The 144,179-nt window shown below is 45.0% G+C and overlaps 3 protein-coding genes across 6 annotated transcripts in view; 2 read left to right on the top strand and 1 right to left on the bottom strand.

The window, feature by feature from the left end:
- LOC130294522 (transcription factor HES-5-like) overlaps nucleotides 1-6,948 on the top strand; it is a 44,831-nt gene extending 37,883 nt beyond the window's left edge. Inside the window, exons 2-3 of the mRNA XM_056544450.1 lie at nucleotides 3,512-3,692; nucleotides 6,329-6,948. Of these exons, the coding sequence (XP_056400425.1) occupies nucleotides 3,536-3,692; nucleotides 6,329-6,549 (378 nt within the window). The 5' untranslated portion in view covers nucleotides 3,512-3,535 and the 3' untranslated portion in view covers nucleotides 6,550-6,948. The remainder of the gene's footprint in view (nucleotides 1-3,511; nucleotides 3,693-6,328) is intronic.
- An 8,064-nt stretch (nucleotides 6,949-15,012) lies between these two features.
- ZBTB48 (zinc finger and BTB domain containing 48) lies at nucleotides 15,013-45,621 on the top strand. 3 transcript variants are annotated; one of them, XM_056544445.1, is made up of 11 exons: nucleotides 15,013-15,253; nucleotides 16,814-17,527; nucleotides 20,573-20,847; nucleotides 21,489-21,600; nucleotides 25,466-25,558; nucleotides 34,434-34,520; nucleotides 35,835-35,989; nucleotides 40,693-40,829; nucleotides 41,951-42,115; nucleotides 43,424-43,512; nucleotides 45,226-45,621. In XM_056544445.1, exons 2-11 carry the CDS (start codon nucleotides 16,817-16,819, stop codon nucleotides 45,517-45,519), a joined length of 2,118 nt encoding a protein of 705 aa, XP_056400420.1. In that variant the 5' UTR covers nucleotides 15,013-15,253; nucleotides 16,814-16,816; the 3' UTR covers nucleotides 45,520-45,621. The 3 variants fall into 3 exon arrangements, with proteins under 3 accessions (XP_056400420.1, XP_056400422.1, XP_056400419.1); XM_056544444.1 differs by lacking the exon at nucleotides 15,013-15,253 and adding an exon at nucleotides 15,629-15,925; XM_056544447.1 differs by lacking the exons at nucleotides 15,013-15,253; nucleotides 43,424-43,512 and adding an exon at nucleotides 15,626-15,925 and having other exon boundaries at nucleotides 45,226-45,549.
- A 4,412-nt stretch (nucleotides 45,622-50,033) lies between these two features.
- KLHL21 (kelch like family member 21) lies at nucleotides 50,034-115,524 on the bottom strand. Of its 2 annotated transcripts, none has more exons than XM_056544443.1 (5): nucleotides 115,421-115,524; nucleotides 71,234-72,295; nucleotides 61,086-61,491; nucleotides 52,640-52,712; nucleotides 50,034-50,997 (listed from the first exon to the last, which is right to left on the bottom strand). In XM_056544443.1, exons 2-5 carry the CDS (start codon nucleotides 72,276-72,278, stop codon nucleotides 50,683-50,685), a joined length of 1,839 nt encoding a protein of 612 aa, XP_056400418.1. In that variant the 5' UTR covers nucleotides 72,279-72,295; nucleotides 115,421-115,524; the 3' UTR covers nucleotides 50,034-50,682. The 2 variants fall into 2 exon arrangements, with proteins under 2 accessions (XP_056400418.1, XP_056400417.1); XM_056544442.1 differs by lacking the exon at nucleotides 115,421-115,524 and adding an exon at nucleotides 78,526-78,682.
- Between the last annotated feature and the right edge of the window lie 28,655 nt (nucleotides 115,525-144,179).

Below are 144,179 nucleotides of genomic sequence, written 5' to 3'. Positions count from 1 at the left end.
CATCAGAGACTACAAATCTTTATCTCATATGGATATAATCCTCATGGTGATCTCCACATTATGGGGGACTTTATCATTGTCTGTGTAAGGGGACATACACACCACCATTTGTGCTCATTTACCCACCGTAGCTGCCGGTTGAACCAGACTGAAAACCGCAGCAGACAACGATAATCAGTCCAAAAATAGATACCGTCAGCTCATTTAAATAATTGGGGTTCCCCCACCTGTTGTGAATGCACCCTGAATAGATAATTTTTTACCCCCATTTCTGGGTGTACGTTGTGTTTACTCCCCACACAATTATCAAAAAGGTGCACGGTCTTCAGAAATCGCTAAATGATGTAGATCTAAGCTTCAAAGTATGGTCCGGGTTGGCGTGAGACTGCACAAAAAATTTTGGGGAAATTTTAGGAAGTTGCAGCGACCACATTACGTGCTGATTACGTTTTCATGAAAGGGTCTAACCACACGGCAGAATTTACGATGCGGAATTCCATCTCAAATTAAAGCCCATAGACTTCTATGTGACCCCGCACTCCCATTCACACTTCTGAATTTCCGCTTACGGAATTCTGTCTCAAATTAAAGCCCATAGACTTCTATGGGACTCCGCACTCCCGTTCAAACTTCTGAATTTCCGCTTGCGGAATTCCGCCACGAATAAAAGCCCATAGACTTCTATGGGATTCCGCACTCCCGTTCAAACTTCTGAATTTCCGCTTACGGAATTCTGTCTCAAATTAAAGCCCATAGACTTCTATGGGACTCCGCACCCCATTCACACTTCTGAATTTCTGCCTGCGGAATTCTTTAATTTGAGGCGGAATTACGCAAGCGGAAATTCAGAAGTGTGAATGGGAGTGCGGAATCCCATAGAAGTCTAAGGCTAGGTTCACACTACGGAATCTCCGGCCAGAAAATTTCCGCCCGGAGATTAAGAGTGCAGCAAGTGCCAACTGATTGAGTCGTGCGGACACTGCAATCTCCAATAGACTGCAATGAGTTCCGCGAGTATTTCCGCCTGAAGAATGAGCAACACCATTCTTCAGGTCAGAAATTTTCAAGCGGATTTTCCGCTCCCAAATTCCGCTTTGCATATTCCGAAGTGTGAATTTGTGAACGTAAACCCATTCGCTATACAATACATTTTAGTAAGCGGAATTTCTGCCTGTAATTTTAAAGCGGAAGGCTAGGTTCACACTACGGAATTTCCACCTGCAATTCCGCTTTGAAATTGCAGGCCGAAATTCCGCTTACTAAAATCTATAGTATAGTGAATGAAAATTTCCGCCTGAAATCTATTGGAGACTGTAGTGTCCGCGCGGTCCTAGTGCCGACTGATTGATTCAGTAGGCACTGGGCGCACTCGGAATCTCCGGGTAGAAATTTTCTGACTGGAGATTCCGTAGCGTGAACCTAGGTTCAGACTACGGAATTTCTGACAGAAATTCAGTCGTAAAATTTCCGTCAGAAATTCCGCTTGCTAAAATGTCTAGTGTAGTGAATGGGTTTCCGTTCACAAATTCACACTTCGGAATTTTTGAAGCGGAAAACCCGCTTTGAAAATCCGCTTAGAAATTTCCGCCTGAAGAAAGGCGGTGCTCTTTCTTCAGGCGGAAATCGTCACGGAACACATTGCAGTCTATTGGAGACTGCAGTGTCCGTGCGGTCCTAGCGCCGACTAATTCAGCCGCACTCGGAATCTCCAGGCGGAAATTTTCTGCCTGGAGATTCCGTAGTCTGAACCTGGCCTAAGGGCTTTAATTTGAGGCGGAATTCCGCCAGCGGAAATTCTGCTATGTGAATAAACCCAAAGAGTAGAAATGAAAAAGCCGCAACATTTTGGTGCAAATCACCTATTGTGCATAAGTTTGGGACTTTTCCTGTTTAGCCCAATAATGGCGAGCGTTGTGCCGTATATTGTTTGTTGTGTGTATACAGTCAGCGCAGAGAACAGGTGCCGCAGGAATGTAATCTGCAGGATCAGGAGATGTGGTGGTTTCTCTCAGATTGAAGCTTTCCCACGGTGAGATCTCATTTGAGTCATGATAGAATTGAACTACGCCCCGTCCACCTGTTCATCTGCAGAGGAGGGGACATGTTCTGCCCCCGGGGCCACGGCTGGACCTCTCAGGCACACTTCTATTATCTGCATTGTTCTCTTCATTGGTTTACACACGTGGGAAACTGCACCATGCAAAACAACTTGTCTGACAGCATGGGCCAGAGTATAAAAACCGTGCGGGGCCCCCACTGGCCGCCACACCAGGATCACTACATCGCACATCATCATGGCTCCCAGCTGCAACGTCCTGCAGGAACCCAAAAGGGTGAAGATGGGTGGGCTCAAAAAAAATAAGGTACAACGCCGCACTACACTTTCTTATATCACAATTATTAGGTTACGTGATATCACTTTTTATTGTGAGATATTTTTTATGATATTCTGATATATATTTAGATTTTCTTCTATTTTATGATATTCTAATATATCATATTCTATTCTGATATTTTACTTTCTATCCTGTTATATTTTATTATATTCCAATATATTATTATTATTCTGATATATTTTACACTCTATTCTGTTGTTTTATTATATTCCAATATATTATTATAATTCTGATATATTTTACACTCTATTCTGTTATGTTTTATTATATTCCAATATATTATTATAATTCTGATATATTTCATTATATCCTATATTTCATATATTGTTAAAGTTTATTCTATTATGTTATAGTTTATTATATCCTGAAATACTGTTAGATTTTATTCTATTCTGTTATATTTTATTATATTCTAATATATTATTATTCTGATATATTTTACACTCTATTCTGTTATATTTTATTATACCCTAATATATTATTATTATGATATATTTTACACTCTATTCTGTTATAATTTTATTATATCCTAATATATTGTTAAAGTTTATTCTATTACCGTATGTTATATTTATTATATCCTGAAACATTGTTAGATTTTATTCTACTATTATTCTCCAATATATATTACATTCTAGTCTGTTATATTTTATTCTATCCTGATATACTGTTAAATTCTATCCTGCTATATTTCATTATTTCATAATATTCCGATATATGACATAATTTTTTCTATTTGATTATACTGTTCTACATTTTATTATTTTCTAATATATATATGGTGCCATATTATATTCAGATAAATTGCGTTGTTTTATAAAATGTATATTTATATATATATATATATATATATATATATATATATATATATGTTCTAGTTGCCGCTGAAGCATAACTAGGATTAAAAGAAAACATTTTACAATACAGTTGCTCCCCAACCTACAGCTCTCCAGTGGTTGCAAGACTATGACTCCCACTCTTTGGCTGACCGGACATACTGGGAGTTGCAATTTTGCAACTGGTAGAGAGTTGCATGTTTGAGAATTTAGCTGTAAAGTCTAAAAAAAAAGTAATTTTTTTTTACATTTAAAAAAAATTATAATTTTTTTCTTTAGATAAGGAAGCCTGTGATAGAGAAGATGAGGCGAGATCGTATAAACCACAGCATCGAGCAGCTCAGAATTTTACTAGAGAAAGAAGTCCAGATCCATCACCAACACTCCAAACTGGAGAAGGCCGACATTTTGGAAATGGCGGTAAAATATCTCCAGCGGCAGAGGCAGCACTGCACCAATGGTAAGTCGGTTTGCTCAGTGCTCTCAGCACTTCTCGGTACTGATTGCTGCTAGGGGTTAGGATTAGGATAAGGGTTAGAGGTTAGGGTTTATGATTAGGGGTTAGGGTTAAGGGTTAGCGTTGGAAATGGTTGTAAGAGTTAGGATTGGGGTTAGGATTAGGGGTAAAGGTTAGGATTAGGATTGGTTGTAAGGGTTAGGATTAGGGGTAAGGGTTAGGATAAGGGTTAGAGGTTAGGATTAGGGGTAAGGATTAGGATTGGTTGTAAAGGTTAGGGTTAGGATTAGAGGTAAGGGTTAGGATTAGGGATGGGTTTAGGATTAGAGGTTAGGGTTTAGGATTAGGGTTATGATTAGGGGTTAGGGTTATGATTAGGAATAGGCATAAGGGTTAGGATAAGGATAAGGGTTAGAGGTTAGGATTAGGAGTTAGGGTTAGGATTGGTTGTAAAGGTTATGATTAGGGGTTAGGATTGGTTGTAAAGGTTATGATTAGGGGTTAGGGTTAGGATTGGTTATAAAGGTTAAGGTTAGGATTAGGGGTAAGTAGGATTAAGGGTTAGGATTAGAGGTTAGGGTTAGGATTGGTAAGTGTTAGGATTAGGGGTAAGTATTAGGATTAGGGAGCCGGCTGTAAAGCAGAAAAGTGTGTCCTTGTGCCGAGGGTCACATTCCTCTACAGGGACACAGTTTTATTCATTACACCAATAAATTGCCATATCAGGGACGTCAGATTTTGCATTTTGGCTTTATAGGTGCAGTTCACACACGGCAGATTTGTTGCAGGATTTATTGCAGATTCTAACCCATTGACTTCAATAGGTAATTCACAAATTCTGCTATTTTTTTTTTTTTTGCACTAGTGCGTTCCAACCAGTGTGCCTCCAGCTGTTGCAAAACTACAACTCCCAGGGAGTTGTAGTTTTGCAACAGCTGGAGGCACGCTGGTTGGGAAACACTGGTCTGCACAATTTATGTAGAGATGATACAGAAATTCTTGCAGATTTTGGCATGGAAATGCTGGGAATTTCCTCAGCATTTCTGCTAAATGTGATCATACATTGTGTGTGCCCATACAGGTATGAGCCCCATACTATAGGTATGCGCCAACTATTCCCCGACAGATGATGTGGAGAGAATGAGCAGAATCGAGTTTAGGTGTCTGGCAGCAGCTTACTCCCTTCTCTCCATTGAGAACATATGCGTGCTCAGCTGAACAGAGCGTGCATATGTGAGTGGGGACAATGCCGTCTGGACATGCACTTTGCTGCTTTCATTCAGTCCCATGCCGGCCTCTTTAATACATTACTAGACATTGTAGACACTTTGTGGATAAAGTACACTTTACAAAAATGTATATAAAACATTTGATTTATTTAGCAAAACATTCATATTTTAAGACTATAGGGCAGTGAAGGAAGAATCATTTTTATTTATTAAAAAGTAAATTTTGAACCGGAAATTGTGTGAAAATATTATAAAACAGAATACAATGGAATATTCTAGAATATAACAAAATATAACAAAAACATTTCCTTAAATCAGTGTAAATATTATTTTAAATTAAAAATATTAAGGGGTACTCCGGTGGAAAACTTTTTTTTTTTAAATGAACTGGTGCCAGAAAGTTAAACAGATTTGTAAATTACTTCCATAAAAAAAATCTTTACCCTTCCAGTACTTTTCAGCAGCTGTATGCTACAGAGGAAATTATTTTCTTTTTGAATTTCTTTTTTTTGTCTTGTCCACAGTGCTCTCTACTGACACCTCTGTCCGTGTCAGGAACTGTCCAGTGCAGCATAGGTTTCCTATGGGGATTTTCTCCTGATCTGAACAGTTCCTGACAGGGGCATCAGGTGTCAGCAAAGAGCACTGTGGACAACACAAAAAAGAAATTTAAAAATAAAGAATTTCCTCTGTAGCATACAGCAGCTAAAAAGTACTGGAAGGATTAAGATTTTTTTAATAGAAGTAATTTACAAATCTGTTTAACTTTCTGGCACCCATTCATTAAAAAAAAAAAAAAAAAAAAAGTTTTCCACCGGAGTACTTCTTTAATCTTGTTATTATTAGTATTATTGTTGTTATTACTATAATTATTATTTTTATTCCTGTTGTTGTGATTATTAGTATTATTATTACTGTTGTTATTAGTAGTATTATTAGTTATTATAGTTATTCCTGTTGTTATTATTAGTATTATTATTTCCATAGTTATTAGTAGTAATAGTAGTTATACTTACTATTCCTGTTATTCTTAGTATTAATTTTTGTTGTAGTTATAATTATTAGTTGTAGTTTTATTGTTGTTATTAGCATTTGTTATTATTATTAATAATAATTTCTGTTATTATTTTTAGTATTATTATTTATATTATTATTATTATTGTTGTTGTTATTATTGTTGTTATAATTAGTATTATTATTATTATTTATATTATTATTATTATTATTGTTGTTATAATTAGTATTATGTTATGGATTGAAATAAGCTTTTAAAAAATTATTTTAGTATTATTTTATTTTACTATTATTATTTACTATTATTTATTTTACATTTATTAAAAATGCTTATATTACAAAAATGTCATTTATATGGGAAATTTCTAAGACTTCTTTCATTATTGTTTATTTCAGATTCTCAGAACGCTCAGGACTTATATTACCAAGGATACTACATGTGCCTTAAAGAGACCGTAGGATTTCTGCACAACCAGGAGACGGCACAGGGCAAAATCTTAAGACACCTCTGTCTGCAACAAAGTGAAGCGATGGCAGAACAGTATCCGGCCGCCCCATTACAGAGATTGCCCTATAACCCTTCGGAGGGTAATGGACAGATATGGAGACCTTGGTAGGGACAATATTATAAGACGGACAATACCTGTAATAGCACTGTAAGAATCTTCAGATTGTAATTGTATAATAGATGGATAAGAGTCCTAGCACTTCATGTAATTCTCAGGCCATCAGTCCCACAATCTCCAATTATTAGGCACTTACTGGTTTTGAGATCTCAGTGGTGCCCCTGTTGGGTGTGAGGTGTAACTACATCTCTGTGGTCATCAGTTTTATTGTTTTTTTCTCATGTATTCAGGTTATGGGTTCATACTGTACTCCCTGTGCTTCCGATTTGACACTGAATTCCCCATTATGGAGTGGGGGAAGGGAGCGCTTCATACGCCAGCAAAGAGTGCCAATCTATGGGTGCACATGGCCATATTACAGCTCCATTTTGTATCATCCCAGGTGGCCGTATATACAGTTCTCCCCTAGAAGTACAGCTGATATATATATAGGAAAAACTGTCTCCAACCAATGGCACCCGCAACATCTAGGCTCATGGGGTCTATATGGGTTATATTAGGGCTCAACAAACCCCAGACACCAGGTCGCCGTGGCTATTGAAAATAATGTGGTGACGCCTAGGTTTTTTGTCAGCCCTTTCCAATATGGGTTGTCCATCTTTAAAAAAAAAAAAAACTGCTTTACTTACCTTGGCCTCTGTTTCCGCACTGATCTACCTGTTGAATCTGCGATCGGTGCTCCGGTGTTACATGAGCAGCGGACTCAGGAGTATGGAGAGTGACCTCCAAAGCCTGCAGCGGTCATGTGACAACCGTTGCCAATGACTGTGACACAGGGAGAGATGAGGGGACACTAATGACTGTGACACAGGGAGAGATGAGGGGACACTAATGACTGTGACACAGGGAGAGATGAGGGGACACTAATGACTGTGACACAGGGAGAGATGAGGGGACACTAATGACTGTGACACAAGGAGAGATGAGGGGACACTAATGACTGTGACACAGGGAGAGATGAGGGGACACTAATGACTGTGACACAGGGAGAGATGAGGGGACACTAATGACTGTGACACAGGGGGAGATAAGAGGACACTAATGACTGTGACACAGGGGGAGATAAGAGGACACTAATGACTGACACACAGAGAGATGAGGGGACACTAATGACTGTGACACAGGGAGTGATGAGGGGACACTAATGACTGTGACACAGAGAGAGATGAGGGGACACTAATGACTGTGACACAGGGAGAGATGAGGGGACACTAATGACTGTGACACAGGGAGAGATGAGGGGACACTAATGACTGTGACACAAGGAGAGATGAGGGGACACTAATGACTGTGACACAGGGAGAGATGAGGGGACAGTAATGACTGTGACACAAGGAGAGATGAGGGGACACTAATGACTGTGACACAGGGAGAGATGAGGGGACACTAATGACTGTGACACAGGGAGAGATGAGGGGACACTAATGACTGTGACACAGGGGGAGATAAGAGGACACTAATGACTGTGACACAGGGGGAGATAAGAGGACACTAATGACTGACACACAGAGAGATGAGGGGACACTAATGACTGTGACACAGGGAGAGATGAGGGGACACTAATGACTGTGACACAGAGAGAGATGAGGGGACACTAATGACTGTGACACAGGGAGAGATGAGGGGACACTAATGACTGTGACACAGGGAGAGATGAGGGGACACTAATGACTGTGACACAGGGAGAGATGAGGGGACACTAATGACTGTGACACAGGGAGAGATGAGGGGACACTAATGACTGTGACATAGGGGGAGATAAGAGGACACTAATGACTGACACACAGAGAGATGAGGGGACACTAATGACTGTGACACAGGGAGAGATGAGGGGACACTAATGACTGTGACACAGAGAGAGATGAGGGGACACTAATGACTGTGACACAGGGAGAGATGAGGGGACACTAATGACTGTGACACAGAGAAAGATGAGGGGACACTAATGACTGTGACACAGGGAGAGATGAGGGGACACTAATGACTGTGACACAGGGAGAGATGAGGGGACACTAATCACTGTGACACAGGGAGAGATGAGGGGACACTAATGACTGTGACACAGGGAGAGATGAGGGGACACTAATGACTGTGACACAGGGAGAGATGAGGGGACACTAATGACTGTGACACAGAGAGAGATGAGGGGACACTAATGACTGTGACACAGGGAGGGATGAGGGGACACTAATGACTGTGACACAGGGAGAGATGAGGGGACACTAATGACTGTGACACAGGGAGAGATGAGGGGACACTAATGACTGTGACACAGGGGGAGATAAGAGGACACTAATGACTGTGACACAGGGAGAGATGAGGGGACACTAATGACTGTGACACAGGGAGAGATGAGGGGACACTAATGACTGTGACACAGGGAGAGATGAGGGGACACTAATGACTGTGACTCAGGAAGAGATGAGGGGACACTAATGACTGTGACATAGGGAGAGATGAGGGGACACTAATGACTGTGATACAGGGAGAGATGAGGGGACACTAATGACTGTGACACAGAGAGAGATGAGGGGACACTAATGACTGTGACACAGGGAAAGATGAGGGGACACTAAAGACTGTGACATAGGGAGAGATGAGGGGACACTAATGACAGTGACACAGGGAGAGATGACCGGACACTAATGACAGTGACACAGGGAGAGATGAGGGGACACTAATGACAGTGACACCAAGGAGAGAGAGGACAGTAATGGCTGTGACATCAAAGAGTTGAGAGGACACTAGTGAATGTGACACAGGGGTGTTAAGAGGACACTAATGACTGTGACTCAGGAAGAGATGAGGGGACAGTAATGACTGTGACACAAGGAGAGATGAGGGGACACTAATGACTGTGACATAGGGAGAGATGAGGGGACACTAATGACTGTGACAGAGAGATGAGGGGACACTAATGACTGTGACACAGGGAGAGATCTGGGGACACTAATGACTGTGACACAGAGAGAGATGAGGGGACACTAATGACTGTGACAACGGGAGAGATGAGGGGACACTAATGACTGTGACACAGAGAGAGATGAGGGGACACTAATGACTGTGACACGGGAAGAGATGAGGGGACACTAATGACCGTGGCACAGGGAGAAATGAGGGGACAGTAATTACTGTGACACCAGGGAGATGAGGGGACACTAATGATTGATCATATGACGTGCGGCATCCTGGCTCCTAAATCTGTTGGGCCCTGTGTTATATAGAAGTTATTTGTCTTTTATAAAGACGTTACACAACGTCCTCTATCTCTCGCAGGACAATATTTGTTCTGGAAAGATTTTTAAGGGTCCAGTTCAGGGCAACCCAGTGGGATTGATGGGACCCCCAGTCCACAGATTGCGGATACTAGTATATGGAAAACCACAAACCACAAACTGGAGCTGTTGCCCATAGCAACCAATCAGGTTTCAGTTTCAATTTTTCCACAGCAGAACTGAAAATGAAAGCGGTGGTGTGATTGGTTGCTATCGGCAACAGCTCCAGTCCTTTGACTGCACCAGATTTAATACATGGTGGCCCTTTACGAGCCACTTGTGGGACTAAATTGTTTACGAATTCTTTTGTTCCCTGATATTTCTATTGTTATGATGCACAATTAATATAAGATTATAAATAATGAATAAATAAAACTTATTTTCACAAGGACGCTTTTGTGTCTCATTGCCGCGCGCTTTCCAAAATTTTAAATCAAAGAGTGCACCGAAATAAATAAAATAAATTCTGGAAAGAAACTGAAAAGTCAGGGTGTGCTTGGCCAAAAAACAAAAATGACTATTTCCCACATTTGTATTTGTATAATTGTATTTTATTAGACATTTTAAGGATCAGTAAAACAATAAAGTGTATGTACTGAAATAGAGCACTGATCTATCGCCTGGGGCGCCGTAGTGTGTGCAGAACTACAACTCCCAGCATCGCCTGTGGTGCCGTAGTGTGTGCAGAACTACAACTCCCAGCATCGCCTGTGGCTCCAGCGGTGGGACCCCCGCGATCAGACATCTTTTCCCCTATCCTTTGGATAGGGGATAAGATATCTAGTTATGGAGTACTCCTTTAAGCATACTGGGGGAGATTTATCAAAACCTGTGCAGAGGAAGAGTGGTGCAGTTGCCCATAGCAACCAATCAGATTGCTTCTTTCATTTTCCACAGGCCTCTAAAGAGGCCTGTGGAAAATGAAAGAAGCAATCTGATTGGTTGCTATGGGCAACTGCACCACTCTTCCTCTGCACAGGTTTTGATAAATCTCCCCCATTATGTTTAGCAGTAACATAACAAAACAAAAAAACAAGTTGGGTATTACTATAATCATATTGACCCGTAGAATAAAGATTACTTTATTTATTTTTTTTTACCAGAAAGTCCCCAAAAAAGGGCAAAATTGTGTGTGTGTGGTTTGTCTTCCAATTTTGCCCCACAATTAATTTTCACAGGCTTTGCCATAGATTTTGTGGTAATATGAGTGATGACCGTACAATTGGTCCCGCATAAAACAAGCCCTCCTATTGGTCTGTAGGTGGAAACCTGAAAAAGTTATGGCTCCTAGGCTATGTTCACACAGTAGAATTTACGATTTTCTGCTCACATTTCACTCAGAAAAGCTGACTGCGTATTTTTCACTGTTTTGCAGAATTTTTTGCAGAATTACAGCGGAATCCGAGCGAAATTTCTGTGCTTTCAAAACACAGATTCTGCTTAAATTAAAAAACTTATATATATATATATATAAATATATTAACTGGCTCCAGATAGTTAAACAGATTTGTAAATGACTTCTATTAAAAAATCTTAATCCTTTCAGTACTTATGAGCTGCTGAAGTTGAGTTGTTCTTTTCTGTCTAAGTGCTCTCTGATGACACCTGTCTCAGGAACTGTCCAGAGTAGAAGCAAATCCCCATAGCAAACCTCTTCTACTCTGTGCAGTTCCCGAGAAAAGACAAAGGTGTCAGCAGAGAGCACTGTTATCAGACAGAAAAAACCAACTCAACTTCAGCAGCTGATAATTATTGGAAGGATTAAGATTTTTTCATAGAAGTAATTTACAAATCTGTTTAACTTTCTGGAGCCAGTTGATATAGAAAAAAAAAATATTCTGCTGGAATACCCCTTTAACTTCAATAGGGCTCTGAACTGATTCCACGTGATTTATAATTTTGAGTAATCCAGAATGCGGTAATTCCGCTATGTGAATGGGACTGTGGAATCCCCATTGAAAATAATGGCCCTGATTTACTATTTTAAACCCGACATGTTTTGTCAGGTTGTGCACCACAAATTCTGTTTGCACCAGAATTTGCCCAAACAGAATTTAAACAATAATAAAACTACAAGGCTGAGCCCCATGATCGGTGCCCGATAAAGACAAATACTAATTAAAAAAAGAAGACGAAAGAAGATTTATCACATGACACCATTGACCTACAGAAACTCTTGTTAGGAAATTCTGACTTATTTGTGGAATGAAATTAATTCTGGAGCCCTTAAAGGGGTTCTTCACTGGAAAACTTTTTTTTTAAATCAACTGGTGCCAGAAAGTTATACAGATTTGTAAATTACTTCTATTAAAAAATCTTAACCCTTCCAGTACTTATCAGCTGCTGTATGTTCCAGAGGAAGTTCTTTTCTTTTAAAAATTATTTTCTGTGTGACCACAGTGCTCTCTGCTGCCACCTCTGTCTATGTCAGGAACTGTCCAGAGTAGGAGAGGTTTGCTACTAGATTTGCTCCTACTCTGGAAAGTTCCTAAAATGGACAGAGGTGTCAGCAGAGAGCCCTGTGGTCACACAGAAAATAATTTTTAAAAGAAAAGAACTTCCTCTGGAACATACAGCAGCTGATAAGTACTGGAAGGATTAATATTTTTTAATAGAAGTCATTTAAAAATCTGTTTAACTTTCTGGCACCAGTTGATTTAAAAAAAAATGTTTTCCAGCGGAGTACCCCTTTAAGATCTACTCACCTGGAAATCCATATAGCTGGTGACCTGGTGAATGGTCAGGATGGAGGATCCGGTATATACTCAACCACCAGGATGGAGATATAAGAGATCTGAAAAAGACAAAGGGACAGAGGAGATCAGTCCCCGGGGATCAATAATACAGATGGCTGGATAATGACATCACAAATCACCGTAATAAGGACAATAATAATAAGGGACCCCGGGAGGACTCCTGCAGGCGCTGATAACAGATCAGGACACACAGACGCTTCTCAATGAATAGAAATGGCTAGATGGGAATTGTATTTGTATTTACAAAGATTTATTCTTTTATTATAAATAATAATAATAAAAAATAATAATAATAATTCTTTAGTTATATATAGCGCTGTGCACTCAAATTGGTACAAACCAACAGAACACCTACTAAACGTGGGAAATTAAAAAGTGGTATTTATAATGCACCAATACAAATGTGCTCGAGCATTGTCACCAATAACATAAAATTAGCGCCACAAACTGATATTTGCCATTAACTCTTTAGTAGCTATCATTAAAACTGATTACAGCATCGAAAGCAGTTGCTTAGATACACTCATCAGACCACCCCCAGCACAATTGCGGGGGTCCAATGAGTGAAGATGGCGGCCAGCAGAGATACAAAACCAGATCACACACCAGAATAAATACAAACCCCAGACCACACCCCTAAAGAACAATGACCCCCTAAACTAATGCAGTACCCCTAAAAAACACTGGCCCCTAAACAAATACAAAACCAGATAAAACACCAGAATAAATACAGACCCCAGACCACACCCCTAAAGAACAATGACCCTAGACCAGACCCCCTAAACTAATACAGACCCCCCTATAAATACAGACCCCTAAACACATACACAAATAAAATTAGTTACCTGAAATTTAGCATAATTTGCTGCCTTCTTCCCTATGACCCCCGACCAGACCCCCTAAACTAATACAGATCCCAGACCAGACCCCCTAAACTAATACAAACCCCAGACCAGACTCCTAAACTAATACAAACCCCAGACCAGACCCCTAAACCAATACAGATCCCAGACCAGACCCCATAAACTAATACAGATCCCAGACCAGACCCCATAAACTAATACAAACCCCAGACCAGACCCCTAAACCAATACAGATCCCAGACCAGACCCCATAAACTAATACAAACCCCAGACCAGACCCCTAAACTAATACAAACCCCAGACCCCTAAACTAATACAGATTCCAGACCAGACCCCCTAAACTAATACAAACCCCAGACCAGACCCCCTAAACTAATAAAAACCCCAGACCCCTAAACTAATACAGATTCCAGACCAGACCTCCTAAACTAATACAGACCCCAGACCAGACCTCCTAAACTAATATAAACCCCAGACCAGACCCCCTAAACTAATATAATCCCCAGACTAGACCCCCTAAACTAATACAGACCCCAGACCAGACCTCCTAAACTAATACAAACCCCCAGACCAGACCCCCTAAACTAATATAAACCCCAGACCAGACCCCCTAAACTAATACAAACCCCAGACCAGATCCCCTAAACTAATACAGATCCCAGACCAGACCCCATAAACTAATATAAACCCCAGACCAGACCCCCTAAACTAATATAAACCCCAGACCAGACCCCCTAAACTAATATAAACCCCAGACCAGACGACCCCCTAAACTAATACAGACCCCAGACCAGACCTCCTAAACTAATACAAACCCCCAGACCCCCTAAACTAATATAAACCCCAGACCAGACCCCCTAAACTAATACAAACCCCAGACCTGACCCCTAAACTAATACAAACCCCAGACCAGACCCCCTAAACCAATACAGACCCCAGACCAGACCCCTAAACTAATACAAACCCCAGACCAGACCCCCTAAACTAATATAAACCAAACCACAGATCCCCTAAACTAATACAGACCCCAGACCCCCTAAACTAATACAGACCCCAGACCAGACCCCCTAAACTAATACAAACCCCAGACCAGACCCCTAAACCAATACAGACCCCAGACCAGACCCCCTAAACTAATATAAACCAAACCACAGATCCCCTTAACTAATACAGACCCCAGACCCCCTAAACTAATACAGACCCCAGATCAGACCCCTTAAATAAACATACATATATAAAAGCGGTTGCTTTCAATCATTTTGCGTGATTCGCCGTCCCCTTCCTTATGACCATGGACTGCGCGTTACATTCATAATATCTCTTTTGTTTTTGGGGTACAGTTCACACTTTATTTAGTTATGAATTTACCGCTGGTAAATCAATGATAAAAAATCCGCAGCCAAATACACAAGTGTGAACAGTACCAACCCGCACAGAACTCCGTAGCACCTGCGGCACCTGATCCCGCCTCTAGATGGCGCTGCGGCACGAGATGCGGCCACCAGGTGGCGCTGCTGTTCTCGGAGATATCACAGTCCGTTATGTGCGATTTTCGTGCGATTTTCTATAGTGTGCATTGTCACCTACGTGATATTCTGTTTTCTATTCTACAGATACCATCAGTGTTTTGCTTCCCGGTGCTCTCCCAGTTACTTTCCGCCTCCAACATGGCGCCCGCCGTTTCTACACAGTGCCTCAGCAAAGATGGCGCCTCCGGCGGGATGTCCCCCGGATCTCGCGATAGTTGCGCGCCGGAAGCAGCTGAGGAGCTGGATGGGGAAAAGCGGGGACCTGAGGACAGGTGAGGGGATCCCTGGTGGGAACTACAAGTCCCAGCACAGCCTGGAGCACACATACTGGATACAGGACACGTGCATGTACATTACCTGGCATCTGTTTTGGCCCTGTTCACACACACATACAGTATTCACTACATATTGGGGGAAATTCATCAATACCCGTCCAGAGGAAAAGTTGTTGAGTTGCCCATAGCAACCAATCAGATCTCTTCTTTCATTTTCAGAGGCCTTTTCAAAAATGAAAGAAACGATCTGATTGGTTGCTATGGGCAACTCATCAAGCTGTTGCAAAATTACAACTCCCAGCATGCCCGGACAGCCAAAGGCTGTCCGGGCATGCTGGGGGTTGTAATTTTGCAACAGCTGGAGGCACCCTGGTATAATGTCACTTACACTGAGCGCATGCTGGGAGTTGTAGTTTTGCAACAGCTGGAGGCACCCTGGTTTAAGGGTACTCTTCTTCCCGATCGGTGGGGGTCCCAGCACTGAGACCCTGACTGATGAAAACTTTTGACATGTGAAAAGTTCTAATACAGATAATATTTACATATTATAGAACATTCACAGAATATAAAACATCCATCTTATCCGGGTGCAGGAACTGCAATAGGTTTATATATCAGGGCTTCAGCTTTCCGATGTCGGTGACTCCATTTTTAGACGCGCCCAGTTTGGTGAGACGTACCGCCAATCACACGTATGATGTTACACGTCCTACAACGCACAACGCCATAACTGTATCAGCATTAGAAATATGGCCGCTGCTCTTCTGTGCCATCACATCCCCATCCCCCCTCCATCCCCCGCACCCGTGCCATCACATCCCCCCTCCATCCCCTGCACCCGTGCCATCACATCCCCCCTCCATCCCCCCGTGCCATTACATCCCCCCTCCATCCCCCCCGTGCCATCACATCCCCCCCACATCCCCCCTCCATCCCCCCGTGCCATCACAACATCCCCCCTCCATCCCCCCGTGCCATTACATCCCCCCTCCATCCCCCCCGTGCCATCACATCCATCACAACATCCCCCCTCCATCCCCCCGTGCCATCACATCCCCCCGTGCCATCACATCCCCCCTCCATCTGCCCCCCCTGTGCCATCACATCCCCCCCTGTGCCATCACATCCCCCCTCCATCCCCCGTGCCATCACATCCCCCCTCCATGTCATCCCACCCTTGCCATAGCATCCCCCCTCCATCCCCCCGTGCCATCATATCCCCCCTCCATGTCATCCCCCCCGTGCCATCACATCCCCCCCATGTCATCCCCCCCGTGCCATCTCATCCTCCCTCCTTGTCACCCCCCCCCCGTGCCATCACATTCCCCCCGTGCCTCACCCCCCCCCCTCCATGTCATCCCCCCCTGTGCCATAACATCCCCCTCCATCCCCCGTGCCATCACATCCCCTTCCCCATGCCATCACCTCCCCCCACCATGTCATCCCCCCCCACCATGTCATCCCCCCCCCCCGTGCCATCCCCTCCCCCCCCCCCCCCTGTGCCATCTGTGTTGCCGCGGAGACGTCCTTACGGTACATTGTTCTTCCTTCCCGCAGACCATGGACGATGCCTTCATCCAGCACAGCGTTAAAGTCCTCCAGGCTCTCAACAAGCAGAGGGAAGACGGGCGGTACTGTGACGCCACGCTGCTGGTAGGCGGCCTCCAGTTCCGAGCGCACTGGAGCATTCTGGCCTGCAGCAGTCACTTCTTCCAGAGTCTGTACGGAGATGGCGGCTCCCCCAGCATCGTCCTCCATGAGCGCTTCTCCGAGGTCATCGGTGTCCTCCTGGACTTCTTATACACCGGGGAGCTGGTTCTGTCGCAGCACAACGTGGAGAAGGTTCTCCTGGCCTCCAAGGAGCTCTCCATCTTCGAAGCGGTCGAGGTCTGTGAGAGGTTCCAGCCTCCGCTGGATCAAAGCGAAGAATATTTTAGAGGGTCCGGTGCTCTGGAGACTTTAAATGGACACCTGAAGGAGGCCGAGGGGTCTGATGGGGAGGAGGAGGCCTTAAAGGGGATTCCGGAACTCAGCCATGTCCTTGCCGGTTCTGATGTCCCCCCTGAACAAATTAACGGGCAGGACAGTGGCGGCGGCGGTCTATCCCTGCTGCCGGAAACAGAGGAGACCTCACCCCCTTCACCCTTCCAGGAAAATGTGCAAAAAAATCCAGATATCGGCGCGGACGGCACGGAAAGCCGAGAGTTCAAGCGACTAAGAAGAGGACAGAAGAGCGAGCAGTGTGTCGGTGCCGGCGGGGGTTGCATGGAGGTAATGTGGTTCGCCTTCTCCATCCTAAGGATATGTTTACACGGTGGAATGTCCGCACTGAATATTTCCACTGGCAGCGGTGCGCCGGCAGAAATGCGCCGTCCCATAGACAGCAATGCATTTGCCTGCGGACTCCCCAGGAAGAATAGACGTGTCTATTTCTGCGGACGTCGGAATCTGAATTTCCGCACAAGAAACATCTGGTGCAGAAATTCTGCCACGTTAACTGAGCAGCAGAATCCTATTGAAATGAATGGGACATAGCCTAGTGAACATAGCCTAACAGATGAATGCATTGAATGACACTTTTTGTTTTGGATGGGGGTAAGCTGCTGCTATAGTCTTCTGGTGGGGGATTATACACAAGTATTGGGCATGGTGATATCTGCCGGGAGGCCTCCATACACATCACGTGGTTGGCCATGATTGGTTTGGCCGACACATGTCTGGGGGCCCTAGAGAAGTTATCCATACATACATATAAATAACAGCACCACCCTTGTCCTCAGGTCGTGTGTGGTATTGCAGCTCAGTTTGTTTGAAGTGAATGGAGCCGAGTTGTAATACTTCACGTTAGGGATCGACCGATTATCGGTATGGTCGATATTATCGGCCGATAATCACGATTTTGGGCATTATCGGTATCGGCAATTACCTTGCCGATAAGCCAATAATGCCCCGCACCGCGACCGCCTGACCCGCACCGCGACCGCCCCCCGACCCACCGCACCGCGTCGCACCCCCCACCGTAGTGCTGGGCGGTATAACGGTATGAACCAGATGCCGGGTTTTTTTTCTCCCACGGTATGGATTTTTGCCCATACCGCTATACCGGTCGGGCCCCTCCCCCACCCTCCGAGTCAATAAAAAAAAACTAAACTTACCCGTAATGGTGGTGGTCCGGCCCATCCATCCTTCTTGTAGTGTCCGGCGGCATTCCGGGTGGAGGGTGAACCGGTCCGGGCTGTCCTTCTTCTCCGGGGATCCTCTTCTCCACTCCGGGCAGGCTCCGGCCTAGTACACTGCATAGACGCCGTGACGTCAGGTGCGTCGCTGCGCATCGGCGTCTATGCAGCGTTACTAGGCCGGAGCCTGCCCGGAGTGGAGAAGAGGATCCCCGGAGAAGGACAGCCCGGACCGGTTCACCCTCCACCCGGAATGCCGCCGGACACTACAGGAAGGATGGATGGCCCGGAACACCCTCCCCGGACGGTCCCTGCAGCAACTGGGAAGGTGAGTCAGGGGTCTGGGATGGACAGGGGTCTATATAATATACTATACCTACAGTAGGCCCTCCAGCTGTTGCAAAACTACAACTCCCAGCATGCCCGGACAGCCAACGGCTGTCCGGGCATGCTGGGAGTAGTAGTTTTGCAACAGCTGGAGGCACCCCTAGGCGCGGTGGGGGGAGCATTGGTGGTGATAGGTCTCAGGACCCCCCGGACAGTTAGGGGAGAGAAGCGGGTGGCGGCGGCCTATGGCACCGCAAAAGCCACTGCAGTGCATTGATTTAAATCAATGATCTGCAGCGGTGTCGCGGGGGGATAAATAGCCGATAACTTATACCGGAATATCGATCCCTATTTCACGTAACCTGAGGAAAGAGGGTGGCGCTGTTTTGGAAGAATGAAGCAATGTTTATCTATTCTTGGAAAACCCTTTTAACCCTGACAATAATGCAATGTAATACCACGTTTTCTGCCGCATTCTACAGATGATCAAATGATGGCCGCCTGGAGTCCCCCCAATAAAGTCCATATAGGATCCCGCCCGAGAGCGCTCCTCCAGACTTAGTGCGGGTTCACACCACGTTTTTGCAATACAGTTCCCGTATACGTTTTCAATTTGAAAACCGTACGGAACCGTATTGAAAACCGTATGCATTGACTCTCCATTGAAAACCTTATGCCAAAAGATGCATCCGTTTTGCGTCTTGTCCGGTTTTATAGTTTTTTTTTTTCCTGTACCCAAAACCGCAGCCTACCACGGTTTTTGGTCCGGGTGAAAAACTGTATTGAAACCGTATACGTTTTTTTTTTTAACATGGGAGTCATTGGGAACCGCACAGAACCGTATGTACGTTTGGTTCCATCCGGTTTTCACCATACGGTTTTTGACTTTACACAGTTTTTTTTCTTGGAATTTCAATCAAACAAGTGCAACTTTATTCATAAGAGAGTGAAAAGTTAAAAATGTACCGTATTTTTCGCCATATAAGACGCACAGGATGAAAATCTAGAAAAAAAGATTCTGAACCAAATGCAATGTAAAGTATAGGACAGTGGTCTTCAACCTGCGGACCTTCAGATGTTGCAAAACTACAACTCCCAGCATGCCCGGACACCCGTTGGCTGTCCGGGCATGCTGGGAGTTGTAGTTTTGCAACATCTGGAGGTCCGCAGGTTGAAGACCACTGGTATAGGAGGTAATACTCACGTGTCCCCTCCGCTCTGGACCCGTCACCGCTGCCCTGGATGTCACCTTCCATCGCTGTCGCCGCGTCCCCGTCGCTCCGTAACGTCTCTGCTGCCCGGTATCCTCGCTCTCCGTCGCCGCCATCACATCGCTACGCACGCTGCTCCTATCTCCTATTGGATGACGGGACCGCGTGCGCGACGACGTGATGACGACGAAGGAGAATGCCGGCCATGCAGGGGATCCCGGCACGGAGCAGACACCGAGGAGGCAGGTAAGGTCCCTCCCGGTGTCCTGTAAGCTGTTCGGGACGCCATGATTTCACAGGGTTTTAATGTGTATTTGCCGTATAAGATGCACCAACTCCCCCCCCCCCCCCCCAGTTTTGGGGAAGAAAAAGTGCGTCTTATACGGCGGAAAATACGGTATACGTTTTTTTTCCTTAAAAAATGGATGCACCCGAATGTATTTTTCAAACCGTATACGGGTTAAAATTTGTAAACCTGTTTTTGATACAGTTTAGTCCGGTTTTGAGGAATCCGTTTTTTCATCCAAAAACCTGATGCGGGAACCGTATTGTAAAAACGTGGTGTGAACCCGGCCTTACACGCGCTGTCTCTTCTGTTTCAGTGGGATTTGGAGGTGGATCAGATCCATGACGTCATGTCAGAGGAGGCCGACTACATTCAGAACGATCTAGATGAAGACTACGTCCTGGAGAAGACCCCAAACCCCAGGAGGAGGAACTGTGTGTCCAAGAAGATCGCCCCCTTAGAACCGTCTAACAATGACTCCGCCCTAGACGGGGGAGATCTGAAGAGCAAGAAAAACGCCAACGCTCCGGTGGAATGTCCCATATGTCACAAGAAATTCCTCAGCAAATATTATCTGAAAGTCCATAATAGGTAATGGAGAAATATCAGGGTCAGGAGCACCCGGGAGCAGTCGCTGAGCTGCTCGCTGCGCAGTCTGAAGGGACCGACCATCCCAAAAACACAGGACCCGGCTTCTGCCATGTTAGCAGAATAAGTCCACGTTTGGGGAAAGTAGCAAAAAAGTGAGGGGCAAATAGAAGAGAGTAATACGTGGCAGCAGGGTCTGACTACACAGGGTTGGTTTGTAGTCTGTAACCAGAAAAGTTACAGATTTGTCAATTACTTATATTAAAAAAATCTTAATCCTACCAATACTTATCAGCTGTCTGACCACAGTGCTCTCTGCTGACACCTTTGTCTGTCTCAGTAACTGTCCAAAGTAGGAGCAAATCCCCATAGCAAACCTCTCCTGCTCTGGACAGTTCCTGAGACAGACAGAGGTGTCAGCAGAGAGCACTGTGGTCAGACAGAAAATAACTCAACTTCTGCAGCTGATAACTACTGGAAGGATTGCTTTTTTAATAGAAGTAATTTACAAGTCTGTTTAACTTTCTGGAGCCAGTTGATATGAAAAAAATAGTTTTTCTCTGGAATACCCCTTTAAGGCATATAGTGCTGTATCACTTGGTAGATGCATTAATGGGGTCATTAAGTTCTCTCTTTACTTGCAGGAAGCACACGGGAGAGAAGCCGTTCGAATGTCAGAAATGCAGGAAATGTTACTTCAGAAAGGAGAACTTGGTGGAGCACCAGGCCCGCAACTGTATGAGCCGGTCAGAGCAGGTAAATCCGGGGGTCTCCCAATCAGAGCAGGTAAATCCGGGGGTCTCCCAATCAGAGCAGGTAAATCCGGGGGTCTCCCAATCAGAGCAGGTAAATCCGGGGGTCTCCCAATCAGAGCAGGTAAATCCGGGGGTCTCCCAATCAGAACAGGTAAATCCGTGGGTCTCCCAAACAGAGCAGGTAAATCCGGGGGTCTCCCAATCAGAACAGGTAAATCCGTGGGTCTCCCAATCAGAGCAGGTAAATCCGGGGGTCTCCCAATCAGAGCAGGTAAATCCGGGGGTCTCCCAATCAGAGCAGGTAAATCCGGGGGTCTCCCAATCAGAACAGGTAAATCCGTGGGTCTCCCAAACAGAGCAGGTAAATCCGGGGGTCTCCCAATCAGAACAGGTAAATCCGTGGGTCTCCCAATCAGAGCAGGTAAATCCGGGGGTCTCCCAATCAGAGCAGGTAAATCCGGGGGTCTCCCAATCAGAGCAGGTAAATCCGGGGGTCTCCCAATCAGAGCAGGTAAATCCGGGGGTCTCCCAATCAGAGCAGGTAAATCCGGGGGTCTCCCAATCAGAACAGGTAAATCCGTGGGTCTCCCAAACAGAGCAGGTATATCCGGGGGTCTCCCAATCAGAGCAGGTAAATCCGGGGGTCTCCCAATCAGAGCAGGTAAATCCGGGGTCTCCCAATCAGAGCAGGTAAATCCGGGGGTCTCCCAATCAGAGCAGGTAAATCCGGGGGTCTCCCAATCAGAGCAGGTAAATCCGGGGGTCTCCCAATCAGAACAGGTAAATCCGTGGGTCTCCCAAACAGAGCAGGTATATCCGGGGGTCTCCCAATCAGAGCAGGTAAATCCGGGGGTCTCCCAATCAGAGCAGGTAAATCCGGGGTCTCCCAATCAGAGCAGGTAAATCCGGGGGTCTCCCAATCAGAGCAGGTAAATCCGGGGGTCTCCCAATCAGAGCAGGTAAATCCGGGGGTCTCCCAATCAGAACAGGTAAATCCGGGGGTCTCCCAATCAGAACAGGTAAATCCGGGGGTCTCCCAATCAGAGCAGGTAAATCCGGGGGTCTCCCAATCAGAACAGGTAAATCCGTGGGTCTCCCAAACAGAGCAGATAAATCCGGGGGTCTCCCAATCAGAGCAGATAAATCCGGGGGTCTCCCAATCAGAGCAGGTAAATCCGGGGGTCTCCCAATCAGAGCAGGTAAATCCGGGGGTCTCTGTTGCATAACTACCGCTCCTATCTAGGGATGTCCTGATATTGTCCTTTTTTTTTTTTTTAAAGACAGAGTACGAGTACCGATACTTTTTTTTTTTTTTAAAGTACTCACCGATACCAACAGTACTTTTTTCTATGTCATGTGACAGGGTTTTTTTTTTTTTATGGGAAAAAGGGGGGTGTGTTTTATCTTTTTTCCTTTTTTTTTTATTAGAAGGGCTTTTTATATTTAAAAATAAGATTTAATTTTTAGGGGGGGGATTTCAAACTTTTATTAGGGAAGGAGTTAATTGACATTTATTTATTATTAAGATATGCTATAGCATAGCATTGATCAGTGTTATCGGCGCTCCTTTACTACTGCCTGCAGTAAAGGAGCGACGATTGGACGGCACGGTAAGGGATCTTTGGTCGTCCTCACAGCTGGTAGCATCTCTGAGCTAACAGGCAGTTAACTTCAGGACTTTTAGATGCCGTGATTAACTTTGATAGCGGCATCTAAAGGGTTATTGCCAGACATCACCGCGATCGGTGATGTTCGGCATTAGCCACAGGTCCCAGCTATGACGCTCGCTCAGCTGCTGGGGGCGCTGCTTAGTTCGGCACCTCTGTGATACCTGCCCGCTGGGGTCCTGCCGGCAGGTATCGGATTAGGTGTTGGGGACATTGGCTGAGCATGCATGTGCTTTCAATGGGGAGGAAGGGGAAAGCCACCGCCAGACACCCAGAGAACAAAAGGATCGGGCAGTTAAAGGGGTACTCCGGTGGAAAAATATTTATGTTTTATTTAAATCAACTGGTGCCAGAAAGTTAAACAGATTTGTAAATTACTTCTTTTAAAAAAAAAAAAAAATCTTAATCCTTCCAGTACTTAATAGCTGCTGAATACTACAGAGGAAATTATTTTCTTTTTGGAACACAGAGCTCTCTGCTGACATCACGAGCACAGTGCTCTCTGCTGACACCTCTGTCCATTTTAAGAACTGTCCAGAGTAGGAGAAAATCCCCATAGAAAACATATGCTGCTCTGGACAGTTCCTAAAATGGACAGAGATGTCAGCAGAGAGCACTGTGCTCGTGATGTCAGCAGAGAGCACTGTGTTCCAAAAAGAAAAGAATTTCCTCTGTAGTATTCAGCAGCTAATAAGTACTGGAAGGATTAAGATTTTTTAATAGAAGTAATTTACAAATCTGTTTAACTTTCTGGCACCAGTTGATTTAAAAAAAAAAAAAAAAAGTTTTCCACCGGAGTATCCCTTTAAATTCTAACACGTCTGATCTTCACCTGACATCCTCCATATACATTAGATCAGTGTTTCCCAACTAGTGTGCCCCCAGCTGTTGCAAAACTACAACTCTCAGCATGCCTGGACAGCCGTTGGCTGTCCGGGCATGCTGGGAGTTGTAGTTTTGCAACAGTTGGGGGCACACTAGTTGGAAAACACTGTATTAGATGGTCAGTTGTAAATAATCGGGTTCATCTAATATATTGGATGAACATTAAAGGGGTACTCCGGTGGAAAAACTTTTTCTTTCTTTATTATTATTATTTTTTTAATCAGCTGGTGCCATTAAGTTAAACAGATTTGTAAATTACTTCTATTTAAAGAATACCGGTCACCAAACAAAACTTTTAAAACATTGTTCCTTATGTAATTATAAGACACTTTGCTATTTACTTGCTGTTTAAAATTATCAACCTTTATAATGTTTTTAATGTGATTGAAAAAACGGCCACTAGGTGGCTCTGTTCTGTTCCCTGCGCAATGTGAGCAATGGGAAAGGTATGGTACACAGCTTTTTAAAGCTTGGAACATTTTTTTAAGGGCTGGAGGGGTGTTAGAAATAGTTAAATGGGTACTCTGGTGGAAAACCTTTTTATTTTTTTTTAAATCAACTGGCTCCAGAAAGTTAAACAGATTTGTAAATTACTTCTATTAAAAAATGTTAATCCTTCCAGTACTTTTTAGGGGCTGTATACTAAAAAGAAATCCAAAAAAGAAATGCATTTCCTCTGATGTCCTGACCACAGTGCTCTCTGATGACCTCTGCTGTCCATTTTAGGAACTGTCCAGAGCAGCATATGTTTGCTGTGGGGATTTTCTCCTGCTCTGGACAGTTCCTAAAGTGGACAGCAGAGGTCAGCAGAGAGCACTGTGGTCATGACATGACATTTTTTGGCTTTCTCTTTATCATACAGCCCCTAAAAAGCTCTGGAAGGATTAAGATTTTTTTTTATAGAAGTGATTTACAAATCTTTTTAACTTTCTGGCACCAGTTGATTTAAAAAAAAAGTTTTCCATGGGAGTACCCCTTTAAGTCTGGTGTCAGCAGAGAGCACTGTGGTCAGACAGAAAATAAATTCAAAAAGAAAAGAACTTCATGTGGATCATACAGTAGCTGATAAGTACTGGAAGGATTAAGATTTTTTAATAGAAGTAATTTACAAATCTGTTTAACTTTCTGGCACCAGTTGATAAAAAAAAATGTTTTCCACCGGAGTACCCCTTTAAGTCTGCGTTGACACCTCCGGGCGTCTCGTGTTCCCTCCTGTTTTACAGGTTTTAGGTTCTCAGATCATTGTCTGATATCGAGTAGATGGAGAATATTCTGCGGCGGCGGCTCCATAGCTGATGTTTCGTATTTTTGCAGGTTTTCAGTTGTTCTTCTTGCACTGAGGTTTTCAAAAGGAAGATGGAGCTGAGGTTACATGTGGTGTCGCACACGGGCGTCATGCCTTACAAGGTGAGCGGACGCGCCGTATATTCGGCTGTTATATGGATAATGAATAATGAAGCCATAATATAATACAGAACCTTAGACAGGGCCGACTGTAACTGTACAGAACATTACACAGGACCGACTGTAACTGTACAGAACATTACACAGGACCGACTGTAACTGTACAGAACATTACACAGGACCGACTGTAACTGTACAGAACCTTACACAGGGCCGACTGTAACTGCACAGAACATTACACAGGGCCGACTGTAACTGTACAGAACATTACACAGGGCCGACTGTAACTGTACAGAACATTACACAGGGCCGACTGTAACTGTACAGAACATTACACAGGGCCGACTGTAACTGTACAGAACCTTACACAGGGCCGACTGTAACTGCACAGAACATTACACAGGGCCGACTGTAACTGTACAGAACATTACACAGGGCCGACTGTAACTGTACAGAACATTACACAGGGCCGACTGTAACTGTACAGAACATTACACAGGGCCGACTGTAACTGTACAGAACATTACACAGGGCCGACTGTAACTGTACAGAACATTACACAGGGCCGACTGTAACTGTACAGAACATTACACAGGGCCGACTGTAACTGTACAGATCATTACACAGGACCGACTGTAACTGTACAGAACATTACACAGGGCCGACTGTAACTGTACAGAACATTACACAGGGCCGACTAACTGTACAGAACATTACACAGGGCCGACTGTAACTGTACAGAACATTACACAGGGCCGACTGTAACTGTACAGAACATTACACAGGGCCGACTGTAACTGTACAGAACCTTACACAGGGCCGACTGTAACTGCATAGAACATTACACAGGGCCGACTGTAACTGTACAGAACATTACACAGGACCGACTGTAACTGTACAGATCATTACACAGGGCCGACTGTAACTGTACAGAACATTACACAGGGCCGACTGTAACTTTACAGAACATTACACAGGGCCGACTGTAACTGTACAGAACATTACACAGGACCGACTGTAACTGTACAGAACATTACACAGGGCCGACTGTAACTGTACAGATCATTACACAGGACCGACTGTAACTGCACAAAACATTACACAGGGCCGACTGTAACTGTACAGATCATTACACAGGGCCGACTGTAACTGTACAGAACATTACACAGGGCCGACTGTAACTGCACAAAACATTACACAGGGCCGACTGTAACTGTACAGATCATTACACAGGGCCGACTGTAACTGTACAGAACCTTACGCAGGGCCGACTGTAACTGTACAGAACCTTACACAGGGCCGACTGTAACTGCACAGAACCTTACACAGGGCCGACTGTAACTGTACAGAACATTACACAGGGCCGACTGTAACTACAGAACCTTACACAGGGCCGACTGTAACTGCACAGAACATTACACAGGGCCGACTGTAACTGTACAGATCATTACACAGGGCCGACTGTAACTGCACAGAACATTACACAGGGCCGACTGTAACTGTACAGATCATTACACAGGGCCGACTGTAACTGTACAGATCATTACACAGGGCCGACTGTAACTGTACAGAACATTACACAGGGCCGACTGTAACTGTACAGAACATTACACAGGGCCGACTGTAACTGTACAGAACATTACACAGGGCCGACTGTAACTACAGAACCTTACACAGGGCCGACTGTAACTGTACAGAACATTACACAGGGCCGACTGTAACTGTACAGATCATTACACAGGGCCGACTGTAACTGTACAGAACATTACACAGGGCCGACTGTAACTGTACAGAACATTACACAGGGCCGACTGTAACTGTACAGAACATTACACAGGGCCGACTGTAACTACAGAACCTTACACAGGGCCGACTGTAACTGTACAGAACATTACACAGGGCGACTGTAACTGTACAGAACATTACACAGGGCCGACTGTAACTGTACAGAACCTTACACAGGGCCGACTGTAACTGTACAGAACATTACACAGGGCCGACTGTAACTGTACAGAACCTTACACAGGGCCGACTGTAACTGCACAGAACCTTACACAGGGCCGACTGTAACTGCACAGAACATTACACAGGGCCGACTGTAACTGTACAGAACATTACACAGGGCCGACTGTAACTGTACAGAACATTACACAGGGCCGACTGTAACTGTACAGAACCTTACACAGGGCCGACTGTAACTGCACAGAACCTTACACAGGGCCGACTGTAACTGCACAGAACCTTACACAGGGCCGACTGTAACTGCACAGAACATTACACAGGGCCGACTGTAACTGTACAGAACATTACACAGGGCCGACTGTAACTGCACAGAACCTTACACAGGGCCGACTGTAACTGTACAGAACCTTACACAGGGCCGACTGTAACTGTACAGAACATTACACAGGGCCGACTGTAACTGCACAGAACATTACACAGGGCCGACTGTAACTGTACAGAACATTACACAGGGCCGACTGTAACTGCACAGAACCTTACACAGGGCCGACTGTAACTGTACAGAACCTTACACAGGGCCGACTGTAACTGTACAGAACATTACACAGGGCCGACTGTAACTGCACAGAACATTACACAGGGCCGACTGTAACTGCACAGAACATTACACAGGGCCGACTGTAACTGCACAGAACCTTACACAGGGCCGACTGTAACTGTACAGAACCTTACACAGGGCCGACTGTAACTGTACAGAACCTTACACAGGGCCGACTGTAACTGTACAGAACATTACACAGGGCCGACTGTAACTACAGAACATTACACAGGGCCGACTGTAACTGTACAGAACATTACACAGGGCCGACTGTAACTGTACAGAACATTACACAGGGCCGACTGTAACTGTACAGAACCTTACACAGGGCCGACTGTAACTGTACAGAACATTACACAGGGCCGACTGTAACTGTACAGAACATTACACAGGGCCGACTGTAACTGCACAGAACATTACACAGGGCCGACTGTAACTGTACAGAACATTACACAGGGCCGACTGTAACTGTACAGAACATTACACAGGGCCGACTGTAACTGTACAGAACATTACACAGGGCCGACTGTAACTGTACAGAACATTACACAGGGCCGACTGTAACTGTACAGAACATTACACAGGGCCGACTGTAACTGTACAGAACATTACACAGGGCCGACTGTAACTGCACAGAACATTACACAGGGCCGACTGTAACTGCACAGAATCTTACACAGGGCCGACTGTAACTGTACAGAACATTACACAGGGCCGACTGTAACTACAGAACATTACACAGGGCCGACTGTAACTGTACAGAACATTACACAGGGCCGACTGTAACTGTACAGAACATTACACAGGGCCGACTGTAACTGTACAGAACCTTACACAGGGCCGACTGTAACTGTACAGAACCTTACACAGGGCCAACTGTAACTGTACAGAACATTACACAGGGCCGACTGTAACTGTACAGAACATTACACAGGGCCGACTGTAACTGTACAGAACATTACACAGGGCCGACTGTAACTGTACAGAACATTACACAGGGCCGACTGTAACTGTACAGAACCTTACACAGGGCCGACTGTAACTGTACAGAACCTTACACAGGGCCGACTGTAACTGTACAGAACATTACACAGGGCCGACTGTAACTGTACAGAACCTTACACAGGGCCGACTGTAACTGTACAGAACATTACACAGGGCCGACTGTAACTGTACAGAACATTACACAGGGCCGACTGTAACTGTACAGAACCTTACACAGGGCCGACTGTAACTGTACAGAACCTTACACAGGGCCGACTGTAACTGTACAGAACATTACACAGGGCCGACTGTAACTGTACAGAACCTTACACAGGGCCGACTGTAACTGCACAGAACCTTACACAGGGCCGACTGTAACTGCACAGAACATTACACAGGGCCGACTGTAACTGTACAGATCCTTACACAGGGCCGACTGTAACTGTACGGAACATTACACAGGGCCGACTGTAACTGTACGGAACATTACACAGGGCCGACTGTAACTGCACGGAACATTACACAGGGCCGACTGTAACTGTACGGAACATTACACAGGGCCGACTGTAACTGTACGGAACCTTACACAGGGCCGACTGTAACTGTACAGAACATTACACAGGGCCGACTGTAACTACAGAACATTACACAGGGCCGACTGTAACTGTACAGAACATTACACAGGGCCGACTGTAACTGTACAGAACCTTACACAGGGCCGACTGTAACTGTACGGAACATTACACAGGGCCGACTGTAACTACAGAACATTACACAGGGCCGACTGTAACTGCACAGAACATTACACAGGGCCGACTGTAACTGTACAGAACATTACACAGGGCCGACTGTAACTGTACAGAACCTTACACAGGGCCGACTGTAACTGTACAGAACCTTACACAGGGCCGACTGTAACTGTACAGAACCTTACACAGGGCCGACTGTAACTGTACAGAACATTACACAGGGCCGACTGTAACTGTACAGAACATTACACAGGGCCGACTGTAACTGTACAGATCATTACACAGGGCCGACTGTAACTGTACAGATCATTACACAGGGCCGACTGTAACTGTACAGAACATTACACAGGGCCGACTGTAACTGTACGGAACCTTACACAGGGCCGACTGTAACTGTACGGAACCTTACACAGGGCCGACTGTAACTGTACGGAACATTACACAGGGCCGACTGTAACTGTACGGAACATTACACAGGGCCGACTGTAACTGTACGGAACATTACACAGGGCCGACTGTAACTGTACAGAACCTTACACAGGGCCGACTGTAACTGTACAGAACATTACACAGGGCCGACTGTTACTACAGAACATTACACAGGGCCGACTGTAACTGTACAGAACATTACACAGGGCCGACTGTAACTGTACAGAACCTTACACAGGGCCGACTGTAACTGTACGGAACATTACACAGGGCCGACTGTAACTACAGAACATTACACAGGGCCGACTGTAACTGCACAGAACATTACACAGGGCCGACTGTAACTGTACAGAACATTACACAGGGCCGACTGTAACTACAGAACATTACACAGGGCCGACTGTAACTGTACAGAACATTACACAGGGCCGACTGTAACTGTACAGAACCTTACACAGGGCCGACTGTAACTGTACGGAACATTACACAGGGCCGACTGTAACTACAGAACATTACACAGGGCCGACTGTAACTGCACAGAACATTACACAGGGCCGACTGTAACTGTACAGAACATTACACAGGGCCGACTGTAACTGTACAGAACCTTACACAGGGCCGACTGTAACTGTACAGAACCTTACACAGGGCCGACTGTAACTGTACAGAACCTTACACAGGGCCGACTGTAACTGTACAGAACATTACACAGGGCCGACTGTAACTGTACAGAACATTACACAGGGCCGACTGTAACTGTACAGATCATTACACAGGGCCGACTGTAACTGTACAGAACATTACACAGGGCCGACTGTAACTGTACAGAACATTACACAGGGCCGACTGTAACTGTACAGAACCTTACACAGGGCCGACTGTAACTGTACGGAACCTTACACAGGGCCGACTGTAACTGTACGGAACATTACACAGGGCCGACTGTAACTGTACGGAACATTACACAGGGCCGACTGTAACTGTACGGAACATTACACAGGGCCGACTGTAACTGTACAGAACCTTACACAGGGCCGACTGTAACTGTACAGAACATTACACAGGGCCGACTGTTACTACAGAACATTACACAGGGCCGACTGTAACTGTACAGAACATTACACAGGGCCGACTGTAACTGTACAGAACCTTACACAGGGCCGACTGTAACTGTACAGAACATTACACAGGACCGACTGTAACTGTACAGAACCTTACACAGGGCCGACTGTAACTGTACAGAACATTACACAGGGCCGACTGTAACTGTACAGAACATTACACAGGGCCGACTGTAACTGTACAGAACATTACACAGGGCCGACTGTAACTGTACAGATCATTACACAGGGCCGACTGTAACTGTACAGATCATTACACAGGGCCGACTGTAACTGTACGGAACATTACACAGGGCCGACTGTAACTACAGAACATTACACAGGGCCGACTGTAACTGCACAGAACATTACACAGGGCCGACTGTAACTGTACAGAACATTACACAGGGCCGACTGTAACTGTACAGAACCTTACACAGGGCCGACTGTAACTGTACAGATCATTACACAGGGCCGACTGTAACTGTACAGAACATTACACAGGACCGACTGTAACTGTACAGATCATTACACAGGGCCGACTGTAACTGTACAGAACCTTACACAGGGCCGACTGTAACTGTACAGAACATTACACAGGGCCGACTGTAACTGTACAGAACAGGGGGCGGTTGGCAAATTCTCTGATTGTAAATATATTTGGGCTGCAACAATTAATTGATAAAACTCGATAGTGGAAATCATCTTTAGGTCCTGTCCCCTCTCTTCCCCCCCCCCTGTTAACACTTTTGTTACTATCCCGCCGTTAACCATATAGGTGCTGCCCACTCTCTTTTACCCCCTGGTGACCCTTTAGGTACTGTCACCTATTGTTTTGCCGTTAGCCCTTCACAGTCCGGTCCTCACTTCCCTCCCATTATCTCTTTCCTGGTCCCTTCATCCAATTTTTTTGTTTTTTTTCTTTAAATCTGATTAATCGAAGAAATAATTGGTCAACTAACCAAATATCAAAATAATTTAGTTGAAGCCATGATATATATATATATATATATATATATATATATACATACATTCATTCATTCATACATACATACAGACACAGTAACATCTCCCTTAGTGGACACCTCCCAATAGAGGACAGTTTTTAGTTCCCCGGCAGAGTCCCATAAGACTTAAAGTATTACACCCTCCGAATAGGAGACTTTCCCAATAGCTGACGCTGACACACCCAAAAGGGTAGAAAACACTCCCAACCTTGTAAACATGGCCGCCTTCAGGGGATACAGCCAATACCCTAGTAAGGGGCCCCCTCTGCACCCCCCCCCCCTGCAGAAGCCCCAGCACAGAGGCAGAAGACCAATGTTTAAACAGTGATCTCCTGCTTCTGTACGTCCGCCGGCCACATCATTCAGCCCCCTCCTTCCCTGAATTCCCCCCCCGTGCCACTTTATTTCCTTTGTGCCAAAACATCCCCCCCTTATTACCTCCTGTGACATTTAATTTCCCCTTGATCCCCCTGTGCCCGTTATAAAGAGGGGGATGATGAATTTACACAGAGGGTAATAAAGAGGGAATTAAATGGCACAGGGGGATCAAGAGGAAATTATGTGTCACAGGGGTAAGGGGGGGGGGATAAATTGGCACAAGGCACGGGGGAATAAGGTGGCACAGGGTATAAAGGGGGATGACATGATATGGGGGGATAAGGGGAGATTAATCGGCACTGGGAGATTCTACTATAATATCGCTTTTTATTATGTTTTATAGGTAATTACACTCTGGAGTGAGTACAGGACAGGATTCAGTCATTTAGAAAGATTTTTGAGCCTTTTTCCCCAATAGGGGACATCTCTCAATAGTGTCCGCTATTGGGAGATTGTACTGTAATGTTTATTTCTAGGTTTATTACAATGTATGGTAGTACCCATCTACCACCAGCAGATGTCACTGCTTTGCATTTGCAATAAAAGACACAAAAACAACTCCATAAAAAGGTGTTTTATTTAATGTGTTCGGCTGAGTTCACACAACAGATACAGAACCCAATCACATGTATGAAATGTCCATCCACACAGCCGTGTGAATATATCCTTAAAGGCCTATTCCTATGTCACCTTGTTATCTGTATATACGTAGGATCAAGCTGATCTGGCTGCTGGGACCCCTGCATACCTTGGAAAAGGGACATAATTGTCCCTGAATGAACAGAGCGCACACTGCCTGTACAGCCTCCGCTCCGTCCATTTTCTATAGGGCCACGAAATGTTTCTGAACTATGAACTCTGAAATGCTTAGCGGGCCCATAGAAATGGTCGTGCAGGCGCCAGTGCTTTCCGTTCATTCCCTGGACAATTATATACTCGGGATCAGCTTGAGCCCCAGCGGTCAGACCTACAGATAGGGGATAACAAGCTGACATGGGAATATGCCTTTAAAGGGGTCCTCCGGTGGAAAACTTTTTTTTTTTAATGAACTGGTGCCAGAAAGTTAGATTTGTAAATGACTTCTATTTAAAAATCTTAATCCTTCCAGTACTTATTAGCTGCTGTATGCTACAGAGGAAATTATTTTCTTTTTTAATTTCTTTTTTGTCTTGTCCACAGTGCTCTCTGCTGACACCTCTGTCCGTGTCAGGAACTGTCCTGCGCAGCATATGTTTGCTATGGGGATTTTCTCCTGCTCTGGACAGTTCCTAAAATGGACAGCAGAGGTCAGCAGAGAGCACTGTGGTCGTGACAGAAGAGAAATCCAAAAAGAAAAGCATTTCCTCTGTAGTATACAGCCCCTAAAAAGTACTGGAAGGATTAAGATTTTTTAATAGAAGTAATTTACAAATCTGTTTAACTTTCTGGCACCAGTTGATTTAAAAAAAAAAGTTTTCCACCGGAGTACCCCTTTAAGCCCAAAAAAGCTAGACCTGACTGGGTTAAATAATTTATTTTTTTAAGCCTGTGTTACACTTTGTGACCACCAGAGGGCGCGGTTCATACTAATCTCTATTGATGTTTTCCTGCGACACTTTGCACATTCATATATAAATGTATCCTCTCCCATTAACCCTTTGTATTATCCGTTTTATCCCGTTTATTGTCCAGTGCTCTACCTGCCCCCAGCAGTTCATGCAGAAGAAGCATCTCCAAAGCCACATGATCAAAATGCACGGAGAACCCAAACCCCACGCTGTGAGTATCATAATGGTGTAAAAGCTTCTCTATACAACAACTGCGCCGCTGGGTTATGTATCATAGTTTACAGACACTGAACGACCATTTTATTGGATTCCCATTTAGATTACACTAGGAATATCGGCCCATGCGGACGGGGTCACATTATATGGTGGTCCTGCACGTTCTACCTCACCCCAGAGATGTCTATAGCCGCGTTCTCTAACCTGTGGCTCCCCAGCTGCTGAAGTACTACAACTCCCAGCATGCTGCACTTTGGTATTACAGGTCTAATCTCCATGTATATGTACTTACCTGCTCTCTAGTGCCCCCTGCAGATCATATCGGGTCCCTAGCGCCAGTCATGACATAATGTTACACCTCAGGGCCCTGTGTGATTTGATTGATATGTTATTTAGGGTTCCCCCCCCCCATTGACCCAGTACATGATGTTTATAGATGTGCACTATATAATCACAGAATCATGTTCATACGCTTTGTGCTGTGTATTTAATACCGTCTTGTCCCGGTCCTCGGAATGGCGGCCTGCCTCTGCGTGTAGGGGACGGGGACTCGATTACACGGATTATCTTCGCTCCTGATCGTCTCCTTATATGGCAAAGTAAATATAGATTTCCAGGTCTGAGATTTATATGTCATAAACCTGCTGTCCACTGGAGGGCAGCAGCGAGCACCATCCGGAAACCACAACAAAGACGCATGTTGGAGTCAAATTGATTTATGACAGTGTCTTTAACTTTTGCAAAACTACAACTCCCAGCATGCCCGGACAGCCGAAGGCTGTCCGGGCATGCTGGGGGTTGTAGTTTTGCAAAAGCTTGAGGTGCCGTGTTTGGAAAACACTGGCCTTTGACTGTCCGGGCATGCTGGGAGTTGTAGTTTTGCATCAGCTTGAGGCACCCTGGTTGGAAAACACTGGCCTTCGTCTGTCTGGGCATGCTGGGAGTTGTAGTTTGCAACAGTCTGAGGCATACTGGTTGTGAAATAATGACCGTTGGCTGTCCGGGCATGCTGGGAGTTGTAGTTTTGCAACAGCTGGAGGCACACTGGTTGGGAAACAATGACCTTCAACTGTCCGGGCATGCTGGGAGTTGTAGTTTTGCAACAGCTGGAGGCACAATGGTTGGAAAACAATGACCTTTGACTGTCTGGGCATGCTGGGAATTGTAGTTTTGCAACAGCTGGAGGCACACTGGTTGGAAAACAATGATCTTCGGCTGTCCGGGCATGCTGGAAGTTGTAGTTTTGCAATAGCTGGAGGCGCTCTGGTTGGGAAACACTGGTTTATAACAAGAACATTCTGTTCTGCAGTGTCCGACCTGCGGTAAATGCTTCTTCACCCGGACGGAGCTGCGCCTGCACGAAGCCTTCAAGCACCGAGGGGAGAAGCTCTTCGTCTGTGAGGAGTGTGGACATCGCGCCTCCAGCAGGAGCGGATTGCAGATGCACATCAAAGCCAAACACAGGTCAGTGCGTCATGTCCGCCAGGGGGAGGGTTCAACCCCTCGAGGCGTCAATTACGTGTCAAAAAGTTTTTATGGGCCGGAGTGTTCAGACCCCGACCTATGAGGAGAACGAGCGTGGACAAGTGGACAAGACAGCCGCCACGCCCCCTCCCATAGACTTGCATCGTGGCATGACATAATGAGGAGGCGGGGCTATGACATCACGATCTCCCCTGAGCAGCGGAGTACCCCTTTAACACACATGGTTAAAGGGGTACTCCACCCCTAGACATCTTATCCCCTATCCAAAGGATAGGGGATAAGATGTCTGATCGCTGGGGGTCCAGCTGCTGGGGTCCTCTGCGATCTCCGTGCAGCACCCAGCATTTTTTTAGAATGCTGGGTGGGGGCGGCGAGGTCATGACGTGACAGCCACGCCCCTCGTGATGTCATGCCACACCCCTTCCCATAGACTTGCATTGAGGGGGCGTGATATGTCACGAGGGGCGTGGCCATGACGTCACGACCCTGCCGCCTGCTTCAAGCGTGCGGAACATAATGTTCCGAATACTGGAGCAGTGGAGTACCCCTTTATGGGTGTGCACAACACCTGAAATGCGTCACATGACTACCCGTTTCTGGATGTCGGTTTTTATACAATAAAGTTTTAAAATCGCACTTTCTGCGCTGGACATTTCTATCCTTTGTGCGTTTGTTTTAAAAGGACAGGAACCATTAAAAGGTTTTTGCGCATTTTCTTTTTTTTCCTCGTTCGAACAGCCGTAACGTTTTTGTTTTCTGATAATGGAGCTGTATTTTTATTGGTACTTTTTATTTTACCGTATAATTTATTGCAAAACAAAAAAAAAGAGAGAATTGTAATTCTGTCTTTTTGTAGCGGTTTCGATTTTACAGCGTTTGTTCTGCAGTAAAGCCGCCATGTTGTCTTCATTCCGCGTGTCGGCGCAGAGATCACTTTCCATCGCTGGGTTCTGACTCTTATGTTCTTCATCACTTTTTAATCCAAGTATTTGGGAGGCGCGGTCATCGAAAAGCAGCATTTGTGAATTTGCATTTTTCTTATTGTTTTTTTATTATTATTATAATTTTTTACAACATTCACCAAGTGAAATAAATAACATATTTTAATAGTGTTGATATCTTCAGACATAGTAACATAAATTATTTTTATTTTATTATATCTCTTTTTAAATCAGAAAATCTACCGTATTTTTCGCCCTATAGGACGCACCGGCGTATAAGACGCACCCAATTTATAGGCGCAAAATCTAAAAAAATTAAGATTTTGAACCCAATAGTGGTCTTCAACCTGCGGACCTCCAGATGTTGCAAAACTACAACTCCCAGCATGCCCGGACAGCCAACGGCTGTCCGGGCATGCTGGGAGTTGTAGTTTTGCAACATCTGGAGGTCCTCAGATTGAAGACCATTGCATAGGAGGTAATACTCACGTGTCCCCTCCGCTCTGGACCCATCACCGCTGCCCTGGATGTCGCTCCATCGCTGTCGCCGCGTCCCCGTTGCTCCGGAACGTCTCTGCTGCCGGCCGGGTATCCTCGCTCTCCGTGGCCGCCATCACGTCGTTACACACGCCGACGCACGTACGCGACGACGTGATGACGAGGAAGGAGAGCGCCGGCCATACAGGGGATCCCTGAACGGAGAAGACACCGAGGAGGCAGGTAAGGTCCCTCCCAGTGTCCTGTAAGCACTAACCCGGCTATTCAGTCGGGCTGTTCGGGACGCCGCGGTGAAATCGCTGAACAGCCAGGTTAGTGTCACTTTCCCTTCAGACGCGGCGGTCAGCTTTGATCGCCGCGTCTGAAGGGTTAATACAGGGCATCACCGCGATCGGTGATGTCCTGTATTAGCCGCGGGTCCCGGCCGTTGATGGGGGTAAATTCGCCGTATAAGACGCACCGACTTTTTCCCCCCAGTTTTGGGGAAGAAAAAGTGCGTCTTATACGACGAAAAATACGGTATGTTTTTTTTTTTTTTTTTTTGTGATTTTGTTTCTTATATTTTTAAATGCCTTTTTTTTTTTTTAAATCACACAAGTGGTGAAGTGGGACTTAGGCTGCGTTCACACGCCCGTCTAGACCCGTCCCGTTCTTCTCCCGTCAAAAATAAAAACGGACTTTAAAAAAAACGGACAATAACGGATGCAAACGGATGTTATCCGTTTGGATCTGTTATTGTTCAGTTAATAAACCAAAAAAAAAAATGTTTTTTGTTCGGAGCATGCTCAGAAGTAAAAACGGATCAAAAAATAGGATGACATTTAACGGCTCATCCGTTTTCCTATAGACTTCAATGTTAAATTTACTGTATCCGTTTTTTCTTCCATTTTTTTTTGACGGGAGAAAAAATACTGCATGCACCGTCTTTTCTCCCGTAAAAAAAATAAAAATAAAAATACGGAAATGAGCGCAGACGGGTGCAAACGGATGTAAAAGGATTGTAAAAAAAAAAATCCCATTGATTATTTTATAACTGTTTGTAATCCGTTTACAAGCAGCAACAACGGAACCTAAATGGGGGGGAAAAAAATGGGGACAGACGGCCGTGTGAACGCACCCTTAAAGGGGTACTCTGCCCACAGACATCTTATCCCCTGTCCAAAGGATAAGATGTCTGATCGCTGGGGTCCTGTGGTCCATGGGTTTGGCCGGCCGGAGACATGACGTGATGTGACATCACACCATGGCACGCCCCCTCCATTCATGTCTATGGGAGGGGGCGTGACTGTTGTCACGCCCCCTCCCATAGACATGAATGGAGGGGGCGTGCCATGGTGTGATGTCACATCTCTGGCCGGCCAAACCCAGCGTTTTAAATACCATAAACTGTTTAGAACGCCGGGTGCTGCATGCAGATCGCTGCGGTCCCCATCGGTGGGACCCCCGCCATCAGACATCTTATCCCCCTATTATTTGGGTAGAGGATAAGATGTCTGTGTGTGTAGTACCCCGTTAACAATGCGATTGTTATTAGAGGGGTACTCTGATGGAAAACTTTATTTTTTTTTTTTTTTTTAAATCAACTGGTGACAGAAAGTTAAACAGATTTGTAAATTACTTCTATTAAAAAAATCTTAATCCTTCCAGTACTTATTAGGGGCTGTATGCTACAGAGGAAATGCTTTACTTTTTAGATTTCTCTTATGTCACAACCACAGTGATCTCTGCTGACCTCTGCTGTCCATTTTAGGAACTGTCCAGAGCAGAAGAAAATCCCCATAGCAAACATATTCTGCGCAGTACTGTTCCTAAAATGGACAGCAGAGGTCAGCAGAGAGCACTGTGGTCATGACATCTGTCCGTATCAGGAACTGTCCAGAGCAGGAGAAAATCCCCAATAAATTACTTCTATTAAAAAAAATCTTAATCCTTCCAATACTTATTAGCGGCTGTATACTACAGAGGAAATGCTTTTCTTTTTGGATTTCTCTTCTGTCACGAGCACAGTGCTCTCTGCTGACATCTCTGTCCATTTTAGGAACTGACCATAGTAGGAGAAAATCCCCTTAGCAAACATATGCTGCTCTGGACAGTTCCTAAAATGGACAGAGATGTCAGCAGAGAGCTCTGTGTTTCAAATGGAAAAGAATTTCCACTGTAGTATTCAGCAGCTAATAAGTACAGGAAGGATTAAGATTTTTTTAATAGAAGTAATTTACAAATCTGTTTAACTTTCTGGCACCAGTTGATAAAAAAAAATAAAAAAAAAAGTTTTCAATCGGAGGACCCCTTTAACTGTGGCATCTAGGGGGTTAAATTGCTGGTATCGCAGTCGTGCGCGATCTCAGGTACTGACGGGAGGTGTCAGCTGTATATTTCTTGGACGCCGCCGTGATGTTCTAGCACTTGATCGTGTTTTCTCCTATAAGACTGTGTGTGGTGTCTGCAGGATCAATAGTAGAATGTGTATATAGGTGATGGGTGTATTATAAAAAGAAAATACATAAAAAAAAATTATATATATATATGTGATGGGTGTATTATAAAAATAGATAAATAAATAAAAAATTATATATATATGTGATGGGTGTATTATAAAAATAGATAAATAAATAAAAAATTATATATATATGTGATGGGTGTATTATAAAAAGAAAATACATAAAAAAAAATTATATATATATGTGATGGGTATATTATAAAAATAGATAAAAATATATAAATACATTTAAAAAAAATTATATATATATTTTCTTTTTAGAATACACCCATCACATATATATATAACTTTTTATTTATTTATGTATTTTTATAATACACCCATCACATATATATATAATTTTTTATTTATTTATGTATTTTTATAATACACCCATCACATATATATATAATTTTTTATTTATTTATGTATTTTCTTTTTATAATACACCCATCACATATATATATATATATATATATATATATATAATTTTTTATTTATTTATGTATTTTTAGAATACACCCATCACATATATATATAATTTTTTATTTATTTATGTATTTTTATAATACACCCATCACATATATATATAATTTTTTATTTATTTATGTATTTTTATAATACACCCATCACATATATATATATAATTTTTTATTTATTTATGTATTTTTATAATACACCCATCACATATATATATAATTTTTTATTTATTTATGTATTTTTATAATACACCCATCCCCCTTGCCGCTTCTTCTTTCCTATAGAAATGAACGTCCATTTGTTTGTGAATTTTGTCATCACGCCTTCACCCAGAAAACCAACCTTAACATGCACCTGAAGACGCACACGGGGGAGAAGCCGTTCCAGTGTCACCTCTGCGGCAAAACGTTCAGAACACAAGGTGAGGGGGGAGGGGGCGCCCTGCACTACACGTCTGCTTGTGGTGACAACCAACATGGCCGACATCACTGCGTTCACAGACGTTTTAATGGCAGATATTTTGCAGAGTTCTAAGAACAAAGTTAAAAGGGTTAAATGAGATTAGACAAAGTGTCCGCACCGCTCCCAGGTTTTTATCTAAAGAAAATGCTGATACAGTTCAGCATAGAAAATTATTAGAGAATAATGTAGCGGTTCTTGTGTATGTCTTGTGTTTACCTGTTTTGGCTGATGTGGCAGGCATAGGATTTTCAGCCATATTGATTGCAATTCCATCACATAAATGATTTTCTAATGCTGCCTACATTTCTCATGAATCCCCTGGCTTTGCCGAGAGAGGGGGTGGGGGGGGGGGATGGGGGTCTGATCATTTTATTAGGTTGCTGGAGGTGTGAGGAGGAGGAGGAATGAGTTTTTTTTAGAGAAATATTACCTTGAGGAGAAAGTGATTTCACCTATAACAACACCTGAGATGATACAGATAGAGCTGGAGGGGAGGTGTATAACTACTATATATACTGGTCCTATACAGAGAGCAGCAGTATACAGATAGAGCTGGAGGAGAGATGCATAACTACTATATATCCTGATCCTATAGATATAGCAGCAGTATACAGATAGAGCTGGGGGAGGTGTATAACTACTATATATCCTGATCCCATAGAGGTAGCAGCAGTATACAGATAGAGCTGGAGGTGAGGTGTATAACTACTATATATCCTGATCCCATAGAGATAGCAGCAGTATACAGATAGAGCTGGAGGGGAGGTGTATAACTACTATATATCCTGATCCCATAGAGATAGTAGCAGTATACAGATAGAGCTGGAGGGGAGGTGTATAACTACTATATATCCTGATCCTATAGAGAGAGCAGCAGTATACAGATAGAGCTGGAGGGGAGATGTATAACTACTATATATCCTGATACCATAGAGATAGCAGCAGTATACAGATAGAGCTGGAGGGGAGGTGTATAACTACTATATATCCTGATACCATAGAGATAGCAGCAGTATACAGATAGAGCTGGAGGGGAGGTATATATCCTGATCCTCTTATGCATGTGTTCTTCCCCTATAGCCAGTCTACTCAAGCACAACCGGACACACACGGGGGAGCGACCGTTCAGCTGCGAGTTCTGCGAACAACGATTCACAGACAAGACTCCTCTCCTGCGGCACATCGCCAGCCGGCACCAAGAGGGGAGACCGTACTACTGCCAAGTGTGCGGCAAGACGTTCAAAGGTGAGGAGCGGAATACACAGATGGTTTAGTCTGACGTCTGCAGGGCGAAGGAATATTGCTGTATTATTCACTACAGCAGTGTTTCCCGACCAGGGTGCCTCCAGCTGTTGCAAAACTACAACTCCCAGCATGCTCGGACAGCCAAAGGCTGTCCGGGCTTGCTGGGAGTTGTAGTTTTGCAGCAGCTGGAGGCACTCTGGTTGGGAAACACTGCGCTTTCGTAGTGTGAACTGAGCAGCAGAATCCTATTAAGATGAATAGGAATCTGCTGCACGTGTGGACGGGCCCTTAGGCCGCCATAGCAGAGATAGTATTAATGGTTTTACTGTTGTAGACGAGCACATCGATAAAGTGCCCATGAAGAGTTAAAGGCAGCTTGACAGTGAGGTTGTAGCTCCTGCTGTAGTCATTCCCTGTCTGCTCCTCTGCCTGTGGTATTGCTCAGCACAATGCAGCATGCTGTAACCACACCTCATTCTTCCCTAAATGTTCCAATAAATGTATATATGTATATGACTGACGGGGAGATGGTGATGTAGCTGGAGCGAATGGTCAGAAGGAGTGACATCACTCAGTGGGTGGGGCTTAAGTTCAGGGATAAGATCCAGCCACACCTCCTGAGACAGCAGAGGATGATGCGATGTCTCAAGAGGGAGGAGGCAGGGAACTGCTAAGACAACACCACCCTGACAATGGGAGGACTACACAACTTCCTGTCAGGAGAAGGGGAGAAGCCGGGGAACTGCTAAGACAACACCACCCTGACAATGGGAGGACTACACAACTTCCTGTCAGGAGAGAGGAAGGAGATGCGGAGCTGCTGAGACAAAACCACACTGACAATGAGAGGACTACACAACTTCCTGTCAGGAGAGAGGGAGAAGCCGGGGAGCTGTTGAGACAATACCACAATGACAATGGGAGGACTACACAACTTCCTGCCCGAAGAGAGGAAGGAGACGGGGAACTGCTGAGACAACACCACACAGGCAATGAGAGGACTACACAACTTCCTGTAGGGTGAATCATTCAAAAGCATGCTGCTGCCAATACAATTTGTGATAACGCTAGATTAGTAAATTATATATATTGGGGTGATGTTTTTTTTTATGTATACCCCTTTAAGTAGACGATGCGGCGTTATCACGTTCTGTATCTACAGCCACATTGGCAGATTTCACTGGTTGCCACTTGGCATCTATTGCGCTCCATGCGGGGTTATATGTGATGTCATCAGTGACGCGGCGAATACGATTGTAGAGGACGCTCATTTGCTTTTCTCAGTTTCTTTCATTCTCTCCCCTGCAGCGGCCGAGCAGTTGCGCGTTCACGTGGCCAGACATCGCGGGGTGCGCAAGTTTGAGTGCACAGAGTGCGGGTACAAGTTCACCCGGCAGGTGAGGAAACAACCGGCGTCAGTGGTGCAGCCTCAGGCTCGGGGCCTGTAACTGCGGTCGATACTGTTTGTTACCCAACCAGGGTGCCTCCAGCTGTTGCTTCTGACTGTCCGGGGATACTGGGAGTTGTAATTTTCCAACAACTAGAAAGCATCAGGTTTGGGGAACATTGCTTTAGAGCAGTATTTCCCAACCAGTGTGCCTCCAGCTGTTGCAAGACATGCTTGGCATGCTGGGAGTGGCAGTTTTGCAACATCTGGAGGTCTACACTTGAGCCTTGCGCGAAATTGTTTTCAATCCCGCCCACACTGGGGTGCAATTCACTGCACATATCCCCACCTGTATAGGAATGAACACTACTCACTGCATGTGCAGATTGCAGAGCATTGCACCCTAGGGTCTGTAGAAGACATTAGGGTGCAATGCTCTGCAGTCTGCACATACCCCCCATGTGTATAGCAGTGTATTTGCAGTTTCACTAGTGCAGAGTCCTGCTGTACACATGGGGCTATGTGCAGAGCATTGCACCCCAGTGTCTGTAGAAGATACTAGAGTGCAATGCTCTGCAGTGCACTTACCCTGAAGTGAATAGTGCCTGGCTGGGAGGATCACCAACAGATGCAGTCACTTACATACCGGGGCCGCAGCACAGCGCACCATGTGTGTGAGTAACATTGGGGGCAGCGTGTGTGCGTGCGACGAGTCCGGCGGCAGAAGATGGAGCGCGGGATCCACAAAATGGCGGGACGGTGGGTGGAGGAGACAGGACTGGGAGGAGCAGCAGCCCCACCCTAACTGGGAGTCACTGAGTCGGACTTATTATATTGAGGCTTCCGCGGGATTTTCATACCGCCTGCGCCCGCACGTTCTGAGTTGTCCATGATTTATCAATTCCCGGCATGTCTGGACAGCCAACGGCTGTTGCTGGGAGTTGTAGTTTTGTAACATCTGGAGGCACCTTAGTTGGTAAACAGTGGTATAAGCAGCAGAGCCCCATACACACAAATGACGCGCACCTTTGGCTGTCCGGGCATGCTGAAAGTTGTAGTTTTGCAACTACTGAAAAGCCACAGGTTTGGGAAACATTGCTTTAAATCAGTATTTCCCAACCAGGGTGCCTCCAGCTGTTTCAAAACTACAACTCCCAACAGGCCAGGACAGCCTTAGACCAGTGTTTCCCAACCAGGGTGCCTCCAGCTGTTTCAAAACTACAACTCTCAACATGCCAGGGCAGCTTTAGACCAGTGTTTCCCAACCAGGGTGCCTCCAGCTGTTTCAAAACTACAACTCCCAACAGGCCAGGACAGCCTTAGACCAGTGTTTCCCAACCAGGGTGCCTCCAGCTGTTTAAAAACTACAACTCCCAACAGGCCAGGACAGCCTTAGACCAGTGTTTCTAAACCAAGGAGCCTCCAGCTGTTTCAATACTACAATATCCAGAATGCCAGGACAGCTTTAGACCAGTGTTTCCCAACCAGGGTGCCTCCAGCTGTTTCAATACTACAACTCCCAGAATGCCAGGACAGCCTTAGACCAGTGTTTCTAAACCAGGGTGCCTCCAGCTGTTTCAAAACCACACCTCCCAGCATGCCCGGACAGCCTTTGGCTGTCCGGGCATGCTTAGAGGTGTGGTTTTGCAACAGCTGGAGGTGCATTGGTCGGGAAACACCACCCTAGAGCCACAATCATAATATTGTTCATTGTGTTTTTTAGGCTCACCTCCGCCGACACATGGAAATCCACAACCGGATCGAGAACTACAACCCGCGGCAGAGGAAGCTGCGAAATCTGATCATCGAGGAGGAGAAGAGCCTGGTCATCGGGCTGCAGAACCCGCACGAGCTGGACGTGGCCTCCACGGAGATCATAGTGGAGTCCATTACATCCGCCACGTTACCTGAAGAGGTGACGGAACAGAGACTGTGCACGGACGACGCCTTCACAGCCGAAGTGATGGAACAATCCATAATCATCACCGCCACCGCCATAGACGAGTGCGAGACGTGATCACCGCGCCGCCATGTTGTTTATTTTTATTTATTAGGTCGCTGCATTTTATTACTAAATAAATATAATAATGTGATGAGCGGGTACAGAATTGTGCTTACATAGTGCAGCACGTTATTAGAGAGGTTCTTGTGTCTGCCTTGTGCTTACCTTTATTGGCTGATGTGGCAGACACGCCGTTTTCAGCCATACTGATTCTTTGTCAGTCCTCATGCTGCCTACATTTCCCATGAATCCTCTGGCTTTGCAGAGAAAGAGGGGGTGGAGTCTCATCACCGACCTAATCACCTGGTTAGACTCCAGCAAACTGCTGAGACTCGCAAGTGATTTGGGGGTCAGTTCACAGTTTGTGTAGTTTTGATACATTTTCTGCGTTTATTAGAGAAATGTCATGAGGAGAAAGTGATTGGACCTATAATCACAATGAGGGTAGAGGATGAAGATTTGACGTTTTCGGGCTGTGTTCACATGCTGCATTTGTACTGCAGTTTTGACACGTTCTTCTCAGGGTTTTGCGGTCACTGTGACTTTCCAAAGTTGTTGTAAAATTGACACATTTTTACCAGGATTTGCAGTAAATAGAACAATTTTTTTTTTTTTCATTTTGGGAAAATCCTGGCAAAAACAGAAAAAAAAAAGGCAAAATTGCAAAATGTGATACAGCCTCAGGGGAGGTGTATAACTACTATATATCCTGATCCCATAGAGATAGCAGCAGTATACAGATAGAGCTGGAGGGGAGGTGTATAACTACTATATATTCTGATCCCATAGAGATAGCAGCAGTATACAGATAGAGCTGGAGGGGGAGGCGTATAATTATGATATATCCTGATCCCATAGAGAGTGAACAGCAGCAGTATACAGAGAGCTAGAGGGGAGGTGTTTAACTACTATATATCCTGATCCCTTAGAGATAGCAGCAACAGTATACAGATAGAGCTGGAGGGGGAGGTGTTTAACTACTATATATCCTGATCTCATATAGATAGCAGCAGTATACAGAGAGCTGGAGGGGAGGTGTACATCAACTATATATCCTGATCCCATAGAGAGAGAACAGCAGTATACAGATAGAGCTGGAGGGATCTGGGAGCAGGAGGGGTATGATGACATAGTGCAGCTGACCCAGAACTGTCCACTTATATTCTCCGTATATCAGTCTGGTGATCACATGACACATTTACAGTAGTGAAACACATAGATGAAGCTGCGCTGGAATTAAACAAATGGCGCTGTAGGGCTAGCGAGGGTGAGTGTGCTTCTTAATGCCACATGGACTGCTGCTCAGTGGTCAGGGACCAATCACACTGATGGCCTCTACATCTTACATATGAGAGTTTGTTACAATGTATCTTCTGGAATCATTAATCTTACCCTTTAGGCCATTGGTCTTCAACCTGCGGACCTCCAGATGTTGCAAAACTACAACTCCCAGCATGCCCGGACAGCCGTTGGCTGTCCGGGCATGCTGGGAGTTGTAGTTTTCCTACATCTGGAGGTCCGCAGGTTGAAGACCACTGCTTTAGGCTATTGCAGACACCGTGGATTTTCAAACCTACAACTCCCAGCATGCCCGGACCGCCTTCCGCATACTGAGAGTTGTAGTTTTGCAACACTGTTTGGGAAAGGCTAAACTAGATATCTATTAACCCCTGTAATGCACTTATTGTGTATCAAAAGAAAAAAAATCTTTTTTTCTACCCAACTTTATTTAAAATGTCATAAACAAACAATACAATTGTGTAAAACAAAACTAAATTAATGCAAAACATTCTACAAAACAACAAAAAGCAAAAACGCCGAAACAGCACAAATGTCCGCTGCATCGGGGCGGCTAAGGAAGAAAATACTGAGGAAAACACTGAACCAAAGTCTGAGCAACAAATCGGCAAATATTGTGTGAATGATCCGGTCGTCAGCTGACCGCGCGGGAATAACTGGGGCAGCTGTTCTGTGGGACGCAGCCAGGGTCACCAGGGTCAGCGCTACGCTTTTATAAGGAACTTGTCACGATGAGAAGTGAGTCCAAGCTGCAAGCGTCTTGTTATAGAGCAGGAGGGGCTGCGGAGATTGCCCTGGAGTTTTAAACCTCCGGCTACAAGATCAATGTCATGGTAAAGTATGATTTAACTGTTTGGTAGGTGGAGAGAAAAAGTTAGTGCGGGGGATGGGGCGGGCAGAGGAGAGAAGAGTGAGGGTATGGCAGTGCTAGTGCAGGGAGGACAAGCAGCATGTCACTGGGGCTTCAGGAGACTGGGAAAGCTGGGTGGCAGGCAGGCAATGCCAGATACTTAGCCCAGAAGGAGATTTATATAAATCTCGCTACAGCAGTCATGTGGGCAGTCCTACTCAGTGATTGACAGCTATTTCTATATACACAGCTGACAGCCACTGAGTAGGACCACCCACTTGACTCCAGAATGAGCTAAAATGTACATGAAAAAAAACAAAAAAAAGACATTATCCTGGAATTTTTCCCACAAACAAGATGAATCTGCTCCGCTCCCGATCCATAACACTTTATTGTGTCTTTAATGAATGTGACTGGTTCCCCTTAAAGGGGTTATTCTGGAATAATTTCTTCCCCCCCAAAAAAATTTTAAAAAAAAAAACAGCACCACCCCAGTCCACAGGTTGTGTGTGGTACTGAAATTCTGATCCATTCACTTCAATGGAACGGAGTTCCTACACCCCACCAGACCTGAGGACAGGGGTGGCGCTGTGTTTGGAAGAAATCGGCTCTGTTTTCCTAATTCTGTATAATTCCTTTTTTTTTATTTTTTTAAAGAAATTCCAGGTGAACCGAACGGCAGATCATTCGGAGAACAAATTGCTGCCTCCGTTATATATGACGACACTTTATGGAGCCGGACCGCGATACCGGGGTAATATCCGCTAAATACTCGAAAGCTGCAGCTGCCGATCAGTGAGCGCGGTCACTCCGACGGCATTATATACGGGTCGGGCAGTGATAGAAGACGACGGGCCCCTATGTATAAGAAGACACTCTAGTCCAGGTGGCTGCAAACTGAAGACCTCCAGCTGTTGCAAAACTACAACTCCCAGCTTGTCTGGACAGCCAACGACTGTCCAGGCATGCTGGGAGTTGTAGTTTTGCAACAGCTGGAGGTCCACAGTTTGCAGCCAACTGGACTAGTCTGTCTTCCCACAGCACTGTTCTCCAACTTGTGGCTTCCCAGCTACTATTCCCATCATGCACTGAGAACTTAAAGGGGTACTCCAGGGAAGTATATACTACCTGGATAGGTTTCCTGGTAACCATCCCAGCAATCATTACAGCTCTGTTCTGCTAGCCAGCTTAAGCTCTAAGCAGCTGAGAGGGGTTCAGTGTCTGATTGGCTGAGGCTGCACACACCTCCCAGCACTAAAGTAAGCATGTCTTATCAGAGCAGGGGAGAAACAACATGGTCTGTGACTCTCAGGAGGGTGGGAGCTGCTTTCAGTGGATGCTGGAAGTTGTAGTTTTGCAACAGCAGGAGGCACCCCAGTTGGGTGCACCAACCTGCGTTTGCCTAGCTCTTGCCAGACTACAACTCCCAGCATTCCCGCACAGGCCAAGATCTGTCAGGGCATGATGGAAGTTGTAGTTCAACAGCTAAGCAGCCACAAGTTGGGAAAGCCGATGTTGCGTTATGCCAAGTGCAGGGCCTGAGGGTGCAGAGCGTGACACAAGGATTCTGCCGTCATTGTTCTCTAACCCTTTGCCCGGAGAGCCCCTTTAAGCTTAACTATCCTCAGAATACTGAGGTTTGTTTCCAACTTCTCAAATTGAGAGGTACTCCAGGGAACTGAACTTATCAGACACTACAGGATTAGGGGCCCCCCATGATCTCCTGGACGGGGCCCCAGTTACTTACCCATCCTCTGTGCGCACCGGCTCCTACCTACCTGGACAAGAGTAAGTGACGACCCACTCAGCCAATTACTGTCTGCTCTTGTGCAGGAAGGTGGGGGCCGGAGTAGCCAGGGCCCTGTACAGGAGATCATGGGGGTCTGACTGCTAGGATCTCCCACGCTCTCCTGTACAGGGCCCTGGCTACTAACCTTACCTTAAAGGGGTACTCCGGTGGAAAACTTTTTTTTTTTTTTTTTTTTTTTAATCAACTGGTGCCAGAAAGTTAAACAGATTTGTAAATTACTTCTATTAAAAAAATCTTAATCCTTCCAGTACTTATTAGCTGCTGAATACTACAGAGGAAATGCTTTTCTTTTTGGAACACAGTGCTCTCTGCTGACATCATGACCACAGTGCTCTCTGCTGACATCTCTGTCCATTTTAGGAACTGTCCAGAGCAGCATATGTTTGCTATGGGGATTTTCTCCCACTCTGGACAGTTCTTAAAATGGACAGATGTCAGCAGAGAGCACTGTGTTCCAAAAAGAAAAGAATTTCCTCTTTAGTATTCAGCAGCTAATAAGTACTGGAAGGATTAAGATTTTTTAATAGAAGTAATTTACAAATCTGTTTAACTTTTCTGGCACCAGTTGATTTAAAAAAAAAAAAAAAGTTTTCCACTGGAGTACCCCTTTAAGTGTGTTATAAGCTCAGTTCCCTGGAGTACCCCTTTAAAAGAACACTCCAAGTAAAATAAATACCTTTGTGTCACCGCAGCAGCTGCGTGATGTCACGGCTCCAAACCCAGAAGCGCAGAACCAGATACTGAACCAGACAACCCCTTTAAGGCGGCCGACCTTCCATATGTAAATCACATTACCCGATACGTAGAGGAGGAGAGTCTGAGCGCCGCCATGTTCCCCCCGCAGTGACACCTACTGTTTGGATAGGTTAGTAATGACTGGTCCTGTTACCAGAACGGCTGCGCTCTAACAGACACAATGGCCGCGGTCATGAACACGTGACTTTAGTCGCCATCGTTTTACATTTTTTTGTTTCCTAGAAAAAATAAACTTTATCTGAAATGTAAATTTCTCCACTTTAAAAAGGAGGACGAGGCTTCGGAGACCTATTTCTATGTATTTTATGCTCGTGTCGGGGGGATCACGCGTGTAGGGGAAGAAGCCCCCCATAGATTTATAAATATATAATTATTAAAATAAAAACCAATTCATCTATAGTCCTCTTCTGACCCACCATTGGCCCTCTGTCCGTCTGGTCACTTACTGCTCTGCCGTGAGAGTCTATCGCCGGTGCAGTTCGTTCAGGTTGTGGTTGTGCAGGTTCTGTCGCCGTCGGTTCAGGTTGACTGTATTCCTTTCGTGGTTGGCGTTGTCTAACGTGACGCTGTCGTAGCTGTAGCTGTAAGGCATGAACTGTCTAAAGATGCTGACGCTGCCGTGCCAGAACGTTGCTTGGGGAAGATGTCCCATGATGCTCCACTCTTTCGTTCGCGGGTCGTAAGCCTCCACTACATCGGAGAGTTCGAATGTATTGTCGTAACCACCGGATACGTAAAGTTTTCCGTCCATTGCTGCCAGGCTCCCCCCGACGTGTACCTGTAATAAAGACACAATCCCAATATTACGAGGAGGTGATTATACACCAGAGGGGGACAAGGAGCCTATCCCTCCTAACAATATAGGGGGAGGGTGCGGCAGAGTCATCGTCATCACTACTATCATGCACTACTGCTTTTAGAGAGTAGAGATACGCGCTGCGCACTACAAAGACTCCTGCACAACGGCTTCACACTCCAATTGTGGACATCTCGGACGTGGCTGCAGCGACTGCGTGGGGCGCTCACAGGCGACTGCCGGCGGTCTCGCACAACTGCGCTTCTTCCGGCCTCAAGGCCAGAACAGGCGTAATTGCGAGAAACCGCCGGGGGGCGCTCAGAGGTGACTGCCAGCAGTTTCACACAACTGCGCTTCTTCTGGCCTCAAGAAGCACAGTTGCACGAAACCGCCGGGGGGCGCTCAGAGGCAATTTTACGCAACTGCACATCTTCCGGCCCGAGGCCGGAAGGAGCACTGTTGCGCAAAACCAGCGACGGGTGCTCAAAGGCAACTGCCGGCGGTTTCGCATACTGCGCTTCTTCTGGCCCGAGGCCGGAAGGAGCGAAGTTGCGCCAAACCGCCGGGGGCACTCAGAGGCGACTGCCGGCAGTTTCACACAACTGTGCTTCTTCTGACCTCGAAGCCAGGGGGCGCACAGAAGTGATTTCACGTAACTGCGCATCTTCCGGCCTAGGTGCCGGAAGGAGCGCAGTTGCGCAAAACCACCGGCAGGTGCTCAGAGGCAACTGCGCTTCTTCCGGCCTCAAGGCCAGAAGAAGCGCAGTTGCGCAAAACTGCCACAGTCGCCTCTGAGCGCCCCTAGCAGTCGCTGCAGCCGCATCCGAGATGTCCACGATTGGAGCGTGAAGCCGTATTTGGTCTATGTTTCCTCCTAGCACATCTGGACCGCGCCATACACAGACAATACCTCAATACTCTGCTACAGGGACTCTCTATCTTCCTTGTTTCTACTAGTGGTTGTTCTAGCAGTGCCAACCTACCGCTCTACTTCTTTAAGTGTGACCTGCACTCATAGGCACGACAGCAATCAAAGATCTACAAGTTGTTGTCTCATAAAAGACAACCCTGTCCAAACACTTTATTAAAGCGGGAGACCCCCCTCTATGACCCATAACGCTCTCTATGATCAGCTCCCGTCATGATGCCACGACCACGCCCCCTCAATGCAAGTTTATGGGAGGGGGCGTGGCCCTCCAATAACTTGCATTGAGGGGGCATGGTGTGACGTCAGGATCCCTGATGCCGGCACCCAGCGTTCTAAACAAACGCTGGGTGCTGTACAGAGATTGCGGGGGTCCCCAGTGGCGGGACCCCCACAATCAGACGTCTTATCCTTTGGATAGGGGATAAAATGTCTATGGGCGGAGTACTCCTTTAAGCCAGAAAACTTGTAGCTGGCGTTATTTCAAAGTGTGGCGCACTAGGCAGCCGCAAAAGAGGCAGATTGATTGAGTCTGCACAACTGAATACATCTCCAAAATGTTAGGCCCCTCTGTGTACAGCCCAAACCTAAGAGCTTCCTGTTTGGTCAAAAGCTATAACCTTCCCCTATAGAATATATATGTTTAAAGAAAATAAAAATAAGTAAATGCTGTAATTGTAGTGAAGGGTAAATCCTCACCTGCTTCATGGGAGGGATCTTACTCCATTCATTCTCCTGCGGACTGTACACATCCACTTCTGCTGAGTCGTCTCTGCAACAAAGGAAATAAATAGGTCAGAAAACCGATAGAGAGAAGACAACACGAATGATGGCGTCCGGAGCGTCCAGTAACCAAACATCCACACGGTCATTTACAGCTGCCCGAAGGCTCCGGCCACAGACATTCAATGGCTCTGACTCCCCGGGGAGATCTGCTGAACGCACAGTTAGTAAGAATGCAGCTGCCAGACACCACCGATGCCAGTAACCAGAGCAGAGTTGTCCAACCAGGGTGCCTCCAGCTATTGCAAAACTATGACTCCCAGCATGCCCAGACAGCCTTCGGCTGTCTGGGCATGTTGGTAGTTGTAGTTTTGCAACAGCTGGAGGCACTCTGGTTGGGAAACACTGTGTTAGAGGAACAAAGGATCGGAGTCTGCAGAGGAAATTCTCCATAGAAGCTCAATAAGGTCGAGGTTCTGTATCACCTTTACTTCTGAACCACCATGACCCTTCCCATCTCTTTGCCTTTTTTCCCCTTTTATTCCTCCAGCAAGCTCCTAGTCAGTCTGCTTCATCCTCTGGCAGCTGTAAGTATAGCCCACAGTAAGTTCCTCATCAGTCTCCTTCCACCTCTGTAGACCCGTCAATTCCTAGTCAGTCTATGTCCTCCTCTGGCAGCTGTAAACATAGTCCTCAGTAAGTTCCTCATCAGTCTCTTTCCTCCTCTGTAGACCCCAGTCAGTTCCTAGTCAGTCTCCTTCCTCCTCTGTAGACCCGTCAATTCCTAGTCAGTCTATGTCCTCCTCTGGCAGCTGTAAACATAGTCCTCAGTAAGTTCCTCATCAGTCTCCTTACTCCTCTGTAGACCCCAGTCAGTTCCTAGTCAGTCTCCTTCCTCCTCTGTAGACCCCAGTCAGTTCCTAGTCAGTCTCCTTCCTCCTCTGGCAGCTGTGAGTATAAACCCCATTTAGTTCAGAATCAGTCTCCTTTTTCCTCTAGTCCCCAGTCAGTTCCTAGTCAGTCTCCTTCCTCCTCTGGCAGCTGTGAGTATAAACCCCATTTAGTTCAGAATCAGTCTCCTTTTTCCTCTAGTCCCCGGTCATTTTCTAGTCAGTCTCCTTCCTCCTCTGGCAGCTGTGAGTATAAACCCCCATTTAGTTCAGAATCAGTCTCCTTTTTCCTCTAGTCCCCGGTCATTTTCTAGTCAGTCTCCTTCCTCCTCTGGCAGCGCTGAGTATAAACCCCTTTCAGTTCCGAAAGAGTCTCCTTTTTCCTCTAGTCTCCAGTCAGTTCCTATTTAGTCTCCTTCCTCCTCTGGCAGTTGCATGTATAGCCCTCAGTCATTCCCCTTGACCCTCAGTACGTTTTCTTGCAGATAGCTCTAAAATTCTACCATGGAGTCCGTTGCAGTGAAAAAGAAATCGTACGTACTTGTACTCAGACGCAGTCCTCTCGGCTACACTGCAGACAAGTCCCTGACAAGTGAGAAGAAAGTCATTTCTATTGGCCGCAGTGAACAGACGATCACCGGGCTGTGGGAAGAATGACCGAGCGTGTGTGTCCTCCAGCCTCACTTCAGTAGGATGGAGCGCACAATGCCACACATTCTGAACACAAGGTGGCGCCATACCATGTACTTCAATATCTTCTCTAAATCTTTATTTGGACCTCCCAGGTCAAGTTCCTTTTAAAGGGGTACTCCGATGGAAAACAATTTTTTTTTATATGTTATAGATTAATGTATGCAGAATAACTTTCCAATAGCAGGGAGCAGTGCTGAGCTTGTCTGTGTCCTGGCTGCAGTCTGAGATTTAGGACTCCAGCATGAGTCTGAAATCTATAAAAAAAAAAAAAAAAAGACTTGCAGCCAGGACTGGTAGGGAGACCCCTAGTGGTCATTTTTTCAACGTGGAAAATTAAACAAGTTATTGGAAAGTTATTGTGCATACATTAATCTACAATATATCAAACAGATTGACACCTCAAAAAGCGTCGTTACTGATACAAACCCAAACATATCCAGTGAAGATGCGATTTTTAGTATGTAAGATTCTAGTAGTGGCAAAGCTGGTTCTATGCAGATATTGGAAGCAAGCGGAGCTCCCTGAAGTAAATGATAAACACGATACAACATTGCTATAAATTAGAGGAAATCATCAGAGAACACCTTTTTATAAAAAATGGGTATTATGGAGGACATATAGGGGAGAAATAGGAAGTTAAAGGGGTATTCCAGGCAAAACCTTTTTTTTTTTTTATATATCTCAACTGGCTCCGGAAAGTTAAACAGATTTGTAAATTACTTCTATTTAAAAATCTTAATCCTTCCAATAGTTATTAGCTTCTGAACTTTTCTGTCTAACTGCTCAATGATGATGTCACGTCCCGGGACGTGAGTCATCAGAGAGCAGTTTGACAGAAAAAAAACAACTCAACTTCAGAAGCTAATAACTATTGGAAGGATTAAGATTTTTTAATAGAAGTAATTTACAAATCTGTTTAACTTTCCGGAGCCACTTGATATATATATATATATATATAAAAAGTTTTGGCCTGGAATACCCCTTTAATTATAAACAAGAAATATCGAGTAAGCATATTATGAAACACATTAAGGATATAGAAGTAGGGGGCACCACAGAGTGAGAGATAGATAAATGTGCAATAATTGGCAGGTGGAAGGGTATAAATATAAGTGTATGAAAGGATGGGATGATTTAATGTACATGAAATATGTATGGTTAACTGTATACGATGAAAAATATTAATAAAAAGATATATACAAACCAAATAAAATACATATATATTTTTTTTAATGAAAGGTACCCTTTAAAAAATAAAAAATAAATGTTTTCCACCGGAGTACCCCTTGGGGTTATCCAGGAAAAAACTTTTTTTTTATATATATATATATATATATCAATATATCAACTGGCTCCAGAAAGTTAAACAGATTTGTAACTGACTTCTATAAAAAAATCTTAATCCTTTCAGTACTTATGAGCTTCTGAAGTTTAGGTTGTTCTTTTCTGTCTAAATCCTCTCTGATGACACCTGTCTCGGGAACCGCCCAGTTTAGAAGAGGTTTGCTATGGGGATTTGCTTCTAAACTGGGCTGTTCCCGAGACACGTGTCATCAGAGATTACTTAGACAGAAAAGAACAACCTTAACTTCAGAAGCACATAAGTACTGAAAGGATTAAAAAAAAAATTAATAGAAGTAATTTACAAATCTGTTTAACTTTCTGGAACCAGTTGATATATAAAAAAACGTTTTTTTCCTGGATAACCCCTTTAATGCACATGAATGGCAAACACTGTTGGTTATTTTTCCTCGTCTATGAAAATGAATATATACAGCAGGACAACCCCTATTACTAAGGGTTAATAACCCTCAGCGAGAGAACAGGGTAACAATGCGCCGGCACAGTCAAGGAGAAGAATAACGCCACTTTTGGAAGTGATGGCGGCGGACGAGAACAAAACGCATTCGGATGTTATCCAGGAACCTGATCCTGCAGATATTTGCCCCGGTTTTATTCTAGGAGAGCGATGTGTGGCAGGAGCAGGTGAGGAGTATTAGCTGTTACTGGCGGAGGATCAGCAGCTGTCGTCTTAAGAACATTGAAGAATGACATAGGGGGGACAAAAAAAAAAAAAAAAAAAAAACCCGAAACATGTGATTTATTGTTTGGCGCGACGCAGCCCCTCAGAGGACCTCCAGACATTATATTTAGTGGAGCGGTCCTCCTCGGCGGCGGCGGCGGTGTTTATGTTCTGGGTGTTTAAGGGAACGCTATGTTCTTCTGAGGGAGGACATTGTTGCCAAGATGAGGTTTTCGGCTCCTACGGTCGGCTATATTTATACACGTGAAAAACAAGCGAGATCCGTCCTAACAGGAGACGTATACGACATGAATGCAGCGCCGCTGGCATCTAAAAAGTCAGAGAGAACGGAGAGGAGAGATGGTCTGACTGCTACGGCAACAGGCACGGTCCTAGAAAAACATGGGGGAGGGGATCCTTAGGGTGCGTTCACACTACACTATTATCCCCGCGAGACCCGTTCACACTGCGGAATTTCAGCGGCGGACAATTCCGCTGCTGAAATTGTTCCGCACAAAGAAAGAACATGTTCATTCTTTGCGCGGATTCTGCGAGCACTGCAAAGCCGTCAAGTATTTTCGGCGGAGGCCGCCAGACGGAGTCCGCAGTGTGAACGCACCCTTACAGTGTTCTATTAGGCTGTGGTAACATGTCACCTGTAAGATTACATCCAGTGGACCGTATATACCTCCTGGAACAGTGTTTCCCAAGCAGTGTGCCTCCAGCTGTTGCAAAACTACAACTTCCAGCATGCCCGGACAGCCAACGGCTGTCCGGGCATGCTGGGAGTTGTAGCTTTGCAACAGCTGGAGGCACACTGCTTGGGAAGGTACCCGTTCTCCTTGCAGACAACTAGCTGGTGTAGGGAATCTTACATGCAAGGGTTCCTGGGAAAATGTATGCAAATTAGCTCAGAAGGAAAAAAAACAAAAAAAAACAAAAAACACCTGTCTCTCTAGCGCCCACTATAGGTTACTGTCCTGTAAGACAATGTTAGACCCATTATTGTATGTAGTACGACATGTCTAGGGCTCCTCAGATCAGGAATATGTCTGTAGGGTTCTCTGTTCAACTGGTGGCAGAAAGTTAAACAGATTTGTAAATTACTTCTATTAAAAAATATTAATCCTTCCAGTACTTATTAGCTGCTGAATACTACAGAAGAAATTATTTTCTTTTTGAACAAGGGAACACAGAGCTCTCTGCTGAATCATGAGCACAGTGCTCTCTGCTGACATCTCTGTCCATTTTAGGAACTGTCCAGAGCAGGAGAAAATCCCCATAGCAAACATATGCTGCTCTGGACAGTTCCTAAAATGGACAGAGGTGTCAGCAGAGAGCACTGTGTTCCAAAAAGAAAATACATTTTCTCTGTAGAATTTGGCAGCCTATAAGTACTGGAAGGAATAAGATTTTTTAATAGAAGTAATTTACAAATCTGTTTAACTTTCTGGCACCAGTTAATTTAGAATTTATTTTTTCTTTTCCAGTGGAGTACCCCTTTAAGGGCTCGTTCACACGGGCGGATCCAGAGCATATTCAGCGCTGCGGATCCGCCGCCAATGGACCCTACAGTGCTGCCTCCAGATGTGCCTGCTAGAGCGGCCATCCACTGCTGCCATGTGCGAGTCGTCACGCGCACATGCGCAGTATACTCGCGCACATCATGGCCGCTCCCCCTGCTCCCTGAGTTAGGCCGAGAGCAGCCGCGATGTGTGCGAGTATACTGGGCATGTGCACGCCGACTCTTACATCGCAGTGTGTCTGCTCATAGCGGCGGACTGGAGGCACATCTGAGTCACACTGTGGGGGACCATCAGCGGATCCGCGGCATAAAATACGCTGTGGATCCGCCCCTGTGAACGAGCCCTAAAGGGGAATTATAAAGTTGTTGCGGAATTGCTGGAAGTCCCATGTAAGTCTATGTGGCTTCCAGCAATTCCTTAGACCACTTGCTTTAGTTGGGATTTTGTAAGTGTATCCTGCTTCCATACAGACATTATAGTTCGGGTGTATTCACACCTCGATTTGTATATCCAGGAGCCGGAGAATTTCAATACCGCCTCCTGCCGTATCTGCGCCGTATATTATTGATTTCAATGAGCTACCTGGAGCTCATTTTCGGACTGTATCCGTTTTTTTTACCTAGATACGGTCCGAAAACGAGCCAACTAAAGCCACGACCTGACTCCAGGTATCTTGTTAAAATCAATGGGGTACGGCTGGGATCTGGGAGCGATACAGCAGGAGGCAGGTTTGAAATTCTCTCACCGTATACGGCCGTCAGATACACAAATCCGATATGTGAAGGAGATATCCAGTGCTGAAAAACTTATCCCCTATCCTAAGGAGGGGGGGGGGTCCGACCGCTAGAGCCCCCCACGATCTCCTGTACAGGGCCCCAGCAGCCCGCGGGAAGGGGGCGTGTTGACCACCGCACAAAGCGAGCGCTGCCTTCGGCAATCTCCGGCTCTACCATGGAGATGTATTGAGGGGGCGTGTCGGCCGCTGCTTCGTAAGGTGGTCGACACCCGCAATCTGGCCAGCAAGCCTGAGCCCCTTACAGGAGATCGCGGGAAGGCCCCAGCGGTCAGACACCCCCCCCCCCCCCCCCCGTGATCTGAAACTTATCCCTTAGGATAGGATAGGGGGATACGTTTTTCAGCACTGGACTACCCCTTTAAAAAGGATACACCGGGAAAATGAAAACTTATGCCCTATCCACAGGAAAGTGGATCATTTTCTGGGGGTCTGATTGCTGGGGCCCCCTGCAATCTCCGGTATGGGGGTGACTCGCCTGTTCTCGGTGAGCTTTGGCCCCCACCCTTGTGAAAGGCTTTAGTGATGGCCTGCTAAAAAAATCACCGGCTGAGCCGGGGTCACGAGGGTGGGGGTCGGAGCACGCCAAGGACGGGTGAGCAGCCGGCCCCTGATCAAGAGATTGCAGGGAGTCCCAGCGGTCGGAGCCCTTGCAATCAGAAACTTATCCACAGGATAGGAGGATAGGTTTTATTTCCCTGGTGTACCCCTTTAACAGTGGACTCTCTGTATGTCTGCAGATCACTACGTACAGTACAAGTCTAAGCATTTGGTGTCGGAGGGATTGGGACCCGGTGGGATTTCTTACGTAACAAGGAACTCTCAGCCAACTCTATGGTAACTAAAGTAGACGGTCAGGAATAGATTTACGGCTTCTTCCCAAATAGATGACCTGTGACCTCCTGACATCATCCCAGCAAGAATTCCCATGCCAACAATTTACACTGAATCACCCAATACAATGGCGCCAGTCGTCAATTTAGTCATACATTTCCAGGAGGGACAACAGAGGAAAGACATTGCTGAGAAGATATGCTGCGCACCTCAGGAGAGGTAATGATGCCAGATTAAAGGACACATATAAATTTGTATATTTATTGATAACCTCTGGCTGGAGAGGTCAGTAGCCACATAAGGAACTCCGGGGATCAATGTGAATTTCTGGGTACAGGAGATGGGAGCGATCAATGCGACTAATAGATAATGTATAGTGGGGGTTCTCATTGTTCCCAGGATAAAGTGCCCAGTAAGAAAATTGACCAGTGTCTTTGTGTTCTAGTCCTGAGACCGTCTGCAATCGTTATAAGTTATAAGCTGAAGTGTCGCAGCATGCGCTTCATTCCCCAGCTGTCAGTCAAATCCAACTCTGCATTAGTATATGGTGGTGTATCCCAACCAGGATGCCTCCAGCTGTTGCTAAACTACAACTCCCAGCATGCCCGGACAGCCAACGGCTGTCCGGGCATGCTGGGAGTTGTAGTTTAGCAACAGCTGGAGGCACCCTGGTTAAGAAACAGTGGTGTATTACAGGAATGCTCCACTGGAAAAAAAAAATTTAATCAATTGGTGCCAGAAAGTTAAACAGATTTATAAATTACTTCTATTAAAGAAATATTAATCCTTCCAGTACTTAGATGCTGTATGCTCCACAGGATGTTCTTTTCTTTTTGAATTTCCTTTCTGTCTGACCACAGTGCTCTCTGCTGACACCTCTGTCCATGTCAGGCACTATCCAGAGCAGGAGAGGTTTGCTATGAGGATTTGCTTCTGCTCTGGACAGTTCCTGATATGGACAGAGGTGTCAGCAGAGAGCACTGTGGTCAGACTGGAAAGAACTACACAACTTCCTGTGGAGCATACAGCAGCTGATAAGTACTGGAAGGATTAAGATTTTTTAATAGAAGTGATTTACAAATCTGTCAATTTACACCTTTCTGCCACCAGTTGATTTAAAAAAAAAATTTTCAGCGGAGTACCCCTTTAAAGGGGTACTCCGGCGCTCAGACATCTTATCCCCTATCCAAAGGATAGGGGATAAGATGCCTGATCGCGGGCGTCCCGCCGCTGGGGACCCCCGTGATCTTGCACGCCGCACCCTGTTAAAATCAGTCCCCTGAGCGTGCTCGCTCCAGGTCTGATTACTGTTGATCACGGGGCCGATGCAAGCCTATGGGAGGGGCCCTGTGATCGACAGTAATCAGACCTGGAGCGAACACGCTCAGGGGACTGATTTTAACAGGGTGCGGCGTGCAAGATGACGGGGGTCCCCAGCAGCGGGACGCCCACGATCAGGCATCTTATCCCCTATCCTTTGGATAGGGGATAAGATGTCTAAGTGCCGGAGTACCCCTTTAAGACCAGGCCTAGCCACAAAGCATTGTGGTCCTGCAGTATGACGTATAATTCACTGACGATACAGAAAACACTCATGGAAACCCATTCTACACATCCAGAACTGCTAGACTGTGCGACACTGAAGGCTACATCGGTCACTTACCTGACAAAATAGATTAATCCATTTAGTGTGACCGTCTTTGGCGCAAAGGACCAGGGGGGCAAACGTCCGCAGTTCACCATTGACCACAAATCTGTTTCAGGGTCATAGCACTGCATGACCATAGTCTCCTTGCCTTCTAGTGATCCAATAGCATAAAGTCTCCCCCGGCAGGAGGTGGTGGAGCAGTTATCCATGGGGTACAACATCGGCCGCAAGGATTCCCAAGAATCGATGGAGTGGTCATAGCGCTCGGTGCTGTCGGAGGCGATGACATAGAGAAGACCCTTCAGCACCGTAGAGCTGTGGTATTCCCGCGGCTTCAGCATCGGAGACACCTCCGTCCATTCGTTCACACTGGAGTTGTATCTCCAGACACAGTCATAGAGCCGCGAGCCGTCAGAACCTCCTGGAAAAGAGCGAGAAGAACAGAATTATCAGGGGCAGATGGAGCCTCCGATGTTCATGAAGGTCAGGAGCGCGATTATCTACAGAACACCAGCCGGATAAAAAGGGTCATCCACAACTAGAAACAGCGCCACTTATGTCCTTAGTTTGAGTGTGGTATTGCAGTTTAGTTCCATTTAACCCCTTGGAGGCAAAGCCCATTTTGACCTTACGGACAAGGTTAATTTTTAAATTTTTCGTTTTTGCACTTTCATTTTTTCCTCCTCTACTTTGTCTTCTAAAAATCATAACGCTTTGAATCTTGCCCCTACAGACCCACATATGGGCTTGTTTTTTTGCGTCACCAATTGTACTTTGTAATGACATCCCTTATTTTATAACAATCTGCGAAACAAAAAAAAATGCCATTTTGTAAATTTTGGGGGCTTCTGATTCTATGCAGTGCACTTTTCCGTAGAAATGACACCTGATCTTTATTCTGTAGCTCTATACAGTTACAATGAGACCCAATTTATATAGGTTTTATTTTATTTTAAAATAAGGACGTTTAAAATGGTCATTTCTGAAACCTATAACTTTTTTATTTTTCCATATACAGGGATGTATGAGGGCTCATTTTTTGCGCCGTGGTCTGTAATTTTTATTGGTACAATTAGTTTTGATGGGACATTTTGATAGTTTTTTATGACATATGAAGTGACCAAAAATGCACAATTTTAAACTTTGGTATTTTATTTAGTGTACGCCATCGACCGTGCGGTTAAACTACCCTTATATTTTAATAGTTCTGACAATTAGGCACACAGCGGTACCACATATGTTTTTTTTTATTAATATTTTATTTAAAAATGAAAAAAGGCGGGGGGGAGGGGAAGGGGTTCTAACTTATTAGGAAGGGGATAATTCACTTTTATAAAATCTTTGGACTGCATATACTAATCAATGCCATAGCATATCATTGATCAGTGTTATCGGCGCTCTGCTGCTTCAGCCTGCATGGCTAGCTGGGAGCAGCAGATCGCCAATCAGACAGTGAGGAGGCAGGTAAGGACCCTCCCTGATCGGTGATGCCCAGCATTAACCATGGGTGCTGGCTGCTGATAGCAGTCGGGACCCACCAGGTTTCAAGGGTGCTCAGCTCATGAGCGTGCGTCAAACCCTGGGAACGGGACAAGGGCGTATAGGTACGGCCTCCGTCCCAAACAGGTTAAGTGAATGTGGCAAAAATGTAATACTTCACACAACCTGAGGACAGATGTGGTGCTTATTTTAAAAGACATATGTTCTGTTTTTCTATCCAGTAAAAAACAAAAAAGAAAAATAGCCGCTTTTCCCCCAAAAAAAGATCTGCAATACCACACTCAAACGGAGGACATAAGTGGTGCTGTTTATAGAAGAAGCTCCGTTTTTCTAATCCTGGATATCAAACTTAAATGGGTCATCCAGAATAAAATTTAAAAAAAAGCATAACTGCTAATTTTCCAAAACAGCGCCAATCCAGTCCACAGGTTCTTTGAGCTACTGCTTCTGAGCCCCATAAATGTCAACAGAGCTGCAATACCAGACACCGCCCACTGACCAGTGTAGTGCTCTTTGTCAGCCAGGGAGTTTCCCACTGCATTTTTTGGTTAGCAAGTATAAAATGTGGTTCTTATCTGTTCTAGTGTTTCCCAACCAGGGTGCCTCCAGGTGTTGCAAAACTACAACTTCCAGCATGCTGGGAGTTGTAGTTTTGCAACATCTGGAGGTACCCTGGTTGAGAAACACTGATCTATTCATACACAGTCTGCTTACTCACTGTATCATGTAAAAAGTTACACTGTATCTCTTTTTTACCATTTTTCAGTGATTGTTTCCAAGGTTAAAGGGGTACTCCGGTGAAAACCTTTTTTTCTTTTAAATCAACTGGTGCCAGAAAGTTAAACATTTGTAAATTACTTCTATTAAAAAAATATTAATCCTTCCAGTACTTATTAGCTGCTGAATGCTACAGAGGAAATTCCTTTCTTTTTGGAACACTGATGACATCACGAGCACAGTGCTCTCTGCTGACATCTCTGTCCATTTTAGCAACCGTGCATAGCAGATGTATGCTAAGGGCAGCATGGTGGCTCAGTGGTTAGCGCTGCTGCCTTGCAGAGCTGGGGACTTGGGTTCAAATCCCACTAAGGACAACAATAAATAAAGCATTATTATTATTATAATAACATCAGCAGAGAGAACTGTGCTCGTGATGTCATCAGAGAGCATTCCAAAAAGAAAAGAATTTCCTCTGTAGCATTCAGCAGCTAATAAGTACAGGAAGGATTAAGATTTTTTAATAGAAGTCATTTACAAATATGTTTAACTTTCTGCCACCAGTTGATTTAAAAGAAAAAAGGTTTTCACCGGAGTACCCCTTTAAAGGGGTACTCCGGTGGAAACTTTATTTTAATTTTTTTTTTTAAATCAACTGGTGCCAGAAAGTTAAACAGATTTATAAGTTAAATATAAAATATCAGTGCAGCTCACAATTCACCAGCCGAGGTATGGTGACTTTACACCTACACCCGGTGTATACTAAACGTAAAGAAAAGGAAAAAACAGATAGACAAGATGATACATGGTGGACATAAGGTTTTTTTTTGAAAAATACGTGCTTTAATTTTTTGATGAAAAATTATACAAATGTATTAAATAATGTTGACAAATGTCTAAATCAGAAATAAAAGAATAAAATAACTAAATAAAATAATGCATCCACAATTTAAAATACAATACTGTATACATTAATACCACAGGGCCCTTGTGGAATAATATGATGTCATAAACCGGTAAATATATTCTCTATATTTGGACTGGGAAACCCTGTCAATTTCTTTGGAGAATACCCCTCCACTAATCCCACACAGTGGTCCCTCAAGTTACAATATTAATTGGTTCCAGGACAACCATTGTATGTTGAAACCATTGTATGTTGAGACCAGAACTCTATGGAAACCTGGTAATTGGTTCTGAAGCCACAAAATTTCATAAAAAATAGGAAAAAGTGAGGATTAAAGAAAAATAAGTAGATAACTAATACAGATAAAGCAAATCCTTATATATAAAAGTAAGAAAGATCTGCTGGGAGCTGTAAATCACTGTCAGTGTTTCCCAATCAGGGTGCCTCCAGCTGTTGCAAAACTACAACTCCCAGCATGCCCGGACAGCCGTTGGCTGTCCGGGCATGCTAGGAGTTGTAGTTTTGCAACAGCTGGAGGCAACCTGGTTGGGAAACAATGGTTTATGTAGAGGACAGGATCTTCTTCAGGGTCCTATACAGTGCAAACAGTGTCCCAAATGGAGCCGCCCTTACTTGGTGTCCCAAGGAGTAACTAACCCTGGCACAGGTAAGGAGTAGTACAGAACTTGTAGTTCCTCCCTGTACTGTAGGGGGCGCTACCAGACACCAGTCAGTGCATGCACTTCAGTAATACAGGTGATTTACCAGTAAAATGCCCATTCTGATTGGTCAGTTCCTCCAGTTGTGACAGGTATCACAGAGCTGGACTGTCCGTAGCATTGTATGTTGAGTCTGGTTTCAAGTTACAATGGTCCAGAAACAAACATTGTATCTTGAAACTATTGTATGTTGAGGCCATTGTAAGTTGAGGGATCAGTGTACATCGGATGCCGGACTATCAAACTATCTCAGTGCGGGACATCATATTATTCCACAAGGGCCCTGTGGTATTAATGTATACAGTATTGTATTTTAAATTGTGGATACATTATTTTATTTAGTTATTTTATTCTTTTATTTCTGATTTAGACATTTGTCAACATTATTTCATAAATTTGTATAATTTGTCATAAAATAATTGAAGCACGTATTTTTCAAAAAAAAAAAACTTATGTCCACCATGTATCAGCTTGTCTGATACTGACTTTGAGGGGGTGACGATCTGTTTTTTTCCAGATTTGTAAGTTACTTCTATTAAAAAATCTTAACCCTTCCAGTACTTATAAGCGGCTGAATACTACAAAGGAAATTCTTTTATTTTTGGAACACCGAGCTTTCTGCTGACATCACAACCACAGTGCTCTCTGCTGACATCTCTGTCCATTTTAAGAACTGTCCAGAGTGGGAGAAAATCCCCATAGAAAACATATGCTGCTCTGGACAGTTCCTAAAATGGACAGAGATGTCAGCAGAGAGCACTGTGTGCGTGATGTCAGCAGAGAGCTCTGTGTTCCAAAAAGAAAATAATTTCTTCTGTAGTATTCAGCAACTAATAAATGCTGGAAGGATTAAGATTTTTTAATAGAAGTAATTTACAAATCTTTAATTTACAAAACTTTCTGGCACCAGTTGATTTAAAAAAAATAAAAAAAAAGGTTTTCCACCGGAGTACCCCTTTAAACCATCTACACAGTCCCAATCACACAGCTGCAGTGAAAACTGGTCTAAGGGTGCATACACACCATGTTTTTTCAATACAGTTCCCGTATCAGGTTTTTGATGAAAAACTGATTCCTCAAAACCGGACTAAACTGAATCAAAATGTGTGTACCGTATACGGTTTGAAAAATGATGTCTGGTTGCATCCGTTATTTAAGAAAAAAAAAAGTATATGTTTTTAACTTTTCACTCCCTTTTGAATAAAGTTTCACTTGTCTGATTGAAATTCCAAGAAAATTCCAAAAAACTGTGAAAAGTCAAAAGCCGTATGGTACAAACTGGATGGAACTGTACGCACACATACGGTTCTGTACGGTTCCCATTGACTCCCATGTTAAAAAAAAAAAAAAAAAAAAAAAAAACGTATACGGTTTAATACGGTTTTTCACCCGGACCAAAAAATGTGGTAGTCTACGGTTTTGGGTACGGGTAAAAAAAAAAAAAAAATAAATAAATAAAAAATGGACAAAACCGTTTAAGATGCAAAACGGAGTAAACCGGATGATGCGTTTGACATACAGTTTACAATGTTAAGTCAATGCATACGGTTTTCTATACGGTTCTGCGCGGTTTTTAACTTGAAACCGTATACGGGAACTGTATAGCAAAAATGTGGTGTCAACCCTGCCTAACACAAAAAATAAGAAATCAGGGAGACTCTAGTTGCTACGGGCGACTTCAATGCAGAATCACCAAATTATATTGTGAAATTGTAGAATATTTAGGAGAACAATAAATAAGCTTTAACAAAATTGTATAATATATATACGAAATATGAGCTCCGCTCTTCACATCACTGGTCTGGTCCTGAGCAGACTTTTGGAGGACCCTTTGAAGTGAATGGTAAGAACGACATGTCAGAATGTTTTAATGGATTGCGGACTGGGTGTTAAGACCCCAAACAACTTCTAGAACTAGCACGGAAAAGCGCCCGGCTGAGCACTACTTCTCTCCCTGCTCTCAGGACCCAAGACGGTCCCAAAGACTTTCATTACGGGACAGACAGTCTCTTATGTGGCACAGAGAAAATGTTTAGCTCAGACCTCTCTCGGCTCATTCTAGCAATCGGTCTCCAAACTGTTGCCCTTCAGCCATTGCAAAACTACAACTCCCAGCATGCCCGGACAGCCAACGCTGCTCTACGATGTGTTAAAAGTATTTTATATATTAACAGGCAAGTTTTAAGGATTTATTCACACAGGGATGATGTTAACTTCCCTATTGCAGTTAACAGGGAAACTCCACTACAAATCTGCAGATAATCGGCCACGTGTGATCATACATTTGTAGTGGAGTTCTTGCAGATTTTCCCCTTTGTAATGAAAAGGTTAAACATGCAGATTCTGCAGTGAAAAGAATCCACCATTATTATTGGTTATAACAGCCGCTCATTTGTATAAATTTACATAGAAGCTTCATTGCAGGGAGACCAGACCGCCATATCGCCTCCACCCTCGGGGCTTCTACTGTGGTAACTATGTTTATGCACAAGGTCGGTGGAGGGGGTTGTCGCCTTTTCATCTACCGTCCATTCCTAACACAGCGGAGGTTTAGGGGTTTTTCATTTTCAGCAATAATAATACGCACTCACTCTGCACCGTGTGATCATAGCCCTATAATAGTGACCTTTTAATAAATGAAGGACAAGGAACCAGTGGACACAGGTAAGGTCATGAATAAAGCAGAACACACACGAGCGGTCTAGTAAACCGATACATCAGTGGCGTTGGCTCCATGACAGCCCAGAGAGCAGAGCAGCTTTGTTCTGCAGCAGGACGGACATATTGTGACAGTGTGACGGCTGAGACACCCTGCACCTCCATATCTAACTGGTGTTTATGAGAAAACCATATGTACTCCTCCGCGCGCGCCCGCACCTGCCGCTCCCACTCCTCGGGGAGTCATTTTCTACAAGTCACATTGTTATAAATAGACCCTGGTTGGGGGGGAAACAACCACAGCTCACAAGGCAGATCTACCCACAGGGTCGGGCTCTGAACACCACCCGGGGATCCCTAGTCTAACAGTATATTCAATGCAAAGATGGCAGCATGCAATCTCATACCTCCCCCATACAGTCTGCTATCCTAAGTGCCCAGGGACCTTCATGTATTCAGGTGACTATTTTAATAGAGAAAATTTACTTGGATGTTCTGCATAAGCCACCTCACAAGTAGCTGCATTGACACTTTAAAGGGGTACTCCGCTGCTTAGTGTTTGGAACAAACTGTTCTGAACGCTGGAGTCGGCGCCGGCAGCTTGTGATGCCATAGCCCCACCCCTCAATGCAAGTCTATGGGAGGGGGCGTGACAGCCGTCACGCCCCCCTCCCATAGACTTGCATTGAGGGGGTAGGGTGTGACATCATGAGGGGCGGGGCTATTACATTACGAGCTGCCGACTCCAGCGTTCGGAACAGTTTATTCCAAATGCTGAGCAGCGGAGTACCCCTTTAAGACAGTGTTACCCAACTAAGGTGCCTCCAGCTGTTGCACAACTTCAACTTCCAGCATGCCCAGACAGCAGTTGGTGTAGAGAGTCTAACATTCAAGGATCCCTGGGAAAATGTAAGCAAATCGCTCAGAAGGAAAAAAGAAACTCTAGCGCCTGCTATAGGCAACTGCCCAGTAAGACAAAGACAGGACTGGGAAACACAGCTTTTAGGTCATGGTTGGACACATCACAATGATGGTTACTGGCACCTTACATATCATGGCCTATGAAAGTTCTTATTCTCAAGCCCCTCAAAAAGGAGAATTTACTCTGACTGGATCTCTAAATCTTTATATCTATATAGGATTGATCCTTTCCTCAATCAGATGGATTGTTAAATGTACAGGAACATCATGCAAAAGGCTAAAAGGAGTATGAGCCTAGTCTGTGTGTAATTATATATATATATATATATATATATATATATATATATATATACACACACACACACTCACACACACATACATATACACAAGCCTTGTATTATTGTTCTATATGGGGCCTCTAGGAAACACAAACCCAGATAATCTAATTTAAAACAGATCGCAGGTATGAACACAGGGGGCGCTTTTCTGTTAATATTTTCATAGAGCTCTCAACCACTTACATGAAAGCAATAATACACAGTAGCTCCTGTGTACCAAGACATGTGGTGTTCTAGTTCTGGTGGAAAAATGGTGCATGCTGCGTGAACTCGATCCACTATTCTACACCAGCCATAATGTTTCCCCAAATTTAGGTCACGTGGGCATTTGGATAAACGCGTGCGCCATTTCCACTGACTCCAGACTGAACACACATTATACGACACTGGCCCAGATTAATTAATCTGCCTGAAACCCAAAAGGTCTGGTTTTGCCCATTAGATGTGCATCTAATGCCGATACCGGTAATTTAATCTTTTAGATAGTACCATCAATAGTGACTGTGGCATCTAAGAAGGTTAACAGGACTCTGTGACCCCATCAGCCCTTAGAAATGCGACTGCAGGACACTGATGGTTACCATACCAGCTACAGGCCTAACAAAGGTGCGTGACTACAGTTCACCTGAGTTGTATTATGATTCAAGGTCTGAAAATGTTCCTATAGCTGCAGATAAAACAATGGATTTCCATCTGGTTCAGGCTGTTTATTCAACACTTGACTCCTTCTGGGCTATTAATACAGCAGCGCGTGACCAGAGAGCTCCTTGAGGATGTGCATGTGCGCAGAGCATGAACCCGTCTACCCCAATATGGATTTCAGCCAATGCACGGAAGATGCCGGAACTTGTCAGATGATGAGGAGCAGAGAGGAAGGTGTAAAACAGTCGGGAAGAGGATGGATCCATGAGATTGGGAACTTGGCGTCCTTTACTATCTAATCTAAATTGTGGATCAGGTATAATGAGACGCAATTGAAGTTCTGTGCTATTATTATGAGTAAGACCCATGCAAAAAACTCAAGGTCCTCATGGAAAAAAAAATCAGTTTTAGCAGGCTCCTATTGTTTTCAATAGGATTCTACTGCACCATGCACACAGCAGAATTTCCCAGCCAGAAACATCAGGCACAGAAATTCAAATTCCATCAACTGCAGAAATAATTGACATGTCAATGCTTTCTAAGGAATCCGCTCGGAAATGCATTGCCGTCTATAGGCAGGGCATTTTTAAGCATGGAACGACAGGCCATCATTTTTGTGGACGGAAATTCAGCGAAAATTCTGCCGTGTGAATAGAATATTAGGGTGCCGTACAGTTGCCTTTGCAATTATACCACCCAGCAACCAGTTATGTCTCCAAGCACAGATCAGGAGAGTAAAATCTGGTCACATGTTGCGTATACGCTGCAGGAAATCTGCCAGGCAGGCAGTGGGAAATACACAGCATATCTAGCTACATGCAGACACACAGGGCTTCTCCACCGCAGCCCTGTGTGTGCAGTGAGATTTGAAGGCAGGCCCAGTGCGCCGGCGTGATTGCAATGGGCAGGCCCATCTATAAACCGCTGCAGTGGGAAAGCCCTGTGTGTCTGCCTATAGAGAAATACGCTACGTATTTCCCACTGCCCGGTAGATTTCCGTGAATACGCAGCCTATGCTTGATCCTAGATATTAAACAAAACGTGTAGTAGATACAGCACCAAAAAAGCCGGAGACTCAACTCTTGATGGCGAGTGACTTTATTTGCTCCCCAAAGTGCAACGTTTCAGCAACAAACTGCCTTTCTCAAAGGCAGTTTGTTGCCGAAACGTTGCACTTTGGGGAGCGAATAAAGTCACACGCCATCAAGATTTGAGTCTCCGGCTTTTTTGGTGCTGCATCTAATACACATTTTGTACGCATTTCCGGGCTGGCATTCCTGGATGATTACTTGCACAAGCTGTGAAGTCCAGTGCTGTCTCTTCAACACATTTCTCTCTACCCTAAATATTAGGTAGAGTGAATGAGGCCTTATGGTTTAGATCTGTCTTTCCCAAACAGTGTGATCCCAGCTGCTGCCGAACTACAAACCACAGCATGCCCAGACAGCCAACAGCTGGAGTGCTACTGGACCATTGGTCTAAAGTTTAGAATAATGGTCCCCAACCTATGGCTGTCCAGGCATGCTGAGGGATGTAGTTTTTCAACAGGAGACCATAGGTTTAGAGCAGCGTTTTCCAAGCAGTGAGTCTCCAGCTGTTGCAAAACTACAACTCCCAGCATGCCAGGACAGCCAAAGGCTGTCCTGGCATACTGGGAGTTGTAGTTTTGTGATGGCTGGAGACACACTGCTTGGAAAACACTGGTTTAGAGGGTGGAATTTAACTATGGCTGTCAGCTCCACCATAGCAGGGACATCTCACCTGTGACATATATGTCATTGCCCAGCGCGGTGATGCTGTAGCCGCCCCCCAAGTGATCTGGAAACTCCGCCAGGTACCTCCACTGCCCGGTGTGGGGGTTATAACAGTCCACGGTGACCAGCTCATCACAGTCCTGGTCGCAGCCGCCAACGATGACCAATATCTCTGCCAGTCCGGTGGACGGCCGGGGCCTCATCCGCTCACAGGGCAGGTCGTGGCGGTCGTACTCGCTGGACTGGAAGGCCCGGGCTTCCCCGATGAGCCGCAGGCAGGAGGGGCTGTAATAGACCAGGGGGTCGCTCTCTACGTGGGCCAGCAGGTAGAAGCGTCGGATGAAGGGCAGGCGGACGTGCTGGAAGAGCTCGGGCCAGCGGTGCTGTCTGTGGGGCAGGTCGGCGCGGACCCAGCGCAGGATCATCTGGTACGCCGTCTCCTCCTTGTCCACGCACAGACGGTCGTCCATGATGTACTCCAGCATCCGTTGCCACGGTAACCGCTCCAGCTCCCTGGCCTGAGCCAATTGGGCCATGTGGGCCAGGATGAAGCGCTTGGTGCTCTCGGCCAGGCTCCGGCAGGCGTAGGCCTCAGCGAAGTCCTGGATCTCCAGGCAGTTACCTACATCCAGGTTTCTCTCCAGGTAGGCACAGCAGGCATCTTTCACGGATGGGAACTGCAGGAGGTCTGCGGCCTGGAGCAGCGGCTCCACATTCTCCCGGGTCACAGTCACCGTCCCCGTGTAGCAGAAGTCCAGCAGGAGGCCCAGGATCGGCCCGGTGACGTGGTGCAGCTCCACCCGCTCCGCCTGGCTCTCCTTCAGCCTCCCGGCAAACATGGCGCGGAAGTAGGTGCTGGCTGCGGCGAGGACCGTGCGGTGACAGGGGAAGTCGTGGCCGCCGGCGCTCAGGGTCATGTCGAAGAACTTCTGCTCCGTCCGGAGCTCGTTGATGCCGCGGAGAAGGTGCAGGGCGTGAGAAGAGTCGAAGAACGGCAGGGAGGACTCCGGGGAGCCCGGGGGAGAAGAGGAGGAGAGGAGCGACCGGTCCATGGTCAGCGCCGGATCATCTGCGGAGAACGAGAGAGGAGAATGTCAAACGGGGAGCAACTCACACGGGCGCCGCCATCTTTTTCTTGGCGTTACACATGACAACCAATCACAGAGCAGCTTCTTGCCCGTTGCTGAATGAAAGCTGGAACCTCATTGGTTGCCAAAGGCCTTAATGTAACAGTAAAAACTGTCTCGTCCATAGAAACCAATCACAGAGCGGCTTCTTGCCCGTAGCTGAATGAAAGCTGGAATCTGATTGGTTGCCAAGGGCCGTAACATGTTAATAAAAACTGTCTTGTCCATAGCAACCAATCACAGAGCGGCTTCTTGCCCGCAGCTGAATGAAAGCTGAAATCTAATTGGTTGCCAAGGGCCGTAACATATCAATAAAAACTGTCTCGTCCATAGCAACCAATCACAGAGCGGCTTCTTGCCCGTAGCTGAATGAAAGCTGAAATCTGATTGGTTGCTAAGGGCCATAACGTAATAATTAATTAAAACTAAACATGTAACTAATAATTATAACTATAAAAGTTATAATTGGTTGTCATGGCCAACCAGAAGAATTTTCATATTAAGACAGCCGCAATATACCATACCACATGTATATGCTAAAAATCTATATTCAATTTACAAGCTATATCAGTGTATCCCAAGCAGTGTGCCTCCAGCTGTTGCAAAACTACAACCCCCAGCATGCCCGGGCAGCCGCTGGCTGCCCGGGCATGCTGGGAGTTGTAGTTTTGCAATAACTGGACGCACACTGCTTGGGATACACTGAGCTATATAGTATGGCTTCTATAGAAAAACTTGTAGAGGCTCAGGCCATGTTCACACACAATGCGCAAAATGTCTGCCCGGAATTCCTCCAGGCGAATATTCTGCCGCGTAAATGGGTTCTTAGGGCTTTGTTTACACTGAGGAAATTCAGGCGGAATCTGTGAGGAATTTGATGCATATCCCACGTTAAATTCCACACGGCTTCCACCTTGAATCAGACCCCCGGTAATTGGGATTTCTGCGTAAAAATTTCCGACACAAACACGATTTCCACCAAAAGAATGGACATGCCAATTCTTCCGGCGGAATCCATGAGTAATAACCCATAAATCCTATTAATAGGATTTTGTATTTCAACGCTGAATTCCACACCGAATAAGCACCAATTCCGCATCAGTTCTGCTCCATTTGAGAAGAAAGGGGGCTTCTGCACAGACATTTCCTCAGTGTGAACATTCCCACATAAGGGTAAAAATATAGGAAATAAAACGAATACAAATGAATTAGTATGTTTATTTTTGTCTGTTTTGGGGGGGTTTAAAAAATAGTAGGAAAAAAAAAAAAAAGCAGCCGTAAAAACCTTATAGGGATCAATGGGAATTGCGCATACATTATAACGTTAGCAATTTTTTTGTCTGCGTGTATCTAATAATTTGTTCGAATCCTAAATTGCCTGCAACTTAAAGGGGTACTCCGTTGAAAAACTTTATTTATCTTTTAAATCAACTGGTGCCAGAAAGTTAAACAGATTTGTAAATTAATTATGTGTAAATAATCTAAATCCTTCCAGTACTTATTAGCGTCTGTATACTACAGAGGAAATTCTTTTCTTTTTGGATTTCTTTTCTATCACAACCACAGTGCTCTCAGCTGACATCACGACCACAGTGCTCTCTGCTGACACCTCTGTCCATTTTAGGAACTGTCCAGAGCAGGAGAAAATCCCCATAGCAAACATTTGCTGTTCTGGACAGTTCCTAAAATGGACAGAGGTGTGGGGGGTCCGGGACCCTGACCTTTCAGGAAAACTGATGTGCCATGTCATTAGCTGTTGCAAAACTACAACTCTCAGCATGCCCGGACAGCCAACGGCTGTCCAGGCATGCTGGGAGTTGTGGTTTCCCAACAGCAGGAGGTCCACAGTTAAGAGACCACTGTCTTAAAGCACAGTCATTAGATTAAGGGGGTTATCCAGGAACAAAAACACAGAGCTAATTTCTTCCAAAAAACAGCACCACCCCTGTCCTCAGGTTCTGTGTGGTATTACAGATTGGCTCCATTTACCTCATTGTAAAAGGAGCTGCAATACCACACACAACCAGAGGACAGGGGTGGTGCTCTTTTAGAATTATTATTATTTTTTAGCTCTGTGTTTCTTTCCCTGGATAACCTCTTTAAAGTGGGATCAAACCCACCAATTTTGGCAAGAGGAACCGTGCATGTTGGATTTTAATGTGTCAGATCCTTTTGTTCTCAGTGTCTGGCAACAGCTTTCTCCCCTTCCCCCATTCAGAATACATGCACGCTTAGCTGATCTGAGTGTACATGCATATGTTGGGATCAAACAGGGAAACAAGAAGCTTGCTGGGAGAGGTAGTTTTGCAACAGCTGAAGGTCCACAGTATAGTGACCACTGACTTAAAGGGGTACTCCAGTGGAAAACAATTTTATTTTTATTTTTTTAAATCAACTGGTTCCAGAAAGTTAAACAGATTTGTAAATTACTTCTATTAAAAAAATCTTAATCCTTCCAGTACTTATCAGCTGCTGTATGCTCCACAGGAATTGTGTAGTTTTTTTCCAGTCTGTCCACAGTGCTCTCTGCTGACACCTCTGTCCGTGTCACGAACTGTCCAGAGTAGGAGCAAATCCCCATAGAAAACCTCTCCTGCTCTGGACAGTTCCTGACATGGACAGAGGTGGCAGCAGAGAGCACTGTGGTCAGACTGTAAAGAACTGCATACAGCAGCTGATAAGTACTGGAAGGATTAAGATTTTTTTTTTAATAGAAGTATTTACAACTCTCTAAAACCAATTGATTTGAAAAAAATTAAAAAAATTCCACTGGAGTACCCCTTTAAGACCTATTTATACAAAATGACCATTAATTGTCAAAATTATGTTAAGCTCAATTTTTTCATGCACCCTCGGCCGAGTTGAGCGTGCATGCAAATACGAGGAACAAACAGGGAAAATGAGAGAGTCAGAGATGAATGTATACCGCGCTCTCCATGATAAATTATTATGGGGAGTTTCAGTAACAACAGGCGACACAGAACTCCCCATGTATAATCAGACAGTGGCCAAAATTGACAAATGAAGGTCAGGTGACCCCTGTTTTGTGAACAGGTGCAGATTCGAGCAATGTGACCCCTCACCCCCACCTATCAGACAGACTTTTATAGTAAAGGCTTTTTTTTTTTTTCTTTTTTTGGCTTTTGCCCAATTTGAGTTTTTCAGAATTTGTTCTGTGGTGGCCCAGTACGGGAGGTGTTACCCCGTGCTCCTGCTGTCCTGTCAGGCAGCCTCCTTCAGTGTCCCCAAGGCCCGCTCCATTTGTTTCCCCATTGTAAATATGTTTTACCATGTAAAGTGTTATAAACTGTAATGTTGCTTTAAGAGTTATGTCATGTGATATGTCATGTGATTATTACTCAGGAGGTACCAGTGATCAGGTGATCCCAAGAGTGACCTATGGGCTCCCTCTAGTCTCCCTATATAATCCCTGGGTGCAGCTTCTCTCTCTTCTGCTGAGGTCCAGTGCAGTCTTGTCTAGTGTGTGTGTCCAGAGTGTTGGAGACCTCAAAGTCCAGTCCTTCAGCCGCCATCAAGTCAAGTAAGATAAAGTCACAGCTTTATGAGTCAAGTCAGCGTGGTCTGCATTCAATTGTCCAGTCCTACTACAAGTCCCAGCAAGCCCTTAAAGGGGTACTCCACTGGAAAACTTTTTTTTTTTTTTTTTTTTTTATCAATTGGTTCCGGAAAGATAAACAGATTTGTAAATGACTTCTATTAAAAAAAATCTTAATCCTTCCAGTACTTATCAGCTACTGTATACTCCAGAGGAAGCCCTTTTCTTTTAGAATTTCCTTCATGCCTGACCACAGTGCTCTCTGCTGACACCTCTGTCCATTTTAGGAACTGCCCAGAGTAGGAGCAAATCCCCATAGAAAACCTCTCCTGCTCTGGACAGTTCCTAAAATGTACAGAGGTGTCAGCAGAGAGCACTGTGGTCAGACAGAAAAAAAGGAAATTCAAAAAGAATAGAACTTCCTGTGGATCATAACAGCAGCTGATAAGTACTGGAAGGATTAAAATTTTGTTAATAGAAGTCATTTACAAATCTGTTTAACTTTCTGGCACCAGTTGATTTAAAAAGAAAAAAAAAAAATTCCAGTAAAGTTTAAGGTCCCCTTTAAGGTCTCTGCGTCACTGTTCACCTCCTTGGGCCCTGGCTGAACTGTATAGACCAGTGGTCTTCAACCTGCGGACCTCCAGATGTTGCAAAACTACAACTCCCAGCATGCCCGGACAGCCGTTGGCTGTCCGGGCATGCTGGGAGTTGTAGTTTTGCAACATCTGGAGGTCCGCAGGTTGATGACCGCTGGTATAGACTTTACCATCTGTCTACCCTCAGTAAAGCTACCGTTGACCATAACTTGGCGTCGGAGTCATTATTGCCCCCGTGCCTAGCCCGGGATCCAGCGGTATATCTTCGGGTGGTTATAGGGTAAACCTCGCCCTGGCGTCACAAATACAAGGGGATAATGTCATCTGCCTCTAGGGTTACAACATCTGCCCTGCACCTCACACCCCGCCACCACAGCTCCTCTCCAGCCTGCGGGACAAACTGGGAGAATAAATTCGCCCAGTCCGAATTACCGGAGTTTCCGTTCTCCTATTTTAATCCTATAGAATGACGCAACTCGTTTTTTCTCGTCTCTTGTCGCAGTCATAGAAAAAACACAAGCAAATAATTTACTAATTTAGAAATGTAATCAACTCCAGCCCTAAATATAACGAAATACATCCTGTACGTGTGTCATCGGCGCATTAATAGCCCTTATTTATATGGCGCCATCGTATTCTACAGAACTTTACTAATGGAGAAGGCAGCAGGCATGGCATGTGACTGGCGTCTTCCAGCGCAGGTGTGACGCACGATCGCACCATGTCCTCTAGAACTGTCGCGGCATGCTGGGAGTTGTAGTTTCCCAGACATCGTGTGTAACCAGTAGCGATGATAGTGGTAGGTGCGTTGTTGTAAGTGCGGCCTAGGGTCGCCATCTTTCTTGCAAAAAAAATTTAAAATAAAATACCGGCCATGCTAATTTGAATAATTAATTATATATGCGTGACATCACAGGATACACATATGCAGGAGAATTTGGTCCTATTCTGACCCCTATAACTTTTTTATTTCTCCTTATACGGGGCTGTATGAGGGCTCATTGTTTGTGACCCGATCTGTCGTTTTTAACAGGACCATTTTTGTTTTGATGTGACTTTTTGATCGCTTTTTTTAAATTATATTCGGGAGTTTCAGTTAGTTACTAACTACAACTCCCAGCATGCCCTGATACAGCCTGTGGCTCAGTAGCTGCCCTAAATAATATTTTTTTTTAAAACTACAACTCCCAGCATGTTGGACTATATAGTAGTATATAGTATAGGTCAGTGTTTCCCAACCAGAGTGTCTCCAGCTGTTGCAAAACTACAACTCCCAGCATGTTGGACTATATAGTAGTATAAAGTATAGGTCAGTGTTTCACAACCAGAGTGTCTCCAGCTGTTGCAAAACTACAACTCCCAGCATGTCGGACTATATAGTAGTATATAGTATAGGTCAGTGTTTCCCAACCAGGGGTGCCTCCAGCTGTTGCAAAATTACAACTCCCAGCATGTCGGACTATATAGTAGTATATAGTATAGGTCAGTGTTTTCCAACCTGGGGTGTCTCCAGCTGTTGCAAAACTACAACTCCCAGCATGTCGGACTATATAGTAGTATATAGTATAAGTCAGTGTTTTTCAACCAGGGGTGCCTCCAGCTGTTGCAAAACTACAACTCCCAGCATGTCGGACTATATAGTAGTATATAGTATAGGTCAGTGTTTTCCAACCAGGGGTGCCTCCAGCTGTTGCAAAACTACAACTTCCAGCATGCCCGGACAGCCTTTGGCTGTCCGGGCATGCAGGGAGTTGTAGTTTTGAAACAGCTGGAGGTGCTCTGGTTGGGAAACACTGGTATAGTATATGGTGCAACATTCCAGGAGTTGGAGGATTGGTTGGATAAATACCGCCCATTGCATTGCCGGTATTTTTAATATAAAAATACCGGCAGGGTGGCCAAAATACCGGCTGTGCTGGTAAAATACCCGCCAGGTAGAATCCCTAGTGCCGCCACATACCGTTGTGAACCGTTGTGCATGTGATCCCAGAGCAGGCTGTATATCCGTAGTACTGACCTGTGGCTATGGCGATATAGTGAGAGCTCCGCCGCCGATGGCCGTACACGAGAGGAGACGGACAGTTTGGAGTGGCGCTGGTTCCCCTGTACGGAGAGGGCTGTGTGCCGTGCCAACCTCTGCCTGGATACTGAGCACTGAGTGGCTGCCGGCTCTGCTATACAGCCCCACACTGCAGCTGCTCGCATTACATTACAAGGGCGGCTTTGTCACTAAAGCGTCCGCCCAGTGGGCGCAGCCAAGGCACGCGTGTCCCGAGCCGCAGACAGACGCTGACCCCCCCCCCCCCCCCTACCCCAGCACAGCTTGCCAAGGGAGCGTTGGGAACATACCGTTAACCCATTAACATGGCATGGACTCGACGTGCCGTCTAAGGGTGCGTTCACACGTACGCAGATTTGATGCGCAGGATTTTCTGCTGCAGATTTCAATGTAAACTAAATGACTGAGCGCAGCTTCTAATCGGCAGTTACAAATCCTGTACGTGTGAACGTAGCCTAAAGCTGCGCACTCCTGGGAAGGAAAGGGTTAAAAGGACGCACTAACAGGGGGGGGGGGACTCCGCCTCGAATATCTGCTTTCTCAGTCAACGGGGATTAGGCAAAATGTTAACAGCATCGTATCCAGAGCACCAAGCGCCCGAAACCATCTGCTCCTAATAGTCAGCGGCCGGGGCCGGGTTACACATAATCCCCTGCCCGTATGATCGTAACCCTTCCCTGACTGCAGGGGGCAGCATTTTGGCAGAATATATACCGTCCATTCCTGTGTGTCGTCGTTAGATATCTGGAGACGTGACGTTCCATCCAGGGATTTATTCTGATGCCGTATTTGGAGTTTTAGTCCCTTAGTTTGGGGGCAATTGGCATCTGCCTCGTAAGGGTTCGTTCACACTACGGAATCTCCGCCCGGGAAAGATTACGTGGCGGGAGATTCAATCCGTCGGCGATTGGGCCACGCGGACCTGTGCCATCACCACTGAGGGCAATTTTCAGCCGCTGAAATTCCGCAACGTGAAGGGGTCAATGGAGGACCGAGGATCTGTAGTAAGAACATACCCTAAGGCCATGTTCACACGGCGGAATTTCCATGTGGAATTCCGCAGAATTCCACAGATATTTAGTGCCTATTAACTTAAATGGGATTCCGCAGTCCTATGCACAAAAGGGAATTTCCACGGCAAGTTTTCCACATTCCGCAGAAATATAAGACCAGTCTTTTTTTTTTTTTTTTGCGGAATTCCGCGGGGGAATGCCATTAAAGTCAATGGGGCTACGAATTTCAGCGGAATTCTGTGTTCTAAGAATACAGAGATTCCGGAGTAATTCCGCAATTCCATTCAGCAAGCTTTGCTTGGAATTTTGCGGAATTGCGGAAATTCCGCTATGTGAACAAAGCCTAAGGCAGTGGTTCCCAACCGGTGGGCCTCCAGCTGTTGCAAAACTACAACTCCCAGAAGCCTTCTGGGAGTTGTAGTTTTGCAACAGCTGGAGGCTCCGGCCTAAGGCCAGGTTCACACTTTGGAAAATCTGTCCGTATATATTCAGAGTAAATCAGTCGGCGCTAGGACGAGATGGACATTGCCGTCCCGATAGATGGCAATGTCTGCGGCTCCGATTCTGCCAGAACATTGAGCAGGTTCAATGTTCTGGCGGAATTACTTGATTTGAATTTTCAGATGGAAATTTCACCCAGGAAATTCCGCAGTGTGAATGGGTTAAACCCATTCACCAGCATCTGACCTTCATACAGTGGGTCTTCCAGTCCAAAATTCCGTAGTGTGAACCCGGCCTAAGGGTACGTTCAGACGAGTGGATTTTCTGCGCATATTTTGCTGCGGATCCGCCGCTGAAGGACCTCTACATGCTGCCTTTACATGTGCCCGCTCGGGGTGGCAATACACCGCTATGCGCAGACACACTGGGATGTGTGAGCCGCTGCGCGCATGCGCAGTATACTCTCACATCGCGGCAGCTCTCGGCCGAGCTCATTGAGCAGGAGGACCGGCCTGGATGTGTGCGAGTACACCGCGCACGCACGACTACTCACACATTGCTTCATTGTGTCTGTATGTAGCGGCGTATTGCCGCTCCGTAGGGGTGGGTGGTATATACCGGTTCATACCGAAAACCGAAATTTTTGTGCTGCTCGATATGAATTTTCCCCATACCACAATACCAGTTTGGCCCCTCCCCCTTGGAAATGAATTATCAGCCCAGCGCAGCTCTGTCCCCACATCGGGGAACTAATCATACGTGACCCCTGAGCGCTGTTCTGCTCCCCCCCTCCCAAATCATATTACCCACCAGGCAGCGCTGTTCTGCTCTCCCCCAATTAATTAAGAGCCCAGTGAGGTACTACTCACATATGTCACCCGCAAGCACTGCCCTCCTCCTTTTTGTTGCGGGCCGCCGGCGCTGTAACTCTATACTGTACGCATGTGGTCTCCAACCTGCGGACCTCCAGCTGTTGCAAAACTACAACTCCCAGCATGCCCGGACAGCCGTTGGCTGTCCGGGCATGCTGGGAGTTGTAGTTTTGCAACAGCTGGAGGTCCACAGGTTGGAGACCACTGTAGTACAGTATAGAATTCCAGCGCCGGTGGCCCGCCCAGCTCTACCTCTCCGAGCAGGCACATAAAGGACCTAGAGATGAGCGAACTTACAGTAAATTCGATTTGTCACGAACTTCTCAGCTCGGCCGTTGATGACTTTTCCTGCATAAATTAGTTCAGCTTTCCGGTGCTCCCGTGGGCTGGAAAAGGTGGATACAGTCCTAGGAGACTCTTTCCTAGGACTGTATCCACCTTTTCCAGCCCACCGGAGCACCTGAAAGCTGAACTAATTTATGCAGGAAAAGTCATCAACCGCCGAGCCGAGAAGTTCGTGACGAATCGAATTTACTGTAAGTTCGCTCATCTCTAAAAGGCACCCTACAGAGGTCCTTCAGCGGCGGATCTTCAGCGTAAAATACGCTGTAAATTCGCTCGTCTGAACGTACCCTAAGGGTTTTGGTCTTCCTCTGGATCAACACAGTAGGGTTACAGGTTTGATTTGATTTTTTTTTTTTCCCCTTCACTTTTTTGGGGTGAATTCACAAGTGGCAGATTTTGTCCATTCATCTGTATGGCCGATATTGCCCTGTGTTATAGGGCCAGTGATCAGACTACAGACATGGCTGATGGCAGCCATCATTCGTGCGGCCCTCCCCGCAAGGCCGTATTAACGAGCACTGATCTACGAGAATGGCGCTCACATACAGCGTGGGGTGTGGCATTCAATGTCCAGTGTACCCACCTGAACCCGAACAAACCATATCCCTATATAGGGCACATGCCGTACCCGCAAGTATCGGCAGTGATGATGGAGGCGGCAGGACATGTCATAGTCTGCACGCCGCTCCCTCCGAATACTGTTTGTCCTGCCAGTATATTGATTAGACGTTTCGGTGTCAGGTCACGTTTCGGTGCCAGGTCACTGCTCGGTGAACCCAGTGCCAGTTCCGTCATATTCACCATTACTCAGTTATAGCGGGCAGGAATTAATCGCTCTGGTTTCTGAAAACCGTAAGAATGTAAACTAATTGCGCGGTGACAGTATGAGGATTATAACCTAGGAAGATAAGCGGCGACTGGCAGCCACTTGTCTCTCTTACCTATTGGAAAGAAGAGGCCTCCCATACACATTAAGGGCTCGTTCACATGAGCGGATTTATTTGCGGGTTTCTCGCTGCGTGTTTGAAAGGGGACAGGCTCACCGCGACTGTCCGCAGCAGATTTTTGGTTGCGGAATTTTCACTATTGACTTCGATGGGGCTTGCAGCAAATTTTCCGCATGGTAAATTCCGCAGCAGAAATTTTCCTGCGGAGAGGCCGTTCACTTTCACACACGCAGCGGGAAACCCGCAAATAAATCCGCTCGTGTGAACGAGCCCTAATGATATATTCACACGTACAGTATTCTGCGCAGGATTTTCTGCTGCAGATTTCAATGTAAACTAAATGACTGAATACATCTTCAAATCCTGCGCATACCGTACGTGTGGATAGACCATAAAGCAGTGTTTCCCCAACAAGTGCGCCTCCAGCTGTTGCAAAACTACAACTCCCAGCATGCCCGGACATTAAACAGTGTTTGCCGTAAAAAAAAAAAAAATAGATTACTAAAGACTAAAAAAAACTGTGAAAAAAATAATAATTAAAAAAATGTTGTAAGAAATGTGAATAAGCCCCTCCCCTAATAAGTTTTATTTTTTCAAATAAAATAATGTAAACAAGAATAAACATGTGGTATCGCCGCATGCGGAAGTGTATAAAATCTTAAAAATATATAAAATATACCATTACTGAAACCGCATGATGAATGGCGTAAATGTTAAAAAAAAAAAAAATTACCAAAGTCCAGAATTGTTGATTTTTAGCCACTAAAAAATAACAGAAAAAAAATGAATAAAAAGTGATCAAAAGATCCCATCAAAACAAAAACAGTACCGGTAAAAACTACACATCACTGCGCAAATAAATGATCCCTCATACATCTCCGTATACCGAAGTGTATACATTGTGTCCTAAAGAGTGAATGAACCCAAATAACTAATTCCATATCTATGCACTACTGTCCAACCCACACCCGCGGTGCACAGCGCGGTGGGGGGTTGGTTACTCCAACATTGAATGGTGATTGATGTTTCCAACCACCACAGGCTTTAATGGTGGATTGGTCACCAAATTAAATGTATACCCTGGTCTGGCCTGTAAGCTATGAGTACTATACGTCCATTCAAAATTCCAATTTGGAGTCTATTGCAGTGATTTCCTCATAGTGGACTGATACAGTGGTATATATACCCCTAATTGGGATCAGCAGTAGCGCTTAGACTGATTAGCGTACAGTAGGGTTCAATAGCCAAATAGTGACACTACATGAGGTGTGGTTTTAAATGTTTGTTCTTCCATTTTATTTATATACATTAAAAGCTAAGTATCATTTATCAACACACATTCAAGAGGATTTTTTTTAACCCCTATGGGTTAATTTGTTGTTAGGTGTCGATACCTCTTTATGTGTTGTTTGGCCACAAAATAGTAGTGAACTGTCTCGGGAACCGCCCAGTTTAGAAGAGGTTTGCTATGGGGATTTGCTTCTAAACTGGGCGTTTCCCGAGACAGGTGTCATCAGAGAGGATTTAGACAGAAAAGAACAACCTTAACTTCAGAAGCTCATAAGTACTGAAAGGATTAAGATTTTTTTATAGAAGTAATTTACAAAACTGTTTAACTGTCTGGAGCCAGTTGAGATATATAAATAAAGTTTTTTCCTGGAATACCCCTTTAAACAGATATGTAAATGACTTCTATTAAAAAATCTTTACCCTTCCAGTACTTTTAAGCAGCTGTATGCTACAGAGGAAATTCTTTTCTTTTTGAATTTCTTTTTTGTCTTGTCCACAGTGCTCTCTGCTGACACCTGTCAGCAGAGAGCACTGTGGACAAGACAAAAAAGAAATTCAAAAAGCAAAGAATTTCCTCTGTAGCATACAGCTGCTAAAAAGTACTGGAAGTGTAAAGATGTTTTAATAGAAGTCATTTACAAATCTGTTTAACTTTCTGGCACCAGTTCATTTAAAAAAAAAATATATATATATATATATATATATATATATGTTTTCCACCGGAGTACCCCTTTAAGGACGCAACGATTTTTAAATTTTGCACTTTTATTTTTTTTCCTCCTCGCCCTCTAATAGTCATTCCACTTTACTCCCCCCCCCCCCCCCCCCACGGAACTATATGACGGCTTATTTTTAATTTTAGAAGTAATTTACAAATCTGTTTAACTTTCTGACACCAGTTGATTTAAAAAAAAAATTTAAAATAAAAATAATTTTTTTTTCCCACCGGAGTACCCCTTTAAAGGGGTTAATGATACACTGGACGGTTGCAGAAAATCATGGCCCTGGAAATATTCCAGAACGCTGCTCTGGAGGGTATAAGAACGGCATAATACGCATTGGCTATGAGTTGAACTTCTATATAAAGGGGTTTGGAATCTTCTGGTTATATTTGTAGTCGACTATTGCAAAACTACAACTCCCAGCATGCCCGGACAGCCGAAGGCTGTCCGGCCGTGCTGGGAGTTGTAGTTTTGCAACAGCTGGAGACGCTAGTTGGGAAACCCTGTAGTAGTAGGCAGTTTCACAATGATATATATGACTCTTGACTCTATACCGCCACCTAGCTTGTGTTTGGGCATTACATCCACAATATCTGTACTAGGTCATAAATCTAAGTTTATATTCCTGACACCGCACACAGTAAAGTTCTATAAATATATATGAGGACCGCAGGAACACATGAGTCTTAGTCCCGTCAGAGGGCAGGATATTTCGGGGGGGGGGGGGGGGGTTCCTGGAAGCTGAGACGTCTGAACAAGGCGACCCATTCAGATAGCTGAGAGCGCCAATGTAGAACACCAACCAAATACTCAATCCACAAACATTGTGGTCTGGTCACCGTTACAGGAACACAGAACATTTACAGCAGTGATACAAAGTAATTCACACCGTAATCGTTTAACGCAGCCTGGAGAATGAATAGTAAGCGCTGTCAATGGGGGATGGGGGGGGTCGCGGCAATCGGGTTGTAAAGCCCCCTTGTATTCTCAAGCAATGGCGGTATAGTGTGAAATTTCCACTTTTGGCTCCCGTAAAAAGACTGAAAGAAAAAAAAAAATTACATAAAATGCAAAAATTACACGCTCCTCTACTCTACATTTTTTCTCATTATTGCTCATTTTGGGTATATAAGTCTTAAATAATAATAATAATAATAATAATAATAATATATTTTTTTAAATCAACTGGTGCCAGAAAGTTATACAGATTTGTAAGTTGCTTCTATTTAAAAATCTTAATCCTTCAAGTACTTATCAGCTGCTGTATGCTCCACAGGAAGTTCTATTTCTTTTTGAATTTCCTTTCTTTCTGACCACAGTGCTCTCTGCTGACACCTCTGTTCATGTCAGGAACTGTCCAGAGCAGCATATGTTTGCTATGGGGATTTGCTCCTACTCTGGACAGTTAATAAAATGGACAGAGGTGTCAACAGAGAGCACTGTGGTCAGACAGAAAGGAAATTCAAAAAGAAAAGAACTTCCTGTAGAGCATACAGCAGCTGATAAGTACTGGAAGGATTAAGATTTTTTTTTAATAGAAGTAATTTACAAATCTGTATAACTTTCTGGCACCAGTTGATTTAAAAGAAAATATTTTCCAGTGGAGTACCCCTTTAAACAGACCTCCAGGGCTGGTGTAAGGATTTTTGCCACCCTAGGCGAAAGCTAATTTTGCTGCCCCTTGACCCTGCCTGTTGTCTCCGCCCATTGACCACCTTACTACTGCGCTGACACACTGTAACAAACCTCCTCCTCATGTAATCTCCTTACTACTGGAGTAACCCCCTCCTCATGTAATCTCCTTACTACTGGGGTGACACACGGTAACAAACCTCCTCATGTAATCTACTTACTACTGGGGGTGACACACTGTAACAAACCTCCTCCTCGTGTAATCTCCTTACTACTGGGGGTGACACACTGTAACAAAACTCCTCCTCATGTAATCTCCTTACTACTGGGATGACACACTGTAACAAACCTCCTCCTCATGTAATCTCCTTACTACTGGGGTGACACACTGTAACAAACCTCCTCCTCATGTAATCTCCTTACTACTGGGATGACACACTGTAACAAACCTCCTCCTCATGTAATCTCCTTACTACTGGGGTGACACACTGTAACAAACCTCCTCCTCATGTAATCTCCTTACTACTGGGGTGACACACTGTAACAAACCTCCTTCTCATGTAATCTTCTTACTACTGGGGTGACACACTGTAACAAACCTCCTCCTCATGTAATCTCCTTACTACTGGGGTGACACACTGTAACAAACCTCCTCCTCATGTAATCTCCTTACTACTGGGATGACACACTGTAACAAACCTCCTCCTCATGTAATCTCCTTACTACTGGGGTGACACACTGTAACAAACCTCCTCCTCACGTGATGGTGGTGATGGTTGGACGGGTGCTTCAGATGCTGGTTACTAACTTTCTTGCAGTGAGCAGAGCGGTGCCCCCATCAAGAGTGCGCTCTAGGCGGCTGCCTATTTTGCCTATAGACAGTACCGGCCCTGCAGTCTTAACCATCCCCTAGTCTGCCGCGCTGTTGTACGCACGCTCCTATCTCCTATCTCTCTAATATCGCTCTTTGTACGCACGCTCCTATCTCTCTAATATCGCTCTTTGTACGCACGCTCCTATCTCCTATCTCTCTAATATCGCTCTTTGTACGCACGCTCCTATCTCCTCTCTCTCTAATATCGCTCTTTGTACGCACGCTCCTATCTCCTATCTCTCTAATATCACTCTTTGTACGCACGCTCCTATCTCCTCTCTCTCTAATATCGCTCTTTGTACGCACGCTCCTATCTCCTATCTCTCTAATATCGCTCTTTGTACGCACGCTCCTATCTCCTATCTCTCTAATATTCCTCTTTGTACGCACGCTCCTATCTCCTCTCTTTCTCTAATATCACTCTTTGTACGCACGCTCCTATCTCCACTCTCTCTAATATCGCTCTTTGTACGCACGCTCCTATATCCTATCTCTCTAATATCGCTCTTTGTACGCACGCTCCTATATCCTATCTCTCTAATATCGCTCTTTGTACGCACGCTCCTATCTCCTATCTCTCTAATATTCCTCTTTGTACGCACGCTCCTATCTTCTATCTCTCTAATATCGCTCTTTGTACGCACGCTCCTATCTCCTCTCTCTCTAATATCGCTCTTTGTACGCACGCTCCTATCTCCTCTCTCTAATATCACTCTTTGTACGCACGCTCCTATCTGCTCTCTCTCTAATATCGCTCTTTGTACGCACGCTCCTATCTCTCTAATATCGCTCTTTGTACGCACGCTCCTATCTCCTATCTCTCTAATATCGCTCTTTGTACGCACGCTCCTATCTCCTATCTCTCTAATATCGCTCTTTGTACGCACGCTCCTATCTCCTCTCTCTCTAATATCGCTCTTTGTACGCACGCTCCTATCTCCTCTCTCTCTAATATCGCTCTTTGTACGCACGCTCCTATCTCCTCTCTCTAATATCGCTCTTTGTACGCACGCTCCTATCTCCTCTCTCTCTAATATCGCTCTTTGTACGCACGCTCCTATCTCCTCTCTCTAATATCGCTCTTTGTACGCACGCTCCTATCTCCTCTCTCTCTAATATCGCTCTTTGTACGCACGCTCCTATCTCCTCTCTCTCTAATATCGCTCTTTGTACGCACGCTCCTATCTCCTCTCTCTAATATCGCTCTTTGTACGCACGCTCCTATCTCCTCTCTCTCTAATATCGCTCTTTGTACGCACGCTCCTATCTCCTCTCTCTCTAATATCGCTCTTTGTACGCACGCTCCTATCTCCTCTCTCTCTAATATCGCTCTTTGTACGCACGCTCCTATCTCCTCTCTCTCTAATATCGCTCTTTGTACGCACGCTCCTATGTCCTCTCTCTCTAATATCGCTCTTTGTACGCACGCTCCTATCTCCTCTCTCTCTAATATCGCTCTTTGTACGCACGCTCCTATCTCCTATCTCTCTAATATCGCTCTTTGTACGCACGCTCCTATCCCTCTAATATCGCTCTTTGTACGCACGCTCCTATCTCTCTAATATCACTCTTTGTACGCATGCTCCTATCTCCTCTCTCTCTAATATCGCTCTTTGTACGCACGCTCCTATCTCCTATCTCTCTAATATCGCTCTTTGTACGCACGCTCCTATCTCCTATCTCTCTAATATCGCTCTTTGTACGCACGCTCCTATCTCCTATCTCTCTAATATCGCTCTTTGTACGCACGCTCCTATCTCTCTAATATCGCTCTTTGTACGCATGCTCCTATCTCCTATCTCTCTAATATCGCTCTTTGTACGCACGCTCCTATCTCCTCTCTCTCTAATATCGCTCTTTGTACGCACGCTCCTATCTCCTATCTCTCTAATATCGCTCTTTGTACGCACGCTCCTATCTCTCTAATATCGCTCTTTGTACGCACGCTCCTATCTCCTCTCTCTCTAATATCTCTCTTTGTACGCACGCTCCTATCTCCTATCTCTCTAATATCACTCTTTGTACGCACGCTCCTATCTCTCTAATATCGCTCTTTGTACGCACGCTCCTATCTCCTCTCTCTCTAATATCGCTCTTTGTACGCACGCTCCTATCTCTCTAATATCGCTCTTTGTACGCACGCTCCTATCTCCTATCTCTCTAATATTGCTCTTTGTACGCACGCTCCTATCTCCTATCTCTCTAATATCGCTCTTTGTACGCACGCTCCTATCTCTTCTCTCTCTAATATCGCTCTTTGTACGCACGCTCCTATCTCCTCTCTCTCTAATATCGCTCTTTGTACGCACGCTCCTATCTCCTCTCTCTCTAATATCGCTCTTTGTACGCACGCTCCTATCTCCTCTCTCTCTAATATCGCTCTTTGTACGCACGCTCCTATGTCCTCTCTCTCTAATATCGCTCTTTGTACGCACGCTCCTATCTCCTCTCTCTCTAATATCGCTCTTTGTACGCACGCTCCTATCTCCTATCTCTCTAATATCGCTCTTTGTACGCACGCTCCTATCCCTCTAATATCGCTCTTTGTACGCACGCTCCTATCTCTCTAATATCACTCTTTGTACGCATGCTCCTATCTCCTCTCTCTCTAATATCGCTCTTTGTACGCACGCTCCTATCTCCTATCTCTCTAATATCGCTCTTTGTACGCACGCTCCTATCTCCTATCTCTCTAATATCGCTCTTTGTACGCACGCTCCTATCTCCTATCTCTCTAATATCGCTCTTTGTACGCACGCTCCTATCTCTCTAATATCGCTCTTTGTACGCATGCTCCTATCTCCTATCTCTCTAATATCGCTCTTTGTACGCACGCTCCTATCTCCTCTCTCTCTAATATCGCTCTTTGTACGCACGCTCCTATCTCCTATCTCTCTAATATCGCTCTTTGTACGCACGCTCCTATCTCTCTAATATCGCTCTTTGTACGCACGCTCCTATCTCCTCTCTCTCTAATATCTCTCTTTGTACGCACGCTCCTATCTCCTATCTCTCTAATATCACTCTTTGTACGCACGCTCCTATCTCTCTAATATCGCTCTTTGTACGCACGCTCCTATCTCCTCTCTCTCTAATATCGCTCTTTGTACGCACGCTCCTATCTCTCTAATATCGCTCTTTGTACGCACGCTCCTATCTCCTATCTCTCTAATATTGCTCTTTGTACGCACGCTCCTATCTCCTATCTCTCTAATATCGCTCTTTGTATGCACGCTCCTATCTCCTCTCTCTAATATCGCTCTTTGTATGCATGCTCCTATCTCCTCTCTCTCTAATATCGCTCTTTGTACGCACGCTCCTATCTCCTATCTCTCTAATATCGCTCTTTGTACGCACGCTCCTATCTCTCTAATATCGCTCTTTGTACGCACGCTCCTATCGTCTATCTCTCTAATATCGCTCTTTGTACGCACGCTCCTATCTCCTCTCTCTCTAATATCGCTCTTTGTACGCACGCTCCTATCTCCTCACTCTCTAATATCGCTCTTTGTACGCACGCTCCTATCTCCTCTCTCTCTAATATCGCTCTTTGTACGCACGCTCCTATCTCCTCTCTCTAATATCGCTCTTTGTACACACGCTCCTATCTCCTCTCTCTCTAATATCGCTCTTTGTATGCACGCTCCTATCTCCTCTCTCTCTAATATCGCTCTTTGTACGCACACTCCTATCTCTCTAATATCGCTCTTTGTACGCACGCTCCTATCTCCTATCTCTCTAATATCGCTCTTTGTACGCACGCTCCTATCTCCTCTCTCTCTAATATCGCTCTTTGTACGCACGCTCCTATCTCCTCACTCTCTAATATCGCTCTTTGTACGCACGCTCCTATCTCCTCTCTCTCTAATATCGCTCTTTGTACGCATGCTCCTATCTCCTCACTCTCTAATATCGCTCTTTGTACACATGCTCCTATCTCCTCTCTCTAATATCGCTCTTTGTATTCACGCTCCTATCTCCTCTCTCTCTAATATTGCTCTTTGTACGCACGCTCCTATCTCCTATCTCTCTAATATCGCTCTTTGTACGCACGCTCCTATCTCCTATCTCTCTAATATCGCTCTTTGTACGCACGCTCCTATCTCCTATCTCTCTAATATCGCTCTTTGTACGCACGCTCCTATCTCCTCTCTCTCTAATATCTCTCTTTGTACGCACGCTCCTATCTCCTATCTCTCTAATATCACTCTTTGTACGCACGCTCCTATCTCTCTAATATCGCTCTTTGTACGCACGCTCCTATCTCCTCTCTCTCTAATATCGCTCTTTGTACGCACGCTCCTATCTCTCTAATATCGCTCTTTGTACGCATGCTCCTATCTCCTATCTCTCTAATATCGCTCTTTGTACGCACGCTCCTATCTCCTCTCTCTAATATCGCTCTTTGTATGCATGCTCCTATCTCCTCTCTCTCTAATATCGCTCTTTGTACGCACGCTCCTATCTCCTATCTCTCTAATATCGCTCTTTGTACGCACGCTCCTATCTCTCTAATATCGCTCTTTGTACGCACGCTCCTATCGTCTATCTCTCTAATATCGCTCTTTGTATGCACGCTCCTATCTCCTCTCTCTAATATCGCTCTTTGTACACACGCTCCTATCTCCTCTCTCTCTAATATCGCTCTTTGTATGCACGCTCCTATCTCCTCTCTCTCTAATATCGCTCTTTGTACGCACGCTCCTATCTCCTCTCTCTCTAATATCGCTCTTTGTACGCACGCTCCTATCTCCTCTCTCTCTAATATCGCTCTTTGTACGCACGCTCCTATCTCCTATCTCTCTAATATCGCTCTTTGTACGCACGCTCCTATCTCTCTAATATCGCTCTTTGTACGCACGCTCCTATCTCTCTAATATCGCTCTTTGTACGCACGCTCCTATCGCCTATCTCTCTAATATCGCTCTTTGTACGCACGCTCCTATCTCCTATCTCTCTAATATCGCTCTTTGTACGCACGCTCCTATCTCCTCTCTCTCTAATATCTCTCTTTGTACGCACGCTCCTATCTCCTATCTCTCTAATATCACTCTTTGTACGCACGCTCCTATCTCTCTAATATCGCTCTTTGTACGCACGCTCCTATCTCCTCTCTCTCTAATATCGCTCTTTGTACGCACGCTCCTATCTCTCTAATATCGCTCTTTGTACGCATGCTCCTATCTCCTATCTCTCTAATATCGCTCTTTGTACGCACGCTCCTATCTCCTCTCTCTAATATCGCTCTTTGTATGCATGCTCCTATCTCCTCTCTCTCTAATATCGCTCTTTGTACGCACGCTCCTATCTCCTATCTCTCTAATATCGCTCTTTGTACGCACGCTCCTATCTCTCTAATATCGCTCTTTGTACGCACGCTCCTATCGTCTATCTCTCTAATATCGCTCTTTGTATGCACGCTCCTATCTCCTCTCTCTAATATCGCTCTTTGTACACACGCTCCTATCTCCTCTCTCTCTAATATCGCTCTTTGTATGCACGCTCCTATCTCCTCTCTCTCTAATATCGCTCTTTGTACGCACGCTCCTATCTCCTCTCTCTCTAATATCGCTCTTTGTACGCACGCTCCTATCTCCTCTCTCTCTAATATCGCTCTTTGTACGCACGCTCCTATCTCCTATCTCTCTAATATCGCTCTTTGTACGCACGCTCCTATCTCTCTAATATCGCTCTTTGTACGCACGCTCCTATCTCTCTAATATCGCTCTTTGTTAGAATAGAAACAATTTGCAGGATACACAAGTACAATAACCTGGTAACAGAATATAGAAGCGTCTCTTTGTAACACAATTTGTAATATAAGAACACAACCCCTCAGCTTCCTGCTGTGAAGACTCAAGGCGAATTATCCGGACTATTATCTCCGCGCTCGGATTTCTGATCCGCCTTTCATAAAAGTCACGTGTTATAAAGAGACAATAAAAAAACGTGTTTTTTTTTTTTCATGCTGCGAAACCTGAGAGCGGACGTTTCCTGTCACAAAAGCTGCAGGAGTTATTATGGGAACAAAAAAAGTCATTTTCATTAGGACCTCATAAAAAAGGGTGACAGGTACATAATACAACCGCCTGCGGGGAAAAAACGGACGGAGAGCGGATGTAAACATGGTGCATAGAAAGAGTCAGCAGGATAATACATTTTACTGCCCTGATTTACCCCGAAAAGAAACTGGAGAAGCCAAATGATCTGTACAGATATTACCCATGGTTATGTGGGTGCACGTATACAGTCCCTACAGCCAGGAAGATGGTCTCTATAATAGGGCTCCATTACACAATATAAGGCTACATTATACTGTACAAGGCTCCATCACACAGTATAGGGCTCCATCATACAGTATAGGGCTCCATCACACAGTATAAGGCTCCATTACACAGTATAAGGCTCCATTACACAGTATAAGGCTCCATTACAGAGTACAGGGCTCCATTACACAGTATAAGGCTCCATTACACAGCACAGGACTCCATTACACAATATAGGACTCCATTACACAGTATAAGGCTCCATTACAGAGTACAGGGCTCCATTACACAATATAGGGCTCCATTACACAGTATAAGGCTCCATTACACAATACAGGACTCCATTACACAGTATAAGGCTCCATTGCACAGTATAAGGCTCCATTGCACAGTATAAGGCTCCACTACACAGTATAAGGCTCCATTACACAATATAGGACTCCATTACACAGTATAAGGCTCAATTACACAGTATAAGGCTCCATTACACAGTATAAGGCTCCATTACACAATATAGGACTCCATTACACAGTATAAGGCTCCATTACACAATATAGGACTCCATTACACAGTATAAGGCTCCATTACACAGTATAAGGCTCCATTACACAGTATAAGGCTCCACCAGTTCACTGTATAAGACTCCATTACACAGTATAAGGCTTCATTACACAGTATAAGGCTCCACTACACTGTATAAGGCTCCATTACACAGTATAAGGCTCCATTACACAGTATAAGGCTCCATTACACAGTATAAGGCTCCATTACACAGTATAAGGCTCCACTACACTGTATAAGGCTCCATTACACAGTATAAGGCTCCATTACACAATATAGGTATCCATTACACAGTATAAGACTCCATTACACAGTATAAGGCTCCATTACACAGTATAAGGCTCCATTACACAGTATAAGGCTCCACTACACTGTATAAGGCTCCATTACACAGTATAAGGCTCCATTACACAATATAGGTATCCATTACACAGTATAAGACTCCATTACACAGTATAAGGCTCAGTTACACAGTATAAGGCTCCATTACACAGTATAAGGCTCCATTACACAGTACAGTGCTCCATTACACAATATAGGACTCCATTACACAGCATAAGGCTCCATTACACAATATAGGTATTCATTACACAGTATAAGGCTCCATGGCACAGTATAAGGCTCTATTGCACAGTATAAGGCTCCACTACACTGTATAAGGCTCCACTACACTGTATAAGGCTCCATTACACAGTATAAGGCTCCATTACACAGTATAAGGCCCCACTACACTGTATAAGACCCCACTACACTGTATAAGGCTCCACTACACTGTATAAGGCTCCATTATACAGTATAAGGCTCCATTACACAGTATAAGGCTCCACTACACTGTATAAGGCTCCACTACACTGTATAAGGCTCCACTACACTGTATAAGGCTCCATTACACAGTATAAGGCTCCATTACACAGTATAAGGCCCCACTACACTGTATAAGGCTCCATTACACTGTATAAGGCTCCACTACACTGTATAAGGCTCCATTACACAGTATAAGGCTCCATTACACAGTATAAGGCTCCACTACACAGTAAGATGCTCCACTACACTGAATAAGGCTCCATTACACTGTACTGTATAAGGCTCCATTACACTGTACTGTATAAGGCTCCACTACACAGTATAGGGCTCCATTACACTGCATAAGGCTCCATTACACAGTATAAGGCTCCACTACACAGTATAAGGCTCCATTACACAATATAGGACTCCATTACACAAGATAGGACTCCATTACACAGTATAAGGCTCCATTACACAATATAGGACTCCATTACACAGTATAAGGCTCCACTACACAGTATAAGGCTCCATTACACTGTATAAGGCTCCACTACACAGTATAAGGCTCCACTACACAGTATAAGGCTCCACTACACAGTATAAGGCATAAGGCTCCATTACACAATATAGGACTCCATTACACAATATAAGGCTCCACTACACAGTATAAGGCTCCACTACACAGTATAAGGCTCCATTACACAATATAGGACTCCATTACACAGTATAAGGCTCCATTACACAATATAGGACTCCATTACACAAGATAGGACTCCATTACACAAGATAGGACTCCATTACACAAGATAGGACTCCATTACACAGTATAAGGCTCCACCAGTTCACTGTATAAGACTCCATTACACAGTATAGGACTCCATTACACAGTATAAGGCTCCACTACACAGTATAAGGCTCCACTACACAGTATAAGGCTCCATTACACAGTATAAGGCTCCATTACACAAGATAGGACTCCATTACACAGTATAAGGCTCCATTACACAATATAGGACTCCATTACACAAGATAGGACTCCATTACACAGTATAAGGCTCCATTACACAATATAGGACTCCATTACACAGTATAAGGCTCCACTACACAGTATAAGGCTCCACTACACAGTATAAGGCTCCACTACACAGTATAAGGCTCCACCAGTTCACTGTATAAGACTCCATTACACCGTATAAGGCTCCACTACACAGTATAAGGCTCCACTACACAGTATAAGGCTCCATTACACTGTATAAGGCTCCACTACACAGTATAAGGCTCCACTACACAGTATAAGGCTCCATTACACAATATAGGACTCCATTACACAGTATAAGGCTCCACTACACAGTATAAGGCTCCACTACACAGTATAAGGCTCCATTACACAATATAGAACTCCATTACACAATATAAGGCTCCATTACACAATATAGGACTCCATTACACAAGATAGGACTCCATTACACAGTATAAGGCTCCATTACACAATATAGGACTCCATTACATAGTATAAGGCTCCACTACACAGTATAAGGCTCCACTACACAGTATAAGGCTCCACTACACAGTATAAGGCTCCATTACACAAGATAGGACTCCATTACACAGTATAAGGCTCCATTACACAATATAGGGCTCCATTACACAGTATAAGGCTCCACCAGTTCACTGTATAAGACTCCATTACACAGTATAAGGCTCCATTACACAGTAAGTATAAGGCTCCACTACACAGTATAAGGCTCCACTACACAGTATAAGGCTCCACTACACTGTATTAGGCTCCCCAAGAACCATACATTAAAAGGGCAACTCCGCAGTAACTACCTACACAAATACATATATAATTTAATAGTATGTAGAGTGCACATCTATGTTTTTCTGTTCTCGTATATCCCCCATTGGTAAATTCTGGTGGTCAAGATACTGTATAACCTCCTGTCTGGGGACCACCAGTCCATCAATGCATAAAAGTCACAGAAAGTTTTGTCTGTCCCAGGGGGCTCCGGGACTAAAGTCTTCTGCAGTGCCTTTCATTATGGAGCAAAACAGTTATTCCCAACCAGGGTGCCTCCAGCTGTTGCCTTTGGCTGTCGGGGCATGCTAGGAGTTGTAGTTTTGCAACAGCTGGAGACACTCTGGTTGGGAAACACAGAAGTCCCTGGTGGTTGTCTATTCCTGTATGGTGTTTTATGACCCTTAGGCCATTTCCTCATGTTTGCTCAAAAAGCAGTTCCCTTAATGGGGGGAGGGGGTCCTATACAAGTTCTTGCCACCCAGTGGCAAAGAAAATTTAAGTGGCAAAAATTGTCCCTTTACTGGCCTGTAGGGACTAGGACAGTGTTACACATTGCCACCGACATTATGCACCGATTCTTGAGGAGGCGGCTCTAAGGGCAATTTCTGTAGTGTGAACAGGGCCTAAAGGTGAAATCACATGGTGGCCATTCTGACTTAGAGGTGGGACCCCTCTAAGGGGCAGTGCTTCCCAACCAGTGTGCCTCCAGCTGTTGCAAAATTACAACTCCCAGTTGCGAAACACTGCTATAGGGCCTATGAACAATGGTTGTCATCATCATATTATGTATCCTTACACGGAGTGTCCCTTCAAGTGCCCGCAGAGCCCATGTTGTGCCGTTGGCATGGAGAAACCCATAATATATATATATATATATATATATATATATATATATATATATTACCCCCCCCCCCCTTTCCCATCTGAAACAATCTCCTCAGATCTGAGTCATCCGCTCGCTCTACCACAGGAGGTGAGAAGCGACAATCGTGAAGACGTGTGGGAAGCACCGGAAGCGGCAGCCGGCTATGGGCCGTATACTATAAGCCGAGTGTAACGGGGGAAGAAATCACCACAGGAAAGAGGGGAAAAGGGAAGTGAATTCTGATACGTAGAATCCGCCCAAAATGAGACTGTTGTGAAATATAGGAGGGTTAATGTGTGAAACTACAACTCCCAGCATGCACAGACACCCTATGAATTGTAACTTCTGGAGGTCCACAGTTTGGAGACTCCTTCTCTATTTTATGTTTTATTTTTTTGCTGTCCGGACATGCTGTGAATTGTAGTTTTGTAACAGCTGGAGGTCCGCAGTTTGGACACCATTGCTCTAGTGTCCATGATTTTGCAAAACTACAACTCCCAGCATGCACAGATACCTTATGAGTTGTAACATCTGGAGGTCCACAGTTTGGAGACTCCTGCTCTATTATTTTTTTTTTTGCTGTCCGGACATGCTGTGAATTGTAGTCTTGTAACAGCTGGAGGTCCGCAGTTTGGAGACTCCTGCTCTATTTTTTTTTTTTTTTTTGCTGTCCGGACATGCTGTGAATTGTAGTCTTGTAACAGCTGGAGGTCCGCAGTTTGGAGACTCCTGCTCTATTATTTTTTTTTTTTGCTGTCCGGACATGCTGTGAATTGTAGTCTTGTAACAGCTGGAGGTCCGCAGTTTGGAGACTCCTGCTCTATTATTTTATTTTTTTTGCTGTCCGGACATGCTGTGAATTGTAGTCTTGTAACAGCTGGAGGTCCGCAGTTTGGGGACTCCTGCTCTATTTTTTTTTTTTGCTGTCCGGACATGCTGTGAATTGTAGTCTTGTAACAGCTGGAGGTCCGCAGTTTGGACACCATTGCTCTAGTGTCCATGATTTTGCAAAACTACAACTCCCAGCATGCCCGGACAGCCAACGGCTGTCCGGGCATGCTGGGAATTGTAGTTTAGCAACATCTAGAGGTCCACAGTTTGGAGATCACCTTTCTATTGTCCATGATTTTGCAAAACTACCACTCTCAGCATGCCCGGACATCCGTTGGCAACAGCTGGAGGTCCACAGTTTAGAGACCACTGACTTACAACTAGAAACCAGACAAAAGAACATCCCCCAGCATTGGCTTCAACAGGAACGGTGTAATACTCAGTATCCCCTGTGGTGGCGCTGCTTGTCTTGGGGCAATATGGCCATGTTGTGAGATTACCATTACGCTGTGGCTATCTTTTTGTGAACTGGCTACTTCCTGTTGGAGTTCCCTTCGTCAACTACAAGTCCTATGATTCCTTGCCAATCACTTTTCTCCCTCCAACACATCAGCCACCCCACCCATTGAAACACAAACGAGCTGCATCCCATGCAAGTGTTTTCTAACCATGGTGCCTCCAGCTATTGCAAAAATACAATTAGTTGCAGAATGATCTCCCACCCAGCGGTCGCTCCACCTATTGAAGCTGACGGGCTCCCTTTGAACACCTGACTAGTGATGTAGTGTCTCGGGCCGCACTGCAACCCGGGAAAACCTGAGACGACATTTTGTATGCTGATAAAAATCAACTTTGGGGCAAAAATCACAGAAGAATTGCAAGACCACCATCAAACACAGGTACAGACACTATATTATGAACTACACTAACTTTACAGCCCTTGTAGCATAGTCAGATAAAAAAAAAATCCTGGAATACCCCTTTAAATCCATCTAATAATTTACACTTGCATATGCAATTTCCATTATGTCCACCAGGGGCAGTCAAGACACACATTTCCCAATTGCAGAGCGATGTCCGGACAAGTGTACAACCTGCTCCCCATGTACCACCACCTTGTTTACTCATTTACAAGAGGGTAACGTCATGGATCGGCTCTTAAAGGGATACCACCTGTCTTTTTCAGTAAAAAAAAAACCAAAAAAAAAACACTGCATTCAAATAGGAAAAATCATTTTAAAAAGAATAAAATTAGGAATTGCACTTTATTTCACTTAACAAGCTGCAATATTACTATTTTTCCCTTTAAAAAATTCCCCTTACGGCATTTAGGAGCGAATATGTTTTATAAAACGTTTTGATTGCGTTTCATATTAATAGGAACTTGTAAGATTTGTGATGTAAAAAACCACCAGCGATAGATACAGCGCTAAATAGATGAATTGTTATTATTATCAGCCCGAACGATAGGCAGTTGCCTCCAAACTGCGTCCGTTGGTTGTCCGGGCATGCTGGGAGTTGTGGTTATGCAACATTTGGTGGGAAGAGGGAGTTTGGAGACCACTGAATAAAAGTCTAGAAAATTAAAGGGGTACTCCGCTGCTCAGCATTTGGAGCAAACTGTTCTGAACGCTGGACCCGGCAGCTCGTGACGTCATAGCCCCACCCATGATGTCACATGCCCGCCCCCTCAATGCAAGTCTATGGGAGGGGGCATGACGCCCCCTCCCATAGACTTGCATTGAGGGGGCAGGGCATGACGTATTGAGGGGCGGGGCTCCAGCGTTCGGAACAGTTTTCCAAACGCTGAGCATCGGAGTTCTGTCTTAAAAAGGACAGAAAAAAAAAAGAAACCTGCGCCATCTCTGTGTCCTGTTGCATTCTGTTTTAATGGTAAAATTTGCCCCTCAAATCTGCATCTTACAACAGGCTGCAAAAATGCAGTGTGAACCATGCCAAATAACAGGGAGGAGCCAGGGAGCTGCTGAGACAACACCACACAGACAATGAGAGGACTACACAACTTCTTGTCAGTAGACGGAGGAGCTGGGGAACTGTTGAGACAACACCATACTGATAGTGATAGGACTACACAACTTCATGTCAGAAGAGAGAGAGAAACCAATGGCTGTGAGACAACACCACACTGACAATTGATGGACTACACAACTTCCTTTCAGGAAACGGTGGAGCTGGGGCGCTGCTGAGATAACACAACACTGACAATGAGAGAACTACACAACTTCCTGTCATGAGAGAGGGAGGAGCAGGGAGCTGCTGAGACAACACCACACTGACAATGAGATATCTATATAACTTCCTGTCAAAGAGAGAGAGAGGAGCTGGGGAGCTGCCAAGACAACACCACACCAACAATGAAAGGACTACACAACTTCCTGTCAGGAAAGAGACAGGAGCGGGGGAGCTAATCAGATAATACCACACTAACAACTACACAACTTCCTGCTGGGTAAATCAAGCAAAAACATGCTGGAGTCAGTACAATTTATGACAACACTATATAAGTAAGTTATATGTCTTATGGGGGATAGTTTTATTTTAATACAATTTTCTAATACTGGAACACCCCTTTAATGTAACTGCATGGGTCAATATGCAGAACTAGTAACATAGAAACAGTTCATAAGATTGAAATAAGACCAGAGTCCATCAAGTTCAACCTATAACACTAATGAGTCCCTACTGAGTTGATCCAGAGGAGGAAAAAACCCTCATACTAGAGGTAAAAATTCCCAAAATATCAGAATAAATCCCTGGATCAACGTTCTGTCCCTATAAATCTATTATACATAACCAGCGATGTTATTATCCTCCAAAAATGCATCCAGACCCCTTTTATATTCTTTTACATAGTTCACCATGACACCTCCTCCGGGAGAGAATTCCACAGTCTCACTGCTCTTACAGTAAAGAACCCCGTCTGTGCTGGTGTAGAAACCTTCTTTCCTCTAGACGTAGAGGATGCCCCCGTGTTATATATACAGTCCTGGGTATAAATAGATCATGGAGAGATCTCTGTACTGTCCTGATATATTATACATATTATTAGGTCACCTCCTTGTTATATATACAGTCCTGGGTATAAATAGATCATGGAGAGATCTCTGTACTGTCCTGATATATTATATATATTATTAGGTCACCTCCTTGTTATATATACAGTCCTGGGTATAAATAGATCATGGAGAGATCTCTGTACCGTCCTGATATATTATATATATTATTAGGTCACCTCCTTGTTATATATACAGTCCTGGGTATAAATAGATCATGGAGAGATCTCTGTACTGTCCCCTGATATATTTATACATAGTTATTAGGTCGCCCCTAAGCCTTCTTTTTTCTAAACTAAATAACCCTAATTCTGATAATCTTTCTGGGTACTGTAGTCCTCCCATTCCCCGTATTACTCTGGTTGCCCGTCTTTGAACCCTCTCCAGCTCCACTATATCTTTCTTGTACACTGGTGCCCAGTACTGTACACAGTATTCAATGTGTGGTCTGACCAGTACTGTACACAGTATTCTATGTGTGGTCTGACCAGTACTGTACACAGTATTCTATGTGTGGTCTGACCAGTACTGTACACAGTATTCTATGTGTGGTCTGACCAGTACTGTACACAGTATTCTATGTGTGGTCTGACCACTACTGTACACAGTATTCTATGTGTGGTCTGACCAGTACTGTACACAGTATTCTATGTGTGGTCTGACCAGTACTGTACACAGTATTCCATGTGTGGTCTGACCAGTACTGTACACAGTATTCTATGTGTGGTCTGACCAGTACTGTACACAGTATTCTATGTGTGGTCTGACCAGTACTGTACACAGTATTCTATGTGTGGTCTGACCAATACTGTAGACAGTATTCTATGTGTGGTCTGACCAGTACTGTACACAGTATTCCATGTGTGGTCTGACCAGTACTGTACACAGTATTCTATGTGTGGTCTGACTAGTACTGTACACAGTATTCTATGTGTGGTCTGACCAGTAGTGTACACAGTATTCTATGTGTGGTCTGACCAGTACTGTACACAGTATTCTATGTGTGGTCTGACCAATACTGTACACAGTATTCTATGTGTGGTCTGACCAGTACTGTACACAGTATTCTATGTGTGGTCTGACCAGTACCGTAGACAGTATTCTATGTGTGTTCTGACTAGTACTGTACACAGTATTCTATGTGTGGTCTGACCAGTAGTGTACACAGTATTCTATGTGTGGTCTGACCAGTACTGTACACAGTATTCTATGTGTGGTCTGACCAGTACTGTACACAGTATTCTATGTGTGGTCTGACCAGTAGTGTACACAGTATTCTATGTGTGGTCTGATCAGTACAGTACACAGTATTCTATGTGTGGTCTGACCAGTACTGTACACAGTATTCTATGTGTGGTCTGACCAGTACTGTACACAGTATTCTATGTGTGGTCTGACCAGTACTGTACACAGTATTCTATGTGTGGTCTGACCAGTAGTGTACACAGTATTCTATGTGTGATCTGACCAGTAGTGTACACAGTATTCTATGTGTGATCCGACCAGTACTGTACACAGTATTCTATGTGTGGTCTGACCAGTACTGTACACAGTATTCTATGTGTGGTCTGACCAGTAGTGTACACAGTATTCTATGTGTGATCTGACCAGTAGTGTACACAGTATTCTATGTGTGATCCGACCAGTACTGTACACAGTATTCTATGTGTGGTCTGACCAGTACTGTACACAGTATTCTATGTGTGGTCTGACCAGTACTGTACACAGTATTCTATGTGTGGTCTGACCAGTAGTGTACACAGTATTCTATGTGTGGTCTGACCAGTACTGTACACAGTATTCTATGTGTGGTCTGACCAATACTGTACACAGTATTCTATGTGTGGTCTGACCAGTACTGTACACAGTATTCTATGTGTGGTCTGACCAGTACCGTAGACAGTATTCTATGTGTGTTCTGACTAGTACTGTACACAGTATTCTATGTGTGGTCTGACCAGTAGTGTACACAGTATTCTATGTGTGGTCTGACCAGTACTGTACACAGTATTCTATGTGTGGTCTGACCAGTACTGTACACAGTATTCTATGTGTGGTCTGACCAGTAGTGTACACAGTATTCTATGTGTGGTCTGATCAGTACAGTACACAGTATTCTATGTGTGGTCTGACCAGTACTGTACACAGTATTCTATGTGTGGTCTGACCAGTACTGTACACAGTATTCTATGTGTGGTCTGACCAGTACTGTACACAGTATTCTATGTGTGGTCTGACCAGTAGTGTACACAGTATTCTATGTGTGATCTGACCAGTAGTGTACACAGTATTCTATGTGTGATCCGACCAGTACTGTACACAGTATTCTATGTGTGGTCTGACCAGTACTGTACACAGTATTCTATGTGTGGTCTGACCAGTAGTGTACACAGTATTCTATGTGTGATCTGACCAGTAGTGTACACAGTATTCTATGTGTGATCCGACCAGTACTGTACACAGTATTCTATGTGTGGTCTGACCAGTACTGTACACAGTATTCTATGTGTGGTCTGACCAGTACTGTACACAGTATTCTATGTGTGGTCTGACCAGTAGTGTACACAGTATTCTATGTGTGGTCTGACCAGTACTGTACACAGTATTCTATGTGTGGTCTGACCAGTACTGTACACAGTATTCTATGTGTGGTCTGACCAGTACTGTACACAGTATTCTATGTGTGGTCTGACCAGTAGTGTACACAGTATTCTATGTGTGGTCTGACCAGTACTGTACACAGTATTCTATGTGTGGTCTGACCAGTAGTGTACACAGTATTCTATGTGTGATCTGACCAGTACTGTACACAGTATTCCATGTGTGATCTGACCAGTAGTGTACACAGTATTCTATGTGTGGTCTGACCAGTACTGTACACAGTATTCTATGTGTGGTTTGACCAGTACTGTACACAGTATTCCATGTGTGGTCTGACCAGTACTGTACACAGTATTCTATGTGTGGTCTGACCAGTACTGTACACAGTATTCTATGTGTGGTCTGACCAGTACTGTACACAGTATTCTATGTGTGGTCTGACCAGTACTGTACACAGTATTCTATGTGTGGTCTGACCAGTACTGTACACAGTATTCTATGTGTGGTCTGACCAGTACTGTACACAGTATTCCATGTGTGGTCTGACCAGTACTGTACACAGTATTCCATGTGTGGTCTGACCAGTACTGTACACAGTATTCTATGTGTGGTCTGACCAGTACTGTACACAGTATTATATGTGTGGTCTGACCAGTACTGTACACAGTATTCTATGTGTGGTCTGACCAGGACTGTACACAGTATTCTATGTGTGGTCTGACCAGTACTGTACACAATATTCTATGTGTGGTCTGACCAGTACTGTACACAATATTCTATGTGTGGTCTGACTAGTGATTTGTACAGCGGTAGAATTAATTCCTTGTCATGGGCATCTATGCCCCTATTGATGCACCCCATGATTTTATTAGCCTTGGCAGCAGCTGCCCGACACTGGTCACTACAGCTTAATTTACTATTAACTAAGACTCCTAAATCCTTTTCCATGTCAGTCGTCCCAAGTGTTCTCCCGTTTAATACATAATCCCAGCCCAGATTTTTCCTCCCCATGTGCATTATCTTACATTTATCAGTAATAAATCCAAAGAAAGGGCAAAATAATACCAGTATATTTAAAGTCGAGTGTGTTGATGACTAAAAATAAATCCTATATACACACTGGAACACCAATTTTATACATAAATAGTAAACTTTATTGAGAACTTCATTTAGTAAAAGCAATTAAAAGGGACAGTATAGCCAGACAAAAAAGGAGTTGATAAGGCAGGTAATATATTATTGGTTAGTTATGGCTACAGAGGTGCAAAATATGACATAGTTATTCTTAACTATACAGTAGAGCCACCAGTATAACAATAATTATAAGTTATACATCACAGTCCTATAAAGAATTGCACCACAAAGCAAACCTAACCTAGAAAAGAAGGTCACTGCAGATATAGCCTCCAGCGAGTGGTCAGGAGAAAGGGGAAAGGAAAGTAAAAGTGTGCATTTGAAGCACAGTGGATAAGCATTACCAGAGAACTTCCCCACTCACAGAGCACAGGCTGGAAGACATAGACAGTGTACCTACCTACACAACACCAGTACCCCAACGTCGTTTCGCCGTTTGGCTTCCTCAGGGAGTATGACCTAGTCTAGTTTGTGGGGGTATATATACAACATACCAGCCAATAGGGATCTATGAAGTAGATAATTACAATATAGTTCACCTGGATCGGTGACATGGTCCCGGTATCTGGCGCCATCTTGGTGCGCATCGCGCGCGCGCGCGATGACAAGGTGCGTCCACCATCGTCATCCCGCGAGACAGAAGGAATAACCCGCGCATGCGCGGTGCGCACCAAGAGTAAAGGTATTAGGATCCGAAAAGACACGAGCGGATATCAAGGCATATCGTGCCTGAAATAATCAGTTAATAGAAGATGGAAAAAAGAGGCGCCATTAAGAACAAAAAATAGAAAAAAAGAGAATAAGAAAATACAGAGGACAAAGCTCGGAAGGGAGCGCATCGTATATGTATGCATGTGTCAGACTGCAAGATATATCAAGGCCGCTCATAGAGTGGAGGCAGTGCAGCGGCCAGGCATGTACACACACCAACCCTGTTGGGGGTTCAATCCCCATTGCAGGGGAAAATATTTTTTTAAAAAATATATACTTTTCATGTTTTTATATAAAAATAGTGAGGAGTGCCACAAGGGTGCAAGTGAATATAAGTGGAACATGCAAAGGAAAATGGGAAAAAAGTGAAAAAACTGTGCAAAAAAGGTGACACATACAAGATAATGAACCTATTGTTACTATGTTGCTGACTGAATTCTTCGCTAATAGGAGCGAAAAAAAAGGGGGTTTATGTGATAAGTGTGTATAAGTGAAGATATGTGATTTATTAGAGTGTATAGTGAAGGATTGACGTATATAAAAATAGTTTAAATAGTAAATACAAATAGTGTATGTGCAAACTTGAGTGTTAGTGATGTTAAATGGGAGAGGTGATATCCCCCCTAACCTATCGTGTGCTGAAGGTGTATGAACAATATAAACATTTATTATGTATAAAAATTAGATAATTAGTGGCTATATGTATATATGTCGAAGTGTATCAGACAAAACGACTGTTAATCAACACCTCCAAAGACAGAGAATATATATCAATAATTTTATTCAACAATACTATGTATAACAATAATTCCTATAGTACCCGATTACTGGTGGCTCTACTCAATAAAGTGACAAGTGCTTTGCTGCTGATGGTCATCAATGCTCTCTTCAAATTTTCAGACTCTTTTGGCCTCAATGAATACAATAGTTTTGCCTCATATCTGTGATCTTTTGTGATAGTATAATATTCTACTATCCTCTCTATCAATACTAGCTATTGCTATCTGATCCTCTTTTAGTTTTGTGGTCCTAATTATTTTTTAAAAATTTTAATTTTTTCCTACCTTTTTTAATTTTTTCTGGTTTCTTTTTCCTTTTCATTATATATACATATACATCTTTTTCACATTTTATAGGGTTTCAAAATTGGTCTCGTATCCAAAAGAGTCTGAAAATTTGAAGAGAGCATTGATGACCATCAGCAGCAAAGCACTTGTCACTTTATTGAGTAGAGCCACCAGTAATCGGGTACTATAGGAATTATTGTTATACATAGTATTGTTGAATAAAATTATTGATATATATTCTCTGTCTTTGGAGGTGTTGATTAACAGTCGTTTTGTCTGATACACTTCGACATATATACATATAGCCACTAATTATCTAATTTTTATACATAATAAATGTTTATATTGTTCATACACCTTCAGCACACGATAGGTTAGGGGGGATATCACCTCTCCCATTTAACATCACTAACACTCAAGTTTGCACATACACTATTTGTATTTACTATTTAAACTATTTTTATATACGTCAATCCTTCACTATACACTCTAATAAATCACATATCTTCACTTATACACACTTATCACATAAACCCCCTTTTTTTTCGCTCCTATTAGCGAAGAATTCAGTCAGCAACATAGTAACAATAGGTTCATTATCTTGTATGTGTCACCTTTTTTGCACAGTTTTTTCACTTTTTTCCCATTTTCCTTTGCATGTTCCACTTATATTCACTTGCACCCTTGTGGCACTCCTCACTATTTTTATATAAAAACATGAAAAGTATATATTTTTTAAAAAAATATTTTCCCCTGCAATGGGGATTGAACCCCCAACAGGGTTGGTGTGTGTACATGCCTGGCCGCTGCACTGCCTCCACTCTATGAGCGGCCATGATATATCTTGTAGTCTGACACATGCATACATATACGATGCGCTCCCTTCCGAGCTTTGTCCTCTGTATTTTCTTATTCTCTTTTTTTCTATTTTTTGTTCTTAATGGCGCCTCTTTTTTCCATCTTCTATTAACTGATTATTTCAGGCACGATATGCCTTGATATCCGCTCGTGTCTTTTCGGATCCTAATACCTTTACTCTTGGTGCGCACCGCGCATGCGCGGGTTATTCCTTCTGTCTCGCGGGATGACGATGGTGGACGCACCTTGTCATCGCGCGCGCGCGCGATGCGCACCAAGATGGCGCCAGATACCGGGACCATGTCACCGATCCAGGTGAACTATATTGTAATTATCTACTTCATAGATCCCTATTGGCTGGTATGTTGTATATATACCCCCACAAACTAGACTAGGTCATACTCCCTGAGGAAGCCAAACGGCGAAACGACGTTGGGGTACTGGTGTTGTGTAGGTAGGTACACTGTCTATGTCTTCCAGCCTGTGCTCTGTGAGTGGGGAAGTTCTCTGGTAATGCTTATCCACTGTGCTTCAAATGCACACTTTTACTTTCCTTTCCCCTTTCTCCTGACCACTCGCTGGAGGCTATATATGCAGTGACCTTCTTTTCTAGGTTAGGTTTGCTTTGTGGTGCAATTCTTTATAGGACTGTGATGTATAACTTATAATTATTGTTATACTGGTGGCTCTACTGTATAGTTAAGAATAACTATGTCATATTTTGCACCTCTGTAGCCATAACTAACCAATAATATATTACCTGCCTTATCAACTCCTTTTTTGTCTGGCTATACTGTCCCTTTTAATTGCTTTTACTAAATGAAGTTCTCAATAAAGTTTACTATTTATGTATAAAATTGGTGTTCCAGTGTGTATATAGGATTTACATTTATCAGTGTTGAACCTCATCTGCCACTTCTCAGCCCAAACCTCCAACCTATCCAGATCCATTTGTAACGGTGCACTGTCCTCTATTGTGTTATCTACTATACACACTGTACAGTCCTCTATTGTGTTCTCTACTATACACAGTGCACTGTCCTCTATTGTGTCCTCTATTGTGTTATCTACTATACACAGTGCACTGTTCTCTATAGAGTTATCTACTATACACAGTGCACTGTCCTCTATTGTGTTATCTACTATACACAGTGCACTGTCCTCTATAGTGTTTACCACTTTACAGAGTTTAGTATCATCTGCAAATATTGCTACTTTACTATTCAACCCCTCTACAAGGTCATTAATGAATATTTTAAATAGAACAGGACCCAAGACTGACCCCTGTGGTCCCCACTAGTAACAGTCACCCAATCAGAATAAGTACCATTAATAACCACCCTCTGTTTCCTATCATTGAGCCAGTTACTTACCCACTTACACACATTCTCCATCAGCCCAATCCTTCTCATTTTATGCACCAATCTTTTATGTGGCACCGTATCAAATGCTTTGGAAAAATCCAGATATACGACATCCAGCGATTCCCCCCGGTCCAGTGTGGAGCTCACCTCCTCATAAAAGCTGATCAGGTGACAGGACCGATCCCTCATAAAGCCATGTGATATGGAGTCATACATTTATTTGTATCAAGATATTCCAAAATAGCATCTCTTAGGAAACCCTCAAACAATTTACATACAACAGAGGTTAAACTAACAGGCCTATAATTTCTGAGGTCACCTTTTGACCCCTTTTTAAATATTGGCACCACATTTGCCATGCACCAGTTCTGGGGAACAGTCCCTGTTACCATAGAGTCCCTGAATATTAAAAATAGGGGTCTGTCTATTACATTACTTAATTCCTTTAGAACATGGGGGTGTATGCCATCTGGACCTGGCGATTTTGTCTATTTTGATTTTTTTGTAGGTGGCACTGTACTCCTTCTTGGGTTAGACAGGTGACTTGTACTTCTTCCTGGGTTAGACAGGTGACCTGTACTTCTTCCTGGGTTAGACAGGTGACCTGTACTTCTTCCTGGGTTAGACAGGTGACCTGTACTTCTTCCTGGGTTAGAGAGGTGACCTGTACTGGGGAGTATACCTTATCTCGCTGTATTTTACCTGGGATTTCATTTTCCTCTATGAATACAGTGGAGAAGAATTTGTTTAGTATATTTGCTTTTTCCTGATCCCCGTCTATAATTTCTTTCTCATTATTTTTTAAAGGGCCAACACTTTCATTTTTGACCTTTTTGCTATTTATATAGTTAAAGAACATTTTGGGGTCAGTTTTACTCTCTTTGGCAGTGAGTCTTTCTGTCTCTATTTTTGCGGCTTTTATCTGTTTTTTTTTTTTTACATATTTTACATTTTTCTCTATAGCTTTTTAATGCTTCCTCACTGTCGTCCTGTTTTAGTAGTATAAATGCTTTATTTTTGTCATTTATTGCCCCCTTAACATTTTTATTCATCCATATTGGTTTTCTTTTATTTCTGACCCTTTTATTCCCATAAGGTTTATACATCTTACAGTGAGAATTTAAGATATTTATAAGTCTCCCATCTAGTGTCAGTATTGTTCTTTTTGAGGACATTATCCCATTTTATATTGTTAATGGCTTCTCTGAGTTGATCGATCTTTGCCTTCCTAAAGTTCATTGTTTTTGTGGCCCCTCGAGAGATTCCCTTATTGTAGAACAAGTTATAATGTATTCTATTATGATCACTATTCTCTAGGTGTCCTTGTGGTGGCGGGGTGTGTGGTGCAGAGCAGATGTTGTTACCCTAGGGGCAGATGGCATTAACCCCTTGTATTTGTGACGCCAAGGTGTGGTTTAGCCTATAACCACCCAAAGGTATACTGCTGGATCCTGGGCTAGGCACGGGGGCAATAATGACTCCGACGCCAAGTTACGCATAACAGTAGCTTCACTGAGGGTAGACAGATGGTAAAGTCTATACAGTTCAGCCAGGGCCCAAGGAGGTGACCAGTGACACAGAGACCTTAAGGGATAGCTGGGACTTGTAGTAGGACTGGACAATTGAATGCAGACCACGCTGACTTGACATATGACAGGGACTGACTTGACTTGACTCAAAGCTGTGACTTTACTTGACTTGATGGCGGCTGCAGGACTGGACTTTGAGGTCCTCAACACTCTGGACACACACACTAGACAAGACTGCACTGGACCTCAGCAGAAGAGAGAGAAGCTCCACCCAGGGCTTATATGGGGGAGACTAGCAGGGAGCCCATAGGTCACTCTTGGGATCACCTGATCACTGATACCTCCTGGGTAACAATCACATGACATATCACATGGTATAACTCTTAAAGCAACATTACATTTTATAACACTTTACATGGTAAAACATATTTACAATGGGGAAACAAGTGCAGGGGGCCTTGGGGACACAGAAGGAGGCTGCCTGACAGGACAGCAGGAGCACGGGGTAACATCTCCTGTACTGGGCCACCACATCCTTCTACCTGGACATTAGTTACTCTGTCAGGTCTGTTGGTTAATATTATGTCTAGTAGGGCACCCCCTCTGGTCGGGCCCTGCACAATTTGGGACCGATAATTATCTTTAGCTGTAGTCAGAAACCTGTTTCCTATAGGAGATTCACAGATCTCAGTCTCCCAGTTTATATCAGGATAGCAAACCTCTTAAGGACGCAGGGCGTACCTGTACACCCGGTCTATAACACGAGCACCAGGTAGACAACACACTGTTTGGCAATCCTGGTCTTTGTGACAGGTCGCCCTGTCTGTCCCCCTAATAATTGAGTCCCCCACTACCAGTACCTGTCTGGCCTGCCCTGCACTCCTCCCTCCCTCCTTACTGGAGCAGACCACCCCCCCCCCCCTGGCGGTCAGAGGCAGAGTCCTGCTGCAGTACTGCTGGCTTTGAAATGGCATCCCCCTCATATGCCAACCGGGCAGACTTGTTGGGGTGTGCCAGTTCAGGACTAGCCTCCTTGACCATTTTCCCTTCTATCCCGTTTTCTGACTGTAACCCAGCTCGCTGCCTGACTGTCCTGCCCCTCCGTCCCACTATCCTCCCCCACCTCTACCCCAGAGAGTACTTTGCTCAGTGAGCAGGAGACTCCTCTCCAAGTTGTCAGTCCGTCTCAGTGTTGCCAGTTGCTCCTCTAGATCCAGGATCTGGGCTTCCAAATGAGCAACTCGCACAACAATCTGCACCTCAAACTGATTGTATACATCACGCAAGATGCACACGGACTGCATTCTCCAACATGGAGACCATCTAGTTATGGGGATTTCACAGATTAACATCCAAAAACAGACCGTACATATTACAATTTAATTCTCTGTAGACCTTAAAAGTCCCTTCAATGTAAGGAAAACAAGATTTAAGCACCTGTGACCAATCTACCCCTCCCCCTAGAGGAGGATTAAAGAGTGAAAAGGTTGTTTAAAATTCTATCAGTGATCCCTCTGTGCTGTCCCGGTACCGTATCTTATACATTACCTGTATAGAGGTCCCCATAGTCAGAATCCCTACGACATCGGGGTCCCTCTTGTCTAGTTTTCCCCTTGTCACCTCACACTTAGTTAATGACTATATAGCCGTTCTTATTAATATAACTGTAAATATAGGAGTATATATGTATATATTTTGTTATCTACCTGTTCGCAGCGTAGCAGGACCTTCGGGTCACGTGATTAGGTGGAAACTCTATGGTTTTTCTTTAGGACCTTTGGAGGTTCCCGTGACGTATGCACACACAATGCACTGTAACGGTGAGTGACAGTTGTTACGGACCAATCCAAAACGGACGGCCCCTGCCCATATAAGGGACCTGCGCCATCTTGATCCCTCTCTTGGGTTGCTGACTCTGGAAGAGGTAGGACCTCCGCAGCTTACAAGACAATTTAGTAGGCCAAAGCCTTGCGGCCTAGGCCTATAGCACAGCGGATAGACTAAGCAATTCCCGCTACTCATCGCAAGATCACTGGACCTAATTACTCCCCTAAATCCAGCGGATCTCTGCCATACAATTCTACAAAAGCTGAATTGGGCTTATCTGATCCCAACCGACTGTCAATCGCTGCTCAGCTATATCTATAGAGACTCTGTTATCTGGACTGTTACTATTACTACATGTACAGAAATTCCTCAGTAAAAGTTCATGCAAGTTTTCAGTTAACAGCGGTTGTGGACAATCCTTTATTTCTGCATCACCTATTGCTCTTGGGAAGGGTGGCAATAGGCCTAGCAAGAACACAACATTTACCCCACACCCTGGCATCACGAGTGACAAGGGTTAATAGCGCCCTTAACTATCCTGCACAGCAACACCCTAAATACCTTACACTACCCCAAGACAGTGTCCTCTCTTCCGTCACCACACCTAAATATGCAAAAGTAGGTACTCACACAAGTCACTCCAACTCCACAGAGTCACTCCGCACAGCAGATTTCTCCTTTTTAACAACTCGCTTTCAGCTTCCTCTCTTTTAAAGGGATACTCCACTCCTAGACATCTTATCCCCTATCCAAAGGATAGGGGAAAAGATGTCTGATAGCGGGGGTCCCGCCGCTGGGGACCCCTGCAATATAGCATGCAGCCGTTACGCCCCCTCCCATAGACTTGCATTGAGGGGGCGGGGCGTGACATCACACGGGGGGCTGAGTCGTGACATCACGATCTTCCGTTCCCGTGGTCGGGAGCCAGAACCTCAAGCGCTGCAGGAAGCAGATACAGGTGGGTGCTGCATGCTATATTGCAGGGGTCCACAGCGGCAGGACCCCCACGATCAGACATCTTATCCCCTATCCTTTGGATAGGGGATAAGATGTCTAGGGGTGGAATACCCCTTTAAAGCAACACTCATATATATATATATATATATATATATATATATATATATATATGTTTTTTAATCAACCAGAGCCAGAAAGTTAAACAGATTTGTAAATTACTTTTATTAAAAAATCTTAATCCTTCCATTACTTACAAGCTTCTGTATTATTCACAGGAAGGTCTTTTGTTTTTGAATTTATTTTTCGTCTGACCACAGTGCTCTCTGCTGACATCTCTGTCCATTTTAGGAACTGTCCAGAGCAGGGGCAAATCCCCATAGCAAACCTATCTTGCTCTGGACAGTTCCTAATATGGACAGAGGTGTCAGCAGAGAGCACTGTGGTCAGACAGAAAGGAAATTCAAAAAGAAAAGAACTTCCTGTTGATCATACAGCAGCCGATAAATACTGGAAGGATGAAATATTTTTTAATAGAAGCAATTTACAAAACTGTATAACTTTTTGGTATCAGTTAATAAAAAATAAAAAAAAATCCTCTAGATTTCCCCTTTAAGTTCTAAAAGTCGTTGGTTGCGAGCCAGTGTAAAAGCCAGTGTTTCCCAACCAGGGTGCCTCCAGCTGTTGCAAAACTACAACTCCCAGCACTGTGATCAGACTGGAAAGAATTACACAACTTCCTGTGGAGAATACAGCAGCTGATATGTACTGGAAGGATTATGATTTTGCTATAGAAGTAATTTACAAAACTGTATAACTTTCTGCCACCAGTTGACTTATATTTTTTCCTCTATATTATCCCTTTAAGTTCTAAAAGTCTTTGGTTGTGAGCCAGTGTATAAGCCAGTGTTTCCCAACCAGGGTGCCTCCAGCTGTTGCAAAACTACAACTCCCAGCATGTTGGACTATATAGTAGTATAAAGTATAGGTCAGTGTTTCCCAACCAGGGTGCCTTCAGCTGTTGCAAAACTACAACTCCTAGCATGTTGGACTATATAGTAGTATAAAGTATAGGTCAGTGTTTCCCAACCAGGGTGCCTCCAGCTGTTGCAAAACTACAACTCCCAGCATGTTGGACTATATAGTAGTATATAGTATAGGTCAGTGTGTTTCCAACCAGGGGTTCCTCCAGCTGTTGCAAAACTACAACTCCCAGCATCATGTTGGACTATATAGTAGTATATAGTATAGGTCAGTGTTTCCCAACCAGGGTGTCTCCAGCTGTTGCAAAACTACAACTCACAGCATGTTGGACTATATAGTAGTATATTGAATAGGTCAGTGTTTCCAACCAGGGGTGCCTCCAGCTGTTGCAAAACTACAACTCCCAGCATGTTGGACTATATAGTAGTATATAGTATAGGTCAGTGTTTTTCAACCAGGGGTGCCTCCAGCTGTTGCAAAACTACAACTCCTAGCATGTTGGACTATATAGTAGTATAAAGTATAGGTCAGTGTTTCCCAACCAGGGTGCCTCCAGCTGTTGCAAAACTACAACTCCCAGCATGTTGGACTATATAGTAGTATATAGTATAGGTCAGTGTATTTCCAACCAGGGGTTCCTCCAGCTGTTGCAAAACTACAACTCCCAGCATCATGTTGGACTATATAGTAGTATATAGTATAGGTCAGTGTTTCCCAACCAGGGTGCCTCCAGCTGTTGCAAAACCACAACTCACAGCATGTTGGACTATATAGTAGTATATTGAATAGGTCAGTGTTTCCAACCAGGGGTGCCTCCAGCTGTTGCAAAACTACAACTCCCAGCATGTTGGACTATATAGTAGTATAGAGTATAGATCAGTGTTTTCCAACCAGGGGTGCCTTCAGCTGTTGCCAAACTACAACTCCCAGCATGTTGGACTATATAGTAGTATATAGTATAGGTCAGTGTTTCCCAACCAGAGGTGCCTCCAGCTGTTGCAAAACTACAACTCCCAGCATGTTGGACTATATATAAGGCTGTCCGGGCATGCTGGGAGTTGTAGTTTTGCAACAGCTGGAGGCACTATGGTAAGGAAACACTGGTATAAGCAGCAGAGCCCCATACACAGAACACGCTTGGTACGACGCGCGCCGGGAGAATACCAAGACGGGTTCCCCTGGAGGCTCAGTGTCCCGAAATACTGATCTATCTGCTTGAGCTTCCAATCCTGACACGTGACGAGCTTTGGCTCATGGGCGATCGATACAAGAGCGTAGAGAACCCGGCGCGGTGAGCAAGTGCACAGAGCCCGCCTGCCAGCTGTGTAAACTTTAGGGGCTACGCCAAAAAATTACACGGGCAGGCGGATTTAGATTGTAAGCTCTGTGGGGCCGCAGTAGATATGAGTAGATGTTTCGGTTGTTGTAAGTGGCGCCCTGCTGCTAAAGCGCTGCGGATTATGTCGCGGGCTATACGAAAAAAAAACGTACGTGTTATACTTACACAGGGTCTGTGCGTGCAGCGATTCACCTTAGGCGCAGCTTATGTCCCCACATTCCTCTCCCTGTGCTATTTCTGCTGCAGCCAGCCAGTGCAGTTAAATAGGGGACGTCGTACTGGTATCGGGGATGCGGGGGTAACAGCTGTCTTTTCGACAAAACTTCGAAAAAACTTTTGCGCAACAACGCAGACCGTTAGCTTCCAGCCTTCTTATCGCCACATAAAACAGCGCAAAATGACGTAAAATCCTCCTTCGGTTTCCAAGGCTTTCGCATTCGCGAGGCGACAGTTGAGCTCCCCCCCATTGCATAGAGATGGTATAATCCAAGCTGAATGAATAGCATTGTCCTGGTATGCAGGCTGCGCCGCTCTCGCTCGGCTGGTGTCAGCCCTGTCTGTCTGTTGTGTTCTCCATTATCTGACAGCTCAGAGGAGGAGCCGCACAGTTCACACCACACGAGGGCCATAGCTCTGACGTATACGTTTGTTTACCAAGAAGCGACATTCGCACATATACGGTAACAGTCCAATAGGTTTACGGAGGGGGGAAACTTTTTTCCAAAGGAGGGTCCTTTTTGGCATATGTCTGACAGGTTTGGACATAGTAGATCCAGTAGGAGCTGTTCACATTACGTTTTTGCTATCCGTCAAGTGCATATGTTTAATTGCCCGAAAGATGTATTGAAACGCGTCGCTTGACATATCCATGGACTTTTCTCGTTTACTTAAAGAAGTACTTTTTTTTTTTTCAACTGGTTTCAGAAAGTTATACAGATTTGTAAATTACTTCCAGTTAAAAATCTTAATCCTTCCAGTACTTATCAGCTGCTGTATCCTCCACAGGAAGTTGTGTAGTTCTTTCCAGGCTGACCACATTGCTCTCTGCTGCCACCTCTGTCCATGTCAGGAACTGTCCAGAGCATAAACAAATCCCCATAGCAAACCTCTTCTCCTGCTCTGGACAGTTCCAAAAATGGACAGAGGTGTCAGCAGAGAGCACCGTGGTCAGACAGAAAATACATTTGAAAAGAAAAGAACTTCCTGTGAAGTATACGGCAGCTGATAAGTACTGTAAGGATTACGTTTTTTTATATAGAAGTGATTTACAAATCAGTTTAACATTCTGGCACCAGTTGGTTAAAAAAATATATAATGTTTTCCACTAGAGTACCCCTTTAAAGAAGGAGCATTAACAAGAAATAAAGTAATAATACAGTAGATGATTGTGCAACGATCAATGAATATCCACAGGGGTCCAGCATCCATAGTGTGAAAAAATGTTCTGCAATGTTTCATCCCTTGTAACAAGTTTGGGTCTAAGGCATACAAATAAAAGCAATAAGCAAAAAACAACTGTAGGCCGTCACTCCCCCTCCCATAGACTTGCATAGCAGGGGCGGGGCGTGATGTCACACGGGGGCGGAGTCATGATGTCATGATACTCCGACCCCGTGGTCGGCACCCGGCAGTTTGTGAGCTGGCAGCGCGGCGTGCAGCTCAAAGAGGTGGGTGGCGAATACAAGATTGCGGGGGTCCCCAGCAGTCAGACATTAAAGGGGTACTCTTGCCCTAAGACATCCTTTGGATAGGGGATAAGATGTCTTAGGGCCAGAGTACCCCTTTAATACAAAATGGAGTTGTAGTTTTACAACAGTTGGAGACAGGGGAGATATTCAAATACTGGCTGATTCTAAGGAAGTATAAACTAAGGGTATGTTCACATGGCTGATTTTTTCCGGCAGACAGCGAGGGCCGCTCGGAAATGCGCCTTCTCCATAGACTGCAATGATCTGACCAAATCCCACAGCAAGAATAGATGTGAATTTTTTCGCATTTTTTCGGAATGGGAATTTCAGCACCAGATTTTTTCCCGGCAAAAATTCTGCCGTGTTCAAGGTGCAGCAGAATTTCATTGAAAACAATATGACTCTGCTAGATTCTGCATTGGAAATTCTGCCGCATGAACAAGGTCTTAGAGGGGAAGCCTAAGATTTTTAAAAGTGACTCAGGCTGCTCGATAACTCTGCTGCATCTTACACTGTCTACTTTAAAGGGGTAATCCGGTAAAAAACATTAAACAGATTTATAAATGACTTACTTATTTATTTAAAAATCTTAATCCTTCCAGTACTTATCAGCTGCTGTATAATCTTTTTGAATTTCCTTTCTGTCTGACCACAGTGCTCTCTGCTGACACCTCTGTCCATATCATGAACTGTCCAGAGTAGGAGCAAATCCCCATAGCAAACCTCTCCTGCTCTGGACAGTTCCTGACATGGACAGAGGTGTCAGCAGAGAGCACTGTGGTCAGACTGGAAGGAAATTCAAAAAGAAAAGAACTTCCTCTGTAGTATACAGCAGCTGATAAGTACTGGAAGGATTAAGATTTTTATATAGAAGTCATTTTAAAATCTGTTCAACTTTCTAACACTAGTTGATTTCAAAATAATGTTTACCACTGGAGTACCCCTTTAAGTTTGCAGCACTTTTTAGCTGGTTTAGTTAACACCAAGAATTTTTGATACCTTTTACTTGGGCCAACTCCCCCCCCCCCCCCCCCCACACCTTTTTTATTTTTTTTTACTTTTTTTATTTTTTTTTAAGAAAGTGGTGCAAACAGTAAAATTAAAAATCATATGTAAAATATCTGATAACAGGGGCACTAATAACGTGTACCACATTTCACCCAACATTGGTGCAGAATACACAGAAGGAACAGTGTTAAATCCTCTGAATACCTCCCTACACCCTTTCTCCACAACACAAATTGCACGGCCACAGACTACCGTGTCACCCTGCTGCATTGTGACTAGTGCAGGTGAATGGGGCAACTTGGTTACGGTTGCAACATGATTCAGGGAACGAATCCTGATCCCCCATATACTTGCACACTAGGTTCAGCCTGGCATGTATGACATCTATGAACTGTCTGATCATTCTTTCCCCTCCACATGTGCAAGAAGAAAGGAAGACCTGGGAGCCCCCCCCCCCCCCCCCCCCCCCATACACAATATATAGTTGGCTGATCCCCCTAAAAGGGGTACTCTGGAAGAAAGAAAATATTTTCAAATCAACTAATGCCAGAAAGTTATTAAGATTTGTAAATTACTTTCAAAAGTCTTAAAGGGGTATTCCAGGCCAAAACTTTTTTTTTTATATATATATATATATATCAACTGGCTCCGGAAAGTTAAACAGATTTGTAAATTACTTCTATTAAAAAATCTTAATCCTTCCAATAGTTATTAGCTTCTGAAGTTGAGTTCTTGTTTTCTGTCTAACTTCTCTCTGATGACTCACGTCCCGGGAGCTGTGCAGTTCCTATGGGGATATTCTCCCATCATGCACAGCTCCCGGGACGTGACATCATCATTGAGCAGTTAGACAGAAAACTTCAGAAGCTAATAACTATTGGAAGGATTAAGATTTTTTAATAGAAGTAATTTAAAAATCTGTTTAACTTTCTGGAGCCAGTTGATATATATATATATATATATAAAAGGTTTTGCCTGGAATACCCCTTTAATCCTTCCAGCACTTCAGGAGTGGATTGTTATGAGGATTTGCTCCTACTCTGGACAGTTCCTGAAATGGACAGAGGTGTCAGCAGAGAGCACTGTGGTCAGACTGGAAAGAACTACACAACTTCCTGTGGAGCATACAACAGCTGATAAATCCTAAAAGGATTAAAGGGGTTATCCAGGAAAAAAACTTTTTTTTTTATATATCAACTGGCTCCAGAAAGTTACAGTTACAGATTTGTAAATTACTTCTATTAAAAAATCTTAATCCTTTCAGTACTTATGAGCTTCTGAAGTTAAGGTTGTTCTTTTCTGTCTAAGTGCTCTCTGATGACACGTGTCTCGGGAACAGCACAGTTTATAAGCAAATCCCCATAGAAAACCTCTTCTAAACTGGGCGGTTCCCGAGACACGTGTCATCAGAGAGCACTTAGACAGAAAAGAACAACTTTAAAGGGGTACTCCGGTGGAAAAACAATTTTTTTTTCTATTTTAAATCAACTGCTGCCAGAAAGTTAAACATATTTGTTAATTACTTCTATTAAAAAATCTTAATCCTTCCTGTACTTATTAGCTGCTGAATACTACAGAGGAAATTCTTTTCTTTTTGGAATGCTCTCTGATGACATCACGAACACACTGCTCTGTGCTGACGTTATTATAATAATAATAAGTCTTTATTTATTGTTGTCCTTACTGGGATTTGAACCCAAGGCCCCAGCACTGCAAGGCAGCAGTGCTAACCACTGAGCCACCATGCTGCCCTTAGCATACATCTGCTATGCATGGTTGCTAAAATGGACAGAGATGTCAGCAGAGAGCACTGTGCTTGTGATGTCATCAGTGTTCCAAAAAGAAAAGAATTTCCTCTGTAGCATTCAGCAGCTAATAAGTACTGGAAGGATTAAGATTTTTTAATAGTAATTTACAAATATGTTTAACTTTCTGGCACCAGTTGATTTAAAAAAGAAAGAAAAAATAGTTTTTCCACCGGAGTACCCCTTTAACTTCAGAAGCTCAAATGTACTGAAAGGATTAAGATTTTTTAATAGGAGTAATTTACAAATCTGTTTAACTTTCTGGAGCCAGTTGATATATATATATACAGTGACCCCTCGACTTATGATGGCCTCGACATATGATCATTTCAACATATGATGCTGCTGTGTGTTGGGTCCATCGTACAAACAGCTATCTGACAGCGCTGATAACTTCAGTAACTGACAGATAGTTGTATAATGTCCCCGTGTGCCCCGTTCTGCCTCCTGTTACTCACATGCTGTCCTGCTAACTCACGCAGGCTTCCACTGTGAGTTCCGTGTAAGCCCCGCCCCCCCAGTGCAGCCATAGCCAATAGCCTGCATAATCTTGTTGCAGGCATCCAATGAGCTGCTGGCTGCCCTCCCCTTCCTTTCCTATAGAGCTGTAGTCGGCAGGATGGTAATGGAGGACATTCTGTCCCCCCTGAAGGTATTTAAAGAACTGTACAGTACTGTATGCAATGTCACATCACATACAATACATATACACACTATACACCCCATACATCAATGTTTCCCTATCAGTGTGCCTCCAGCTGTTGCAAAACTATAACTCCCAGCATGCCCAGACAGTCAATAGCTGTACATGCATGCTGGGAGTTGTAGTTGTGCAACAGCTGGAGGCACCCTGGTTTGTTAAACACTCCCCATACACTCCACATCCAATGGTCATCCCAGAACCAATTAGCAGTTTCCCATAGAGATATGTATTCAACATACAATGGTTCCGAGGCCACAGAACCAATTACCATTTTTACATAGACATATGTACTCGACATATGATGGTTTCAACATATGATGGTTCTCCTGGAACCAATTAATATCATATGTTGAGGGACCACTGTATAAAAAGGATAGGGGATAAGATGCCTGATCGTTGGAGTCCTGCAGCTGGGGACGCCCGGGATCATGCACGCGGCACCCCGTTTGTAATCAGTGCCCGGAGCGTGTTCACCCCCTCCCGTAGGCTTGCATTGAGGGGCGGAGCGTAACGTCACACGCCGCCGGCTCTGCGGTCGAGCGTAATCAGACTCGGAGCGAACACGCTCCGGGCACTGATTACAAACGGGGTGCCGCGTGCATGATCCCAGGGGTCCCCAGCTGCGGGACTCCCGCGATCAGGCATCTTATCCCCTATCCTTTGGATAGGGGATAAGATGTGTAAGCACCGGAGTATCGGAGTACCCCTTTAAGGCTTTTAAATAGAAGTAATTTACAAATCTGTTTAACTTTTTGGCACCAGTTAATCTGAATTTTTTTTTTTACATCCGGAGTACCCCTTTAGATAGTGGTCTCCAACCATTGCCTCCCCCATCTGTTGAGGAGACTACAACTCTCAGCATCCCCTTGTAGATTCCACCTTTTAGCCGGGGGATCGGCCCCGGCAGATCTCTCCCCCGCCTCTGTATAAATAAAGGTGTATACACGACATTTCCTCAGGATTTCTAAACCGAGCCAACTCCACGATGAGAACCATAGTGTAAACACTCAGGAGTCCTCGCCGCTCACACATCCTGTTACAGAACTGCACGATGGGTGTGACCTGTACGGGAGCCAAAAAATAGTGCAAGGTGCAAGGATGACACAATGATGACTGCTCACACAGATTATTGTTATAGGGCTGGAATGTCGGAGCTTACGTTTGCTGTACGCGTAAGGCTGCTGTCTCCTCTGATCTCCTATACACGTGTACTCTCAGCTCAGCCAAGTGTGCATGTACTCTTCAAATTTGGCTGCCAAAATCCCTGGATTCATCTAATGCAGTGTTTTTCAACCAGGGTGCCTCCAGCTGTTGCAAAAAATTACAGCTCCAAGCATACCGTTGGCTTTCCGGGCATTCTGGTAGTTGTAGTTTTGCAACAGCTGGAGGCACCCTGGTTGGGAATCACTGATCTAATGTGTATGGTCAGTTTAGATCAGTGCAGACACATCAGGCTCCATGTTTGTTGTGTACACACTTTGGCCCATAGTGCAACAATGTAACACCACAAATATACACATGAAAAGAAGAGTGACTGGAATGATCACAGCTGCTGCAGTCATTTTCCCTAGCGGACTTCATATGGCATTTGGGAGGGGGAAGGAGATAACATATTACTCAAAGGGGTACTCCGCCCCTAGACATCTTATCCCCTAGCCAAAGGATAGGGGATAAGATGTCAGATCGCCACGGTCCCGCTGCTGTGGAGCCCCGGGATTCCCGCTGCAGCACCGCGCTGTTCGCTCTGCGCGTAATGACGGGCGATACGGGGGACGGAGAAGCGTGACGTCATGGCTCCGCCCCTTGAGACATCACGGCCCGTCCCTTTCAATACAAGTCTATGGGAGGGGGCGTGGCGGTCATCACGCCCCCTCCCATAGACTTGCATTAAGGGGACGGGCCGTGATGTCACGAGGGGCGGAGCCATGACGTCACGCTGCTCCGTCCCCCGTATCACTCGTCATTACGCGCAGAGCGAACAGCGCGGTGCTGCAGCGGGAATCCCGGGGCTCCACAGCAGCGGGACCGCGGCGATCTGACATCTTATCCCCTATCCTTTGGCTAGGGGATAAGATGTCTAGGGGCGGAGTACCCCTTTAATAAAGGGTGTGTGTGTGTGTGGGGGGGGCATATTACTTTATAAAGCAGTGGTCTTCAACCTGCAGACCTCCAGATGTTGCAAAACTACAACTCCCAGCATGCCCGGACAGCCGTTGGCTGTCCGGGCATGCTGGGAGTTGTAGTTTTGCAACATCTGGAGGTCCGCAGGTTGAAGACCACTGTTATAAATGATAGGGGGGAAGGAGAAGGCATATTACTTTATAAAGGATGGGAATAAGGGATGAGGAAGTGTGCTGTAAATGGAGTGCACACCACCCTCTCACTCATCCTTTATAGTGCACTCACACATCATCCTGTGTTGCACTATAACGATTAAAGAATTAATACTGTGCCCCGGAATATAATACTGCCACACATTACACCCCAGAATAATATGGCTACACACTGGACCCCTCATATAATACTGCCACACACTGTTACCCTTGAACATAAAATTGTCACACACTATGCCCCCGGGTATAATACTGTCACATACTATGCCCCAAAATATAATACTGTAATACACTGTACCTCTAAATAACACTGACACACACTGTGCCCCTGAATATTATAATGTAATACACTGTACCTCTGAATAATACTGCCACACACTGTGCCCCTGAATATAATACTGCCACACAATGTACCCCTGGGTATAATACTGCCACACACTGTAGTCCTGAATATAATACTGCCACACACTGTACCCCTGAATATAATACTGCCACAACCTGTAGTCCTGAATATAATACTGCCACACACTGTACCCCTGAATATAATACTGCCACACACTGTTACCCTTGAACATAAAATTGTCACACACTATGCCCCCGGGTATAATACTGTCACATACTATGCCCCAAAATATAATACTGTAATACACTGTACCTCTGAATAACACTGCCACACACTGTGCCCCTGAATATAATACTGCCACACAATGTACCCCTGGGTATAATACTGCCACACACTGTACCCCTGAATATAATACTGCAACACAATGTACCCCTGAGTATAATACTGCCACACACTGTAGTCCTGAATATAATACTGCCATACACTGTGCCCCTGAATATAATAATGTAATACACTGTACCTCTGAATAATACTGCCACACACTGTGCCCCTGAATATAATACTGCCAAACAATGTACTCCTGGGTATAATACTGCCACACACTGTAGTCCTGAATATAATACTGCCACACACTGTACCCCTGAATATAATACTGCCACACAATGTACCCCTGGGTATAATACTGCCACACACTGTAGTCCTGAATATAATACTGCCATACACTGTACCCCTGAATATAATACTGCCACACAATGTACCCCTGGGTATAATACTGCCATGCGCTGTATCCCTAAATATAATACTGCCACACACTGTACCCTTGAATATAATACTGCCACAACCTGTAGTCCTAAATATAATACTGCCACACACTGTACCCCTGAATATAATACTGCCACAACCTGTAGTCCTGATATAATACTGCCACACACTGTACCCCTGAATATAATACTGCCACACAATGTACCCCTGGGTATAATACTGCCACACACTGTACTCCTGGGTATAATACTACCACGTGCTGTATCCCTAAATATAAAACTGCCATACACTGTGCCCCTGAATATAATACTGCGGTGGCCCAGTACAGGAGGTGTTACCCCGTGCTCCTGCTGTCCTGTCAGGCAGCCTCCTTCAGTGTCCCCAAGGCCCGTGCACTTGTTTCCCTATTGTAAATATGTTTTACCATGTAAAGTGTTATAAAATGTAATGTTGCTTTAAGAGTTATACCATGTGATATGTCATGTGATTGTTACCCAGGAGGTATCAGTGATCAGGTGATCCCAAGAGTGACCTATGGGCTCCCTGCTAGTCTCCCCATATAAGCCCTGGGTGGAGCTTCTCTCTCTCTTCTGCTGAGGTCCAGTGCAGTCTTGTCTAGTGTGTGTGTCCAGAGTGTTGGAGACCTCAAAGTCCAGTCCTGCAGACACCATCAAGTCAAGTAAGATAAAGTCACAGCTTTAGGAGTCAAGTCAGTCCCTGTCATCTGTCAAGTCAGCGTGGTCTGCATTACATTGTCCAGTCAAACTACAAGTCCCAGCAAGCCCTTAAAGGGGTACTCTGGTGGAATTTTTGTTTTCTAAATCAACTGGTGCTATGAAGTTAAACAGATTTATAAATTACTTTTATTAAAAAAAAAAATCTTTACCCTTCCAGTATTTTTAGCAGCTGTATGCTACAGAGGAAATTCTTTTCTTTTTGAATTTCTTTTTTATCTTGACCACAGTGCTCTCTGCTGACACCTCTGATCGTCTCAGTAACTTTCCAGAGCAGGAGAAAATCCCCATAGCAAACCTATGCTGCTCTGGACAGTTCCTGACATGGACAGAGGTGTCAGCAGAGAGCACTGTGGTCAGACTGGAAAGAAATTCAAAAAGAAAAGAATTTCCTCTTTAGCATACAGTTGTTAATAAGTACTGGAAGGGTAAAGATTTTTTTAATAGAAGTCATTTACAAATCTGTTTAACTTTCTGGCACCAGTTGATTTAAAAAAAATGTTTTCCACCGGAGTACCCCTTTAAGGTCTCTGTGTCACTGGTCACCTCCTTGGGCCCTGGCTGAACTGTATGGACTTTACCATCTGTCTACCCTCAGTAAAGCTACCGTTATCCATAACTTGGTGGCGGAGTCATTATTGCCCCCGTGTCTAGCCCAGGATCCAGGGGTATACCTTCAGGTGGTTTTATGCTAAAGCAGGCCCTGGCATTACGAATACAAGGGGTTAATGCCATCTACCCATAGGGCAGGGGTCAGCAACCCCTGGCACCCGTGCCACTCATGGCACACAGGATGCATTTGAGTGGCACGCAAGCAAGTGCCGACCTGCAGGTAGTCCCGGGACACTGTCACTTTAAGCGGCTGGTGAAAGATCCGGCCAGTGTCGGAAGATGTATCCCTCCCCCTCCCTGCCCGGTTATTGTAAGAAAGAGAGAGTTCTCTCTCTTTTCCTCCCGTCACCTTCATGGAGGGGGGATGGGGATCGCTCTGAGCTCTGTACCGGCCACAGTGAGGTAAGTGTCTGAAGGAGGTCAGGGGTCACTGCTACAGACCAGTAAGTCACCTGTATGTTACTGTGGAAGAGACTCAGCTCAGCTCCTGGCTCTGGTCTCTATAGATCCCCATTACTGTGTTATCTACCGATTACCCCATAAGTGTGTCATTCACAGCTCCCCCATAAGTGTGTCATTCACAGCTCCCCCATAAGTGTGTCATTCAGAGCTCCCCCATATGTGTGTCATTCACAGCTCCCCATAAGTGTGTCATTCACAGCTCCCCCATAAGTGTGTCATTCAGAGCTCCCCATAAGTGTGTCATTCACAGCTCCCCCATAAGTGTGTCATTCAGAGCTCCCCCATATGTGAGTCATTCACAGCTCCCCATAAGTGTGTCATTCACAGCTCCCCCATAAGTGTGTCATTCAGAGCTCCCCCATATGTGTGTCATTCACAGCTCCCCCATATGTGTGTCATTCAGAGCTCCCCCATATGTGTGTCATTCACAGCTCCCCCATAAGTGTGTCATTCAGAGCTCCCCCATATGTGTGTCATTCACAGCTCCCCCATAAGTGTGTCATTCACAGCTCCCCCATAAGTGTGTCATTCACAGCTCCCCCATAAGTGTGTCACTCACAGATCCCCCATAAGTGTGTCATTCACAGATTCCCCCATAAGTGTGTCATTCACAGATCCCCCATAAGTGTGTCATTCACAGCTCCCCCATAAGTGTGTTATCTACAGATTACCCCATAAGTGTGTCATTCACAGCTCCCCCATAAGTGTGTCATTCACAGCTCCCCCATAAGTGTGTCATTCACAGCTCCCCCATAAGTGTGTCACTCACAGATCCCCCATAAGTGTGTCATTCACAGCTCCCCCATATGTGTGTCATTCACAGCTCCTCCATAAGTGAGTCATTCACAGCTCCACCATAAGTGTGTCATTCACAGCTCCCCATAAGTGTGTCATTCACAGATCCCCCATAAGTGTGTCATTCACAGCTCCCCCATAAGTGTGCCATTCACAGCTCCACCATAAGTGAGTCATTCACAGATCCCCCATAAGTGTGTCATTCACAGTTCCCCCATTAGTGTGTCATTCACAGCTCCCCCATAAGTGTGTCATTCACAGATCCCCCATAAGTGTGTCATTCACAGCTCCCCCATAAGTGTGTCATTCACAGCTCCCCCATAAGTGTGTCATTCACAGCTCCCCCATAAGTGTGTTATCTACAGATTACCCCATAAGTGTGTCATTCACAGCTCCCCCATAAGTGTGTCATTCACAGCTCCCCCATAAGTGTGTCACTCACAGATCCCCCATAAGTGTGTCATTCACAGATCCCCCATAAGTGTGTCATTCACAGATCCCCCATAAGTGTGTTATCTACAGATTACCCCATAAGTGTGTCATTCACAGCTCCCCCATAAGTGTGTCATTCACAGCTCCCCCATAAGTGTGTCACTCACAGATCCCCCATAAGTGTGTCATTCACAGCTCCCCCATAAGTGTGTCATTCACAGCTCCCCCATAAGTGTGTCATTCACAGCTCCCCCATAAGTGTGTCATTCACAGCTCCTCCATAAGTGAGTAAATCACAGCTCCACCATAAGTGAGTCATTCACAGATCCCCCATAAGTGTGTCATTCACAGCTCCCCATAAGTGTGTCATTCACAGCTCCCCCATAAGTGTGTCATTCACAGCTCCCCCACAAGTGTGTCATTCAGAGCTCCCCCATAAGTGTGTCATTCACAGCTCCCCCATAAGTGTTTCATTCACAGCTCCCCCATAAGTGTGTCATTCACAGCTCCCCATAAGTGTGTCATTCACAGCTCCCCCATAAGTGAGTCATTCACAGCTCCACCATAAGTGAGTCATTCACAGATCCCCCATAAGTGTGTCATTCACAGCTCCCCATAAGTGTGTCATTCACAGCTCCCCCATAAGTGTGTCATTCACAGCTCCCCATAAGTGTGTCATTCACAGCTCCCCCATAAGTGTGTCATTCACAGCTCCCCCATAAGTGTGTCATTCACAGCTCCCCCATAAGTGTGCCATTCACAGCTCCCCATAAGTGAGTCATTCACAGATCCCCCATAAGTGTGTCATTCACAGCTCCCCCATAAGTGTGTCATTCACAGCTCCCCCATAAGTGTGTCATTCACAGCTCCCCCATAAGTGTGTCATTCACAGCTCCCCATAAGTGTGTCATTCACAGATCCCCCATAAGTGTGTCATTCACAGCTCCCCCATAAGTGTGCCATTCACAGCTCCACCATAAGTGAGTCATTCACAGATCCCCCATAAGTGTGTCATTCACAGCTCCCCCATAAGTGTGTCATTCACAGCTCCCCCATAAGTGTGTCATTCACAGCTCCCCCATAAGTGTGTCATTCACAGCTCCCCCATAAGTGTGCCATTCACAGCTCCCCATAAGTGTGTCATTCACAGATCCCCCATAAGTGTGTCATTCACAGCTCCCCATAAGTGTGTCATTCACAGCTCCCCCATAAGTTAGTCATTCACAGATCCCCCATAAGTGTGTCATTCACAGCTCCCCATAAGTGTGTCGTTCACAGATCCCCCATAAGTGTGTTGTTCACAGCTCCCCCATAAGTGTGCCATTCACAGCTCCACCATAAGTGAGTCATTCACAGATCCCCCATAAGTGTGTCATTCACAGCTCCCCCATAAGTGTGTCATTCACAGCTCCCCCATAAGTGTGTCATTCACAGATCCCCCATAAGTGTGTAATTCACAGCTCCCCCATAAGTGTGTCATTCACAGCTCCCCCATAAGTGTGTCATTCACAACTCCCCCATAAGTGTGTCATTCACAGATCCCCCATAAGTGTATCACTCACAGATCCCCCATAAGTGTGTCATTCACAGATCCCCCATAAGTGTGTCATTCACAGATCCCCCATAAGTGTGTCATTCACAGATCCCCCATAAGTGTGTCATTCACAGATCCCCCATAAGTGTGTCATTCACAGATCCCCATAAGTGTGTCATTCACAGATCCCCCATAAGTGTGTCATTCACAGATACCCATAAGTGTGTCATTCACAGATACCCATAAGTGTGTCACTCACAGAGTCCTCCATAAGTGTGTCATTCACAGATCCCCATAAGTGTGTCATTCACAGATCCCCCATAAGTGTGTCATTCACAGCTCCCCCATTAGTGTGTCATTCACAGATCCCCATAAGTGTGTCATTCACAGCTCCCCCATAAGTGTGTCATTCACAGCTCCCCCATAAGTGTGTCATTCACAGATCCCCATAAGTGTGTCATTCACAGCTCCCCCTATGAGTGTGTTCATTTACAGATCCCCATAAGTGTGTCATGCACAGCTCCCTCATAAGTATGTCATTCACAGATCCCCATAAGTGTGTCATTCACAGATTCCTCCATAAGTGTGTCATTCACAGATCCCCATAAGTGTGTCATTCACAGATCCCCCATAAGTGTGTCATTCACAGCTCCCCCATAAGTGTGTCATTCACAGATCCCCATAAGTGTGTCATTCACAGCTCCCCCATAAGTGTGTCATTCACAGATCCCCATAAGTGTGTCATTCACAGCTCCCCCATAAGTGTGTCATTCACAGCTCCCCCATAAGTGTGTCATTCACAGCTCCCCATAAGTGTGTCATTCACAGGTCCCCCATAAGTGTGTCATTCACAGCTCCCCCTATAAGTGTGTTATCTAAGGAACCCCCATAACAGTGTGTGATTTGTGTGTGTGATGTGATTGCATATCCCACAAAGCTGTATCATCTTAACATCCCCATAAATGCGTCATCCAGAGATCGCCCATAAGTGTGTTATCCACAGATCCCCCAATAACAGTCATCTACAGATTATGCAGTGATACTGGGGTCTGATTCTGGGGTCTGTATTATGGTGGGTGACGATTCTGGGGTCTGTATTATGGTGGGTGGTGATTCTGGGGTCTGTATTATGGTGGAGTCTGATCCTGGGGTCTGTATTATGGTGGGTGGTGATTCTGGGGTCTGTATTATGGTGTGTGGTGATTCTGGGGTCTATATTATGGTGGGGGAAGGGTGATTCTGGGGTCTGTATTATAGTGGGGGGTGGTTCTGGGGTCTGTATTATGGTGGGTGGTGATTCTGGGGTCTGTATTATGGTGGATGGTGATTCTGGGGTCTGTATTATGGTGGGTGATGATTCTGGGGTCTGTATTATGGTTGGTGGTGATTCTGGGGTCTGTATTATGGTGGGTAGTGATTCTGGGGTCTGTATTATGGTGGGTGGTGATTCTGGGGTCTGCATTATGGTGGGTGGTGATTCTGGGGTCTGTATTATGGTGGGTGGTGATTCTGGGGTCTGTATTATGGTGGGTGGTGATTCTGGGGTCTGTATTATGGTGGGTGATGATTCTGGGTTCTGTATTATTGTGGGTGGTGATTCTGGGGTCTGTATTATGGTGGGGTCTGATTCTGGGGTCTGTATTATGATGGGTGGTGATTCTGGGGTCTGTATTATGGTGGGTGGTGATTCTGGGGTTTGTATTATGGTGGGTAGTGATTCTGGGGTCTGTATTAATGTGGGTGGTGATTCTGGGGTCTGTATTATGGTGGGTGGTGATTCTGGGGTCTGTATTATGGTGGGTGGTGATTCTGGGGTCTGTATTATGGTGGGTGGTGATTCTGGGGTTTGTATTATGGTGGGTGGTGATTATGGGGTCTGTATTATGGTGGGTGATGATTCTGGGGTCTCTATTATGGTGGGTGGTGATTCTGGGGTCTGTATTATGGTGGGTGGTGATTCTGGGGTCTGTATTATGGTGGGTGGTGATTCTGGGGTCTGTATTATGGTGGGTGGTGATTCTGGGGTCTGTATTATGGTGGGTGATGATTCTGGGGTCTGTATTATGGTGGGTGATGATTCTGGGGTCTCTATTATGGTGGGTGATGATTTTGGGGTATGTATTATGGTGGGTGGTGATTTTGTGGTCTGTATTATGATGGGTGGTGATTCTGGGGTCTGTATTATGGTGGGTGGTGATTCTGGGGTCTGTATTATGGTGAGTTCTGATTCTGGGGTCTGTATTATGGTGGGTGGTGATTCTGGGGTCTGTATTATGGTGGATGGTGATTCTGGCATCTGTATTATGGTGGGTGGTGTTTCTGGGGTCTGTATTTTGGTGGGTGGGGATTCTGGGGTCTGTTTTATGGTGGGTGGTGATTCTAGGGTCTGTATTATGGTGGGTGGAGATTATGGGGTCTGTATTATGGTAGGTGGTGATTCTGGGGTCTGTATTATGGTGGGTGGTTATTCTGTGGTCTGTATTATGGTGGGTGGTGATTCTGGGGTCTGTATTATGGTGGGTGGTGATTCTGGGGTCTGTTTTACGGTGGATGGTGATTCTGGGGTCTGTATTATGGTGGGTGGTGATTCTGGGGTCTGTATTATGGTGGGTGGTGATTCTGGGGTCTGTATTATGGTGGGTGGTGATTCTGGGGTCTGTATTATGGTGGGTGGAGATTATGGGGTCTGTATTATGGTAGGTGGTGATTCTGGGGTCTGTATTATGGTGGGTGGTTATTCTGTGGTCTGTATTATGGAGGGTGGTGATTCTGGGGTCTGTATTATGGTGGGTGGTGATTCTGGGGTCTGTATTACGGTGGATGGTGATTCTGGGGTCTGTATTATGGTGGGTGGTGATTCTGGGGTCTGTATTATGGTGGGTGGTGATTCTGGGGTCTGTATTATGGTGGGTGGTGATTCTGGGGTCTGTATTATGGTGGGTGGTGATTCTGGGGTCTGTATTATGGTGGGTGGTGATTCTGGGGTCTGTATTATGGTGGCTGGTGATTCTGGGGTCTGTATTATGGCGGGTGGTGATTCTGGGGTCTGTATTATGGTGGGGGGTGATTCTGGGGTCTGTATTATGGTGGGTGGTGATTCTGGGGTCTGTATTATGGTGGGTGGTGATTCTGGGGTCTGTATTATGGTGGGTGGTGATTCTGGGGTCTGTATTATGGTGGGTGGTGATTCTGGGGTCTGTATTATGGAGGGTGGTGATTATGGGGTCTGTATTTTGGTGGATGGTGATTATGGGGTCTGTATTATGGAGGGTGGTGATTCTGGGGTCTGTATTATGGTGGTTGGTGATTATGGGGTCTGTATTATGGTGGGTGGTAATTCTGGGGTCTGTATTATGGTGGGTGGTGATTATGGGGTCTTTATTATGGTGGGTGGTGATTCTGGGGTCTGTATTATGGTGGTGATTCTGGGGTCTGTATTATGGTGGGTGGTGATTCTGGGGTCTGTATTATGGTGGGTGGTGATTCTGGGGTCTGTATTATGGTGGGTGGTGATTCTGGGGTCTGTATTATGGTGGGTGGTGATTCTGGGGTCTGTATTATGGTGGGTGATGATTCTGGGGTCTGTATTATGGTGTGTGGTGATTCTGGGGTCTATATTATGGTGGGGGAGGGGTGATTCTGGGGTCTGTATTATAGGGGGTGGTGGTTCTGGGGTCTGTATTATGGTAGGTGGTGATTCTGGGGTCTGTATTATGGTGGATGGTGATTCTGGGGTCTGTATTATGGTGGGTGATGATTCTGGGGTCTGTATTATGGTGGGTGGTGATTCTGGGGTCTGTATTATGGTGGGTGGTGATTCTGGGGTCTGTATTATTGTGGGTGGTGATTCAGGGGTCTGTATTATGGTGGGGTCTGATTCTGGGGTCTGTATTATGATGGGTGGTGATTCTGGGGTCTGTTTTATGGTGGGTGGTGATTCTGGGGTTTGTATTATGGTGGGTGGTGATTCTGGGGTCTGTATTATGGTGGGTGGTGATTCTGGGGTCTGTATTATGGTGGGTGGTGATTCTGGGGTTTGTATTATGGTGGGTAGTGATTCTGGGGTCTGTATTATGGTGGGTGGTGATTCTGGGGTCTGTATTATGGTGGGTGGTGATTCTGGGGTCTGTATTATGGTGGGTGATGATTCTGGGGTCTGTATTATGGTGGGTGATGATTCTGGGCTCTCTATTATGGTGGGTGGTGATTTTGGGGTATGTATTATGGTGGGTGGTGATTTTGGGGTCTGTATTATGATGGGTGGTGATTCTGGGGTCTGTATTATGGTGGGTGGTGATTCTGGGGTCTGTATTATGATGGATGGTGATTCTGGCATCTGTATTATGGTGGGTGGCGATTCTGGGGTCTGTATTTTGGTGGGTGGTGATTCTGGGGTCTGTTTTATGGTGGGTGGTGATTCTGGGGTCTGTATTTTTGTGGGTGGTAATTCTGGGGTCTGTATTATAGCGGGTGAAGATTCTGGGGTCTGTATTATGGTGGGTGGTGATTTTGGGGTATGCATTATGGTGGGTGGTGATTTTGGGGTCTGTTTTATGATGGGTGGTGATTCTGGGGTCTGTATTATGGTGGGTGGTGATTCTGGGTTCTGTATTATGGTGGGTGGTGATTCTGGGGTCTGTATTATGGTGGATGGTGATTCTGGCATCCGTATTATGGTGGGTGGTGATTCTGGGGTCTGTATTTTGGTGGGTGGTGATTCTGGGGTCTGTTTTATGGTGGGTGGTGATTCTAGGGTCTGTATTATGGTGGGGACTGATTCTGAGGTCTGTATTATGGTGGGTGGTGATTATGGGGTCTGTATTATGGTGGGTGGTGATTATGGGGTCTGTATTATGGTAGGTGGTGATTCTGGGGTCTGTATTATGGTGGGTGGTGATTCTGTGGTCTGTATTATGGTGGGTGGTGATTCTGGGGTCTGTATTATGGTGGGTGGTGATTCTGGGGTCTGTATTATGGTGGATGGTGATTCTGGGGTCTGTATTATGGTGGGTGGTGATTCTGGGGTCTGTATTATGGTGGGTGGTGATTCTGGGGTTTGTATTATGGTGGGTGATGATTCTGGGATCTGTATTATGATGGGTGGTAATTCTGGGATCTGTATTATGATGGGTGGTGATTCTGGGGTCTGTATTATGGTGGGTGGTGATTCTGGGGTCTGTATTATGGTGGGTGGTGATTCTGGGGTCTGTATTATGGTGGGTGGTGATTCTGGGGTCTGTATTATGGTGGATGGTGATTCTGGGGTCTGTATTATGGTGGGTGGTGATTCTGGGGTCTGTATTATGGTGGGTGTTGATTATGGGGTCTGTATTATGGTGGGTGGTGATTATGGGGTCTGTATTATGGTGGGGTCTGATTCTGGGGTCTGTATTATGGTGGGTGGTGATTCTGGGGTCTGTATTATGGTGGGTGGTGATTCTGGGGTCTGTATTATGGTGGGTGGTGATTATGGGGTCTGTATTATGGTGGGTGGTGATTATGGGGTCTGTATTATGGAGGGTGGTGATTCTGGGGTCTGTATTATGGTGGGTGGTGATTCTGGGGTCTGTATTATGGTGGGTGGTGATTCTGGGGTCTGTATTATGGTGGGTGGTGATTCTGGGGTTTGTATTATGGTGGGTGGTGATTCTGGGGTCTGTATTATGGTGGGTGGTGATTCTGGGGTCTGTATTATGGTGGGTGGGGATTCTGGGGTCTGTATTATGGTGGGTGAGGATTCTGGGGTCTTTATTATGGTGGGTGGGGATTCTGGGGTCTGTATTATGGTGGGTGGTGATTCTGGGGTCTGTATTATGGTGGGGGGGTGATTCTGGGGTCTGTATTATGGTGGGTGGTGATTCTGAGGTCGGTATTATGGTGGGTGGTGATTCTGGGGTCTGTATTATGGTGGGTGGTGATTCTGGGGTCTGTATTATGGTGGGTGGTGATTCTGGGGTCTGTATTATGGTGGGTGATGATTCTGGGGTCTGTATTATGGTGGGTGGTGATTCTGGGGTCTGTATTATGGTGGGTGGTGATTATGGGGTCTGTATTATGGTGGGTGGTGATTCTGGGGTCTGTATTATGGTGGGTGGTGATTCTGGGGTCTGTATTATGGTGGGTGGTGATTCTGGGGTCTGTATTATGGTGGGTGGTGATTCTGGGGTTTGTATTATGGTGGGTGGTGATTATGGGGTCTGTATTATGGTGGGTGGTGATTATGGGGTCTGTATTATGGAGGGTGGTGATTCTGGGGTCTTTATTATGGAGGGTGGTGATTCTGGGGTCTGTATTATGGTGGGTGGTGATTCTGGGGTCTGCATTATGGTGGGTGGTGATTCTGGGGTCTGTATTATGGTGGGTGGTGATTCTGGGGTTTGTATTATGGTGGGTGGGGATTCTGGGGTCTGTATTATGGTGGGGTCTGATTCTGGGTCTGTATTATGATGGGTGGTGATTCTGGGGTCTGTATTATGGTGGGTGGTGATTCTAGGGTTTGTATTATGGTGGGTAGTGATTCTGGGGTCTGTATTAATGTGGGTGGTGATTCTGGGGTCTGTATTATGGTGGGTGGTGATTCTGGGGTCTGTATTATGGTGGGTGGTGATTCTGGGGTTTGTATTATGGTGGGTAGTGATTCTGGGGTCTGTATTATGGTGGGTGGTGATTCTGGGGTCTGTATTATGGTGGGTGGTGATTCTGGGGTCTGTATTATGGTGGGTGGTTATTCTGGGGTTTGTATTATGGTGGGTAGAGATTCTGGGGTCTGTATTATGGTGGGTGGTGATTCTGGGGTCTGTATTATGGTGGGTGGTGATTCTGGGGTCTGTATTATGGTGGGTGATGATTCTGGGGTCTGTATTATGGTGGGTGATGATTCTGGGGTCTGTATTATGGTGGGTGGTTATTCTGGGGTCTGTATTATGGTGGGTGATGATTCTGGGGTCTGTATTATGGTGGGTGGTGATTCTGGGGTCTGTATTATGGTGGGTGGTGATTCTGGGGTCTGTGTTATTATGGGTGATGATTCTGGGGTCTGTATCATGATGGGTGATGATTCTGGGGTCTGTATCATGGTGGGTGGTGATTCTGGGGTCTGTATTATGGTGGGTGGTGATTCTGGGGTCTGTATTATGGTGGGTGGTGATTATGGGGTCTGTATTATGGAGGGTGGTGATTCTGGGGTCTTTATTATGGAGGGTGGTGATTCTGGGGTCTGTATTATGGTGGGTGGTGATTCTGGGGTCTGCATTATGGTGGGTGGTGATTCTGGGGTCTGTATTATGGTGGGTGGTGATTCTGGGGTTTGTATTATGGTGGGTGGTGATTCTGGGGTCTGTATTATGGTGGGTGGTGATTCTGGGGTCTGTATTATGGTGGGTGGGGATTCTGGGGTCTGTATTATAGTGGGTGGGGATTCTGGGGTCTGTATTATGGTGGGTGGGGATTCTGGGGTCTGTATTATGGTGGGTGATGATTCTGGGGTCTGTATTATGGTGGTGATTCTGGGGTCTGTATTATGGTGGGTGGTGATTCTGGGGTCTGTATTATGGTGGGTGGTGATACTGGGGTCTGTTTTATGGTGGGTGGTGATTCTGGGGTCTGTATTATGGTGGGTGGTGATTCTGGGGTCTGTATTATGGTGGGTGGTGATTCTGGTATCTGTATTATGGTGGGTGGTGATTCTGGGGTCTGTTTTATGGTGGGTGGTGATTCTGGGGTCTATATTATGGTGGGTGGTGATTCTGGGGTCTGTTTTAGGGTGGAGGGTGTTTCTGGGGTCTGTATTATGGTGGAGGGTGATTCTGGGGTCTCTATTATGGTGGGTGGTGATTCTGGGGTCTCTATTATGGTGGGTGGTGATTCTGGGGTCTGCATTATGGTGGATGGTGATTCTGGGGTCTGTATTATGGTGGGTGGTGATTCTGGGGTCTGTATTATGGTGAGGTCTGATTCTGGGGTCTGTATTATGTCGGGTGGTGATTCTGGGGTCTGTATTATGTCGGGTGGTGATTCTGGGGTCTGTATTATGGTGGGTGGTGATTCTGGGGTCTGTATTATGGTGGGTGGTGATTCTGGGGTCTGTATTATGGTGGCTGGTGATTCTGGGGTCTGTATTATGGCGGGTGGTGATTCTGGGGTCTGTATTATGGCGGGTGGTGATTCTGGGGTCTGTGTTATGGCGGGTGGTGATTCTGGGGTCTGTATTATGGTGGGTGGTGATTCTGGGGTCTGTATTATGGTGGGTGGTGATTATGGGGTCTGTAATATGGTGGGTGGTGATTCTGGGGTCTGTATTATGGTGGGTGGTGATTCTGGGGTCTGTATTATGGTTGGTGGTGATTCTGGGATCTGTATTATGGTGGGTGATGATTCTGGGGTCTCTATTATAGTGGGTGGTGATTTTGGGGTATGTATTATAGTGGGTGGTGATTTTGGGGTCGGTATTATGATGGGTGGTGATTCTGGGGTCTGTATTATGGTGGGTGGTGATTCTGGGGTCTGTTTTATGGTGGGTGGTGATTCTGGGGTCTGTATTAGGGTGGAGGGTGTTTCTGGGGGTCTGTATTATGGTGGAGGGTGATTCTGGGGTCTCTATTATGGTGGGTGGTGATTCTGGGGTCTGTATTATGGTGGGTGGTGATTCTGGGGTCTGCATTATGGTGGATGTTGATTCTGGGGTCTGTATTATGGTGGGTGGTGATTCTGGGGTCTGTATTATGGTGAGGTCTGATTCTGGGGTCTGTATTATGGTGAAGTCTGATTCTGGGGTCTGTATTATGGTGGGTGGTGATTCTGGGGTCTGTATTATGGTGGGTGGTGATTCTGGGGTCTGTATTATGGTGGGTGGTGATTCTGTGGTCTGTATTATGGTGGGTGGTGATTCTGGGGTCTGTATTATGTTGGGTGATTATTCTGGGGTCTGTATTATGGTGGGTGGTGATTCTGGGGTCTGTATTATGGTGGCTGGTGATTCTGGGGTCTGTATTATGGCGGGTGGTGATTCTGGGGTCTGTTTTATGGCGGGTGGTGATTCTGGGGTCTGTGTTATGGCGGGTGGTGATTCTGGGGTCTGTATTATGGTGGGTGGTGATTCTGGGGTCTGTATTATGGTGGGTGGTGATTATGGGGTCTGTAATATGGTGGGTGGTGATTCTGGGGTCTGTATTATGGTGGGTGGTGATTCTGGGGTCTGTATTATGGTTGGTGGTGATTCTGGGATCTGTATTATGGTGGGTGGTGATTCTGGGGTCTGTATTATGGTGGGTGGTGATTCTGGGGTCTGTATTATTTTGGGTGGTGATTCTGGGGTCTGTATTATGGTGGGTGGTGATTCTGTAGTCTGTATTATGGTGGGTGGTGGTTCTGGGGTCTGTATTATGGTGGGTGGTGATTCTGGGGTCTGTATTATGGTGGGTGGTGATTCTGGGGTCTGTGTTATGGTGGGTGGTGATTCTGGGGTCTGTATTATGGTGGGTGGTGATTCTGGGGTCTGTAGTATGGCGGGTGGTGATTCTGGGGTCTGTATTATGGCGGGTGGTTATTCTGGGGTCTGTATTATGGTGGGTGGTGATTCTGGGGTCTGTATTATGGTGGGTGGTGATTCTGGGGTCTGTATTATGGTGGAGTCTGATTCTGGGGTCTGTATTATGGTGGAGTCTGATTCTGGGGTCTGTATTATGGTGGAGTCTGATTCTGGGGTCTGTATTATGGTGGGTGGTGATTCTGGGGTCTGTATTATGGTGGTTGGTGATTCTGGGGTCTGTATTATGGTGGAGTCTTATTCTGGGGTCTGTATTATGTAGGGCAGTGATACTGGGCTGTGACTCTCCACATTAACATCAGCATTAACCCACTAGTTTCTGCAAGTCTGGTTGCAAGAAAAATTACTACCGGGTACCTGCAAAATAGAGGGGGAGCATTTATTATAGTACTCCCACTAGCCGAGTCTAAGCCGCTGCAGCACTTCAGCAATTATCTTAAAGGGGAAAGTACCTTATTCTTCTCAAAGCAACAGGGCACTCAAAATTCCACAAGATGTCAGAACTCAGCTCTCCAGATCAACCAGGTGACAGGGCCCCTTCATCTCCAGCAGGGGGATAATCACCTGCCCCAGCAGCCAGAATGTTGCCAGTCCTGCCTGCAGTCCACATCAACAACCCTGGTGTTCCAGCATCTGCACCCGTATTCATGGGGAACCCTGTCCTCCCTACCTGCAATGGAAACCCCTTCACCCTGAGGGATTTCAAAGAGTGGATCCAGAGTTTGTCTTTTACTCTTTCCCTCCTAATCAACAGGTGCAATTGCTCACAGGACCACTCCAGGGACCAGCGCTAGAGGAAGTCCGCACCTGGCCAGCCTCCGAGAAGGCGACTGTAGAGCAGGCCTTTGAAGGACTGTACCAGGTATTTCAGTACTATTCTCCATCAGAGGTACGTCTCCAGCTGTATGAAAAGCAACAGAAGCCAGGTGAGACCTTGAGAGCATATGCGGTAGCCCTACAGTATGCCCTAGAGACTGTCCAAAAATTAGATGGTATAACTCCCAAGCAGGGCACAAAGGTGATAATGGACAGATTTATTAATGGGGCCCTTAATAAGTGGGACAAAGCTGAGAATGTTAGCGGTCCAAAACCCGAACTTATCATTCCCCGCTTTCAAGAGACTGGCTATCCAAGTGATTGAGTCCGGGATTGAGTTAGAAGAAGTTTGTCCACCAAGAGCCATTAGGGGCAGTAGCCAGACCTATACCACCATCACTACCACCCGCCCCAGTGTCACCGGCTTTGCCAGTCACCGCAGCCTCAGATTTACAGAGTGTTAGGCAGGACATTGAACAACTGACTAAGGCTGTGAAGGAGCTTGCCATCCAGTCCAACCCACCTGACCGTGAACCGCCCTTACCCAGAAAACTTGTCCCTGCAGTTTCAACCTCCGCAACCGTCCGCCTAATAGACCCTCAGGGACTCAAAGACCCTTTTGTACCTATTGTAATAAACCAGAATATTGGAAAATGCAGTGTTGGGATTTAAACGGATTTCCCCTGAGGTCACGGACCGGCCCTCAGGAAAACAGTCATCAGGGCAAATCCCCGAACAACCTCAGTCAGGACTATCACTTTATGTCGCCTCCTGCCCCTATGTAAAAATTATTGTAGAAGGTGTAGGAGCTGATAGATACAGGGTCACAAGTGTCTACTATACCTAAAAGTGTTTTCGATCAGTATTGGGATGCTAGTTTGTGTGAGCCTGATGATGTTAACTTCAGAGTAGTTGCGGGTAATGGGCAACCAGTCCCCAGACATGGATACTGGGAGCCAACCATTTAGTTGGGAGAGCATGTACTTAGCGGGCAGGGAGTGTTTGTAACTAATGTGACAGAAAACGGGTCTGCTGAGTTTATACTGGGGATGAACATTATGAGGAATTGTTTTGTTGAAATATTATATGCCTTGCATGCCTCTCTTCTCCATATGTCCCCTTCAGGCCAGCGGGCTGCGCAGCACCACTTGAAAGTTCTACAAGCGGAGCGGAAGTTTGCCATCAAGCAAGGTGAAATCTGCAGAGTACGAGTACAAGACATCAGGTCGGTGACCCTACAACCCAACACAGAGACTATCATCTGGTGTCATGCACGCCCCGGAGTCAAGAATAGAGACTATCAAGCCCTGCTGGAACCTATGCAACTAGAAGACCACCCTCTTGTCCGAGCTGCGGGAAGCCTTGTACCATTACCAATGGGAGAGTTCCAGTCCGGTTAGTCAACCTGTCTGATGCCGATACTGTGCCAAACTACTCCCCAGTAGCCCAGTTGTATTTCATAGAGTCAAAGAACATTTTAACAGAATGTATGGCGGCCCGACAGTGTGCAGCCCAAGTGGCTGAAGGATCCAGTACGAGTCCTCCTGAGCCCTGGTGGGTACAACTCCAAGTTGGAGACGACACTGCCCCAAGGGACCAAGTCAAGGGAGTCATCAATGCTGCCAAAAGGTACCATGAAGCTTTTAGCAAGCAACCCAGAGATTTCGGGCATACGTCCCTGATCCAACACCGAATCCTCACGGCCCATCTATTAAGGAAAGACAACGCCAGGTCACGCCAGGCATGTATCAGACTGTCAAGAAGATGCTGGACAACATGAAAGAAGCAGACGTCATTCAAGAAAGTCAGAGTCCCTGGGAAAAAAGATGGAACCATCCACTTCTGTGTCGACTACAGGAAACTGAGCAATTTCATATATACAGTCATGGCCGTAAATGTTGGCACCCCTGAAATTTTGAAGTTTTTCTCACAGTAAAGGAGTGCAGTAACACATGTTTTGCTATACACAGGTTTATTCCCTTTGTGTGTATTGGAACTTAACCAAAAAAGGGAGGGAAAAAAATCAAATTGGACATAATGTCACCAAACTCCAAAAATGGTCTGGACAAAATTATTGGCACTCTTAACTTAATATTTGGTGCACACCCTTTCTAAAAAAATAACTGAAATCAGTGGCTTCCTATAACCATCAATAAGCTTCTTACCCCTCTCAGCTGGAATGTTGGACCACTCTTCCTTTACAAACTGCTCCAGGTCTCTTCAGAACTCTTCAGCACTTTGTTGTCGTCCATTTCTCGGGGCTTTTTGAAGTATGTTCGGGGTCATTGTCCTGCTGGAAAACCCAAGATCTCGGATGCAAACCCAGCTTTCTGACACTGGGCTGTACAGTGCAACCCAAAATCCATTGGCAGCAAAACATCATTGACCTCAACCATATTTCACTGTAGGTACTGTGTTCTTTTCTTTGTAGGTCTCATTCCGTTTTCGGTAAACAGTAGAATGATGAGCTTTACAAAAAAGCTCCATCTTGGTCTCATCTGTCCACAAGACGTTTTCCCCAGAAGGATTTTGGTTACTCAAGTTCATTTTGGCAAAATGTAGTCTTGCTTTTTTATGTCTCTGTGTCAGCAGTGGGGTCCTCCTGGGTCTCCTCCATAGTGGGGTCCTCCTGGGTCTCCTCCATAGCATTTCATTTCATTGTCAACTGACAGCGCTGGCACTGATGCTCCTTGAGCCTGCAGGACAGCTTGAATATCTTTGGAACTTGTTTGGGGCTGCTTATCCACCATCCGGACTATCATGCATGGACACCTTTCATCAATTTTTCTCTTCCGTCCACGCACAGGGAGATTATCTACAGTGCCATGGGTTGTAAACTTCTTGATAATGTTGTGCACTGTGGACAAAGACAAATCTAGATCTCTGGAGATGGATGATTGTTGATATTTTTCCACAATTTTGGTTCTCAAGTCCTCAGACAGTTCTCTTCTCCTCTTTCTGTTGTCCATGCTTAGTGCGGCACACACAGACACACAATGCAAAGACTAAGTGAATTTCTCTCCTTTTTATCTGCTTTGTGTGATTTTTATATTGCCCTTACCTGTTACTTGCCCCAGGTAAGTTTAAAGGAGCATCACATGCTTGAAACAATCTTATTTTTCAACAATTTTGAAAGGGTGCCAATAATTTTGTCCAGCCCATTTTTGAAGTTTGGTGACATTATGTCCAATTTGCTTTTTACCCTCCCTTCTTTGGTTTAGTTCCAATACACACAAAGGGAATAACATGTGTATAGCAAAACATGTGTTACTGCAATCCTTTTCTGTGAGAAATACTTCATGTCCTTTTCAGGGGTGCCAACATTTACGGCCATGACTGTAAGGACGCTTATCCTCTGCCAAGGATCGAGGAGTCACTCACAGCCCTCGGGTCTGCTGCTTACTTCTCCACCCTGGACTTAAAGGGGTAGTCCAGTGGTGAAAAACTTATCCCCTATCCTAAGGATAGGGGATAAGTTTGAGATCGCGGGGGGTCCGACCTCTGGGGCCCCCTGCGATCTCTCTATACGGGGCCCCGGCTCTCCGCCGAGATAGCGGGTGTCAACTACCGCACGAGGCGGCGGCCGACACGCCCCCTCAATACATCTCAATGGCAGAGTCGGAGATTGCCGAAGGCAGCGCTTCGGCTCTGCCATAGAGTTGTATTGAGGGGGCGTGTCGGCCGCCGCTTCGTGCGGAGGTCGACACGCCCCCTTCCCGCGGGCTGTCGGGGCTCCGTACAGGAGATCGCGGGGGGCCCCAGGGGTCGGACCCCCCGCGATCTGCAACTTATCCCCTATCCTTAAGATAGGGGATAAGTTGTAAACCACTGAATCACCACTGTACTACTCCTTTAACCAGCGGATTTTGGCAAATGCCCATGGCTGTGGAAGATCGGGAGAAGACTGCCTTTGTGACACCTATGGGACTGTTTGAGTTTAAAAGTAGGCCGTTTGGGCTATGTAATGCCCCTGCTATGTTTCAGAGTTTGATGGAAAGGTCAACCGTCTTCCAAGTCCTGATCAAGCATGGGTTGAAGTTCACAGCGTCAAAGTGTCACTTGCTCAAACCTCAGGTACACTACCTGGGTCATGTTGTCAGCGCCGAGGAAGTCTAGCCCAATCCGGAAAAGGTGGAAGTTGTCAGGAACTGGCCTACCCCGTGCACAATGAAAGATGTCAGGAGCTTCCTGGGATTTGGCGGCTACTACCGCAGCTTCATTCCCCACTTCGCTTAGATTGCTAAACCCCTCACAGCTCTCTTATGGGGTACAGCGAAGGAGAACTGCAATGGTAAACTGCCTGTTGAATGGGCCGAAGAGCAAGAGACAGTGTTCCGAGCTCTTAAATGTCTGCTGACAGAACCACCCATCCTGGTATACCCAGACTACAGTCAGCCATTCTGGTTATATACCGATGCCAGTTTCGAAGGTCTGGGAGCTGTCCTGTACCAAGTCCAGGAAGGGCAAGAGCGAGTAGTTGCCTATGCTAGTTGTAAGCTGCGAGGAGCAGAGAAGAACGATGCAAACTACAGCTCATTCAAGTTAGAACTTCTTGCCCTGGTATGGGCCGTGACCGAAAAGTTCAAAGACTACTTGGCTGCCACGCCATTTACTGTCTACACGGAGAATAACCCATTGGCCCACCTGAACACTGCCAAGTTGGGTGCCATCGAACAATGTTGGGCTTCAAGATTAGCCAATTACAGTTTCACTATCAAGTAAAGAAGCGGAAAGTCGAATGTCAGTGCCGATGTACTGTCTCAGATGACCCCCAGCCAAGAACCACCTGTCGAAGATGTGTAGGAAGGCGTAAAGATGCCCCCATTTTATCAACGGTTTGTGAACCAGAATGTTGTGACCACCCTGATGGACAGTGAACCCAGGTCCAAAAAGGTTAAAGAAGACCTGTACACCTGGAAGACTCTTCAAGATGAAAGTTGAATCATGGGGGATCTGTTGGACTACCTTCTGGTGAAAAAGGTACCAACCCGTCTATGCCGGGCACAGTGTGATTATGAGCTGAAACGTCTGTGGCGACAGAGAAAGCGACTGTTTGTGCACAAAGGGCTGTTGTACCGAAATTCATTGGATCTGGTCTCTGGTGATCAACTTCATCACATTCTGGTTCCCCAAAGAAACGCGTAGATGGTCCTCAACGCATACCATGATCAGTCGGGACACTTTGGAGTCCACAAGACCGAAGCTTCTGTCAAGCGAAGATTCTATTGGATCGGAATGCAGAGCGACATTGAGAAATGGTGCAGTGAATGTGCTGTCTGTAATGTTACCAAGAACGTGTGCAAGGACGCAAGAGAACCCCTCCATTCCATCCAGAGTGAAACGCCTAACCAGT

The sequence above is a fragment of the Hyla sarda genome, chromosome 10 (genome assembly GCF_029499605.1).
Source record: "Hyla sarda isolate aHylSar1 chromosome 10, aHylSar1.hap1, whole genome shotgun sequence".
Lineage (NCBI taxonomy): Eukaryota > Metazoa > Chordata > Amphibia > Anura > Hylidae > Hyla > Hyla sarda.
This window is presented reverse-complemented; position numbering and strand designations above follow the sequence as displayed.

What these genes read in the sequence shown, in the direction of transcription:
- ZBTB48 (XM_056544444.1), top strand. Translation starts at nt 15,890, where the DNA reads ATGTCGGTGACTCCATTTTTAGACGCGCCCAGTTTG. An exon ending in CCGGCGGGGGTTGCATGGAG is followed by an intron (nt 17,528 to 20,572) that starts GTAATGTGGTTC and finishes CTTCTGTTTCAG; the next exon opens with TGGGATTTGGAGGTGGATCA. An exon ending in TATCTGAAAGTCCATAATAG is followed by an intron (nt 20,848 to 21,488) that starts GTAATGGAGAAA and finishes CTTTACTTGCAG; the next exon opens with GAAGCACACGGGAGAGAAGC.
- KLHL21 (XM_056544443.1), bottom strand. Translation starts at nt 72,278, where the DNA reads ATGGACCGGTCGCTCCTCTCCTCCTCTTCTCCCCCGGGCTCCCCGGAG. An exon ending in CAATGACATATATGTCACAG is followed by an intron (nt 61,492 to 71,233) that starts GTGAGATGTCCC and finishes GCTCTTTTCCAG; the next exon opens with GAGGTTCTGACGGCTCGCGG. An exon ending in GGATTAATCTATTTTGTCAG is followed by an intron (nt 52,713 to 61,085) that starts GTAAGTGACCGA and finishes CCTTTGTTGCAG; the next exon opens with AGACGACTCAGCAGAAGTGG.